General features: G+C 31.8%; 12 protein-coding genes, 1 long non-coding RNA gene and 1 other non-coding gene across 15 annotated transcripts; 9 read left to right on the top strand and 5 right to left on the bottom strand.

Moving 5' to 3' along the window:
* Positions 1-8,521: 8,521 nt before the first annotated feature.
* Positions 8,522-9,354, top strand: LOC115706798 (calcium-binding protein KRP1). Its single transcript, XM_030634532.2, has one exon. The coding sequence runs from the start codon at positions 8,809-8,811 to the stop codon at positions 9,166-9,168; it is 360 nt and encodes a 119-aa protein (XP_030490392.2). The 5' UTR covers positions 8,522-8,808; the 3' UTR covers positions 9,169-9,354.
* Positions 9,355-14,178: 4,824 nt separating this feature from the next.
* Positions 14,179-15,122, top strand: LOC115706431 (calcium-binding protein KRP1). Its single transcript, XM_030634082.2, has one exon. It carries the CDS (start codon positions 14,540-14,542, stop codon positions 14,882-14,884), a length of 345 nt encoding a protein of 114 aa, XP_030489942.2. The 5' UTR covers positions 14,179-14,539; the 3' UTR covers positions 14,885-15,122.
* A 3,022-nt stretch (positions 15,123-18,144) lies between these two features.
* On the top strand, positions 18,145-19,832 carry LOC115703699 (zinc finger protein CONSTANS-LIKE 4). Its single transcript, XM_030630935.2, has 2 exons — positions 18,145-19,393; positions 19,509-19,832. The coding sequence occupies exons 1-2, from the start codon at positions 18,866-18,868 to the stop codon at positions 19,539-19,541; spliced, it is 561 nt and encodes a 186-aa protein (XP_030486795.2). The 5' UTR covers positions 18,145-18,865; the 3' UTR covers positions 19,542-19,832.
* Positions 19,833-25,585: 5,753 nt separating this feature from the next.
* On the bottom strand, positions 25,586-28,480 carry LOC115707651 (universal stress protein PHOS34). Of its 2 annotated transcripts, none has more exons than XM_030635672.2 (2): positions 27,460-28,480; positions 25,586-25,827 (listed from the first exon to the last, which is right to left on the bottom strand). In XM_030635672.2, the coding sequence occupies exon 1, from the start codon at positions 28,133-28,135 to the stop codon at positions 27,464-27,466; it is 672 nt and encodes a 223-aa protein (XP_030491532.1). In that variant the 5' UTR covers positions 28,136-28,480; the 3' UTR covers positions 25,586-25,827; positions 27,460-27,463. The 2 variants fall into 2 exon arrangements, with proteins under 2 accessions (XP_030491532.1, XP_030491533.1); XM_030635673.2 differs by having other exon boundaries at positions 25,586-25,854; positions 27,460-28,302.
* Positions 28,481-33,987: 5,507 nt separating this feature from the next.
* On the top strand, positions 33,988-36,200 carry LOC115707652 (E3 ubiquitin-protein ligase CSU1). The gene is made up of 2 exons (XM_030635675.2): positions 33,988-34,464; positions 35,316-36,200. Exons 1-2 carry the CDS (start codon positions 34,226-34,228, stop codon positions 35,986-35,988), a joined length of 912 nt encoding a protein of 303 aa, XP_030491535.1. The 5' UTR covers positions 33,988-34,225; the 3' UTR covers positions 35,989-36,200.
* A 4,215-nt stretch (positions 36,201-40,415) lies between these two features.
* On the top strand, positions 40,416-43,542 carry LOC115707653 (protein PLANT CADMIUM RESISTANCE 1). The gene is made up of 5 exons (XM_030635676.2): positions 40,416-40,919; positions 41,495-41,558; positions 41,702-41,866; positions 42,525-42,590; positions 42,985-43,542. The coding sequence occupies exons 1-5, from the start codon at positions 40,627-40,629 to the stop codon at positions 43,129-43,131; spliced, it is 735 nt and encodes a 244-aa protein (XP_030491536.1). The 5' UTR covers positions 40,416-40,626; the 3' UTR covers positions 43,132-43,542.
* Positions 43,543-54,850: 11,308 nt separating this feature from the next.
* Positions 54,851-56,017, bottom strand: LOC115697602 (uncharacterized). The gene is made up of 2 exons (XR_009687581.1): positions 55,311-56,017; positions 54,851-55,220 (listed from the first exon to the last, which is right to left on the bottom strand). It is a non-coding gene; the product is annotated as an uncharacterized LOC115697602 (long non-coding RNA).
* Positions 56,018-56,036: 19 nt separating this feature from the next.
* Positions 56,037-57,354, top strand: LOC115707191 (myb-related protein 308-like). The gene is made up of 3 exons (XM_030635069.2): positions 56,037-56,167; positions 56,302-56,431; positions 56,548-57,354. Exons 1-3 carry the CDS (start codon positions 56,038-56,040, stop codon positions 57,287-57,289), a joined length of 1,002 nt encoding a protein of 333 aa, XP_030490929.2. The 5' UTR covers position 56,037; the 3' UTR covers positions 57,290-57,354.
* Positions 57,355-57,557: 203 nt separating this feature from the next.
* TRNAT-AGU (transfer RNA threonine (anticodon AGU)) lies at positions 57,558-57,631 on the bottom strand. The gene has a single exon. It is a non-coding gene; the product is annotated as a tRNA-Thr (tRNA).
* A 161-nt stretch (positions 57,632-57,792) lies between these two features.
* Positions 57,793-59,801, bottom strand: LOC115704609 (probable disease resistance protein At4g19060). Its single transcript, XM_030631810.2, has 2 exons — positions 59,606-59,801; positions 57,793-59,504 (listed from the first exon to the last, which is right to left on the bottom strand). The coding sequence occupies exon 2, from the start codon at positions 59,025-59,027 to the stop codon at positions 57,870-57,872; it is 1,158 nt and encodes a 385-aa protein (XP_030487670.2). The 5' UTR covers positions 59,028-59,504; positions 59,606-59,801; the 3' UTR covers positions 57,793-57,869.
* A 1,603-nt stretch (positions 59,802-61,404) lies between these two features.
* LOC115707659 (putative disease resistance protein At4g19050) lies at positions 61,405-64,848 on the top strand. Its single transcript, XM_061109669.1, has 2 exons — positions 61,405-61,750; positions 61,835-64,848. Exons 1-2 carry the CDS (start codon positions 61,405-61,407, stop codon positions 64,846-64,848), a joined length of 3,360 nt encoding a protein of 1,119 aa, XP_060965652.1.
* A 5,335-nt stretch (positions 64,849-70,183) lies between these two features.
* LOC115704611 (uncharacterized) lies at positions 70,184-72,220 on the top strand. Its single transcript, XM_030631811.2, has one exon. The coding sequence runs from the start codon at positions 70,184-70,186 to the stop codon at positions 72,218-72,220; it is 2,037 nt and encodes a 678-aa protein (XP_030487671.1).
* Positions 72,221-72,887: 667 nt separating this feature from the next.
* Positions 72,888-75,210, top strand: LOC115707660 (disease resistance RPP13-like protein 4). Its single transcript, XM_030635685.2, has one exon. It carries the CDS (start codon positions 72,888-72,890, stop codon positions 75,015-75,017), a length of 2,130 nt encoding a protein of 709 aa, XP_030491545.2. The 3' UTR covers positions 75,018-75,210.
* An 18,842-nt stretch (positions 75,211-94,052) lies between these two features.
* LOC115704664 (putative cyclin-D6-1) lies at positions 94,053-96,493 on the bottom strand. Its single transcript, XM_030631868.2, has 6 exons — positions 95,736-96,493; positions 95,494-95,580; positions 95,291-95,386; positions 95,000-95,198; positions 94,780-94,910; positions 94,053-94,691 (listed from the first exon to the last, which is right to left on the bottom strand). The coding sequence occupies exons 1-6, from the start codon at positions 95,913-95,915 to the stop codon at positions 94,374-94,376; spliced, it is 1,011 nt and encodes a 336-aa protein (XP_030487728.2). The 5' UTR covers positions 95,916-96,493; the 3' UTR covers positions 94,053-94,373.
* Between the last annotated feature and the right edge of the window lie 15,965 nt (positions 96,494-112,458).

Here is a 112,458-nt window from a genome sequence, read left to right as displayed (position 1 = left end):
ATTTATTTTATTATAATAAATTTTATAAAAAATTACTCACTAATTATAGTCACGGTTTTTTGTAATGTTAGACACTTATACTTCCTATTCAAGCCATGACCGAAATTCGTATTTCCAATGCACGAGTCTATGTTTTAGCAGTAAAAAAATGTTTTGCAATGTATTTATTATTATTTTTTTTATGGAGGTAGGGCTGTTCATTCGATCCAATCTGTATTTTTTGGTCAAACAACATCCAATTCGCACTAAGTGCGGATTTCATTTTTTGGATCCAATCCAATCCGCACAATAGCTCAAATCCAATCCAATCCGCAAAAGTGCGGATTGGATCGGTTACTTTGGATTGGTTACTTTTTAATATTAAATTATTTAATATTTATAAAAAAAAATATTTTTTTTCACATAACTAGCAACAAAATAAAACAAACTATAGTTATTTTATGTCTCCAACAACACATTAAATAAATAAAATAACAAATAACAAATTCAAAGGAAGTTAAAAAATTGTATATATAAAAAAAATATTTAATTTTATTTTAAATTGTATGTAGAAAAAAAAAATATAAGAATAGAATATACATTTTATCTATTAAGTTTTACAATATAATTGTATTATATGTATTAGACTTTTAAATTACTATTTTCTTTACATTAAAATATTATTTGTATATATAATTTTTTTAATTTTGTTATAAATATGTGTGGATTGGATTGGATCAGTTACTTTTACATGTCAATCAACATCCAATCCGCACAAGTGCGGATTTTGAATTTTCAAATCCAATCTGCACGAGTGCGGATATCCGCACTTTGCGGATTGAATTGGATTGGATCATGCGGATTGGATTAGATCGGCTATTTTATGAACACCCCTAGATGAAGGGATTCTTCTTAACTAATAATAAACTATTTGGCTCTCCCTAGCTAATTAGCTAGTGTGTATCTTAAGTATATCATTTTTCTTTTTTTATCTAAAATCATTTTATTGAAAAAAACTTTTATCTTTTTGACTTTCATTAGTCAATTATATAATTTTTTTATATTATGAAAGAAAAATTAACTAAAATAGTAAACTAGATGAAATAAAGTTAGCAAAAACTTAATTTAGCAACTAAATTAACTAAAACATTAACACACTTTGAAGTTGATGCACTAGAAAACGTTAAGACACAATACGGTTAGTGTTACGGATCGGATTGTACTATACATATAATAATAGAGTATAATTATTAGAACTCATTCATTTATTCACTAATAATCTAACTAAATAGATTTTATTGCTAAAAGTAATCCTTGATTAATTAACGATAAGTATCATTTTTTTCTCTCGATTTACATTCAATGTCAAGTATTCAACCACTCAAATCATTGTCCCTTTTAAAACCAGCCAAGAGAATGTTGGAAAACGACACTACAAAAAATCTAATTTTAGTCACAACAAAATTTATAATTAAAAGGAAAAAAATTGTGACTAATTATAAACTATCATTTTTATATTATGACTAAAAGGCCCGTGACTAAAGTATCAGTCACAAAAATTATAATTTATTGTGATTAAATATATTTTTAGTCACAATTTATGTTGGCTAAAACTAAATTAGTGACAATTTGTATTTAATTACTATATTTTAGTCACAATTTAATTTTTGTTGTGACTAAAAATTAAAGGGTAATTCTACAATGCATCCCTTTAAAAGGGCGTATTGATGCACTCTCTACTTATTTCGCCATTCCAAAAAAAAAATTAGTCTATTTTTTTTATATTCATGTACTTTATAACTATTTAAGATATCCTACAAAATTTTAAAAATTCAGAATAATTTACAATATAAAAAATAATGTTCAAACAGTCTATTTACACACGTATAAAATAAAATAATTACGCGTGCAACACATTATTTGAATATAGTTTTCGACGTGTTAAACTTTGAATACTAAAATAGATAAAAATATATTGGTATATCTATTTTAAGGGGTGCATGATAAAAAAATTCAAAATTAAATTTAAAATATTATAACTAAAAATAGTTGTTTTTTTAGTAATAAAAATTCATTGGAATTCAGGATCCTAAATTATTTTCTAATTAAACAAAGAAAGAGACAATGACGTGTGTTTTATTTAAATATATATAAACAAACAAATATAAAATGATCTGAAAAACAAAGTTGCGAAATTTATGCTTTGACATTGGTTTAACCACTTTTTTTTTATTTTATTTTGAAATGGAATTGGTGTTAACCACTTGAGATTAGATGTTTTTATCTTTGAAAGTATTTACAAGTTTTATTATATTCAAAAAAAAAAATATTTACAAGTTGATATTGAATAAGAGGAAAAGAACACCAAGTTGGACCCGTAACGGTTAGACCCACAACATGCGGAGTGTGGACTCAACCCCTCGTCGTGACCCATGAAATGTTGATTCTGAAAATTATTTCATGGGCTTGGGGACACTTTTGTTATTATATTTTTGTTTATATTTTTTTAAATTAATATGGGAGACCTATTTTTTTTTAATGTACTCAATTGAAAGTATCCAATATCATTTTATTCCTCGGACACCTAATAGGCAAAGCACATGGATTAGTTCGCATATATTTTTTTTAAGTGGATAGAGAACTAGTATGGTTTGATAAGATTTTTTTATCCGGATTTCTTAAGATTTAAAATTTATATGCCATTATAATTTTATTTTTTAATAAAATTATTCATTGTTAAAAAAAATATATCATTTTCAAAATATATATATCCAATATCTAATATCTATATCCAAAATACTATACATATATCGTTATTTCAATTAGTTTCAGCATGCTCATGAATCTACCTACCTACGTACATACATATAAATATTTCATTTATATGAAGCAAACCTACGTAAGTACATGAAACATATTAAGGTAATTATAGAAATATATATAATTTTAAACAATACACGGACAAGTCCAGTATAATACCTCTCATATATGTGTTGGTATTCGTCATTTTAGTTAGTGTCGGTACTATCTCAAAAAAGTATCATATATACCTCTCATATACTTATTAATTTCTTTTAACAAAATATATTATTTATTAAATTAAATTATAAAACTTAATATTATTTTTTTGATATTAATAACTAAAACTTAATATTATTATATAATGATATAACTTATGTGATTTTATACATAATTTAAATATTTAATACACACCAAAAGACAAACAAAAACGGCACCAAATAATTAAAGCCAATAAAAACGACGACAAAAAAGAAAAAGACTAAAATTATGGCCAATTACATCAAATACCGTTCGCTGATAGTAGGTATTATTATATAAATCAAAATTTTAGAATCATAATTAATTAACATTATCACATCAATATCTATATCTATATATTTATATTATAAATAAATATATATTCATTACTCAATAAAAATAATATTATTTTTTTTGTCAAGAAATAAAAATCAAATTTATGATAATATATTAAATTTAAATATATTTTTTTGAAATTCTTATTATATTAAATAGCAGAAAATAAAAAAAATAAAACAAAAAAAACCCAGTATAATATATTATATATTAAAATGTAATTATGTTATTTTCTTATATTAATTACTATTATTATTATTATTATTATTATTATTATTATTGCTAAAATTTTTAATTATTATTATTGAAGAAGAGAATAAGGCATTATTTAGAATGAAAAGCCACTATAACTGTTTTTGTGTAACACGTGGTAGTCATATATATAGTATAGACACTATTTTTTTTTTTTTTTTTTTTGTAGCAATAGTACAGACACTTATTATTATAGTGTAGTTAGTAGATTTTTATCTATTTTGATATTAAAAAAATTAATCTATTTTTTTTTATAATTACATATATCGTAACTATTTAAGATAATTTATAAATTTTTAAAAATTTTAAATAATTTAAGAAAAAAAATTAAACTCTGTGTATAAAAAAACAGTCCAATCGTAATATATTTAATTATTAACAACTAAATCAAAGATATATTTAAATCTAAAGATACAGATACATATACGAATGTACGTGTAATGCATATCATCATGTGATCTTATACTTAACTAATAATATATAAGAACAAAAATAATGATAGTTACGTTCAAATGATTGTATTATATATTATTTTTATTCTGTATTTATGAATTTTATATTAATGATACGTATGTATATTATATAATTAAGTAGAGAAATAGAATTAAAATAAAATACAATGACTTTTGTCGAAAAAGAAGATAGAATCATGAGTTTTAAAAGAGGGGTTTGAAATTGATATTAAGAATAAATTAAAATTCAAATATGGCTGTTGATTCTCATGTGTTTGACGTCTTAACTACTCCAACTTAGATAATCATGCATATATATATGATATATATGGAACAATATTGAGTGCAGCCTACACATCCTAATCCATTGTACTGAACCCACCACTCACCACCTCACATCTCAAAAAATGGATTTGTACCAACAAAGTATTGACCCATCCCATATATTCGCAAATTCAATAGAGCTTAGAGTTATTTAAAAAATAAATAAAGTTATAAAGTAATAGATAGTTGAAATTTATGGAAACACTATCCTATTCCACCTTCAGAAAAAAAAAAAAAAAAGAAGTGTAAATACAACTATTTATTGAACATTTACGAACTAGACAAAAAAAACATTTCAAAAAGTGCTTGAATCAAACTGGAAATGATTGGTTTTTGGGGAATGTACTCTCATTTTATTTATTTTAATTTATAATTAAGATATATCTTTAGGTTCTTTTCTTCAAAAAAATACTTTATAAAATAAAATAAAAATTATTAAAAAAAAATTCAGGAAGGAAAAAAAGATTTACTTTTAATATTAATAGAAAAAATATTAAAAATTAATACGTGATTTTTTTTTAGTAAAAAAAATATAAATAATAGGATTGATTCTTGAAAGTTTTTTTTTTTTTTTTTTTTTTTTTAAGCATTTATATATTACAACATTAATTCTTGAAAGTTAGATGTATAGATGTATACTTATATTTTGTGGGGAGCATTTAAATTCCTCTCGGTTTAGTTATCAATAACCCGTGTATGATATCATGATTATTTTCAATAAGGAATTATTTATTGTCACAATTATTCGGAGTTAGGGTAAGGTAAATTTATTATTAATTTTTTTTTTTTTTTGAGATTATTATTTCATATATTAGTTTTAACTTTTTTTTTTAATTTACGGTTTTGGTTGCTTTGTGGGTTGCTATACGAATTTTAGTTACGACTTAGGTTGCTCCGTTAGTTGTTATAAATATTTCTGTGTAGAATTTCGTAAAAATTACAAAAAAAAACTGTTTTAAAGTGTAAAAAAAAAAAAAATTAAGCATAGCAATTCATTAGAAATTAATAATATGTTGAATTACCAATATTTTTTTGTTAATCTGGTTAAACCCATATTTTTTTTTCAGTTTTCCTTTCTTTCTCAACTGAAATAGTATAAGGGGAACATGGGCGTAGCCCAAATGTCTTAAGCCCAAGCCGGGTTCTCTTTCTCAAGTTAAGCCCGCAATTAAGCAAAATGCCTTTTCCACGCCATTGTGTTGTGTCCAAATCTAAAAGGAAAACTTACAGAACATTTCTTCTCTTTTTTTTTTTCACCCAATTTTTATGTCCCAAATATATTTATAGAAGGTGGAAAGAAAAGAGAGCTAAGTTGAACCCTAAAAATGAATAAAATAAGCAATCCACCTCCTTATTTGAAAAATAATAAGAGTCCTTCCTACTCATCCCTTGATTCAGTCTTTTTCTTTTTGCATAGAAGTGTAGTCTATTTGCTTTCAACTATGAAATTTCATGGTTATTGTTTACATTGTACAACTCTATTCACTTTTAATTCCTTACCTAAAACAAATGGCATTATCCTTTAGATAAAACAATAAAATAAACCAATAAATGTTATTGTATTTTTTTTTAATTGGAAAAGACTAGAAAATGTTGATTAACTGGAGTGAGGTAATCTTTGCAAAGGATGATATAAATATATTTACGCATATGTAGATACTGAGTGGGAGTGGACCAATGTCCACACTAGTATTTGTATTAGTTTGGGCAAGTTATAATGTATAATGTATAATATGTTAAAATTAAAAAGAATACTGGTAACTGAAAGTTATTAACATCCCAACAATTATTATGTGGAAAACATAGGTCTTTACTCTTTACTTACTACAAGAAATTTTACTGGTGATTATAAATAAATAAATTCTGACTAAATATAAATTATTATTTTTATTTTATTATTAAAAAGTTTTGACTAAAAGTATTAATCACAATAAATTATGTTTTTAGCCACAATGTTTCTTATGATTAAAACTAAATTTGTAATAACTTTCGTGTAAATACTAATTTTTAGTGACTAATAATTTTTGTGATAGTAAAAGTAATATTTAATTAATCATACAAAAATTATGTTATAATTAAAAAATTATTACTAAAAGTAACTTAACATTTTTGGTAGCGTACTCAAGTACTAAATGCATTGGCACAACACAAACCAACCATATTGAGTTCTAAGAAGGTGTTTTGTTCTCAAATCCTATATATTTTATAATTCCTTACTAATATTTATATGTATTAATCAGTCAAGAAAGGCCCAATAATTCATTACTACAGCCTCATACCGCATGGCCATTAGGCCTATAAATGGTCCAATTTGAATAGCACCTCAACCATATATTCCAAAACACATTGCAAAAATTGTTGATTAAAAAATGAATTGATGCAAAATATCATTATTCCTTTTGCCTAATGTTTAAAAGTAGAAGATTTTGCTGAGTTATGCATCAGGAAATCATTGTTACTAATCTCCAAATAATCCAATAATATATTACCGGCATGAATTCGTATGTTGTTAGATTTATATATATAAAGACATTGTATGTTTTAAAAGATATATGTTATATTTGTTTCTTTTTCAACATTTCAGTTTATGTGTGTATGTCAACTAATTATAGGGGTATTATAATATATGGTAAACCTAGCTGCTAGTAGGTTTCTCTAACATAGATGTTAAAACCAACAAAGTACAAACACAAATAAAAAATGGGACACAAGTTGTTGATTGGTTAAATTTGGTTTATAGATCTTTCGGCCTGACCTTCTAATTAAAACGAAGTTAATTATTAGATAACAAAAACATACATGCTACTAGTATCCACATTTTTTAACAGCAAAATAAGAGAGATATAAAAAATATTTTATGGTGCCAAACATTATAAGATGTGACATGCTATTATTGGTGCACATCAATATTAAATTTCACACATTTTATTTTAATAAATATTATAAAAAATTGCTAACTAATTATACTAAGCTATATAGTATGGTGTTGGTAACATAAGGTGCAATCATAGCAAAAAATAATGACTTTAAATTTGTACTTATATAATAAAGCCCACGTCATGACTACTTTAGGTACTACAACTTTTGTTCTTTATAACACAAATTGAGTTTGTTTTTAAGTAGGGAAACCTCCTCTTCCTTTCCTTCTATATATGTACAGCTTAAATAATAAATATATTTAAAATTAAATACATATAGAAAAAGAGCATCCTATATGATTTGTACCTTATGGTCTCTTTTGATATATGACAAAATAGTTTAATTATTTGTTCCAAATCTATTAATATTTTATATATTCTTCTTATTATCCTAACAAAAGTTCTAATGTTCTCTATCTCCACATATTTTTTATAATAAACTATTTATTTTTTTTGTAATCGTAGTTTATATTACTTACTATTTTCGGAACAAGTAGTATATATATCTTGATTTTGTCTTCAATTTGGCTCACTCAAGTGAACTAGGCTTGTCCTTTAGGGTCCCTATACGTACTTTATATTAAACTTAACTAACAGTAACATTTTCGGCAGCAAATTTTAGCTATACTCTTAGGACTAAATCTAGGTTTCATTGCTTATTTTTCTGTCTTAGAAGATAATTTCAAAAGTTAGACTAAATATTTTATTTCAAAAGTTTTCTAAGATAAATATTTTTCTTAATTTTTTTTTGATGAAGAGGGAAATTGTTGAGCATTTTATCTTATATAATTTTTTTTTAACATTTTATTTGCTTTTGGCTAATCAATTTTCTACTTTATGTATTTATTTTGGAGATTTGGTTAAATTGTTCATTTAGTTTGGGTACTTTTTGGGATGACTTCAAGTTGTTTTGTGTAACTTGATCTTATATAACTCCCTTTTGTTTATAGCTATTCATATTTTGACTTTAGATACTTTTTGGTTAGACGATTAATTTGTTAGGCTAATATATCTGTATGTGTTGAGGATTGTCTTTAGTGATTCAGATCACTATAAAAAAAATTCTAATTAATTAATTTCCGTTGAATACACATATATCTCACATATTGTCCTACTATATAGTACAATAAAATCCTCAAAAGACAAAAAGACTGGAATGGATATAAATATGACTGAGACGGATATATATGATGAGATTTGGTAATAATTAAATTGCCGCGCAAGTTCAGCAATTTCTGTTGGCAAATATTGCTGGGACCTTCGTATGCAACTTCCAGGAAGGAGAACACTATATATCTCTTAGGCCTAAGAAATAGCCTCAATCAAATAATTAAAGCTCTTATTCAATCATATATACTAAAGGCTACGTAACAAAGTAATAACCTCTCCCCCATCCACTATATATAATTGTGTCTTATTTTGTAGAACTACTATATAGTAGTATAACATTACCATTTATTCCTCTCTCAGTTGGTGGTAGCTAGTAATTTTCATTTTAGAATTAATATATGGCTTGCTCACGAAATGGTGGTAATGTTGTGTTTGAAGACTATTTTCCGGCGATGGTGGATAAATTAGGGGAGGAGGGTTTCATGAAGGAGCTGTGTAATGGATTCCACTTGTTGATGGACCAAGAGAAGGGTGTGATCACCTTTGAGAGCTTGAAGAAGAACTCGGCGTTGCTTGGCTTGCAAGGCATGACTGATGAGGAGATAAGGTGTATGGTCAGAGAAGGTGATATGGATGGTGACCAAGCTCTCAATGAGATGGAGTTCTGTACTCTCATGTTTAGATTAAGTCCTGCTTTGATGGAATCCTCTAAACAATTGTTGGGTCAAGCTCTTCTTTCTGATGTTCACTTTAAGTAGTTATTATTAAGTAATTGAAGTTGTACTGAGTGAGTGATTGAGGTGATCAGTTATAAATTAGCTAATCTAGCTAAGACATTATTATCTCAATGTCATGATTCCCCTGCTTATTTCCTCTATCTCCACTCTGTAATTCAAGTTTTTAATTTATATATTGCTGAAATGAAATTTTCCATTTTTAATCAATAGAGATATGCATCAAATTGCGACCATAAATATGTAGGCATATATTAAGAGCATTGAACAGTGGTGTTTCATATTAAAAGGTAATGATATTTTTTAAAAATTATTATATTAAATTTAATATTTAATTATAATAATAATATTAACTAAGAAAGTGACACACCTTTTAGCATTTCTGCATAATATTACTTTTTATTTGGCCTATATACACTGGAGTTGACTGCTACATGTGACCTGTTTTTTTCTGAGTTTCTCACGGGGAACTTAATTACACGAGCCTGGCTAGAGCTATAGCTATTCATTTGATTGAAACTACTACGTACGGACGGTTTACTTTGTCATATTATAATGAGGAATTTGCTTGCTAACTTCTTGTCACATAACAATTGACAAATTAAACAATTCTGCATTTATTTTGACCTGACTTCTGGATAAAGTAATTTTAAATTAAAGATATTGGCGGCTAAACTACGTAAATTTTACGGTTTGTAACACTTAACTACAAAAATCGAATTTTTGGCGGCTAAACTATCTAAACCCTGGTTCCGTTTTGCTTTGCACACCTCCGTCCAAAAATCACAGTTAAGTGCCACGGTGGACTATCCACGTGTACACACTTGTACACGTGGCAAATTTTTAGTGGTCCACGTAATATTAGTTTTAAAAAATAATTATAAATATTTAAAAAATAAATAAAAAATCAGATTAAAAAAATTAATTTTTTTTATTTTTTTTTCCTTTTTATTTTTCCTTTTCATTTTTTTTCTCTTTTTCTTTCGTTCTCTTTCTTCTCTACAGAACCCTTACAACGTCGCCTAGAACAATAGTAGTCACTAAAAGAAATATCACTTTTGCTAGCACAAAAATGTGCTGGCAAAAGTTTAGTATTGTCCTGGTAAAATAAAATTTACTTCTTATGTGTTAGCAAAAGAGATTGGCAAATCAACGTTGGTATTAAAGCTTTTGCCAACACAAACGCTGGCAAAAATAATTTTTTCCAAGACGTAAATGCGCTGTTAAAAGTTAGATTTTAGCCACTGCAAATGTGCGCTGGTAAAATTTTGACATTTTTGTTAGCGCAGTTTGTGAAATGCGCTGGTAAAAGTTACCAGCGCAAAAACGAACTGTGTTGGTAAAAGTGACATTTCTTGTTGTGAAATCTAATTTTTGCCAAATCGATACTAAATGTCCATATAAACCGTCTCTAAAATTATTTTTTATAATAATAACATAATTTACTTCATTATGAATAAATATCTAAAATATTCTCATTTTTCAAAACTACACTATTAAAAAATAAACATATCATTTTTACCTCAAATTTTTGAAACTCGTAACCTTATACTTTTTCACGAATCATCACAACATATTATAACTAAGAGCATTGCTATTAGGTACCAGTGGTGCCTAGCACTTCTCGACACATGTCGCGTTGCGATTGGCTAGCGATACTCCTTAAAAACTATTATATTAAATTATATGGGACCTGATACTTAATTGGACCAATAGTGATATTAACACATAAGAAGGTGTTAAGTACCATTTAACATTTCTCTATAACTAATATTGTACATAAAAAAACGGCTTACGTTTGAAAAGGTCAATATTATACGTACAAAGTGGAATTTCTCGTCCAACTAATAACACCGATCGATATGTCAACAGTCAACTTATTATGGATCATAAATTCATAATAAATTGTAATTTGTAAGGATGGTAATATTTGCAAAATATTATAGAATTATCTGTACTTAGATTTAGTTTTATATATATAGCTTTTGCCATAACCATTAATCCAATGAGTTCTGCCTTCCCATGCAATTTCCAGGAAGCTTATTAATATTAATTAGCTAGTAGAGAAACAAACGACCATGACCTCTATTATATATATTAAGGATTAAGCCAAAGTCAATTGCCTTATTACCTCTGCTAGCCTTTTGTATCTATGAACTTCCCGCCCAAATAACGACTCCTTCCTCATCAATAACTCTTTCGTACGTACGTTTTATTAACTAATCATCTTTCTTTTTCTTTTTCTTTAATATACTTTTTTCCATTTATATATACTAGTAAAAAGTTACGTGCGAGGCACGTATACTAAATTTTATGTTAGTTTTTTTCTACGTTATTAAAAAGTGATACAATTAAAAATTAAAAAAAAATATATTATTAGTTATTAGGTTCAACATCATTACCCTGTGTTCATTTTTAAAGAAAAAAAATATTTATGAAATAATAATTTGTTGCAACGCTAGTACAGGCAAAATTCAGAAAATATAGCATTTATTAGTAGAGTATTGACAATTTCAACAGTAAATTAATTGATTGTATACTTTTTTGTCTGCTAACATTAAGCTTTTGATATTTGAGTGGTGAACTCTTATTTGTCCGCTTTTCAAATTTTTCTAACACTCTCATTTTATTCTTCCAACTTTCTGTAGTTGGAGTGATGTCCTTAATTGTTGTATATATTGTAGTCATTTATTCACCTGTTTTCAAATAAAACAATAGATATACAAAATAAAATTAAATATAACTAAGCTCATATTAAAATCAATCTCACCTTTCAATATAGTAAAAGATTTTTAAATTGATTCATTCTCACTTAATAATAATTGTGACAGACCTAACGAATAATAATATTATGTTATCTAATAACAAAATAGGAATCCACCAAACAACATTATGAAAATTTATTCCAGGTATAATTATATAAATCTATTACTCATTGAAGTCTATAAGAAACTCTAAAAAGCTCACAATACGAAATTTCACATCAAAAATCTAAAAATGATCAACTATGTAGCAGGAATAATAATACAATAACTAAAATTGCCTAGTCATATGCAGTCTTAAAACTTAAAAGAGTGGCATTATTCATTCAAGTTTCGACTAAGTGTTTCTGAGTTTGTGTCTTGTGTTTATGTCCAAATATTATGTGTCTCTGGCTAATCTAGTGAAGAAGATTGAAGTTTTGATTCTCAATAAATAGAATGAATATAAGTGTATACTTTGTAGTAGGTCATTATTGTGTCATTTTTAAGTTAATGTGTCAACTTGAAAATAATTAATTTAATAAACAGAATGGAGTCAATCTAAAAATATTTTTCTACCTTAATAAGTAGAGCTATGGAAAACAAACTCAGTAACTTTTTGAGTGTTAAAAAATTGTAAATGGTTATAAATTCAGAGTAAGTAAGTTGTGTGTGGCAGCTGGTTAAAGAAGCCAAAATTGAGGTTTATGATTAGAAAGTAGAAGCACCGCTAGAACTTTCCTTTGTTTGAAGTAATAGTATAATAACTAATATTTTTTATTACATATTAATAATTAATTCAAGATGAACTTTTTAAAGTATTTTTGAAACATCGTGGGATATATAAATGCAATACTTTTGCATCTTTAGCAATATATATATAATATATAAATAGTAGTAAATTCTTATTTAATTTTTAATTGTATCATGGCATAAAATTTAATATATAGCTTTTTACTTACCATGCATGGTCGACACCTCAATTGAATAGAGTCCTATTCAATTAGTTTCTGTTTTTCGTGTCTTGATTTCAGATTATAAGAAATTATTATTTTTCTTTGGACCTTAACCACTTAATCTATGATCGTATAGTTTTAGAATAAAATTCTTATATGATCGTAGATGTATATTTTATATATATATATTTAATTTCTAGAGTTATAGTTGTGATTATATATAGAGTTGAAATATGTTAAATATCAATTCAAATATTAATAGGATTTGTTTTATTAGTATTTTATTATATATAAATAATAGTTTATTATTTTATTAAATAAAAATAAAAAGTCACCCCATAAATTTCTCATAAACCAAGAATTTCAGTTATATAGACACACTTTATATAGAATAGATATATAGAGAGAGGACTTTTTCCCATTTAATTAACGAAACGTTTTATTATATTATACTAATTAAAATATCACGCACTTGTTCTGTCTGAAAGAAAAAAAAGGCAAATCACTTATTCTGTAGTCAAGACATTATAACAAGAAGTAACATGAATGTCCTTTGTAATAAAAAGGCCTATTTCACAACCGTTTGTGTCCAAAAAAAAGTACTTACATATAATTGGGAATAAAAATAAAGTATTGGATATGCTTCCAAAAATGGGTTTCCCTGAAAGTTCTTGGGAATTCCCATCGATATTAGGTTCCTTTACTCAAAACTCTAGTGGTTCAAATAAATATTAATTGTGTTTAGCTATAGTTACTTAATTTAATTAAGTTTATTTAATTTCTTCCTTTTGCATGCCCCAAGAAACTAATTAATCCAATTGATCAATCTTGTGCGCACTATTGATGAGCTCCCTAACTGAACCTGAACGTACACATTTTGTATGATATAACTATATATAATATTTATGGAGCAAATGTATACGTCTTTGTAGATGAGCTCACATCCGTCTTCACCAGGCGAACCGCACCACACGAAGATATATATATCATTTGACATAAATCCGTAATACAAGGGGAAGAAGTATTTGTTCAAAAGGATTATAAAGGAATATAATAATATTGTAAAGTGCACGAAGGCACAATGTGAAACATAAAAATTAAAATAAAATGCTTGATTCATATTAAATATTATTAGTCAAAAAAGAAAATTAGATAATTACGTGGGGATTGCAAAAACATATAATCTGATACTTTTGTTTGTTGGGTAGGTCAAAGTATACTTGAAATAGCTAAACGACTAGTTATTAGCTCTGAGTCGTATAATATTAATAATTAAGGAACTAAGGAAAGGAGGGTTTGCCTTTGGCACGAAGGTCATCGCTCCAAACAAGTTAATAAGTTAGTTATTATTGGAAAATGCTCTTGCCTTAATGTTTTTCTGGTACTTCCTATGCAACTTCCTCGAAAGACATCCAAACAGCTTTCTCAATACACTTAATAAATCAAAAGCCATTCCAGCTGCCAATAACCCTTCTCCTTCTAAATTCTAAACTTTCAACTAAACCAAATTTAACTCCTTTCATATGTACCCTTTGTTCTCATCCATTGCCACCTCTCTTTCCTACATAACTTCCCAAAACATATCATCTTATATATATGTATGTAGAACCACATTGATCATATCATTAATTACTCATAATATTTTATTATAATTATAGCTTCGATCGATTTAATATTATCATATAATAATTAATTGATATGGCGTGCCAAAACGGAGGGGTTATGTTTGAGGATTTCTTTCCGGCCATGGTGGACAAGTTGGGAGCTGAAGGGTTCATGAAGGAGCTGTGTAATGGGTTTCGGTTGTTAATGGACTCAAGGAAGGGAGTCATCACTTTTGAGAGCTTGAAAAGAAGCTCAGCTTTTTTGGGTTTGGAAGGATTGAGCGATGAAGAACTAATGTGTATGGTTAAAGAAGGTGATTTAGATGGAGATGGAACTTTGAATGAGATGGAGTTTTGTACTCTAATGTTTAGGTTGAGCCCTGCTTTGATGCAAAGCTCAGATGAATTGTTGGAGGAGGCTTTGATTAGTGGTATTTAGTAATTAATAATTAGTACTATATATCTATATACTACGATTAATTTATCTACTTAATTAGTTTTAAAATGGATATTTTTTTTTTCTATCTCTTTAATTTATTAACTTAATTTAGAATTGTTGGTTAGAGTCTCGTGTTGTGTTGGAGAGCGTATTTTGTTTTTTCATGAGTTGTTTCTGATCATTCTAATTTGTATTCTGATTCTTAGAAAGATCATTATCTATTTCATGTTTGGTTTCATTTCTTTCGCGTTAATCCTAAATATTATAAGTTATTAGTACCACAAACTAAAGAGAAGATTGGATTTTATCAGTGACGGTTGACTATAGTATAATTTGGTACTTAATTATCGACTGATCTCGTTCTGCTATCACTTCCATTGGAAAATTATTTATCATATATATAATTATATAATAATATATGATACCTCGGCCAGTCGATGTGATTAGATATATTAGATACGGAGATACACTGTACATATATATAAATTAATAAATATAATCACAATCCCTCATCATATTTGACAACACAAATATAGTTTTTTTTTTAAAAAAACAAAAGTCAACTATAATTCTTTTAAAAATGAATAATTATCATTTTTATCCATAAATTTTTAACATTAACAAGTTGTATGCTTAAGATATGTGTTTATTGGATTTGGATTTACCCGATTCAATCCAGTTATTTATTGTATATTAAATTTTGTTCTCTAATTCACTTTTATCAAATTGAATCATCCGATCTGATCCAATTCAATGGATGTATTAGATTAGATCAATGGATTAACTAGTGTTTCTATTGGATTGGATTGAATCCATCCAATCTATTTTAACTATCATCTAAGTTGATTTCATTGAAAACCTAATAATTATACATACATAATAAACATTAGTTTAATTCAACTTAATTCTCATGATTCTATAATAAAACCACTAAAAAATAAAACTTATTCAATAAGCATTGACAATTTTATTAGCATTTAGATAGATGGAAACTAATAATGTTTTAAATTTAATTTTTTTTTTCTTTAATCTCGTGTGATCAATACATATTAAATCAAGTAGTATATTTTTTTAAATAAAATATATAAAATTATAAATGTATATTTTTAAAATATATAAATATAATTGGATGATAATTGAATCAATTCGGTTCGATTATTCATTGGATCGGATGTCCCATCCAACAACCGATCTGATCTGATTGAACTCCTTAGTAAAAAAGTTGAAAATTTTAGTATGTGATGTAAAAACTAGGGGTGGGCAATATGCAATCCAATCCAATTGAACCGAACCGATCCAATCCAATCCAATTACAAAAAATTAAATATCCAAATACAGTTGGATTGGATTGAATGCTAAATGTTGGATTCTAATTGGATTAGATCGGTTATTGGATGTCAATCTTAAAATTTAATTAAAAACCGATCCAATCCAATTACATGTATATATGTTAAAAAATTATTTATATAATAAAAAATATTGATAAACATTATATTAATTATATTTTTATTAGATTTTTTTATTGTATTGAATTTTTAACACTTGGTTATTTTGTGTATTTATTTTCATGATGTTTTGTTTTATTTTATTATTTAGAAATATTATTGTTTTAATTATTTAAAAATTTTAGTTACATTACACTTGTAACGATGGTATGTTTATAGAGTATTAAACTTAAATAAAGCGTGATACTTAGTTTTTACTATTTTTTTCATATTTTTAAGTTAATATTAAAACTTAGGTGTGTAATTGGATTGGATTGGATTTTGAGGTCTAATTAGATTGAATTAGATGATGATTTTCTAAATTTAATTACTGATTGGATTGAATCGGATGAAAAGAAAAATGTTGGATTGGATCGGATGCTCAACCCTAGTAAAACCCATATTTTTTTCTACATGCAATTAGCTATTTATCTACCCAAAGTTGGAAATGGACATTATACATCTTCGGTTGTCAAGTCCAATAACTTTGTGTGTGGTGTGGATTTGGGCCTGCATAGTATAGCCCATGCCCTTTGGTTAAATCCAGCCCTGGCCTGCAACTTTTCACACCGGATCTTGTTCTTTTGCTCTCTTTTCAGCATGTATAGAATTAGTTAGTTCACCCCCCAAGTGTGTGAAGTATTGTTCTTTTTTCTTTCTTCTATTTATTCTTATGTTACGCTTTAGAGCAAACGATAAAGTCCAAGAAAGTAAAATAAGACAAATTTTACTTTATAAAAGATCGAGAATAGTGTAATTTTGTAGCATGTTTAAAATAAACTTTACATTATATGCTAGTTATTATAGTTTCAAAATATATATGTATATATATAATAGTTAGCGTCCAATAATGCTCGAGTTACATATCAGGGTACATATCAATCATGCACATTAACACACACCTACGCCACTGATTAGTATTAATATATATTTTTTCTTCAATGTAGAATGGGAAAGAGAAATTAAAAAGAATACCGGGTACATGTTAAAAGATTTATTAGTACGAAAGGAAGTTCCATCATAAAATATGATGCGATCCACCTAAGCCTCATATGTAAACTCAGAATGTATTACGTCCTACTCGTAGAAAATAGCTATTACCGACACATAATTATTGATATCCTTAATTAGAAAACCATGTTTCATGTTTACATTATTATCAATTAATATATGTTTTATGAAGTCATTATTAACATATCCTCGTAGTGATTAGCCCAAATAAGCATATATATTTGCACAAAATGTTCTCTTGTAATAGTGGTGAGGCGTATGTGACACGTGTTATATATATGTACATGTATGTACTGTATAAATATATATATAGGTCATCTCAACATCAAATTGTGTAGGTGAGTGAGTGACTTCTTAGTCATGGTCTTGACATATATAACTTACAAGAACCACTAATAGATGATTGCCACGCCACGCCAGCATGGATATTGTTCTAGCCACCCAACACAACCCTCTCAATCATCACAAACTTTGAACCATCCAATGTAGCCACAGAACTTAGAGAAAACATTTAATGGTATCATTAAAAACAATAAGTTTGTGTTCGTTACTAGCTAGGAGTACAATAATTGATTTGTCAAGGACTGTGGAAAGTTCCCAAGAAAAATCAAACAAAGTCATAAACGGAAAGAAAAGCTTGTCTTTACTCTGGCTTTGGTTTCATCTATAATAAGTGACATGCAATATGCAATAGGAGTAACAGTACGTACAATGCACAAGGAAACACAAGTTGCAAGAAAATTGCAAAAAAGAAAGGGAGTTAAAAATCAAAGAAGGTAGCATTAGGTGAATAGATGGACCTCCCAAATGCCCCCACCGGGCCACACCAGTGTCCCATTTGCGGTTGGTGCCATCAGATGTGTCAAAAAAAATTTGGTATAGTGCTTAAGCTTCAGAAACCGCACCTAATTCCCACCATTAACTCACACAAGTCTATGACCATGATGCAAGCCAAAGATCTTGTATGATCCACATTACATACCACATTTCTCTCACAAAGATTTAAATATCTTGTCTCTCACTCAGTACTATACTTGTTCTTTTTCTTCCTCTCTACCCATCTTAATTTAAAATAAATTATAAATAATAATAAATAATCTTTCTATTCTTATTTAACAAATCAAGTTGAAAACTTTAGTTTTGGTCTAGACAGTTGTGGGTTTTGATTATCTTCCTAGTTCCTTCCTACTATAAGAAAGGTCTATTTTGTTTCATTTCTCTACTTTCTCATAAATTAACCACAAAAATTCTTCAAATGAATAATTAGACCAACTCCTAAGCCCAAACTCAGAAGTTTCTAAAAAAAATCAAACCGATATTATTACAAGTTGCACTCCCTCCACGTTTTTCTTAATCTTCATTTTTCAGCGCGCCTTATATACATATTTACACACAGTGGGCTTAATAATAATAGTAATAACTTATAGAGAGGGAAAACACTATTGGATGTGATTCAGAGAGACAGAGAGAGAGAGAGAAGTGAGCAATGAAGAAGAAGTGTGAGCTCTGTGATTCACCAGCAAAGATGTACTGTGACTCGGATCGGGCTAGCCTATGCTGGGATTGCGATGGCCGAGTCCACAGTGCAAATTTCCTGGTAGCTAAGCATATGAGGACTCTACTCTGCCGTGTTTGTCAATCTTTGACTCCTTGGAGCGGCTCAGGGCCCAAACTCAGCCCCACTGTTTCGGTCTGCCACAACTGTGTTAATGGCTGCTATCAAAACGAGACCGGAATCCAACAAAACGATGACGAAGAAGACGACGACTACGAAGAAGATGAAGATGAAGATGACAGTGAAGAAAACAACGATGAGGATGATAATAATGATGGTGATGGTGATGGTGGTAGGGATGACGAAGATGATGAAGAGAATCAAGTAGTTCCATGGTCAAATAATCCACCTCCACCAGTGTCAAGCAATTCAAGTTCAAGTGGCGAGTCTTCAAAGTCCAACGGCTTGTTTAGTAGACAAAGAAATCCTTCTGAGTCAAAAACGACATTTTCCTGGAAAGTACGTATGTTAATGATTTGATCATGATCCAGGTCTTTCTGGTTTGTTTTTGTTTTGCTTAATTTATGGCCTTAATTTCATTTTCTGAAAATGTTCAAACTTTGATGTAAAACAGAGGAGCTTTTCAAAAACAGGGTTTTCCTCATGAGAGCTGCTTGCCATTATTCTCAGCCAGAAAACAAAATACACAAATGATGAGGGAATTTTGAAGCTGGGGGCTAGCTAGACCCAAAGGATCTTGGTTTGTGTCAGCCTGGTTTGGTACATGATCTGCCATATTGCTCAAATGTGACAACTATTTTTCTTTTACTAACTAATAGAACCTTTAATCACTTTCACATGTAAATTTTTCTTTTTTCTTTTTCTTTTTTTTTCTTTTTTATTTACATGTAATCATTATTAATGTAAATCAATTTTAAGGGCACATTACGATTGACCATGTGGAATGTGAAAACCGTTGTTTTAGGCTTTGACAAATGACCCTCTTGAAACCAGATTACAAAAACCATCAACTCTCGTTTAAGGGTGGTAATATATCGTTGTATTCGACGTCTCTATACTCTTTCTCTCCATCTGCCACGACTTTTTTATTTTACTTTTCAAATACAACAAACTTGACAAACAAGTAAATCTTGAGTGCCTTGACATGGAGCTAAGATTATTGACGGCTTCACTTTTAGAGGTTATTATTTTTTACATGTGTTCAAAGATTAAAAACATGGTTAGCACCATAAAGTAGAAACTACTACTACTTTATATCATACATATAAATGTCTTGAGATTCTAATCACACACAGTACTTAGCATAAATTACATTAATAAAGTTGAAAGGTATTATTATTATTCAACCAGCGATGCATACAACTTTGAAATTAGAACGAGGATACTGGCGCTATTGGCTAAGAAAGAGAGAGAGAGAAATAGAGAAAGGAAACAAAATTGTATTATATTAATTAGTCATTACAGATCAAAATATAGTATAGAAAATATGAAGGAGGAGAAGAGAAGGGATGGAGGTGGGGTCAATCTTTTGGACATGCCCACGTGCTCACCATAACTCATTAATTAGTAGTTTAATTGCAAGTTGATTAGAGATTGATCAGAAAGTCGATTATATATATTAGAGAAGTGAAAGAGATAAAGAAGGAATCAAATAAAAAAGGAAAAAAAAATACTGGGGCCTGGTCCCTAATTTAGTCCTCTTTTTTTATTCGTCTATATCTTTTTGTGGTGGGAAATTGTTGCTTGTAGAGAGAGGCAATTATGAGGCTATGGCACGGCGTAGTTTGAATTTTTCATCACCCATGGAGTTGGAGATTTTTATTTTTTATTTTTTTGCCTTTAAATTGTTTTGTGGATTCTGTTTTTCTTGACTGTTCATCTTTTTCATTTGTAAAGAGCGACATCCACAAAGTATGACTGACTCATATTCGTGTAAGTGTACAAAGCTTTGTAATAAAAACCTTGGCCACTACTTTCACATCATTTGTGTATGGAGAATGAAAATATCTACATTTTCATTATCTTTTTTAATTTTCTTTTAACTCCCATATTAATTGTACAAGCATAACTGAGTTGGAAAACCTTCACATGTAACAACAGTAATCAGTTGATCTCTCTCTTGACAGCTTTTCAAATTCAATTACAATTTATGTAGCTCTGTTACGGTGTTTAAAATGAGTTTGAGACATTCTTAAGAATATCCCTTGATATTTTTACATTAATGAGATCAGAGAAACTGCCAAGGGAAATAAATAGGTTCATATTTAGACCTAATTTTTTTTGCTCATGAAATTATTTAGACCTATTTGGTTAGAAAGAAAAAATAATAATAAAAAAAAAACAGGTTCGTTGGTTCAGAGTACATGTGTTGGCTCCTTGTAAAGGACAAAGATCGGTAGTGACTGTTAGTGAAAAAACGACAAAAACTGAATTGTATGAGATTAAGATAAGAGGAATCTGTGATGCTAAAGTCCAATAACCACGGGCTTGTTGTAATCACATGACGTGTCCAAATATTTTGTCTTTGTCAGGTTCTTGATCTCCTAGGTGTTTCTTAACCCCACATTTTATTTTGACTTCAAAAACTAATCAACTTCTTATTTCTTTATTTATTATAATATCTAATTCTTTTAAAATATAAATATATCGATTTTCTTCATTGTGAGCAATACAATGATAAAATATAATTTATTCCTTCGCACGCACAATTTTTATGAAATATTTATAAGTATGAAACTTAAATTAGGGACAAAACTATAATCTAAAACAATGAAGGTTAAGCTATTCACTCAGATTGATCAAACATAAATTTGCTTTCTAAAAATATGCACCCCAAATATACCTCCCATGGACTTTGAAATTGGGCTTACACTATGTGTAGGTTTATTAGACCACTATTATATTATATTGTTTGGTTCCAATCACAATACAATAATATTAAATATTATTTTTAAATAAATATAGTACTCTATTTATTATTATTATTATGTAATTATATTATTATAATAAATAATGATGAGAAAATTGTAGTGCACTCCTCGAAAGGCTGTTTTAGTATATTCCATTTTGGAATCAGCATTTTAGTTCAATTATTTTTTTAGGATAGTGTATATTGTAATTATTTAATATTATTTATAAATTTTTAGAAAACTTTAAATATAGTTTATGATGTTGAAAAAAAAAAAATTAAATAATTACTTACCACATCTAAAAAAAAAAAAATATTATGCACGTAATGTTAACTCTATAGGATAGATTTATTTTTATTATTTTTTTTCTTGGGATTTTGATTAATATTAGTATGTTTTAGATTTAATTTCTTTAATCTTTATTGTTAATATTTAATTGAGTGTTTGTATTGAAAAACTTGAGGACAGATATAAAATTGAGGTCGACTTAATGATTCTTCCACAAGTTAGCTTGATTCGGGTTTAGTTTACGAAATATTGAAACTTCAAGCTTTAATTTAACTGTTTTTTGTTTAAATTCTGAAAAAACTTTGTAGTTCTCTTTCTTAGCTTTCTGTATCATCTTAAATCATTTCATTTGAAATTCGGATAAGAGAGTTATGGATATTTTACTGAATGGGTCAAATAAAAAAAATCAAGTACAACAAGTGTACTAAAGTAGCAGACGGCCGTGGGCTCGGCAAGGACTGGTAAGGCCTTGGCGAGAGACCTATAAGAAGCAAAAAATATATATTTTAAAGCCTTCAACTCGGAGTATTTTTCTTGGACTCGAAGAGTTATGTTTTGGGACATATATAAGTCAATTTTAAGGCCAAATAATACAGGGGAATTCATTATTTTCTATTAAGGTTTCATAAGAGATCAAGTCAAAACACAAGAAACACATTCTTGGAGAGAAAATCACCATTCAAGCTTGGAATTTGAAGATAGAAGATAGAGCATCATAATAGTTTTATCTTTTCTCATTTTTTTATTTCATCTTTGTCTTGTGAATATCATGCATACCATGGATTATTATTATTGTTTGAGATTTTGTTTTATGATGGTGAACTAATTTATTTTTCTAGAATTTTAATGGAACTCTAAGTTTATAAATAAGTAATCTTCCTAATTCTTCATATTGATATTCATATTAATTATTTATATTAATTTGTGCTTAATGCTTTTCAAAGAGTAATTAATTTTAGAAATTTAATTAGTAATTTGAATGGAACTTGAGAAAGAATAACTAAATTAGATCTCATCAATATAACTAATTAGCATTAACATCTTGTGTTTGGGATAGGAATATACTTTAACTTTATCATCCTAGGTAATCAAATTAGACTTGAGAATTAATGCTATTGATAGATTTAAATTCAAGATAGGAATATTAGAATTAATCTATTGGTTCGATTCACTTGTGATTTAGAAAAACCTTGTGAATAATTAAGAACCCTAGGCTAGCAATTAGAACATTAATAGGAAGATGATGAAAGTTGTTTATTGAAGAACATAGGGGGGAAGTTAAGAACCTTGATTTTCCCACTTAATTTTCTTGATTTTATATTGCATTATTTTTCTTTAATTTTCTTGTTTCTTGATTTTTTTTTTACTTTAACTTGGATTGAATGAAAAAAAAAAGTATTTTGTAATTAACACTTGAAAATTAGTCTTAGGGGATCCATATTTTTATATACTACTTGTTACGATACATGCTCTTACGTGAGTGATTGTAATAAAATCCATAACATGTAACATAATATTTAATTTTATTTTTGACATTGTAAACGATTTAGAATTTTTTTAAAATTTACAGTAGTCCTAAATAACTACAACATATACAATTATGAAAAAAAATTAGGTAAATTTTTTTTTATATGCCTAAATGGATAAAAAATCTACCGAAATGTCTCTTTAAGAGTATACTACTTAACAATAATATACATTTAAATATTATTAAATATACTAAAAAAAAAAAAAACAGTTATAGTGCAACATGTTGATTTTGGCATTATATTTGATGCACGTTGGAGATGGTCTTAGGTTATCTCCAATCGCGAACACTAAAAATTTAAATTTAGTGTTATTTTTCAATCTAACTGAACATCTTAAGCTTTCCTGTATATGCGATTGTCTGCAATACCCCACTATAATTAGTGGAACACTATAGACCACGCTAAAATTGTTTTTTAATTTTTTTTTTTTAGTTTTGATAATTAAATAATGATTAAATAATTAATTTGTATATGCATTATTTATATTTATATATAAAAACAATAAAGAATACACTTTTTTTAAAAAACTTTTAGTTTTGTAAATGGAATAAAATTGTGTTAAAATTATACTTTTTTTTAGTTTTGCTTCAATACTAAATTTAGTTTTTATCATTGGAGTTGGCCTTAGATGATGTGAGATGGATGGTAAATTAATGACTTCCGCTAACAGCCAGAAAAATAAAAAGATCAAAGCAATATGTCATGTCACATACCTTAGGGTGAGTGATCACCATTTCCAGAGTTTCAATTTTACTATTCAATCTTCCTTTTACAGATTTTCCCCTAACCGAACGAATTATATTGTAAACCAAGGTAACTAATAATTAAGGATTGTCTGCTTAGTACACTTCAATTTGGCACCAAACTAGTTAAAGCTTTCTATCAATAATCAAAACTTGGAGCTGGAGATGTCAATTGTCAAATGAGCAGGGGTTTATTATTCTGCTATCAAGGGACAGAAACAAAGTATATACTGTTTTGTGCATGATTATTTAACATAATAATGCATGCGAACAACAAACATTTAGTAAAACTTGCATAAATTTGTACTTGTTAAGAGTTTTATACACAGCATTATTAAAAGAACTCACTAATAAGCAAAAGTATACAAGAATAAGATGTATATTTTAAATTGTATAACTATAAATCTCTAAAACCAAGAGAATAAATTGCATGCATATTATTTACATATTCAAAGTTATAATAGACAAACAACAAATAGCACATAATATGAACAATTTTATGTTTTAAGTTGTAAAAGGAAAAATAGTTGAAATTCTAATAATAATCATGTTATACTTTTGATGTTTAGTTGCCTTTGTGCTGTTGATTATCAGAGACAGAGTCATCCTCTTATGTATACAGTATAGGGTGACTATGCCACCAATAAGAATATTTTTTTTGTTTTTAAATTCTCTTTTCATTGTATTTCTTTTCTAATTTTCTTCAAGATTTATAGTTTGTCCCTTTTAATTTTAATTTCTTCCTTCTACTCCATTGCTCCGTCCTTTTATCTGGTGTCGTTGGCACAACTCCACATTAGGAGGTGTTGTCGTACCATTTTTGTAATTAGTTATCTCACACCACCACAAAAATACATGAATTTTTTTTATTTATGCGGAATAGGAACTCGAAGCAAAGGTTTATTCTTTCTTACTTCACTTTCCCAGTTGATGTGAACATGCCTATAAAGATATTCCATAATCCATAATGTTAAAATGGTACTCTGCCTATGGAGTATGGACACTGGACACTTCACAAACCATAGTAGACAATGGACTCCTTTCTCTGTGACTTTTGTGCGTTTGTCATTGGATGCCTATAACATGATAAAGCTTGCCAAATTCGTACTCGTGAAGATACGTGTACATACGATTCCACTATCAATCTTAGTAGCACACCAACATAATTTTCCTTTCAGAGATGGAGGGACAGAAAAAGAAAAAAAATGAAACAACACCAACTTTCTAATATTCTTTTTTTATTAATGGAATAAAAAGATTCCAACATAAATTAGAAAGTACAACAAGAAAAAGAAATCAAGCCAACTTCAACATCCCCAACTCTATACATGCGCGAGGCAGTAAAAAGTTAATAGAAACAGACATCATCTCCACCATTACTTTTTGTACAACATTCAACCATATTGAGTATTTGAGCTTGAAAACATCTTAAAGCGCTTCAGCATCTACTCAAATCCTTCTATCTGCAAGGAATGAAAGTTCCGTTTTTTCTTAAAAAGGAAAAAAAGAAAAATCACATAAGCATGGAAAACTTTATGAACTCTAATATACCAAAGTCCTATTTTACTTGGTACCTAAATGGTTTCACAAAACAATGCCTTGAAGCAGAGATAGCAAAAATTATTATGAAACTATGGCCATCAAACGCTACACTGCATTGAAGAAAATAGTCAATACGTTTGGTTGAATGTTTCAACCTTTAACAACCTCAATTCTAGAATGATCTTTCTAACTATGACTTACTTAGTAGTGCCTAAACATACTTGGTATGCTGATCCTTTTCTATCCAACAAAAGAGAAACAATACCCCAAAAAACTTATTTGCAGAGGAGACCTGTTGATCTGCTTAGGTACAACCTCAAACCTTGCAAAAATATTATTGCCTTTCAAAATCACTCCACTCAGTGCTTGTTTAATCTTCAAATTCCACTCACCCAACTCATATTAAAAATCTATCCCACTTAGTTTTATTTCATTCAGTATAAAGATTAGTAAATTATGAAGACAGCTTTAAATGTAGTATTGTAAGTTATAACAATCCTTAAGTCCCTGAATCATACCCTATTTATGTTTTTTAGTTGCAGCATTCAGATAGTAAAACATTTGAAGATAATATCACCCTTTACTAGAGTATCATTTCTTGAATGAAACACATAAGGGATTTATTACAATTAAGAGGCAGCGTCATCTGGTTTCCTAGAATTGTTTTAGTAATTAATTATGCAATGAACATGATATGCAAGTGCAATATATGTTTATTTATAAGAAACCACCAATAAGAATGTTTATTGAGAATAAACGGTGTCAACCAAGATGGTGAGCCAAACAATTCAGGATGTTTTTTTCTCTCTCTCAATAATATATCTTTAGACAAGCATACGACTTACCCCAATTTACTTTCCATTCAAAAGTACAATAGTCTACAACTAAACCAACTGCTTACCATTGAAAAATACAAACACATGTATGACCTCTCTGTCCTTATGCTTCCATTAAGAAACAAAATGACTAACTTTTTCATAAAAGGTCTATAAAAAACAGAGCACAATATAATTTCTGTTACAACCGAGACACCTAATTTCAAAATTTAAATCCGTGCTTGGCCAAACAAAGTTCAAGTGTGGAACAATTTTGACATAAAGCCTTGACATCAAAATTGTTGAGGGGAAAGCTAGTAAAAACAATTAATTTTTATGGATATCAGGCCTACTAAACAAAAGAGGAAAGGGCCACTTCGGTGATAATAGCCACAATCATTTGAAACAGACCAACAAACCCAATACTCACTGTCTGGTCTGGCATTATCACTTCCGAAATCAGATGTTTCTGCATGAAATATAACGTTTCATACTTTACGAATTTCTTTCTGCTTCGAAGTATAGGCGCAAAGCTTAAGCAAATAAAGTATTTGTTTTGGCTACATTAACTAGCCGAAACAAATGCCCAATCAGCTAAAAATAACTACATTTAACCAACAAACCCAGAACATGTAATGTAATTTGTCATTGAACTAACTAAACACAATGCAATTCAATAATTTTACTAAAAAATGTAGATTTCAAAAGCTAGGAAAGAATATTAGATTAGAGATGAACCTGTTTAGTTTTCCAAAGCATCGTGAAACTCTTGGTCGTCCTCCGATTTACGAGACTTAAGATCAGAAGCACCATTCCCATCCTTGTCTTGGGCAGACCTAACCACAATAACGGGACAAACACAGTGATGAACACAGTAATCACTAACGCTACCGAGCTTAGCATCGGTCTCACGCTTGGAGGCACCGAAGCCACGACTGCCCGTGATGAGGGCACTGAGACCAAGGCGCTCCACCTCCAAGCAAAGCCGCTCCTTCATATCGTGATCCTTCACAACATGGATCTTATAAGGAATCAACGCCTTCTCCAGTGGCCGAGCGACGTCGTTGGCTTTAGACGTCGTAAACGCATCGAAGTCGTTAGCGAGCTTCCGCTTCGACTCCTCGTCGTCGTCGTCGTTGGCCACCGTCGCATCGACGGAGCCCCAATCCGCACCGTATAGGACGTCAGTGGGGCTGACGTGGACAAGGACGACGGCATCACCGGGGCGAAGGTAGTTCTGAACAGCCCATTTAACGGCGAAGGCGCTCTCATCGCTAAGGTCAACGGCTATGCCGATCTTGCGCTGGGCTCCCGCGGTGGGGGTCCCACTAGCCGGGAATCTCGGGGAAGATGGTTGAACGAGTATTGCAGTGGCCGTGAGGTCTGATTCGGCAGTGCTTCTGGGGGATGTCATGGCTTAAATTTAGTATTTGGATTAAATTTTTAAAAATAATAATGTAATGGATTTTCGGATTGGGGGTTTGTAGTTGTACTTGTTTGTTCTTCTTTGAAGGGGTTTGTTTGGGTGTCGGTTTTTGGTTTGGGTTTTGGGTTTAGGAAAATATAATAATACTAATATTAATAATAATAATATTATTATTACTATTTATTTTATAAGAGAGAGATTGTGTTTAGGATATGATAAGGACCGGAGGAAGGGAAGGAGGAGGGGCCTACTTCATTCAATGCTGCTGCAAAGCCTATTCTTTATTGTTTTATTTATTGGTGCTGCTAAAACTTTTTCATTTGAAAGTTTATTAACACATCAAAAGAAGAAGAATTTGAGTCAATTTAAAGCCCTATTATTAGCCTTAGGGTAAAGCAAAAAAAAAATCAAACCATTAAAATGTCAACCAAAATGTTAATGCTGATTTTTAATGGTTTATCAGTTTGTCTAATGTGAATTCTATGAGATAATCTTAAGTGTTTGGCTGGATGAAAACGTCCTTGCCTTGCGTAATTTTTGAAAATTAAAGTGCCTTCATTTCTGGGCGGCTTCTCCATGACAACTCTATTATTAGTTTTGAATATATATATACCTTCATATACTATGAAGAAATATCAGTTTGGCAATGGGGACAAAATGATCTTAAAGCTTATGATGTATCGTTTGGGCTTTAAGGAGGGATGCATCCAAAAGATTATGCACTCGGTTCGCTTGGTTTCATTTTCTTTCCTTATCAATGGAGGTTAGAATTAGAATTATTCTGAAAATATATTTTTGGGTTGGATTGTGAATGGGTCTTTTTAGGACCCTTGTTAATTGTATAAAATAAAGTTATTTTTCATCATTAATATTTTAGATTTGTGTAAGTTTAGAGTTTTTAAAGTTTACTTTGTTTTGTTTGTTTTATTCATTTTGTTTAATTCTAATATTAATTTGTTATTTTAGTGTTTTTAATAGGAAAACTTTATAAGAAAAAGGGAAATTTGTGGCAAAAGTCCTCAAAAAGTTCAGTTTGATACAGATAAGTCCCCAACCTCGAAAAATACCGGTGATAGTCCTCAAGCTCATAATTTTTATTTGTCCGTTAATCCTAATGTTAACTGCTCCGTTTATTTTTTAAAAATTGTCACGTGTCAAAATATTATTGGTCCAAATTATTATTTTAATTTTAAAAAATAAAAATAAAAATAAATAAGTAAATTAAAAATAATTTTCTTTTTCTTTCTTTTCCTCTTCTTCGTCTTCTTCGTCTTCTTCTTCTTTTTCTCACTGTTATAGATGCAACCAAACCCTAACCCTAATTCTAACCATTTCGCAGTTGCCGCCAACACCAGTAGTTGAAACGGCTCCAGAATCACAGCCCCAACAGCCTCACCTAGAGCGACGGCTTCACGGCCAGAACCAGTAAAAGGAGAAATGGTGCCTCCCATGACTTGGTTTTAGGTTTCTAATTTCTCACAGACGGTCCTATTAGATGCAGCGAGCACACTCACTTTAGTTAGTCCACCTCGTTCTACTCTCAACGACATCAGTTCCTCACCGATGGTAACCATTACGCTGGACAATGTTATCACCGACCTCAACGATCTCAACTGGGAAGAGTGTTCGCTAGGGTTGGAGGGGCACCAGTAAACAAATCATCAAATGGAGCTTTGGTCCTCTGAAATCCTGTCGAGAATTTGGGGCCAAGAAAACAACCAAGTTTGGGTATTTGGGTATTTCGAGCTTGACTTTTTTTTTTGTTTGATGGTATTTGGGTTGTGATTGCAACCCAAGTTTAGGTCGTGGCTATGCGTGGTGGTGGTGGTTTGGGGTTGGGGGTCGACGACTTCTGCCAGTGAGAAGAAGAAGACGAAGAAGAATAAAAGAAAGAAAAAGAAAAAGAGAAATTTATTTATTTATTTTTATTTTTTAAAATTAAAATAATAATTTGGACCAATAATATTTTGACACGTGGCAATTTTAAAAAAATAAACGGAGCAGTTAACATTAGGACTAACGGACAAATAAAAATCATGAGCTTGAGGACTATCACCGCTATTCTTCGAGGTTGGGGACTTATCTGTATCAAACTGAACTTCTTGAGGACTTTTGCCGCAAATTTCTCTAAGAAAAATAAAGCTAAAATTTTAAACTTGAATTTGACCATGAATAAATTTTAGAAAAAAATTAGAACATAATAATTTTAGATTCTTTCTCAGTAGGCCCTCAAATATGGGCCCTAGAAAAGATAATTTTTTTTTTGAGTCTTTTTTATAACAATAAATAATATTTTTAAAAAATTATTAAAAAATACGTATATTTATTGAAAGTTTTTTTTTATTTGGACTCTTAATATGAGTGGCCCCGCATGCCTAGCCCGCCTTAGTCTAGAATCAGCTCTGCTGAGAGAGGTCAAAGTAAAAAAATATATAGACAACAAGCAATCCGCGAGCACAAGTCTTTTACATGCAAATGCAAGTCTATGGGGGTTGGGCCTTTTAATTACGAAATTATAGTTAATTAGATCGAATTTTAAAGGCTTTTTAGGCAATAAATGATAGAAGACATTGGAGAACAAAAAACAAGAACATGGAAAGGATTGGAGATGAAGATTGGAGCAAGACAACTCTAATCTAATTTTTTTTTTCTTTCTCACATCTTTTAATTTTTGATTTTTATATGTCTTCTAGAAATATTATTAAGGATATTTTATTGTGATAATGAACTAAATTCTATTTAGGGTTTCTAATTGAATCTCTTGAAGCTTTATTATGAATTAATGGAATTTTGTTTATTTCTTCTTCAAATAAGATTTATTCAATTTGTGATTAGTGTGTATGTGATTGATTTCGTACCTCTTACATGCTATTTATGATTTCGAATCAAAATTTAAGAAGTGAAATTTGAATATGCTAAAATTGAATATACATAGATTTCAATTTAGAATGAGAGTATCAAATTGGTCTATGTGATTTAGGGTTATGTTCATTGCTTCTTATTGTTTAAATTTCTCATAAAAATATAGAGAATTTACATTAGGTCGAATTTTATATTTCTTAATTTGAATATTTAACACTTTTGCATGTCTTTCATCTTAGTGAGAAGAATTATATGTATGCTTGCATTAATAAATCATAAAGTAGATTGTAAAGGAGATTAAAATTCCTAATTTCTCATTTACATTTATTGTTCTTGTATTTCATTAAATTTTTTTATTTATTATTTTTAACAATTTCAATTCGAGATAGAAAATAAAATAAGTTATTGGTACTTGATAATCAATTTTCGTGAGAATAATATCAATCTTAATCGAATTAAACTACAAAAGTAATTACGTATACTTGCATAGCTCGTAATTTTTGCAACAACCCTTAAGCATTTATTTATTTATTTTTTGGTTTAAGAACCCTTATTAACCATAATCTAATTCATTTGGGGGGTTTGGTACATGGGAATATGATTAAGATTAATCATTGAAACTATTTTAATAATCCATTCTCTCAAAATAGTCCAATTTGTGTTGGATTATTTATGCCCACTATTGGATTATTTTTCCTTGGTGGATTCCATTGTAGTTCTAATGTTAATAGGTCAAACCATAATTACACACATTCCAGTACACATAGAGCTCGTTTGATAGGTCGTATGAAAGTTATATTATATTAAATAACAAATAACACTATGTTTAGATATAATATTTTATTATATTAATTATTACTACTACAAATTTTAAAACAATGTGGGTCCGGGGTTTGGGGTACGAGTCTGGGTCTAGGGTCCAAGTCGGGGTCGGGATCCAAGATTCAAGGTCAGGTCTGAGGTTTGGGTATGGAGTTTGAGGCCAAGTCTGAGGTCTGGGTTTGGGTCTGGAGTCCGGAGTTCGGGTCCACAGGTCAATACTAAGCACATTATTATATTGTATTGTATAATATACTATTGTGTTGAATTGTATTGTTATGATATTCTAGTACGCAAATCTATGTAATCGAATTAAGTAATATAATAATGAATAAAGTATCATTTTCACGAGGATTATAGTTAATTATCAAACAATTGAATTCATAATTCTATTTAGTGACAATAATAATAAGTAAATATGTTTAAATTCTATTGAAAAAGAAAATAAATAATTAACAATGAAATTAACAATGATTAAAACTTAGGCTGATTAATTTCAATTAAATCTACTTTATATGGTTTAATATAATTTAATTTTTAAATTTTAATTTTTCGAGTTTGAGTCTAAGTGTGGGTCTAAGTCTAAGTCTATGTCCAGATCTAAGATCGGGGTTCAGGCTTTGGGTTAGTCCGTATTCTCGGGTTTGGGATTCAAGATTGGATTCGAATTCAAATATAATTTATTTTGAATGATAAGATAGAATAATTCATGCGAGTGCTATTTGTAAAACAAAAGACAAGGCAGAGCAAGAATTGAAAAGAATCTAAGAGAAAATTAGCAAAATCTAAATTCTGATTATTTATTTATATCAAGTCACCAATATTACAAAGCTAATAGCAGAAGTTAGTTAGAGCATCACCAACGAGGCTTCAAATTTGGTGATGCTGTGGAAACGGCCCTCCAACGTAGCTGCAAACATTACACTAAATTGTCGTGTGTGCTACAGTGCACGACATATATGCTATGCACTGTTCACACCACATACTTTTTTTTATATATATATAACTAATTTTTGTATATGTCTATATTATTAATTGTATTTATTAAATTACAATGTGTCTTTTTAAAAGTGGTACACTGATGTACTTCTATTTGTTTCAAAATTTGAGACTTTTTTTTTATTATTATTATTATAGTAGCGTACATTATACTTATTTAAGACATCCTGTAAAATTTTTAAAAATTTGGATAAATTTAACACGCCGAAAAATAAAGTTCAAACTGTCTATTACACGAGTAACTCTTTTATTCAAAGAGTGTAATATAAAAGCACATTTTAATTTGTTGTGTGTAAATTTAAATATGAATACTATAAATTATTTTTATAGTAATAAAAATAAATTTTCAATGCACATCTTTAAAAGTGGTATACTAATATACTCCTACTTGTTTCGACAATCGAGAGACAAAAAAAATCAATAATATAAAAGATTATTTTCTTATCTGCCGAGATAATCATAATATGGATTATAATTTTGTGAGGCATTATTGAGTTTTACCGATTTTACAATATTATTATCTTTTAACAATTGTAGTGATTTTATTAAATTAATATAATAATATGGAATATTTTTTTAGTGTAATTTTTAGTATTATGGTTAGAATAGAAATAATTTTTGACACTAAATTTGGTGATAGTGTGACACCAAATTTAGTGTACTCCTTGGAGATGCTCTTATGTAATTAACTACTTTTTAACTAACACTAACTAATAATAATAGTTAGTAATGCTGACACTCTTAAAGGACGTTTGGCATTTTAAAAAAATTAGTCTATTTTTTGGTACGATGGTGTAGAATCAGGGCCGGCCCAAGGTCTTTATTTTTTTATGGCCCAATTTTTTTAAAAAAAAAAATATTTTTTTTTATTATATATACATAAATAAAAAATTTATAATTGAAAATTTATAAAGAAATCTTAAAAAAAAACTAATAATAAAATTGTAATTTTATTGTAAACGTTTGTTTTTTTCTTTTTTTTTTTTAAAAAAAAAACTCTTTTTTTTTTTTTTTTTTTTTTTTTTGCTGGAGAAACCTTCTCAATAAACAAAACCAAAGAGTCACAGAGCAAAGACAAAATGCTAGGCCTTGTGTAGAATGGATAACTTTAAATTGTAAATATCATTTTTTTTAAATTTAAACCAAAAATTAATCAATGATTAAAAAAAATGAAGTAAGACATGTAATTATTGTGTACACGAACACACCTGATTATTTTTCTCACTGCGGTCCTAATCGATCCAATCGACCTTGCAGGACTCTCCTCTCGTAAATTTCTAGGGTTTCCTTTTTTCCTGCTAAATTGGGTGCGAAGCCATATCGATCTGAATTCAAATCAAGGTTTCGAATTGGGGGTTTGTCATTGCGAACTGACGGAGAAGAAAGAGAAAGGGAGAAATGCCTCAGAGGCACTCAAAGAACAACAACGACTTAGCTTTCTTCACTTACGATGAGAAGCGTAAGCTTGGTTATGGAACTCAGAAGGAGAGGCTGGGCAAGGACTCTATAAAGCCTTTTGACGTTTGTTCTCTTTGCTTGAAGCCCTTTATCGACCCCCTTTGTTGCCAGAAAGGCCATGTCTTTTGCAAGGAATGCATTCTCGAGTGTATGCTTTCTCAGAAAAAAGACATTCAGAGGTTGATTCTTTTAACCTTATATCTTATATATGTGTGTATGTATATGTATATCTTATTTTAAAAAAAATTAATAAAGACTATTGGTGCATCTACTTGTTTAGTTTTCATATGTATCACATAATTGGTTCCATGTAGGAATACATATACACTTTTTGAGTAGTAGAAGAGCAAATTTTGGGAGATAGGAAAAAGGAGATTTAACATCGTCTCTGTTGTTGCCGAGAGTGATAGCATTTTGGTAATGAGGTGAGTGATTAAGGCCCGTATTCCCTCTAGTTGAGCGAAGAGTTCAGTGAGATGACTTAGTATTAAGTCATATGAAGTTTAGTAATTAGCACGAAGAATTTTGCAGGGTTTGTCTGGTAATGTCTTTATTTGCGTTTTGAATAGCATGGCGGGGGAATCTTTTCAAGCATCATTTTGAAATGTCTCCACAATTCATTCGCTCTTATGGGAAACCAAATAGAAAGAGGAAAATATTACTAAGAAAGATCGAAACGTCTCAAATATATGGTCGAGGTGACATAGTGTGCTACCGGGTTGTAGGTGGGTGGGATTATAAGCTTATGTTTCTTCTCAACATAATGATCTTCATACGTAAAATTAGGTTATAACCCTAGCGAGTTAAACAAGCACTTGTGCCTTATATAAAATTTGGTGACTGGACCAAATAAAATTGCTTGAACTTGGTGGTCCAATAGTATTCTTGGATCATTTATATGCGTTGTCTTTTGTTCTATACTAGCATACTAAGTTCATTCATAGTTTTTAGCTTTTCTGTATCTTTGGTTTGCCTAGCTTAGCATGTCATTTATTTCAATTATGTACTGAAGATATCGTCAACTTGGCAGGAAGTTAGCTGCACATGTTGCACAGCAAAAACAAGAGAAACAAGAGGAAGAAGAGAAGATAACGCAACAGAAAGCTCGGGAGCTTGATGCATTTGATCAGCAAAACCATGGTGCGGTACCCCAGTACAGTGATAGAAATAATAGCCGTGATAAGAATGGCTTTCATGGGGCAAATAGTGTAAAGGCCACATCTTTTGAAGAAGAAGCACTCCGCACAATGAAAGCTTTTTGGCTGCCTTCCGCCACACCTGAAGCTTCTGTCAAAGTAGAGGCTCCCTCCACCAGTACTGTGTGTCCTGAAGGCAATGAGAAACTGAAGCTGAAAACTCTTTTTCCTGTAATCTTCACAGAGGACAAAACCGACAAGAAAATGTCATCTTTGGATAAGAGCTATATCTGTCCCAGCTGCAAAGTTACTCTAACCAACACACTTTCTCTTGTAGCCCTTAGCTCTTGTGGGCATGTCTTTTGTAAGAAGTGTGCTGACAAGTTCATGGCGGTTGACAAAGTTTGTCTCGTCTGCAATAAGGGATGCAAAGAGAGGAATCTGGTAAACTTGGAAAAAGGAGGGACCGGGTTTGCTGGGCATGGAGATCATCTTGAAGCGAAAGACTATAAGCATTTGGGGAGTGGTTCAGGACTGGGGTTGGTCAGGCCCTCAACAAAGACTTGAGCTGAGCTATAAATGCAATGCAGTTGATTTTCTCAATCCCCTTTAAATAGTTATACACTATCCTTCTCTATGTCTCTTCATTTATAAATGAGCTTATTGTATGAAGGCCCCAACATCCATGCAAGCTAACAAGACATCCTTATAAAGTGAAAGTATGGTTTTTGGCTACTTGTTGTTGGTTCATAACTTTGAGTTGAAGTTGATTTTCTCTCCTTTTCTGTTTACTTATATATAATGAATCGCATTCCAAAATTTCATATTACAGCACTTGTCAACATATGGGCATGAGAATAAAAAATGGGTTTCATTACTCTGTTTATTTCTGTATGTGGATTAGTGTGGGACTAAGAAATGGGATTAACAATTTCTTGAGATTGGAGAATAACTTTTGTTTATTTCTGTTTATTCGGTATTTTGCATCACTCTTTTTTGGTGTGTGCACGCAGAATAACTTCTACAATGCATCACAAAAAAAGATGTACTTGTGCATATTTTATTGTTTCGGCATTTAAGAAAATATTTTAATTTATATTTTTCATGATCGTATACGTTATTTTTATTAAAGACCTGCAAAATTTTGAGAAATTTATAATATCAAAAGTAATGTCCAAGGTGCTTTCGAGTTGTTGAGTATATTTTACATTGTCTTGTGGGGTGTTCTTTCGCTTTCACATGTTGAAAAATAGTTGGTATTTCGGTAATGGAGATTGGGGACAATTCTTTTAGAGAATGGCTTCATGGCAGGTTTGAGAGTTAGAGTTTTGAAATAAAGCATAGAGCGGTTATGTTTTGTTGGGCATTGTAGTTTGTGCACAATGATAAAGTTTGGCATGATAGGAATATCATAAGTAGTGTCCAAGGTGCTTTCGAGTTGTTGAGTATATTTTACATTGTCTTGTGGGGTGTTCTTTCGCTTTCACATGTTGAAAAATAGATGGTATTTCGGTAATGGAGATTGGGGACAATTCTTTTAGAGAATGGCTTCATGACAGGTTTGAGAGTTAGAGTTTTAAAATAAAGCATAGAGCTGTTATGTTTTGTTGGGCATTGTAGTATGTGCACAATCAGGCCCGACCCTGGGCATAGGCGGGCTAGGCCTGTGCCTAGGGCCCACCTATCCCAGGGGCCCAAAAAAAATATTTACCTTTTAAAATTATACCATTTTTTTTACTGATTTTGAAAAATACCATATTTTTTTTCTAAATAAGGGCCCAAAATAATTTTTTTTTTCTATGGCCCACTAAAAGTCAGGGCCGGCCCTGTGCACAATGATAAAGTTTGGCATGATAGGAATAAGACTATTAGAGAGGTAATTTCTTTGACTAAAGGAAATTTTGATCAATAGAGATGTGCTCAAGATAAAACTTTTGATTCTTCTTTGTTTTCTTTACAAGACGGCGAAGGGCATGAGTACTGGATTGCACCAGTTAGTAATACGATCAAAATCAATGTCGATGCAACTCTCATTAGTAATCTGAACAAGCATGGGTATGGTTGGTTGGCACGTGACTCTTCTGGTTAGCTTATTCTGGTTGGACAGCAAGTTAGATGGATGTGGTTGACCCTGTTCTTGCCAAGGCTATTGGGGTTAAAGAGGTTTTGAGCTGGTTGAAAGAGACAGGTCGTGAATATGTGAAGATGTGGTGGTGGAGTAAGACAGTTTGATCACAATCCAAGCTATTCGAAGTTTCAATAATTATGCCTTCTGTTTTTGGGTTCTGAATCTCTCATTGCAGACAAATTCTTTATAGTTTGAATAATCTCTTTTTTAATTTTTGTCAAGCGATCTGCTAATCATGTTGTTCTTGAATTAGAGTTTCGTGGTTAAATATTGGTTTTACCTAATTAGCTACTATAATTCCTAACAGTTTACGTGATATTTTTTTTAAATAATTTTAGAATTTAATTTGTATCATTCTATTAAAAAAAATGTAGTGTCCAAACAGACCTCTTTCATATAATATAAAATAAATGAGTTATGTGTGCAATAGACTGTTTGAAGTGTTAATTTTTTTTCAAAATTTTACATAATATCTTAAATAACTATAATATACATTGTTATAAAAGAAATTAAACAAAAACATTCTCCTCTAAAATTAAGAGGTGTAGCATAAAATGTCTAAAGAATAATGAGATAGTTACATAAAGTACCATTTTTTATAAAAAAATTATATTTTTACGTTTAATGATTTTTATATATATTTTTACAATTTTCTGTAAAAACAACACGAAAACAACAAAAAAATTACATAAAAGTAACATGAAAATAACATCAAAACAACAACAAAAAATAACATACAGATATTAAAAAATCAACAATAAATTAACATGAATACAACATAAAAAGATCATATTTTCTGTAAAAAAAAATCAAAAAATTCGTAAAAATATTTAAAATTCCATAAAACCGTATTTTTTGTAATTTTTTTTTTATTTTTGTGTATTTATGAAATTATTCCAAGAATAATATTAATAATAATATAACGTATTTAACCGAATATAAGATAGTACATTTAAAAATTTGAAAGTCAACTTTGTTTTTTTTATTTTGTTTTTTTTTTATAAATCTCCGAAAACATAATTATCCAATTACCAAAATCATGATGTTTAATTCAATTTGTTTAATAGCAGTAATTTGGTTAAAACAATAAAACTAAAACCGTGAATTTTATTTTATTTTATTCTGAAAAGGCTAATTAGCAATTTTTCCCTTGATACTAAATCATGTTCCTGAATTTTTTTGGCCGTTAAAAATTCCCTTGAACTATTAAGATTGTTAGATTTAAGTACTTTTATCTAATTTTAGTAAAAAAAATTCTAACATGGATGCAAGTTCAGGGACATGATTTAGTACATATCAAAGTTTGAGGGAAATGATTTGGTAGATATCAAAGTATGGCGAGCATGATTTAGTACATAAACAATCACTGAAACAATAAAATTGAATGAAATTAAACAAAGGTCTTTAAATTTAAGAATCTCAATAGTTCAAGAGAAATTTTGAACGGCAAAAAAAATTTAAGGAACCTAATTTGGTACATATTAAAGTTCGGAAAAAAAAATTACTAATTAACCTTACTAAATCTCTAATTATTATTACTTATAATAATTTCGCGCATAATGAAAGAAATAAAATTAATAATAAAACGAAACTTTATGCACGTGGGATGGTTGAGAAAGGAGTCATTAGCTAGTCTTCCAGATAAGGCCTTCCTCTCTTTCTCTTCTCTTCCTCTTTCATTGAATCACAAAACAAAACAATCTTATCCAAACAAAGTCTACTCAGCCAGCCAACCACCGTGTGATGTCCCCACATACAAACCTTGTGTTTTTTTTATTCCCTTCATAAAAAATAAAAAGCAATAATTATTATTTTTATAAATGGTTGGTCACTTGGGTGGGTCAAACAACATAAGGAGGTTCTCATCAAATATTTTTAATAAAGAAATATAAAACCACAGAGAATAAATAAACAAAATGAAAGTTGAAGCAAATTGCGTTATACAACTAAAAGTGGGTTGTCTCCATTCCATGGAAAGTGGCACCTCACGGCACGCTGTCCTTTGCCAATTTTTATTCTCATCCATCCCTATTGCTATTAGTACCATAACCCATTCTCCAATCAATCCATTGTTTATAGTTTCTAATAAAACCAAACATTGATTCTAACCCTCTCATTAAATAATTCCCATTTATTTCATCCACCTCTGACCTCTCTTATGTATAACCTCAATCATTTATTAATATTTATTTTATTAAGTAGTGGTAGGTTGTGTTTAAAATTGTGAATGTAATTGAGTAGTATTTATTTACTATAAATATTCATTTATTTATTTATTTTTAAAAGAGAAGTGCTAAATTATTATGCCTAAAATAGAGGGTGGTTATTTAATTTATGCCGGAATTGACACAGATTTGACTATTATTTATAAAGAAAGAAAAGAAAATCATGTCGTTTTTAAGTCTCTAAATTTTCTTAACAACTAAATTGGGAAAGTATACATTTCTGTGAGTGGATTACCAAAAAAGAAAATCATATATATAGAATAGATTGTTAAAATTTAATTTGAGAAATGGCCGGTAGCAGAATCTTTCCGTATTATTTTGTACACGTGTCAAACTATAAGCCGTTTATCATCCACGATTATAAAAAAAAATACTAAAGAAGAAGATAATGGCTCAAAGAGTCAGTCACCATTATTACGCGCCAAGTTGCCAACCCAAACACACCGAACTCTTATTCATCCTCGCCAGATACAAATATTGTCACTATCATTTTATTTATTTATTTATTATGATTAGTTTATTCTACCAATAAAGTTTTCACTTTTATTATAGCCAAATAATAATAATAATAATAATAATAATACAGTTTTAATTTTATTTTTTAAAAACAATGAACTTTCCTTTTTTAAAAAAAACAACAAACTTTAGGTTTATTTATATATTAGTTTATTTTATTTGTGTACGTATGTATAGTTAGAATCCTTAAAGGTAGAGGAGGGTCGCTTGGCCTAACTAAGTTCAAATCAATTAATCAAACCAGAAGGACGCCAAGAGAGAGAGAGAGAGAGAGAGAGAGAGAGAAACGGAAATAGAAGAGGGAAAACCCTAGCTTTTTATTGGTTTGTCCTAGTAATGGCGGATTTGGAGAAGCAGGTGAAGGTGGGTATGGAGGAAGAGGGTGAGGTGGAAAACGTGGAGAAAGAGAAGTTGCTTGAGGAGGGAATGGCTGTTCTGGATTTCGACCTGCTCTGCTCCACGGTGGCCTTGCAGACTCAAGGTAAATGGAGGAAGCTTGAGAGCCCTGACCAAGATGGAGATGGAGATGGAGACGGAGACGGTGGGGAACTCGGAGGCGTTTTTCGGATGTGGGAAGGTGAACTTCTCGATTGCTTCGAAGACCGCCGTATCGCTATCGAATCTGCTTGGTGAGTCCTTGAAATAAGCAATTATCTTCTTCTTCGTTTACCCCTTTCCTTTCCGGTTTGCCCTAAAAATGTTTTCCTAATCTATATTCCTAAAGCTGGTTTGTTTTCCCTTCAATTTTTTTTTTCTCGAACAGCAAATTTTCTTTTATTTATTTTTGATCATCTGGGTTTATAAAATTGTGACTCTTTTTCAATGGTGTAGTTATTAACAACTTATTTTTAACATATTTACTGAAAAAAAAAAAATTTCAAAGGTTTTTTTTTTTTTTTCTAAATCAAGGTTTAAACTTTTTTAAATTGTGAAAACGTTTAATGACAAGCTTAAAACTGCGAATACGTTTCAATGTTTTTTTTTTGTTTGTTTTGGCTTTTTTAATGTAAAGAAATACATTCTATGTTTTGATTTGGTCTTATTAGGCTATTTTAAATGGTCAATTTTAGTGGGCGTAAAGCATAAAAATAGTGGTTTTTTTTTTCCTTCAAATTTTGTGACATAATTACGTGCTTTTATAATTAATAATTGAGGAGCACTTGTTATTTAGTTAAATCTTAAAGCATTTTATTTGTTGTTTCAGCTGTCCTTGCTTCAGATTTGGCAAAAACATGAGACGAGCTGGTTTTAGTTCTTGCTTTTTACAGGTATTTAGCCCCAAATTTAATATCTACTCTATATACTTGATTAAGCTCTGTCCTTTCAATGTTTGTTGACTCTGGTTTCTGGTGAATTTGACTTTTCTATAGCTGCCTATGGAAATTCTAAGCTTTTTCATATAAATGTGCAGGGAACTATTTATTTCATTCTTGCCCTTGGTGCTTTTCTAAATTGTGTCGCCCTCATTGTCACCAAGCGGAGTTGTTTCTTATATTTGTCAATTGCTTTCACGATTTCAATAGGAGCATATCTGGGTTTCTTTCGTTCCCAGATGAAAAAGAAATTTAACATCAGGGTAAGCTTCTTTCTCTGTTTGCATTTTACTTTCTAACTTTTTGAGGAGTGTTTTTTTTTTTTTTGGACAAATTTCAGTTCTCTTATTAGTTCTTAAGGTTTGTGAAAGCTCCATTTATTTAATGAGTCAAGAGGTTTAGCAGTGTCATAGAATTTACTCCCCTTATTTCTCAAGCAAATTTTATTATTTTATATAATTGTGTTCAACAACTTTATTAAGAGGTTTTTGAGAGATTTGGGAGGGCTAGCAAGATAAGGGGTTCACCTCAATTTTCATAGATATTTTTAATTTCTAAATGTTTATCCTGCAACAAGAACTTTATCATTAGGTATTATGAAATGTCATGTTAAGCTTTACAGACAAAGAAAAGTTATGGAACTAAAGGGTTGGGGATTACTGTTAAGAAGATAAGTTAAAGGAGAATTTAGGAAATTCCTTCAGTTAAGTAAGTATAACGAGAGCTTTTAGAGACCAGCACTTTTGAATTGAATAATTTGAATCAAGTTAACATATGTTACATGCAAAATGATCTTTATTTTATTTTATTCTTTGATTTATGTTTAATCTATTCATACGAAAAATCTTCATCCATTCCTTTACTTCCTTTCGGGTCTACTTTTATACTAGTACTGAAAATTTGAGATATTTGTTGTTGCAGGGTAGCGATAGTAATTTGGACAATTGCATCTACCATCTTGTTTGCCCCTGCTGCACGCTATGTCAGGTCAGTCTCTCACAAAACATACTACTCAAATATGCACGAGTAGCTGAAACTTTATGAAGAAAATGTTCTCAAATGGTAGAAGTAGATGATATTATATAGGAATTTGTTAGGACTAGCTTAATAAGGTCATATAAGCTGAGAGAAATGGCAGCTTATGTGATAGTCTGTTAGCATGGGCAATGCCTGTATAAACAAAGAAATGCCTAGTGTATGGTTGAGTGGAAATAGGGCATGAAATGATTAATGTACTAGTGTTTTGAGCACTGAGCTCTTGGGAGGTTTCCAGGTCCTCAAGGAGCTGGGATAGCCTTTTTACTTGTATATTTTTCCACTGTCGTCGACATTAGAAATCATCATTGTCCTAGGAAACTTACAAATAGTTAAATGTTGACAGGAATCCAGAACGTTGGAGATGAACAATGTCCAAGATGGCATTTGGCATGGCCGTGGTGATACAATATGCGTAGGAAGCCTTGCTGAAGGGAGAAAAGCATTCTTTGAGCTACAACCCCCTCCTCTTATTTCGCCCATATTCCCATAGACCTGTACTGTGCAAATAACTACAGATGATAGTGCTCATTCTTGAAACTCTTGAAGTTAGACATCCCAAGAACTCATTCTTGCTCCTCAGTATCAATGCAGCCACAGCTCGGAATCATACAAGGTATCAGTCATTGATTTTCCCTCCTGGGAGTGATTCTTACCCGTGAATGGGAGAAGTTGTTAAAGCCAAGAATTTGGCTATAATCGTCTGGTTTGGTTGTGTTCGCCGCTTGACCCGGAATAGGATGGTGATAGGCGAAGAGAAAAATGTGCAAAACTGTACTGTAGACTTCTACCTCCCCTAGCCATGGGATCATCTAAGCGATCCCCTACTCTATAGATATATGTAGGGGTAGAAAATGTGATCATTTTTTTTTTTATCTCTTGGTCAATCAAATCTATTTTATCCCATTGCTCTTGATGCTGGAATGTACAATTTTTCTTTCTCCAAAGGATGAAGGTTTTGGCAAGGGAGAGCTGCTAGAAATACTCTGTGAATGTGTATTAATACGTTAAAAGATAACAAATAACTGATTCACAAAGAAAAACGACAATTATTGAGAAACGACAATGTGAACTTTTACAAACGGAAATCTAACGACTAAAAGAGAAAAGCAATAACAAGGCAACAGAACTTTGCAAACAAAAACGTTATCTTGGGGCTGTATCTGTATCTTTTATCAAACAGTACAAAATATACATTTCAACATATTTTAACTTACCACTTTATACTCTGAGCTTTTGAATATATTTTGGCCAATTCTCACAGTGTTTCAAATCATTACCACTTGATTTTGAACCATTTATACACCTTATAAATGAATAAATCAAGTCTCTAACAACAATATTTTCAATAACTATCATTCATAAACAATTAGTAACATCTTTTACTAATTTAAAAGTAAAAAAGAGTTGAGAGTTATATATTTAAGTGATCATTAATTTGAGGATATGCAACTCTTATTTTGTGATCATTCTACACACATTTTGTATCTCCATAATGTATGTTACAATTTGACAAATTAATATTTTGTCACACTTAATTATTTAATTTAAATATTATATTATATAACAGTATTTTCAATTGGATTCTATTTTTTTTAAATTAAAATGGTAATAACGTTAATTAATTTCCTCAAACACTTTAGTTTCATATTCTCTTCAAATTTACTCTCTCCAACTCTACTCTCTCTAACTCAACCTCACATAACAAATATCCCAAACCAAACACCACTTAAGGTGTCACTAGAATATCAATGACATTCCAATACTATAAAATGAAACCAAACAAAAGATTGGAATAATTTTTTTTTTTTCATTTCTATTCTATTTTACTACCTCAAACCAAACACCACTTAAGGTGTAAAAAATCTTCACATCACCCAGGGCCGACCCAAGTATTTTGGGGGCCTCGTGCAAAATTTTAAAATTGGGCTCTTTAAAAAAAACCGTGTACATTAAAATTACAATTCTATTACTAGTTTTTTTTTAAGATTCGTTCATAAATTTTCAATTATAAATTTTTTATTTATGTATGTATAATAGGACAAAAAAATAGGTCTTTTCTTAAAAAAAAAAAAATTGGGCCTTAAAACAAAAGGGGCCTTGTGCAATGGCCCAAGCTGCCCAATGCTTGGGCCGACCCTCACATCACCTAAACATATAAATGTTTTATTTTTAGGTTAATTGCGGCAAAACTCCCAAAACTTTCATTTTGCTTCCATATAACCCCAAAACTTAAATTTGGGCGGTAAAACTCTCAAAACCCGCATTCTGTTAGCATTTAGCTATTTTCATGTTATGCAGTTAACTGCCATGTTGGACTGTCCATGCGTACATAAAATTTATCCACGTGGACACAGTTAACACATAGCACAATTTAATTGGCTCACATAATTAATTATTAAAAAAATTAATTTAATTAATAATAAATTACAAATATGTAAAAATAAAATAAATTTTACAATAAAAAATAACAAAAACAAAACACATTTTTTTTCCTCAGATCCCCTCTCTAATACCTAATCACTCACTCTCTCTCTAATATTTTGATCTCACCAAACGCCGACCACTCTTTCTCTCTCGTCTCTTACTTACGCTGACCACTCTCTCTCTCTCTTTCTCTCGTCTCTTCTCACGCCGGCAACCACTCTCTCTCTCTCTCTCTCTCTCTCTCTCTCTATATATATATATATCTCGTATTTTCTCACGTTGGACTCAAATGACACCCAATTTTTGGGCATGATTTCGAGACCATTTTGTATAGGGAGCAGTATGATGGAGCTTAGAAGCTCTAATAGAACAAAACCCCTCAAAAGTTTGGGCGTTAACATCGTTGGAATCAACTATTAAAGTTCGCCGGAATTCGTGGAGTTCGAGATATTCGACTCCGATCTAGTCGCTTTTGAACTTCGTGTTCAATAAGCTCTCTCTCTCACCTTTGCGATTTTTTTTCTCTTTAATCTGAAGTTTTTTTCATGTGGATTTAATTTGTGTTTGTTTGTTTTTATGGAATTGGGACTCGAATTTCGGTAGGTGTTAGGTCTCTTTGATATGTTTGGATATGAGATGTGGGGTTTTGTTTGGATCTGAAAAAGAGATTTTCAGTGATGGTTGTGGTGCGTAGATGTGGTTTTGGTGTTGGTGGGCAGATGTGGTGGTGGTGGTGGGCAGTTTCGATTGTGCTGCCTAGATGTGGTTTTGGTGGTGGTGGGCAGTTCGGTTGTGGTGGGTGATTGTGATGGTGGTGATATTTTTTTTAAGAAGAATGAAGAACAATAATTAGAAAAAAAAAATATGAGATAGAAAAATAAAAATGGTGGAAGAAAAAAAAATTATTTTTTGTGATTTAATTTTAATTAAATTAATTTTTTAATAATTAATTATGTGGGCCAATTTAATTGTGCCATGTGTTAAATGTGTCCACGTGGATAAATTCTATGTACGGACAGTCTAACATGGTAGTTAATTGCATAAAATTGATGGAAATGACTAAATGTTAACAGAATACAAGTTTTGGGAGATTTTACCGCTCAAATTTAAATTTTGGGAGTTATATGCAAGCAAAATGAAAGTTTTAGGGATTTTGCCACAATTAACTCTATATTTTTTCCCTCTTCCATATTCTTTATGACACATAGTGTTTTAAAATGTTCTAATGATAAGTACCTCAAAAAATTATTAAAATAATACTATACTATTATTTAATATATAATAATAATAATAAAAGAGAAGTAAAAATATTATTTAATTTTTTTTTTTCACTTTAATAGATGCTAAAAATATATTTATATCATCAAATATTTTTAAAAACATTTATTTGACTGAAAATGCTCTAATAGCAATTCTTATGAAAAGTAAAGAACATAGAACAGAACTTAATCATAAAAATACAAACTATATTACGACATCATCGCCATGCAATGCAGCTTAATATGAATAATATGATAATTGATATGGTTGACTTGACTTACTATAATACATTTACTCTTTATTTAAAAAATCCAGAAGACTATTCAATATTCAGTACACTTTATTATTTATCAACTATCTACTTTTAATTTTACCATGTGCTTCACATCCATATATATATATCTATACATTAATTATTGTCCTTATGAAAATTTATATTGCCAATATTCTTACAAATTGACATTCGACCGCAAATATTAAATAGTCTTAATTAGATCTCCAAATTGTTGATGTTATTAAAAATATACCTTCAAATGGGATGTATACTATACACTAAATATATAGTGTTTTATTTGGATATATATATATATATAAAAATATATATCAATCATAGTATCGATTGAAATCATTCTCTAGTGGTCGTACTCGTATCTTTGATCTTAATTTGAAAGATAAAGATTTTTTTTTTTGACATAATATATTTAGAGATTTAGTAAAGCCTATGTATGAATTCTCAGTAGTGTGAAAACAATGACTGGGTCCCCATAAATAATCATCAAAGCGCGCGCTATCTATTTTATATTATAACTGGTGGCCATATATTAATAATTACTTGTTCTTAATGAGGTACAGAAATTAATTCAATTTAATAATAATTGATTGATTCGACATTAGATCGGATTATATTTTGAATTGGGTGTCCATAAATCCAATACAAAACTAATTAATATTATCATTTAATTTAAATTTATATTTAATTTAAATTTATACTATAGAGTATATATGAAAATTAATGTTAAAATTTTACTTTATTTTAGATTGGATAAATTTAATTCAATGCAATAGATATTAGATCTAAAATATTAAATAATGCATTTTTATAAAATATATCTAATAATGAATATAACCGTTCAAATTCAATATTTATTGAAATTGATTGAATGATTGAAACTAAAATTTATTATTTAATATATAATTGGATCATATCTGAATAAACTTATAAATATTAAACTTTGTCTAATAAACACTCTTATTAGCGAATTTCCGATGAATTCTAGAAGAATTAGTTTCCTCCATATTCATATATATATATGGAAGAGGTTCAATGGTTACATTTTTATTGTATATATTATAATTTTCTTAATGAATCTTTTATTTTTAAGCATTTATATTTTAAAGGATTTTTAAGCATATATTAATTCCACAAAAATTCATTAATTCCATGATCATATTATAGTATATACTTGGTCTTAGTCATTTATTAGGAGATTCCATCTCCAAATAGTACGGCTGTTTCTTCAATAGTGTGTGAACGCTCTCATGTTGACTCCTTACCCATAGAGACCTTGAAATTTAATTTATCCAATTATAGTACATTTCAATTTTCCCAACTTTGATTATGTGTTTAATTAATATAATTTGATTACCTTTTGTCAATGGGATGAATTTTCTCCTTGCCCGCGAGAAAGACTTTCCTAAAGAGAGACTGCGGTACAACAAGGAGGGTGCTAATTCAAACATTCAAGAGTTAATAATTCAGTAGTTTCACAAACATTTGTAACCGCTCTAATTAGTATAATTAATACACCTATGATTATTGTAACGTACAATCTCATTATAACTATAATTTTTTGTAACAATATTCACCTGCCACCTTATAATAAGGTAAACCCACCTCCATTTAAAAAGGTTTGAGTATAATAATACAAAGCAAGAGTACTCTTCAAAAGTGGAGTAGACTCGAATCGAGCTACTATAATTTTTTGTATCTATTTTATATTATATACTAGGTAAATAAATTGAGCTTTGGGTGGTTTTGTAATTTTTTTTTTATAAAATAATTTAAGTTTTTAGTATTAAAAATTTAAAAATATAACTGACTAAATATTTTATTTTTTAAAATATTATAAATAATTTAATAATATTTCAAAATACTTTTTAATTATTTTTAGTGACATTTTTTCCAATGACACTAAAAAGATTATAGTTACATTTGTGTTTTTACTCACACTCGTATATCTTACATATTTTTCATAAATGTCACCAAAGCATAAATGTTAGTAAAACTAATCAATTATAACACTTTGAAATGTTACTAAATCCCTATTTTGCTGGTGTAGTGCTAATAAAAGTATCCAAAATAAATTTAATTTGATGGTTAGGTATCACTCTGCTACTAATGATAAAAATCCTATTTCCATTCCAGCCCTATCTCCTTATATTGTATTTATATAGTAAATTAATGCATGTAAAACTTTTTAGTAATCATTTTTTGTCATTTTGCAAGATCGTATAGGAAAGCGTCCAGACTTGACTTGTTACCTTGTACAAATTAAGTATTCATTAAATTCTTTCACACATTTATGCACGTGTTTTTTAATCTAATTAATTTACCTATTTTTCGTGTAGAGTGGAAAATATGAGGGAAGTTCTTTGTTATTTCCTTTAACCCCTGATGTGTTTGACCAAAATTGTAGTCTAGCCATGGTCGCACTAATTCAGTGATGACATGTATGAATTGTATTATATATCCATTGTTTGTACTTGGTCTTCTATTTGAATACAGTAAAATATTGATATATGCGTATTAATTATATGCATGTGATGTAACGATATATAATATATACATTAATTTACTAGAATCGAAGACGTATATATACTTGTGTTAAGAGACTTTGAAAATAGATGAAATAAGCTCAAAAAAAGGCATAATAATTAATGGCTGTTGGATAAATTCCCATACTATTGTCCCATAAATAAAGTTACAAGGAAAATAAATTAGATCTATTTACAAAGCCTCAACAGACCATTATAACTCATAGAGTTGTCGGTTCTGTTGTCATAGGCCTAGATCTTTATTTCTCTTTACAATATGAAGAAGCAAACAAAATATCTCAAGACTCTAACAAACTTTCAGCTTTACAAGGAAAATATCACAACAGAATATATCTATTTCTCAGCTCAAACACAACACAGCCAGCAACAAACAATATTATAAATATGAGGTTCAACCTTCTCATTTGAACAAGAGAACCATTTCGGCCCAGCAGAAAAATAAAGGCAGTAGCCTTGTGTTTCCTTTGTAATCAACCTCAGAAACAAGAAAAGAAAAAATAGAGAGTTAGTGAGAGATATTGTAAGGAAAATCAAGAGAAATAAAGTGAAGGAAAAGAGAGATTACCTGCTAGCTTTTGTGGCATGGAATCTCCATAACTTGTAACCGGTTTTTGAGATTCATAGTGAGATTCAAGCAACTTTGAGGGTCGCTTGACGGAGACGTACCTCTGATTTAGAGGGAACTCCGAAATCAATTGTTGTGGTGTTTTTTATTCTTTTTCCTTTGCTGGTTTTTATTTTTCGTTGGTATTTCTATGGCTGGTTTTTGTTCTTAGTCTTTGCAGGTTTTAAAATCTAGAACAAGAGAAAGAGGAGATAAGCTTGGGTGTCTCGGCTGGGTTTTATTTCTGCAGTAAGAAGGTTGAAGGGAAGGAGAAGAGGAAGCTCGGCTGGGTTGTTGTTGCTGCAACAAGAAGAAAGAAAGGAAGAAGGTGCTTTCGGCTGGGCAGTAGGAGAAGGAGGAGAAGAAGCTTGCTAGGGTTTTGCTTGCTGTTCAAAGAAAGGAGAAGAAAGAGAGAAGAGGAGTGAAGGAGGCCGGCTGTGAAAGGGAAAAATGGCAGCTAGGTTTTCATAGAAAGAGAAAAGATTGGTTTTATATTGCAATTAAATGCAATAGGGTTTTGAAAAGTAGATCTGATATTCAAAAGGGGCATATTCGGATTAGAGAAAGGCATATTCTCTTTGGATCCGCACAAAGAGAAAAAGACAGCTTTGCCCCTATTTTTTTGACTGTTAGGTGTTGGTGTAGGGGCAGTTTCGGGACTGCTGTGATTTCCTACAGTGGTATCAGAGCTCGGGGAAGCAAGAAGATTGAACAACACCTGGAAACAACGTCAAGAAACAAGCAAGATCATCAAAACATTGAAGAAGCAAAATCTGAAATTATCAAGAAGTTGATAAAAAAGGAAAACTCTAACCTAAACTTTGTCTTGTTACATTCTTACTTTTATTATCTTGTTATAACAATTAAACATGAGTAATATTAGAGTAGATGTTGACAAGTTTGATGGATCGGGGGACTATAGGATTTGGAGGAAGAAGATTAGAGCTCTTCTTGCTCATAACAAATTACTTAGGGTTCTTAGTGAACCTATAGAATGGCCAGAAAATACTTCTAAATCTACACAAGAAGAACTTCTTGAAACTCAAGCTACTGGTTTAATCATTTTTAACTTGTCTGATGCTATTATCAGGTTAGTTGATAAAGAAGATACACCAGCAAAAATATGGAAAAAGCTTGAAGATCAGTTTCAAAAGAAATCTTTAATCAACAAGATCTTTCTTAAAGAAAGGATCTTTGGTTTCAAGATGAGCACTAGCAAGACTCTTGATGAAAACCTAGATGAATTTCTAAGGTTACATATTGAATTGGCTAATTCTGGTGAAAATGAGGCTTTAAGTGATGAGAACCAAGCCATCATCATCTTAAACTCATTACCCGAATCCTACAAAGAAGTGAAGAATGCCATTAAATATGGTAGGACAGAAATTACTTTAGAAGAAGTAATTTCAGCCTTAAAGTCAAAAGACTTGGAGATCAAGAATGAGAAGCATGGAGGTTCTAATGGAGAAGTAAACTTCAGTAGAGGGAGACCCAATCAAAGAAAACATGGACACTACAAAAGTAAAAGTCACAGCAGAGATCACCACAAAGGAAAGAGTCACAACAAGGGAAGATCAAACTCAAAAGAACCAACTGATCCTACGGGATGCTACAACTGTGGCAAGCCAGGGCATTTCAAGAGAGATTGTTATTTTCTAAACAAAGGCAAACCAAATAAATATAAAGGACAGGGAGAAAATTCTAACTCTAAACCTAATTTTCATAAAAATAACCAAGCTAATTATGGTGATGGTTATGAAAGTGTTGATAGTGGTGAAGTATACATTGTTGCATCATCTTTTAAAGATGATTGGATTTTAGATTCAGGTTGTACTTTTCATATGACTAATGACAAGAGTTATATGTTTGATTATAGGGAATCTAAAGGAGGAAAAGTAATCCTTGGAAACAATCAGACTTGTGAGATTAAAGGCTCGGGATCTATCAGATTTAAAATGTACGATGGGATAGTAAGAACCCTAACAGCAGTGAGGTATGTGCCTAATCTTTCTAGAAATTTAATTTCTATTAGTGTGCTTGATGATTTGGGTGTTGTGAGTAAGGTAGAGGCAGGTCATATGAAGCTTAGTAGAGGAGCATTAACAATCATGAAAGGAATCAAAAATGGTGGACTTTACTACCTACAAGGCTCTCCTATTTCAAGCTGTAACATTACAACTCACAACGACAAAGAAGAAGAGATAGCTACTCTATGGCACAGAAGATTGGGGCATATAAGTGAGCGAGGCTTGCAACTCATGAGTGAGCAACAACTGTTGGGTAAGGATAAAGTGAGTAAACTAGACTTTTGTGAACATTGCATACTTGGAAAGCATCACAGATTAAAGTTCACGGCAGTGTACTCACAACTCTAAAAGAATACTTGAGTATGTACATTCTGATTTATGGGGTCCAGAAAAAATCAGCACTCATGGTGGTTGTTCTTATTTTTTATCTATAGTAGATGATTATTCTAGGAAAGTATGGATATATCTACTTAAGAATAAAAATGATGCTTTTACAAAATTCAAACATTGGAAATTATTGGTTGAGAACTTAACTAATGAAAAGCTGAAAACTTTAAGAACTGATAATGGTTTGGAATTTTGTAACAATGAATTTGACCTCTATTGTAAAGAAAATGGTTTGCAGCGACATAGAACAGTGAGGATTACACCTCAGCAAAACGGGGTGGCTGAAAGAATGAACCGCACCATACTAAACAAAGTAAGGTGTATGCTACTTCAGTCAGGATTATCTCAAGGGTTTTGGGGAGAAGCTGCCTTGACAGCAGTTCACCTAATAAATAGAAGCCCATCAAGAGCAATTGAAGGTAAAACTCCCGAGGAGAAATGGTCAGGTAAACCTCCAAACCTTTCTCATTTGAAAGTTTTTGGATGTGCAGCTTATGCACATCAAAGCATAGGAAAACTTGAACCTAGGGCTTTAAAGTGTGTTTTCTTAGGGTACCCCGAAGGGGTAAAAGGGTATAGACTTTGGGTAAAGGAAAAAGGGGGATTTAAAACTATGAATAGTAGAGATGTTATATTCCAAGAAAATATTTTTCCTTGTTTACCTAATGAAAAGTCTAGTGCAGGAATGGAAGATACTAACCCTGCAGGTACAAACCTAGAAGTTAAAACTGGTTCTAATCAGGTGGAACAAAATGAAGACACACCGGGAATGGTTCAGGTGGAACCTAACCAAAGCCAGCAGCCCATTAACAATGGTCAAGGGGGAGGAACTGATGCTCAACAAGAGATCAGGGATGAAGGCACCGAAGAGGACCTTACAAACTATCAGTTGACAAGGGACAGATCTAAGAGGACTCCAAAGCCTAATCAGAAATTCAGCTACAACATTTGGAGTGAAGAATTGGCTTATGCTCTTCTAACAGATTTGGAAATGGATGATATGGAACCCAAGACTTATAGTGAGGCAGTAAATGGAAAGAATTCTAAGGAGTGGAATAAGGCCATGGATGATGAGATGGGATCTCTCAAGAAGAATAAGACTTGGGTTGTGGTACCAAAACCCGAGGGTAAAAGCATTGTGTCTTGTAAGTGGTTGTTCAAGCACAAGGAAGGAAGATCTAAAGGTGAGCCTATAAGGTTCAAGGCTAGGCTAGTGGCTAAAGGTTTCACACAAAAGGAAGGTATTGACTTCAATGAGATTTTCTCTCCGGTGGTGAAGTATAAAACGATTAGAGTGGTCCTAAGCTTAGCTACTCAGTTTGACATGGAGATAGATCAGATGGATGTTACCACTGCCTTTCTCCATGGGGAATTGGAAGAAGAAATATACATGACCCAACCAGAAGGGTATGTAGAGAAGGGAAAACCTAACCATGTTTGTAAACTGGTTAAGTCCTTGTATGGACTCAAGCAATCCCCTAGGCAATGGAATAAAAGGTTTGACACCTTTATGATGAAACAAGGTTTCTCAAGGAGTTACTATGATGCATGTTTCTATCACAAAGGAACTGACATCAACACGGTCATCTACTTGTTACTTTATGTAGATGACATGCTTATCATAAGCAAGGAAAGATCTCAAGTGGATGAGATGAAGAAGCAACTCAAGGCTGAGTTTGAGATGAAAGACTTGGGGATAGCATCTAAGATACTGGGTATCACTATAAAGAGGGACAGAAAGTTGGGCAAGTTATTCTTGACACAAGAGGACTACATTCAAAAGATTATAGAGAAGTTTTCAATGAAAGATTCAAAGAAAACTTCTCAGCCAATAACTAGCCAGTACACTTTGACAAAGGAACAATGTCCTAAGACTGAAGCAGAGAAGGAAGCAATGAGTAAAGTGCCTTACTCAAGTGCAGTTGGGACTATTATGTACTTAATGGTTTGTACAAGGCCAGATCTGGCCTTTGCCATAAGTACTTTGAGCAAATACATGGCAAATCCAGGAAAGATTCATTGGCTTGCAATGAAATGGGTTTTCAGGTACCTAGTAGGGACACCTAAGGTTGGACTCATCTACAAGCAACAGAAGTTCGGACCAACATAGAAGGATACAGCGATGCCGACTATGCCGGGGACAGAGACAGCAGAAAGTCTACTTCATCTTACATGTTCCTACTTGGAGGAAACTGTGTGAGTTGGAAAGCCCAACTCCAACCTGTGGTTGCACTTTCAACAACAGAATCGGAGTACATATCAACCACAGAAGCTATTAAAGAAGCCATATGGATGAAAGGACTTTTGACAGAGATTAAGTTACTTAAAGAGGTTCCTAGAGTGTACTCGCATACCAAAGCTGTGTACACTTATGTAGGAACCCTGTGTTCCATGACCGAACTAAACATATAGAGATTAAATACCACTTTATAAGGGACAAGGTGACTCAAGGTGAAATACAAGTGGAAAAAGTTCCTACTGAGGAGAACCCAGCAGATATGGGAACTAAGGTGGTCACTCTCAACAAGTTCAAACATTGTATGAACCTGTTGGGAGTTGACACGGGATGGTAAATGGACACATATTCAAGCAATGACCCTCAAAGACAGCAACAAGTAAATGAAGCAAAGGCAGAAACTGTTTGGACTGCTAGTATGGAAATTTAGGTGGAATTTGTTGGATAAATTCCCATACTATTGTCCCATAAATAAAGTTACAAGGAAAATAAATTAGATCTATTTACAAAGCCTCAACAGACCATTATAACTCATAGAGTTGTCGGTTCTGTTGTCATAGGCCTAGATCTTTATTTCTCTTTACAATATGAAGAAGCAAACAAAATATCTCAAGACTCTAACAAACTTTCAGCTTTACAAGGAAAATATCACAACAGAATATATCTATTTCTCAGCTCAAACACAACACAGCCAGCAACAAACAATATTATAAATATGAGGTTCAACCTTCTCATTTGAACAAGAGAACCATTTCGGCCCAGCAGAAAAATAAAGGCAGTAGCCTTGTGTTTCCTTTGTAATCAACCTCAGAAACAAGAAAAGAAAAAATAGAGAGTTAGTGAGAGATATTGTAAGGAAAATCAAGAGAAATAAAGTGAAGGAAAAGAGAGATTACCTGCTAGCTTTTGTGGCATGGAATCTCCATAACTTGTAACCGGTTTTTGAGATTCATAGTGAGATTCAAGCAACTTTGAGGGTCGCTTGACGGAGACGTACCTCTGATTTAGAGGGAACTCCGAAATCAATTGTTGTGGTGTTTTTTATTCTTTTTCCTTTGCTGGTTTTTATTTTTCGTTGGTATTTCTATGGCTGGTTTTTGTTCTTAGTCTTTGCAGGTTTTAAAATCTAGAACAAGAGAAAGAGGAGATAAGCTTGGGTGTCTCGGCTGGGTTTTATTTCTGCAGTAAGAAGGTTGAAGGGAAGGAGAAGAGGAAGCTCGGCTGGGTTGTTGTTGCTGCAACAAGAAGAAAGAAAGGAAGAAGGTGCTTTCGGCTGGGCAGTAGGAGAAGGAGGAGAAGAAGCTTGCTAGGGTTTTGCTTGCTGTTCAAAGAAAGGAGAAGAAAGAGAGAAGAGGAGTGAAGGAGGCCGGCTGTGAAAGGGAAAAATGGCAGCTAGGTTTTCATAGAAAGAGAAAAGATTGGTTTTATATTGCAATTAAATGCAATAGGGTTTTGAAAAGTAGATCTGAAATTCAAAAGGGGCATATTCGGTTTAGAGAAAGGCATATTCTCTTTGGATCCGCACAAAGAGAAAAAGACAGCTTTGCCCCTATTTTTTTTTTTTGACTGTTAGGTGTTGGTGTAGGGGCAGTTTCGGGACTGCTGTGATTTCCTACAATGGCGATGAAATCTCGGCTCTGTGAGAAGACACACCTGAAGAAAGGTGTATGGAGTCCCGAAGAAGATCAAAAATTGAGATCTTATATTAAGAAATACGGAATTTGGAACTGGACTGAGATGTCCAAAGCTGCTGGTACGTATAGAAATATATTAAACTGAAAAATTGGCAATATTTCTTACATAAATTTGGCAGTATGATCTAATTAGAAATTAATTTTAACATGACTTCAAGGACAATACTGAGCTGATACGATTAAATATATATAGGCTTGAATAGGTCGGGAAAAAGTTGTAGACTCCGGTGGGTGAACTACTTAAGGCCAGACATCAAGCATGGGAATTTTAGCCAAGAAGAAAAGGAAATCATTGTCACATTGCATGAGACTCTAGGAAACAGGTTAGTAGTATACTGTACTAATAAATTAAATATATAATATCATATAATTAACAGGGTTATATACATCATGAATCATGATATTGATACATATTTTTGTTATATATTTGTTTAATCAGATGGTCTGCAATAGCAGCAAAACTACCTGGAAGAACAGACAACGAAGTGAAAAATTACTGGCACACCCACTTGAAGAAACGGTTCCAGAAGCAGCTGCCACTGCACAGTTCTAGTATTAGTATTAGTACTAGTACAAGTAGTGCTACTACAACTACTACTAGTACTACTGTATTATTAGGAGGAATGAAATCAGAACCAAATTTAAATGATGAAGCAGCCTCTGATAAGGACATAATTGTTAGCAATAGTATTTATGAATTAGCTACTGATCATCAACTACTCTCATTCCCTTACGAGCCTTTAATATCATCAAAATTGGAAATCACAAATCATCATAAGGAACTGCTTTCTACACATGATTTCCCTTCAGCTGCGATTGTTACCTCAGCACCTACAAATTATGAAATTGGCTATAATAGACGTGATATTGACCAGAATGAAGTTGTTAATGATACTGATCATTATTGTAATCATAATTACGGGACTACCATCAATCATAATACATCTCAAACATCTGAAGAAATTCATCATTGTTTATGGACACAAGTACCAGGAGGGTTTGAAACCCGGGAGGATAATCATGCTCATCAAGGAACATTTGTAGATGATCATATGCATCCAAATTATGGTCAAGTTATGGGACCTAGTAGAAGTATTTCTGAGACCATGTGGCCATATGATTTATACGAATTAGAAGATGTCTGCAATGATTGGTTGAATTATATGGATAACATATTCTGAAAGTGCAAGGAATGTACCACACATATATATATTTATACATTTATACGTAATCTGATGATGTAGGACTTGCTAGTTGAGTTTTAGTACTAAATCTAATTAATATATATTATACATATGGGACCACTTGATCGTTGCGAAAAAGAACAAATAATGTGTATATTTAGACACACACGATACTGCTGTAATTTAGAAGATTAATGTTAAAAGTCGCGTTGTCAACATTTTTGCTTAAACGGCATTGATTGAATAATGATAAAAAAAGAGAATTTGCTTTCATTGAGAGTTGAACTCAAGACCTCCCGCTTACTAAACGGGTGCTCTAACCAACTGAGCTATGAAAGCTAGGTGAGATCTTATTATTACAAACAAAATATAACTAATGTGAAACATATAATACATTACTAACTATCATCACTTGGAAAAAAATAAAATATACTTTTTTTTTTGAGGTAAAAATAATAAAATATACTTAGTTCTCTCAGAAAAATAAAAGAGATTAAATGTCAGTAAACAAAACAGAGTTGTTTCTTCTTATTATAAAGAATTAATAGAGTACAAGGAGTAATTTTAGGCTTATTGTTTACATAGTTGGAGTTGTGTTGTTGGATTGTCGGAGTTGGTTAAGCATAAACTCACCCAAAACTTTAGCCCGTAGAGGAATCCCCCCACTTCTTTCTAAAACTTGCTGTTTCAACTCTTCAATGTTGGAAGGACTGAAGTCCCACTCATCTTTCTCCACTTCTTGCTTGAATATAGCCCAGCACATATCAGCATCCGTGAGGGGTAAAAGCGGTATTACAGTTCTCTTATCATCCCCAAAAATCTGTTTGGCCACTCTTTCGGTCCTACTCGTCACTATCACTGTACCTCCATAGCCTTTCGGAAATCCATGTTCCAAACCCAAACTATCCCCTTCACTCGAACTCAAATCTCCGTACCACTGGTCCAACACGATCAAATACCTCTTCCTCGCCAATTCTTGGCGAAGAGCACAAATGAGCCCTTTTAGGCCGTGATTCTCAACTTCTTCCACTCCGAGCGACGATAAGATCCGTTTGGCTATCGCTCTTTTGGGGCACTTTCTGTATTCTTCATCCGACGGTGTGGGCATGGAGACCCAAACCCTTGGTAAGAATCTTTTCTTCACCTCTTCGTTGTCAAAAATTACAGCGCAGAGTGACGTTTTGCCGATTCCTTTTGTTCCGACAATGGCGATCGCCTTGTACCCGTCGTCTTCGTCACTCTTTTGCCGGACAACCAACCTCTCCAGCGTCGCCAAGTGTTCTTCGAACCCATGAATTATTTTGGAGTCGACGAAGCGATACGTAGTAGGAGTGGTTCGTCGCTGGGAAATATCAGCGTTCGGCGATGAATTGGCACTCCCGTTGGGTTGAGGATTTACATTCCCGTTTTGAGATAGTGCAGATTCGAGCTCTGCCTTGATTTTGTTTAGCTTGATCCTGATGTTGATGTAAGGAAAGTGAATGGTGCGTTTTTTCGTTGATAGAATCTGGCATTCAGTTAACAAATCGTTAAGGATATAAAGCTTTTCTTTGAATGAAGACTGACCCTGTTGTTTCACAGGTTGGGTTGAGCTGAGGCTGAGAAGTTTTTCAAGAGAATTATGTATGTGTCGGAATTTGCTGTGCATCGGGATTTTGGAACTGTTACTACTCTCCTTCCCATTGAGGCCCCTTTTGAGTTTATCCAACAGGTACTCTTCAATAACCCTTTCCATGAAAATATGAAACACAAAACACTTCAACTAACTCTTTTTTATCTAGAACTTCACTGAAAATAGAATTAGAATAAATAGTAGTAGTAGTGGAGGCGTTCAAGAAAAGTGACTCACTTTTGTATGCTTGTCACATGTCTAGTTTTAGCATTTCTCTAAAGAATTGTGTAGAATTATCTGCTAAAAGTTTGATACCAAAAACAAAGTAAAGTTGTTGATCTTATATCTGTTGTTTTCCCAAGTCTGTCCTTATGTCTTAAAGTCATACCAGTGCGCAACTGCACATGCCCCACGGGACCAGCCAAAACTAAAGTTATGGCCATAAATAGCCCAACCCAAGTGAAGGGCAAAAAAGAAAAACGCTACGGTCCAAAGAGAGGAAAATAGCAAGTAATTACTAGCGCCATTCAAAACCCAAAATGTTGTTCAACTCACCGGATTAGAAATTCCACAATCAACTTTTCAACCCATGCGTATTACCTGTATTTGCACAAGATATTAATAATAATATATTATCATGTCCATTGTCCAGTCCACTGCGGCAAAAATAAAATAATATATATATATTAACATGTGGTTACCTGAGCTTATTTGTAGTTGGTGGTAGACTTTGAACAATTGACTTGGGAAGACTTAAGGAGAAAAGTATACTTGTTTTTGTTGGAAGAAGGTTCTCGGTTGCCTTTGAATTTAGGAAGTTGGTTGTGCAACTCATTTTAGCTTTCATGACCGTCTTCACTCTGCAGTACAGTGGCGGCTTCAAGCTTTTTCTGCTCTGAGTAATAAACATTTCCAACAACAATAAAAATATATCTCAAGCTTTTTCTGCTCTGAGTAATAAACATTTCCAACAACAATAAAAATATATCTCAAGGTTCTTTTTCTGCTTATTCTATATATTATTTTATTTACCGTTAGTTTTCTCTCTTTATTATTTGTTATTTCCTGTCCTTTTTTTCATTCCGTCATGAACTCTGGTGAGTGTTTTGTAAAAATAACTTTTATGAAATTTTTTATTAGTAAATTAATTTTTTATGGTCGTAAAAAGAACTATGAATTACAGGGCGGGACCATAAATAATTATTATAGTCGCAAAACCATCATGTGATGGTCGCGTAGATTATTTTACAAATTTTAATATTTCAAAGGGTTAGTTTGACAAATTTCACAGCTCTGGTTTGTGCGTATATACGAAATGTACGAATCCTGAATTGTATCATTTTAACTTGAGTTTTTTTATTTGTTTTGACAATCATCTTAGCTTAAGTTAATTCTAAATAGTTTTGTCTTTGTAGACATTATTTCCATTAGTAACATGGTAGGAGTGATTGTTTTTCCCGTTTACGATTATCAAATAATTTGATTCTTTTTGTTTCCTTCATTGTATATAATACTAGTAAAAAGAATATATTACCCTGAGATTCTTTAAAGGTGATTTCTGTCAATAGAAATTTTACTTGGATATTCTGTGTTTTTTCGCCCCTATCCATTTAACCATTTGTCGTGGTTCATATTTATAAAAATCTAGTCTCAATGCTTGTTTTAGTGATGGAAACTAAGTCAAGTAGAAATTGGAATGATCTGATACCTGTTTCTTTGCTCTTCTGATATGTAATTCGCACTAGAAAGAACTTGACTTTTTCTCTTGTAGATTTTTTTTTTGTCACGCTATCAAAATATTAACGAAAACAATTTCGTGCCAGACAATTACAATGGACTTAGGGACAGTGAACAAAGCTAAAAAGGATGTGGTGAATCTTCACCCTCAAAATAAGTTGTTACAGCAGTAACAATATTCAAGAAACACAAATCAAAACTAAAACCAATCACAAAACCAAAACTTGAACTTAATTGAAATAAGACAAAGAAAACTTAACTCAATAATGGATGAATAATGGATCTTTATTGAATAGGAACAGTCAGTAGTACACAATAGATTGAGCCCAAGATTACAACTCAACACAGTAAGTAATTATAAAGAAATGTCTCACATTGAGGAAAATCACTTCAAAAGTGATACTCCCTTTTTACATCCCTCCACACACACTCACTATGATTTTGGACTCTCTCTCTCTAAACTGAATTTAAAGTATGAGCATTGGAGATTAGAGATCAGAACTCTCTCCCTCAACCCTCTCTTTTAGAATAGAGGAACTCCTATATATAGTTGCTGGTGGGTCCCCTTTAAGTTGGGATTAAAGCCAACTGTCATAAATTGCAGCAGCTTTCTTCAGATTCATCTGATAGGCAAATAGATGGGCATACTGACTTGAGAGGTTAAGTGAGTTTAATCCCAACAAAGGAAATACGAGAACTGCTAGAGGATGGCAATGTAACAACAATCATTCTTAATGGGAAACAAGGAGTGGGAAAAACGATGATGGCAAGAGAGATAGTCAAGCAAAGACACATCATCTACGACTCTTTATGGGTATCTCTAAATAGAAAGTACAATGAGCAAATTTTATATGACAAAATTTGCCAGGCACTATCTCCTTCCCCTAATGACGAGGACTGGGAGGAAGATGCTGAGGAAGGGAAGCAAGAGAAGCTAAAACTTTTGAAACAGAGACTAACTAAAAAGGTTAAGGATGCTCGTGAAGAGAAGAAATTTTTCCTAGTAATTCTGGATGATGTTCCTCCTAAACAGGATGTAGAAGACATTATATCAGTACTTAACACCCTGCTATCTGCATGTGAGCAAATGTATAAGGTTCTTATAACTGGTACGATGTTGAAATATCATAATGGAAAGACAAGGGAGTACCAAATAAAGCCTCTAGATGGGAAATAATCTTTGATTTTATTAGAGGGAAGAGTTGGTGATGTCATTTCTAAACCAGGTTTTGAACAACTATCTCAAGCTATTGTAGACAATTGTTCAGGTATCCCTGCAGCTATCATCACCGTTGCAGAAGCCTTAAAGTGCATCAAACAAGATGTCTTTTTTCTGGGAAGTGTTTTAGAGAAAGCAGCTTGTGATCGCGGATCAGCTTACCCCTGGACTCGTCATCTATTGAACTATTGGTGTAATATGTTGCCTGACAGCATAATGGTCAACTGCTTTTGGCATTGCATGCAATTTTTCAGCAGACATGGTGGGGTGCATTACAATGAGTTGATCAGCCATTGGATTCTAGAAGGATGTCTTGGAAATGTTGATCAAATCCAAAAGGCATATGAGGATGAACACAATGTTTTGATGGAGCTTATAAGTCGTAATATGCTTACAAAGAAGGAGGATGATTTAGTGGTCATGGAGGGATCAGTTTTGATTCCAACTGATCGTCGTCAATCATGTCCTAATGGGATTACAGGCCTTGGGCTGGCTAATGTGTTGGAAGATGGAAAGTTTCGAGGATTTGGGAGGATCACACAAACAGATGGTATGATCAAATCACTGAGCAGCTGGGAAAAAGTCTCCACTATACTGATGGATGGAAGTCATTTGAATAGCGAAGACACCAAAACATTTTTTCAGTCAATGCAGGGACTTGAAGTATTTTCTATATTTAATCCCTGGTTTAGAAATTTGTCCTGGTTTGATTCCAGCATGAACAATCTTCTTGTGCTTGTGCTCAGAGGCTGTCCTCTATTGGAGAATATTGATGACATCCATAAACTTAGAAGCTTATGTGCTCTTGAAGTATCTAGTAGCTCCTTGACTAGCATCCGTGATGATCTATTTGGCAACATGCATAACCTCCGCAGTATTAACTTCTCCTTAACAGATATCAAATCGCTTCCTAGTTCTCTTTTCAAACAAGAAGAACTGCGTTACCTCATCCTTAGAAGGTGCTCTGAATTGGAGAAACTGCCAAGCCTTAAAGCGTTGAAAAACCTCGAGGTAATTGATCTTTCTGGATCTACTTCTTTAACAGGAATTGAAGACGAGAATTTCTCATCATTGAAAAAACTCAGCATGCTTAATCTTTCTAAATCCAGAATTATTTGCTTACCTTCCCTTCCCAATGTTGATCTCACTCATCTCATATTAAGTGGTTGTTCATGCTTGACAACACTGCCTAATCTGGAAACACTGTCTAGGCTTCAAGTTCTTGATCTTTCTGGAACTGCAATTCAGCAACTCCCAAGCACAAGAAGAATGGAAAATCTTGAAGTATTAGATCTTTCTGGTGCCAGTGATTTGGTTGAAATTGAAAATCAATCCCTTAATCATCTAAGGTCCCTTCGCATTCTAAACATCTCCGAGAGCAAACTTAAAGAGTTGCCACAGATAAATGCTCTTGAGGAACTGGAGGTACTCAATCTTTCTGGTTGCAGCTCCTTGACAGTAATAAAAGATGATTCATTTGAGAAATTGTCTCGCCTTCAGAAACTTGATCTTTCAAAGACTCGTGTACAACATCTACCAACCCTTTGCAACCCCTCCAATCTCAGTCACCTCTTGCTTAGAAGTTGCACAGACTTGACAATGCTTTTACCTATGGTGGATCTTTCACTTGAGGAGATCATTGTATCTGGTGCAAGTCCCACGTGTAAAATTAGATCTCATTTCTTGGAGGGTATGACTCGCCTTGAAATTCTTGATCTGTCTGGAACCCAACTTGAAGAATTGCCATCCATGTCACAATTCAGTGAGCTTAGGCAGCTTAAACTAAGAGAATGTTCATTCTTGAAAGATGTTGAATCTCTGGATTCTCTGACAGGCCTTGAGATTCTTGATATTTCTGGAACTGCAGTGTGTTTGCCATCCTTAGCCACTTGTAGCAACCTCCGACAACTGTTGTTAAAAGATTGCTCACAAATAGAAGATGTCCAAGGTCTTGGATCATTAAGCCATCTAGAAGTTCTTGATCTATCAGGAACTAAGTTAAAAAGGTTTCCCTATGAGATCACAGAATTGACTAGCTTAAAACATGTAGATCTGCCAGGCTTAAAGGATGTAGAGAAAATTGACTGGGGAAAGATAAAACATCTGCCAGAGGAGGTAAACTGGGATGGGTGTGGCATCTTGAAGCATGACGAAAATTTTGGGGAGAGCAACATCATTTCCATGTCACTGAGTGGAACCAGCTTTTTTAAATTTTTGGAGAAAAACCAAAAGTTATTGGAGATAGTTACTAGGAAGTTTCATTTCTTTGTTGGTCCTCCCGAGAAGCAAAGCAAAGATAGAAATACCAATTCACTCGAAGGTGAAAGTTTCTTCAAAGACGTCTATTTCCATATGAGACATATACCTGCAGACACAAAGCGGTTTTTGGAGATCTGTGGATCATATTCTTTACTTGATAGTTTCGAAATCATCCTCAAGCATTGTCATCATCTGTCTTTGATTGATAATAGCCTTATAAAATGCTTATCAGAGCTTGGTGAGGCTAATGTGCGGTCAATGAGAGGCTGTTGGATAGAAAAATGCTCACAAATGAATAACATTTTTTCAGTAAAAGAGGAAGGCAGCAGAATGTGGAGAAATTTGGAGATTCTTTGGATCTCAAATGTTCCAAGCTTGACCAATGTATACTACGGGAGTCACCAAACTACGAGCCTTGAGAACCTAAAGCACTTGTATATTGACTGTTGTCCAATGATACAACATGTTTTCAACACTTCCCAGCTGCCAAAAAATCTTGAAACTATTCATGTAAAATTTTGTGACAATTTGAAAACATTGTTTGAATGCAAAACAGAAGTAGGGCCATGTACATTGAAGAAGTCTCTCAACGTGCGGCTGTTCGAACTGCCGGAATGTACAAGCCTTGGGATACAGTTTCAGCCACTTGATAAACTGATTGTACTCAATGAGAAGTGTCCTAAATTCAAGCTGGAATCATCCATTTCTGCCAATGGTGATCTGAGTTAAGCTATTATTATCATTGTTGTTTCTTAATTTATTAAAAAATTTACTATGTCATATTTATTTTTTCAATAAAAGTCTTTCTTTAGCTAGTCACATCTGCATAAGCACAGAGTCGTTTCTAGTGAAAATATATCTCACACGAACAAAGTATTTGTTATGTTCATACAAAAAAGAAAGTATTTGTTTGGTAGGAAAGATGGAGAGTAAGATGCAAAGAGAGGATAGAGAGTAGGAGAGATGGAGAGGGATAATTGCTATTATTTGTTATTAGATGTAAAGTTGGATAGATTGAGAGAAAATTAATTAGTAAAATTACAATGTTGCTCTTTTAAACATATTATTGTATTTAACAATTTTTTTTTTTTCAATTTATCACTTTTAAAAAGATATTATTGTATTGAACAAATTTTATTTTTTTCTTTTTCAACAATCCTTCCAATTTTTAAAGTTTGGAGAGAGTAAGTTTCCTTCATCTCTCATCTCCCTTCTCTCCTTACCAAATAAGAGATTCAATTTCTCCTTTCATCACTCTCCCTCCCTCCAAAAAGATGCACTCATGCACAAGAGATATATTGATCCAATGGTGGAACAAAGTTTAATTGTTAGATTTTTCTTTCGTTCTTTCTTCTTCTTCTTCTACAATTTCCAGTATTCAAAGACAGGCTGTTATTAGATACCACTACTAGCATCAGTACGTAGTAGGTTTAGATTTGTGATAACAATAATTATATAAAACCTAATATTTAATTGTATCATTTGCAATATGACATTGTTGGTAGTACCTTTTAATTTTTGACTCTTAGTAGTTATAGCCATAACAGGTGCTGATTCGTTTGGCCAATGGAAATAGAATTATAGAAACATGGTATCCTCTTGTTAAGATTAGAAGAATTGAATGAATTTGTATTATTCATTAGGAGAGAATTTACAAGCTATAAATAGCAATTACAATCAGCTTAATTGAACTCTTAGATGAGAGCAACAAATTGTACAACTAACAGACTGGAATTAATTGTACAACTAACAAAATTACAGCTCAGCTAACGTATTCACTAACTCAACATCTCGCACGATTGCATTTTTTGTGTCTCAATATCCCAAAACCAATCAAAACATTATAGCTTAACTAAAATACCACATCACTTTCAACAACTTATTACATACTTAATAGATATAATTTAGTTTCTAGTTATTTCTAAATTTATTTTTTAATATTCATTTTTATTTTATCATTTTCTTAAAGGGGTTAAGTGTATAAAATTTTGAAACATAAAAAGATTTTATCATATACATATAGGGCTCGTTTGGAACGCCGTATTAGGTCGTATTGTATTGTATTGTATTATATTGAATTGGATTATATATCATATTTTTATATAATACTATGTTAAACTTTAATTTATACTAAAATATTATATATTTAGGTGTCCATAAAAGTTAATACCACATATAGTTTTACATAAAAATATTGCATAAAATACAATTCAATATAATACAATACAATACAATACAATACGACCTAATACGGAGTTCTAAACGAGCCCATAATGTTTTGTATTTTATACACTTAACTCCCTTTATGTTTTGTATTTATTTTTTAAATTTTTTGTTATATACTTTTTTAAAATTATTTTTTACACTTTTTTTTTATTTAAAAAAAAAACAGAAAAAATGAGATGAAAGAAAATAAAAAATTATTGTTTAGAGATTTTTTTAAGTTTATGTTTCTAGGGCTGAATAGAAAATGTATATAAAAAAATAAAAAATAATATACATCCGAATTTTGGGTGGGTTCGAGTGTAATTCAATTTTTTTGGGTGTTGATTAATGAAACTCAAACCCAGCCAAGTGGGTGATCGAATGTAACCCAAACCCGACCTATAATTTTGTAAACCTTTTTGTTAGGGAATCTGGGTTTCGGGTCAAGTGGGTGGGTTTTCAAATGTAAATGTGACGTCTTAATGCTTATGGGTCGTGTTCGTCTCGTGTTGAGACTTAAGAATTACAAACAAATGCCAAAACCTAACTTATTTTTTTAATTGTGTCAAAAATTAAAACTCAAATCCAACTCGTTTATGCAAGTTGACTTGATCCGACTCGTATAACCTATTTATATCTAAATATGTAAAGGATCATATATTAAATTTTGATTAACTTATCAACTCATTAAAATGTTTATAATAAATTTAATATTTTTACAATCTTTTTATAATACATTTGTGAGTCATTTAACACGTTTATGTTTTATTTAACTAACTTGATACAATTTATATTTATTAAGTTATATTAAATATAATGGTCTATATTTTAAATAAATTGTTATCCTTTTATGTTTGAGTTAGACGTGGTAACATGAAAATAATCCAAACTTCCAAACCTAAACCAAAACCAGTTTTCATGGTATCATTGTAATATATTGTATAGGGCGAGACTTAGGTACATGTCTTCAATTATATATACAGTAGAACCTCTATCCAAGAATACACTTGGGACCAAGTAAATTATATTCTAATTGAGAGGTTATAACTAAATAGAGTTACACTAGAAAAAAAAATTAAAAAATTAAAAAATATCAATGTTACAATAATAACAATAAATAATCATTAATACTATATCATAATAGAAATATTTTAGAGTAAATATAATTTCATATATGTATTATAATTTAAAATAAAATTATTAATTTTACATAAATAAATTTATAAAATACATGTATATATTTTATTAAGATGTAATTATTCTTATATAAAGGTATACTTTGTTAATACGGGACTTAAAAAATGTATAACTAATTACAATTTAGAGGTTATTCTTATTTATAACTCGCCCAAATCGGGACTTGATTTTTTTATAACAAATTAGAGGTTATTCTTGAATAGAGTATTCTTAAATAGAGGTTCTACTGTATCTTCTAAAATTTATTTATTTTTTTTTAAAAAATATATCTTCTAAAATTGAAGAAGGGAAATGACAAAATTTTGCATTGGACATTGACAGTGGACCCTTGGGTAAAATGACTGATGCTTCTTTTCTTAAATTAATAGACTGTGATAATTATTTATTACCGGTTGGTGCGTTTGTCATCGTTGTTTACTTTAGATGGTCAATAATTTTCTCAGCTACTGGATTCCAGGTAGAGGCCAGGATGGTGGCCGCCTCTACTCAGTCAACTGGGAAAAAAAAAAAGAATAAATAAAATATAAATATATTATATTTATACTGAAATTGAGTGTATATTAATATTTTTTATATTTTAAGTAGTTACAATTCTAATTTTCTTTACATTACGTAATGAAAATGAAGTCACGCGATAAATAACATCAAAAGAATTAAAATATCATTAGAGTATCTATGGACACGATTCTTCCAAGGACCTTATACTGTTCAGTCAAGGTCAACTTTTTCTTACTATTATAAAAGTGGCTTATTTGTGTGATATTTATAGACTATTTTACCCTTATAAGTTTAATTTTATTACAATTCTATTTTCTTTTTTGTCTTTACCCTTATAATTACAAGTCAAACTTCTTTCAAACCTACAATACTAATCTTTTTCTTCAACCCTTATTTCTAATTACATAAATATCCTTTCAATGTTGATATTGAAAAAAATATTGTGCACTTACAATTATCAATAGGATTATTCCTTTGTCTTTTTTTTTCTTCTAAAAAATGATAATAAAAGCCAAATATTACATGTTAGATCAATAAAAATTAGCAAAAAATATTAGTGATATGCAACCTAAAAAAATATGGTGGATAATAAAATTTGTATTACTAGACTTAGATTATAAATAAATAAATATTAGGGGAATTACTCTATATATTATTTTTGAACCTTTTTTTTAAAAAAAAAAATTACGGTTAGGTTGCTTCGGTAGTTTTTTTCGTAGTTTCTATGTGAGTTGCTATACGGATTTTGGTTGTGATTTAGGTTGCTCCGTTAGTTGCTATAAGAATTTCTGTGTGGAATCTCGTAAAAATGCAAAAAAAAAAAAACATAAAAAAAATAAAACCCTAAAATATTATTGGCACGATATTTTTAATAAAATTTTAGATGAAAATTAGCATGAAAAGAAAAAAAAGCATTAACAAATTAAATATTTAAAAATTATTAAAGATAATATTGTGATAAAAAGAAATATGTATCAAAATTTTAGCATTAATAATTTATGATAAAATTGCAATTAAAAATGTTATAATTGTTATTATACAAATTTAGACACACCATTTTTTGGATGTAATTTAGACACAACTTTTATAAAACTTAATAATGTATTTAAGAACACTTCTAAATTTCCACAAAATCTCGAATAGTTTACGATTCTAAAAAAATATATATTTTGTTGCACCTCACATGAAAGTATTTTTTTATACATGTATTAAGCAATTATTTGAACTTTATTTTTCGACATTGTAAACTTATTTAGAATTTTTTTAAAATTTACAGGTGATCGATCTTAAATGACTACAACATAAATAATTATGAAAAAAAATTAGACAAATTAAAAAACTCTCCAAAATACCGAAACAAAAAATAGATTTACCAAAACACTCATTTAGGAGTGTACTACAAATTTTCTCTAAGTTTTTTATTTTATATTATTTATTTTAAATGATTACATGTTAAGAATTTAGTAGTAGTATATATCGTAGAAATTATCTACGGTGTAATTCTTAAAAATGGGTGCACCAATACACCCTTTACTGCTTTAACATTCAGAAGAATTTTTTAACTATCATTTTTTTATAATTGTGGACATTATATATAGTTAATAAAGATTTGTTCTTACTCTCGTATCTCCAATATAAAAATAAAATATGTATTTATAATTTGTATTACAATTAAGATGTAAAATTTATATTATTAAAATTATTTATAAAATAAAAATTAAACAAAAATATAAATGATTTAGAATAAGAAAAACTATACACGTGCAAATGCACGTGGTATACTCACCTAGTATAATAAAAAGTGTAAATAGTGTGATAAATATTCGAATTTTTGAGTTTGATAGCGTTAAAATCTAATGATTTTTTTTAACATATAAGTACTAGATGTTTATAAAATTGTAATTTTCTTTTAATTTTATAAGTACAAATTCTGTTATTATCTTAAACAAGACACAATGAGGAAGGTTGTACTAAAAAAAATAGTGAAAAATTATAATTTTACAAACATTAATTATTTATACCACTTAAAAAATCATTAAATTTATAACCTTTAATTACTTATCCGCCCATTTACGCAAATAAAAATACCAATAGTTCAACAGATGCTGAATCGGTCCTTATGAATATACAGACACAATAAACTCAATTAGATTCAGTTGATAACATGGCAGAACTACCGATCCCCGAGTGGGCGAAGGAGTTATGGGGTGAATGGAATCTCAGGGCAGGAATTCTACTAAGCCTCATACTCCAACTTTTCTTGATGTTATTTGCTTCTCGGCGCCAACGATCCAGAAGCTCGTTGCTACTGATTTTCATCTGGTTATCTTACTTACTCGCCGATTGGGTTGCCACCGTCTGCATCGGACTAATCATCAAAACTCAGAGCAACTCTTGTAAGGACAAGGGAGATGACCACGTTTTGGCCTTCTGGGCATCTTTTCTTCTTATCCACCTCGGTGGTCCAGATACCATTACTTCATTTGCTCTCGAGGATAATGAGTTCTGGCTCAGACACTTGATTGCACTCGTTTTACAGGTTTTGGTTGCTGCTTACAGCTTGTTTCTGACTCTTCCCAAAAACAAGTTATGGTTTCCAACACTCTTAATCTTCGTGGTTGGAACTATCAAGTTTGGAGAGAAAACTTTTGCTCTGTATTTGGCTAGTTCTGACCATTTTGCGGAGACCATTTTGCCGGAGCCGAATCCTGGGCCAGATTACGAAGAGGCTGCAGCCATTTATACTGAAAACAAGACTGCAGTACTGGTGAGAATCCGTCCAGATCAGACACCAAATGTTGCAAATTATCCCAAGGAAGACAGAGTATTTGAAAATGAGAAAGAGTACTCTTTAGATGAAAAGATTAAGCTCGTGGAGGAAGCACATGTTTTTTTCAAAAGCTTCAAAGGGCTTATCGTTGGCCTACTTCTAAGCTCCAAAGAACGAGAATCAAGCCGGAAAGGTTTTCTCAAACGAAAACCAAAGGAAGCTTTTATGTTGATAGAGTATGAGCTCAGCTTCATATACCAAGTTCTGCACACCAAAGTGGTCGTTGTGCGTCAAAAAATCGGCTACTTGCTGAGATTTTTCAGTCTGTTATCCATGGCCGGGGCCTTTATCTTCTTCTTTTTCGTGGAGAAACACAAGTTCGGTCCGTTAGATGTTGTTATTTCATATTCCTTGCTGATTGGAGCCATTGGTATTGATTGCATTTCTGTTTTTAAACTCATATTCTCTGAGTGGACTCTTATTGCTCCAGTCAATAACTGGTGGTGGTGGAGAACAATTGTTGCCAAAATAGCCCTGAGAGGTGAAAGGTGGTCTGGGATGGTTTCCCAGTACAATATGATTAGCTATTGCCAACATGAACGCCAAGTAATAGTATCTTGTGTCTACAAACTGGGTGGCTATCTTTACATAAGGGGGATTCTAGACCGGGTCAAATTCTGGTTTTATTCTACCACAGAAACTGTAGATACTGATTTAAAGACTTTTATTTTTGAGCAGCTGAGAACAAAATCTAGCGTTGCACGGGATTTGAGGCGTGCCATGGAAGCGTGTTCAGAAAGAGGTGATTGGGCTCTCTTGGAAACTTCTAATTACATTAAGCTTAAATGGAGTGTTGGAGAGTTTCAATATGCAGAAAGTCTTCTTTTATGGCATATAGCTACAGAACTCTGTTACAATGAAAGTCCAAGTTTAAAGGGAGATCAGAGTAGAAATATTTGTAAACTACTTTCAGATTACATGTTTTCTCTTTTGGTAGCTCAAGGGTCTTTGTTGGCTCCAGTTTTAGGAAACTGGCACATAGTGTTTCAGGATACTTGCGCAGAAGCCAAGAGTTTTTTCAGTAAACACCATTTAGTACTCCATTCAGAATGTTGTAAGAAAATCATTGGCACAAAAACGGATTTAAGGCCTGCTGTTGTGAAAGGAAACATAAGCAAATCTGTATTGTTTGATGCTTCTAGACTTGCGAAAGATCTGGGCACAAACCAATGGAGCCTAATGAGTCGAGTGTGGGTGGAATTACTGTCCTACGCTGCCATAAATTGCAGACCAACTGTACATGCTCAGCAGCCTAGTAAAGGTGGTGAGCTTCTCACTTTTACTTGGTTACTTATGAATCATTTGGGTTTGGGAACTCAGTTCTATGAGCAAAAAGTGCAAGATGGAACGAAAATGGTGGCAGCAAAGTAAGATTTAAAATTCAATGATCAAGATGAATACCCATTTCACGTTCACTTGAGAAGAAGAAGAGGATGATTAGAATCATAGAAATGTTTTGATCTTCTCATGATTGTTCACCTTTTGTTTTTCACTTTTCTTTTACCACGTTTTTGTTAGCTTGTAATTTTTCTCTTTGGCTACTAATGACAATAAATTCTTTAGTCTTTACTAGATGTGACTGGTGTGAGAAATTTTAGCTTATTTAATTTCTTTCTTCGTTAGTGCACGAAAACAACATTTGTGAGGAAAATACATGGAAAAAAAAGGGAAAGTGATTATTTTGACTAGCGAAATGGCAAAAACAAACTTTTTTAGCCTTTCTCATATGGTGACCTAGAAGGCAGTAAACCATACTTTGATATTTTCAAGTTTAATCGACGACCAAGACTTTTATTCTACCAACTCTACTGGAAAATTAAACACATGGGCCCATAGATATTACAAATTGGAATAATCATTGAGAAAAGTAGATGCTGAACTTGGAATGCGACAAGAATAATAAAATTACAAAACGTACTGCCCCTTGCTGCTAGTTCTCCAGTTGAGTTCTATTTTATCTAACCAGTGAACAAGAAAACTCAATGCATTTTTGGCCTTAATTTAGTCCTTTCTTCAGTTACCGATTACCATCCTCGTCATGTCGACCACGTCCAAAAGAACCATCTCTTCATTTGAAACTTCTTATGTTTCTTTGGATCTTCTTTCCTACTTGAAATCTGGGCAAGTTACTTGTTTTCGAACATTCAACGAGGTTGTCATTCCAGATTTTCTTCGCCACTTATCCAAAGCAGAACACACCATCTCTCTCCGAACTATAAAAGAAGAAGACACCAACCAAAACGGCGTCGTCCCACACGTCGAGAGGAAGACTATAAACCACGACGATCAAACTTCACCATCATCTTCTTCTTGTAATCATGAAGAAAATGATCTCCTTGCAATGTTTGAAGAAATCAAAACCGACGCCGTTCACATCCAAAAGATCTGTGCAAGGCTGGAGCACTGGGAGACTGAGCTCAACGGCGCCATGAAAGACCTCATTCTCCAGAGTTTGGACGACGCTTTTAAAGAAAGGACGGGTGAAGTAAAGACCGATTTTCTCCAGGATAAGCTTAGTAGGACTCGAGAAACAGTTTCCAAGTTAAAGGATCAGATCTATTCAACTTTGAAAGACGATTTGAAAAACTCCAACTTGAGTTTCCGAAAGCCCACTCCTACATCCAGTAAGGTTACACGGCCGGTTAATTTACCGACGGTTGATATCAGTAAAGAAATTGCGGTGAGGTCGACATTTGAAGAAATCAAAGCCGTCTTCGAAAGCTTGGATCCGATTAAGAAAGTTTGCTTGCTCTGTTTCTCTGTATTTCCAGAAAATGCGGTGATAAAGAAGAAGGTTCTGGTTCATTGGTGGGTCGGAGAAGAGTTCATAGACTCGTCGCAGTGCGGAGATGACAAATCTGTTGAGAAAATCGCGAGTGGCTTCTTCAAAGAGTTCATTGCCAAAGGCCTAATCGAGCCCGTTTACAAAAAACGTAGGCCCAGCGCCGATAGCTGCAAAATGGAACCGTCCGTACGATTTGCCGTGATTATGATCGCGGAAAGAGCTGGATTCATCAAGTTCGACGCTGATAAAAACCCAATGGCGAATTTCTCCGGCTCTCACAGAGCTTGCTTAGTAAAATCCGAAGACGGCTCTTGTGTTCAGGAGCTGACGTACGGATTTCGTTCTAAGCAAGAGAGCGTACGGACAGTGTTCAATGTGAGTGAGCATCGTCTTGAGTTTAAACCAGCTTGGTTTTCGAAGATGAAGTACGTTCGGGTTCTTCAGCTGGGGAGGTGGGAGAGCTCAGCCAAGCATTTGATTGAGGTTGAGGACAGTGAATTCTTAAAAGAGTTAAAAAAGATGAAACATCTTAGGTACCTTTGTCTCAGAGGAGTCTCTAAGATTACAGAGCTTCCCAATTCGATCTCCAAACTCGAGAATTTGAGGATATTGAATCTTAACGGTTGTCACGATTTTCAGAAACTCCCTGAAGGAATAGGCTCGCTTAAGAAGCTGACTCACCTAGACATGTACGAGTGTTACTTGATTAGCCATATGCCAAAGGGACTAGCTTCCCTATCCGAACTCAGAGTCCTGAAAGGCTTTGTTATTGGTATGCAAAGATCTGGTGATCAGTACTGTAAGCTGGAGGATTTGACCAAGTTGGAACATTTGGAGAAGTTGAGTATCCATGTGGATAAAAATTCAGACACGGTCAAGAGAGAGCTCAACTCTTTGAAAAACTTTGAAAAGCTCAAGTCTTTATCAATATCATGGTCAAGAATCTACAATGCGCCAATCCCTTCAACTTCAAGGGGTTTGCTTAGAAGGCTTAGCACTCACAAGAATACGCAAGGCAGCTTGAGAAAATCATCCCCTGCTGAAGCTTCGACTATCCCCACAAAAGTGGGGAAGTTGGATCTCCATTACTTCCCCGATTCTAAGATATCCGAGTGGTTTTCACTTGGGGAACAGAAGGACTTGAGGAAACTTTATATCAGGGGAGGAGAAGTTTCTAATCTGAATGACCCAAAATTTTGCTGCGACACTGTTAGATATTTGCGCCTCAAATTTTTGTCTAAACTGGAGATGGATTGGCGAGAAATGAAACAAGTGTTTCCGAATTTGACTTACGTGGAGAAAAGCGAGTGTCCTCAACTCAGTTTGTTCCCTTGCGATGAGAATGGAATCTGGAAAAATGAATCAGCTCAAGTACGTAATTAATCATTATCAATTCATTTTTTCAAGTTTTGGTCTAAGTCTCTGTTTGTCGTAATGTATTCGTGATTTATGTGTTCAAAATTTTCTTTTATGGTGTAACTTTAATTATCCATGTAATGTTTTAGAATCAGCGTTGTAACTTTAATTTATGCATCTAATCCGCCCTATACTTGTTATAGCCATAATACCATTAACCAAATGCAGTGTTCAAATGATATTATTATATAATGTAATATTTAAATTAAATAATTATGTTACGAATAATAATTAAATGTAACAAATTAATAATTTTGTCAAATTATAACATGTATTGTGGAGTTACAAATGTGTTGATAATGATTATAAAAAGAAGAGTTGCAAATTAAGAATGATGATCATAAATTGTGTAACTCTCCTCTTAATATTATTACTCTTAAATTATTAAAAATTGTTACTAATTATTTATGAATGTGAATGAATGATAGTTATTTAAAATATAACTATTGGGGACATGATTTATTCATTTATAAGGTGTATAAATAGTTCAAAATTATGTGGAAGTGGTTTGGAACATTCGAAGAAGAATTAACCAAAGCTGAAAAAAAGTGATAACTAGTAACTAGTTACTGTTCTCTTCAGCATACAATTGCATGCGTTTTTGAATGCTTGGGAGTCTTTTAACATCTCAAAACTTCTCCAAATCACCAAATTAATACTATAAACGCCTAAACTAAACCAAAAACAAGAAAAAATAATATATTAAGACACCAAATTGTTACAAAGTCTTGTCTATTGACATGGTTGGGTTCTGAAAAGTATTGTTTTGTTTTGTTCTGTCATTGAGTCTACGTACTTTCATCAAAGTTTTTACGGTATGGCGGAGGAGTTTATGAATGATGCTATGGAGGAAGAAGAGATGGGCAGATTAGTGTATGATGATGATGATGAAGATCTATTGGAGTTTGACGATCGGTGGTGTCTTGTGGGACGATTCCTAACCAAACGGGGCGTAGATTTTCAAGCTATGCAACATAAAATGGCCACTCTTTGGCAGCCGGGTAGAGGTATGTACGTCAAAAACTCGGTCCAAATCATTTTCTTTTCCAATTTTACCATGAAGTGGATATCGAAAGAGTTATCGAAGGAAGTCCTTGGACTTTTGATCGGGCACCTTTGATTTTTGAAAGGGTGACACCGGGTGCTAATCCGAGATCGATCCCGTTAAACCAACTAGACTTCTGGATTCAACTGCATGATATAACATCAGGATTCAAGTCTGAGAGAGTAGTTCGGGATGTTGGCAATTATATAGGCAAATTTGTTAAGTCCGATCCTAATAATTTTGCGGGTGTGTGGAGAGACTATCTCAGAGTTAGAGTCACAATTCGGGTGGACAAAACTCTCGAACAAAAGATGAAACTGGAAAAGAAGAGCGGTGCTTCCTGCAAGATTCTATTCAAATACGAGGATCTTCCTACATTTTGCTTCATTTGCGGTGTTCTTGGCCATTCGGAACGGTTCTGTGATAGGTTGTTTGAGACTCCTCTTCATTTGATTGATAAGCCGTATGGCTTGGAGTTGAAGGCAGCCCCGAGGAGACGACACTACACTATGGGGGCTCAATGGCTCCGATCGGCCGTCGTGGCAAAAGCTGGTGCGTCAAGCTCTCATGGAGGTGAGAGGGGACAACACAATAATGTCACAGAGAGAAATTCGGGGATGGGGATTGTGCCAGCCAGCAATCCGAATATGCTTGAAGATTATGGAAAGAATCCCACTAATCAAGCTGCTGGAAGTAAGGAAGACATATATGGCAAGTCAAAAGCCATTGAATTGATGACAGGATCAAAAGATAATGATGCCGTGCCTAGTATTCAGGTGATTGATTTAAAAAGAAGAAAAACAATTATGGAAAGTGATTATAATGGGGAAGATGTTGATGAGTTGGTTGGGCCATATGATAAAATGGTCCAGGACGTTAGTGGGGCTGAGTATGAAGATGTAAACATGGGCTTTAATGATGGGGTTAATCAAAAAAACTTCATTGGGGCGGGTTCTGGTTCCCAGGCCCGCCGGGCATTATGAATGTTTTGAGCTGGAATTGCCGTGGGCTTGGGAACCAACGGGCTTTTCAATTCCTTAAAGAGACTATCTCTCATAAGAAACCCAAATTTGTTTTTCTCTGTGAAACTAAATGCAATAAGTTGAGAATGGAATGGATTGGAAGGCAATTGGGCTTTGAAGGGATTTTTGTTGTGGAGGCCCAAGGTTTTAGTGGTGGGTTAGCTTTTTTATGGAAAGAAAAAGAAGATGGAACTTTGTTGGGCTTTTCTACAAACCATATTGATATGTGTGTCAAAGGAGAGGGTATGGAAACATGGAGACTCACTGGGATTTATGGGGACCCGAATAGGAATAACAGACACAAGACCTGGGATCTTCTTCGCACGATCACCAACGACTCTTCACTCCCTTGGTGTGTCATAGGTGATCTCAACAACGTTTTAACTCAGGAGGATAAGCAAGGAGGACACCCGTACCCAAGGTGGTTGATCGAAGGCTTCCAAAATTGTCTTAATGAGTGTGGACTCAATGATATGGAACTCACAGGCTATCGCTTTACATGGGAGAAAAGCCGGGGGACAAGTTCCTGGATCGAAGCTCGCCTGGATCGAGCCCTTGTTACAGACGCCTGGTTTCATCTATTCCCTGCTGCCACGCTAATCAATCTGGAGCACTCAACGTCTGACCATTGTCCCTTGCTGTTGGAGCCGACTGTGCAAAGTAAGTTTCTTCCTTATCATCGTTTTCGTTTTGAAAATGCGTGGCTCAAAGAACCTATGTGCTATCAAATTATTGAAGATTGTTGGGGTAGAGATGGTAACATGGGAATTATTGATAAGTTGAACTTATGTGCCTCTAACCTTGCTAGTTGGGGGAAGGAAATTACTGGGTGTTTCAAGAAAAGAATAAGAAGTTGTAAGGAGGATCTTAATCGGTTGAAAAATTTGAGGGATGCCTCTTCGGTTTCTCGATATGATGAAGTCAAAAATAAACTTTCAGCTATACTTGATCAAAGAGAGACGTTTTGGAAACAAAGAGCCAAACAGTTTTGGCTTAAGGAAGGTGACCACAATAGCAAATATTTTCATCTTATGGCTAGTAAAAGAAAGAGGAATAATAACATCACAAAACTCAAAAATGACCAAGGTGTTTGGGTTGACTGGGACCACGGCTTGAAGGAGGTTATGGTTGAGTATTTTTCCTCTTTGTTTTCGGCATCTGGTGTGTTTTGTCAGGAGGTTATTGATAGTGTCGATAGGTTGGTTCCTGAGATAGCCAATGAAGAGTTTAATTTAGTAGTGTCGGAAGAGGAGGTGCGCAAAGCGGTGTTTCAAATGCACCCAGACAAAAGTCCGGGACCAGATGGTATGACTCCAGCCTTTTATCAAAAATGTTGGAATGTGATCAAATACGATGTGGTTAGTTTTGTTCAACGGTTCTTTGAAAATGGGCGGCTGGTTTCAGAGTGTAGTATGGCTAATGTGGTGTTGATTCCGAAAAAAAAGAATCCAGATACGATGAAGGACTTGCGGCCTATTGCTCTTTGTAACGTCTTATACAAAGTTGTAACAAAAGTCATGGCAAATCGGATGAAACCATACATGGATGCAATAATTTCAGATTCTCAAAGTGCATTCATACCAGGAAGATTGATCTCGGACAACGTAATGGTTTCATTTGAAGTCCTCCATTACTTAAAGCGGAAAAGAAAGGGTAAGACGGGTTTCATGGCACTAAAACTGGATATGAGTAAGGCTTACGATCGGATCGAATGGCCTTTCTTGGAAGCTATGCTTCTGAAAATGGGGTTTACTCATAGATGGATCGGCTTAATCATGTCTTGTGTCTCTTCTGCGAGCTACAAAATCATTCATGGGTGTCATGAAATGGGCCCAATCAATCCTACTAGAGGCATCCGTCAGGGCGATCCGCTTTCTCCCTATTTGTTTATCCTTTGTGCAGAAGGTCTATCATCTCTCTTGCGAAAATATGAGCACCATGGTTATATCCACGGTTGCAAGGTCGCTAATGGGGCGCCCCGGGTCTCTCACATGCTATTCGCTGATGATAGTTATTTGTATTGTAAGGCTACCTTGGAGGAATCTCGCCGTATTCAGGAATTGCTACGTAAATTTGAGCTTGCATCTGGCCAACAAGTGAATTTGGCAAAGTCTTCAATTTTCTTTAGTGGTAATACAACACCAGCGGTTAGAAGTCAAGTTTGTACATTCCTAAATGTTTCAGAGGCGGCTGAAGGAAGTTTCTATTTGGGTCTCCCTAGTACTATGTCTCGCAACAAGACTATTGTTCTAGGATTCTTAAAAGACAAGGTGCGGAAGCGTATACAAGGGTGGGAAGGCAAGTTTTTGTCTAGAGCGGGGAAAGAGATCCTTGTTAAAACAGTTTTGCAATCCTTACCGACTTACGCTATGAGTGTTTTCCTTCTACCCTTGGAGATTAGCAGAGAAATTGAGAGAATGATGACCAAATTCTGGTGGCAAACCTCTAAGAACTCTCAAAAAGGTATTCATTGGATGGCCTGGGACAGACTAAGCAAGAATAAGAAAGGGGGTGGTCTTGGCTTTCGCGATTTGCGGGACTTTAATTTGGCGATGCTTGGGAAACAAGGATGGAGATTAGTGTCTAGACCGGACTCTCTAGCTTCAAGAGTGTTCAAAGCTAGATATTATAATGATGGTTCCTTTCTCACTGCTCAACTCGGCTCCAACCCAAGCTTTGTGTGGCGAAGCATTTGGGAGGCTCAAGATTTGGTTCGTAAAGGTATAAGGTGGTGTGTGGGCAATGGTCAGTCTATATCTGTCATGGGTGAGCCTTGGTTACCAGACGAAACTAACCCTTTGGTTGTTTCATCTCACCCGACCCTTGCTAATGCTACAGTAGCAAATCTTATGTCCATGGACAATGGGGGATGGGATAATGAAATTATAGAAGACTTATTTGATACCCGAGACCAGCAGTTGATAAAGAGCATTCCTCTTCAAGCTCCCACGGCCATGGATAGACTGTACTGGACTTTGGAGACCTCTGGAATTTATTCGGTGAAGAGCGCATACAGTTTTTTGCAAAAAGAAAAAGGCTACTGGTATGAGGATCAAACCGCTTCTTTCTGGAATAAATTGTGGAGTTTGAAAGTCCCTCCAAAAATAGCAAATCTGCTATGGCGTGCGTGTACGGAGTGTCTCCCAACTCTGGTTCAGCTTCGAATCAAGAAGGTGGTCACTTGTGTACTCTGCCCGTTGTGTCAGACCGAAGAAGAATCAACCTTGCACAGCCTCGTCACCTGCAATGTGGTTCAACAATGCTGGAACCGTGTGGGAATTGGAACTTCGGCCACACCAGAAACGTCCTTTCTGCAATGGTGCAGCAGCCAATTTCAAGCTGCAAGTGGAGATCAGCGGTGCCTTATTGCAGCAGTCTGCTGGGCTGTTTGGGGTGCCCGAAACAACCTTGTGTGGCAGAGAAAAATTTTTAACCCCGTTAATGTGGTCGCGTTTGCAACAAAGTATCTTGATCAATGGAAGAATGCTAGAAATTCCACTTTGGATACATCTCAGACTGTTTTTCAGTTCGGTGATGGTAATGAGCATTGGACACCTCCAAACGGTAATAGTATCAAGATTAATGTGGATGCGGCTTTGTTTGATGGTGGACATAAGTATGGTTTGGGAATGGTGGCTCGTGATCAACACGGTCTCCTCATTGAAGCCCGAACAGTTCTCTCACATAGCTTGGTTGATCCTCCTCTCGCTGAAGCTATCGAATTGAAGGAAGCACTTAGTTGGATTAAGGAAAAGCAATGGCAACATGCTCAACTCGAATCTGATTGCCTCGGTGCTATTCAAGCTATTCGTAGCTCTTTAAACATGCTTTCTTTGTTTGGTTTGTTAAATAAATTAACAATTAACCCAAGATCTATTTGTATATAACATAGAACACAATAATAAGATATAATAATTAGGTATGTGTACCTGATTGATCCATAGCAATTATCTCTGATTGATCCACAGTTACTCCAATTTGATAGTGCAATACTATCAACTAAGTCTTCCTCCCTAGATCTCTAAATCAGAAGCAGTTTATTTTCTCTGATTATCAAAAGGTATACAATTGTGATGAGACAATATGTATTTATAGAGTTAGGGAGGGGACTTAGCTACAAAACCCTAGTTGGGCTGGGCCTGCTCATCAAAGGCTTCAGTCAACTAGAAAAGCCCACACTTCTGCTTCACCTAGACTTTACTCACAGATGCTAAGCCCATTAACAATTGATCACCAACAATATGGGCTAACGCAGCAAAGAACTATCCAATCAACCCAAGTTTTAATAAAACCAATAAAATTTAATGTAAGCCCAAATAAAAAGTCTAACATTCTCCCACTTGGGCTACATTAATTTTAATACATATATATATTATATTAAAATAATTTTGTTTGAAAACGACTCATGGATTGAACAACAGGAAAACATTTGTGGCCACTTTAAAAAAATGATAGTTCTCTGATAGCATCTCAACATACCGGTCCAATTTAACCTTTGATAATGAACTATGACAATCATATTGTTTTTAAGTCAACAAAAGACATTCATAATCACAAAATACCAAAGTATTAAATCGACATGGTCAATAAGTCTAGTAGTGTGGTAAGGAATTATGTTCAACATGTGATCAATTTAAAATAACATAATATCCTTATCAGTCCTCAATTTCACTGATACCGTGATGCTTAATAAATAAGCCAGTGAAATTAAACATACACTACTTAATAAATAAGTAAGTGTCACTAAACTTGCTTAAAACATTAAGCCAACAAAATATCATTGTTATTAAGCAAATATGCTTAAAATACAATGATCACAACAAGATATGAACTACATGCTTTCAATTCAATTATTCTCGAGAATATAACAAAGCCTAACTGAAAGCATAAACATCCAATAATAAAAATTATTGGCCCACAAAGTAGTTCATAACATCAACAAGTAAATTACATATAAATGTAATTTCAAAAGATAAAGCAAGAAACTCCCACTAACCCAAAGGAGCAAAAGATTATAAAATGCTCATAACAAAAACATGTTTATTAAACAATATGGAACTTAGTCCTTTGGTTAGGGGATCTGCAAACAACAACTTGGTCTTTCAATATTCTATCACAATGTCTCCTTTCTAGACCAAGTCTTTAATAGTGAGATACTTTATTTCCTTATATTTGGAAGCACTACTAATCTCATTATTCTTTGAAAAGAAAACAACAATACTATTATCACAATAGATTAGTATAGGAGAGGAAATAGGATCAACTAGTCGTATCTCTAAAATCAAATTCTTTAACCATAAAGCTTGCAAAGATGCCCCATAACATGCAACAAATTTAACATACATAGTAGATGATACGATTAAAGTCTATTTAACACTTTTTCAAGAAATAGCAACACCAACAAAAGTGAAAATATAGCCAGAAGTTGACTTTAAATCATCTACATAACCACCAAAATCTGAATCTGAATAACCAACAACTTAAAGATTGTTGACATGCTTATACACAAGCATAAAACTCTTCGTTCTATGCAAATATCTCAAAACTTTATTGGCTGCATCCTAATGATCATGGCCAGGATCAGATAAATATCTCCTAAGAACATCGACCATGAAAGCAATGTCAGGTCTAGTGCAAACCTAAGCATACATCAAACTCCCTACTACATTTGCATATGGGATATTCTTCATTGCTTCTCTTTTTAAGTCGTTCTTAGGACAATGTTGCTTAGTAAATTTGTCCCTTTTAAAATAGGAACGAAACCAGCTTTACACAAATCCATGTTGAACCTTTTGAGCACACGAGTAACGTAAGCTTCTTGAGGTAAGCCAAGAACTTTTCAATTCTTATCATGATGAATCTCAATCCCCAAAACTAAAGATGCCTCTCCAAGATCTTTCATATCAAAATTGGTAGATAGAAAACTTTTGGTCTCATTTAGTAATGACAAATCACTGCTGGCAAGTAAAATATCATCTACATAAAGAACAAGAAAAAATATGATGACTCCCACTGATCTTCATATAAATACACTAGTCAAACTTGTTCTCGATGAAATCCAACAGTGTCATGACCTTATCAAACTTCAAGTACCACTGGTGAGATGCTTGTTTGAGACAATAATTAGATCATTTCAATTTTCCTCGAAGCCTTCAGATTGAGACATAAAAAATTTGCTCACTCAGTTCTCCATTCAGAACAATAGTTTTAACATCCATTTGATGCAACTCTAAATCAAAATGCGCAACTAAGGCCATAATAATTCTGAATGAATCTTTAGTGGAAACAGGTGAGAAAGTTTCAGTGTAATCAATACCTTCTCTTTGAGTAAAGCCTTTAGCCACTAAACGCGCTTTAAACCTTTCAATCTGTCCCCTTTTTATCCCTTTTAGCCTTTAAAATCCACTTACAACCTATTGGTTTAAAACCATCAGGTAATAAAACTAGCTCCCATACACCATTTTTCTTCATGGAGTCGATCTCATCATCCGTAGCTGCTAACCATTTTGAAGATTGTGGACTATTAAGTGCTTCACTAAAAGTGACAGGATCCACAAAATGATCAATATCATATTCTCCTTCTCCAAGATAAACAAAATTATCATGACACTTTGTTGACTTCTTTTGTCTCTGAGATCTTCTTAGAGGAGGTACTTCTGGAATAACTTCTCTTTGTTGATCATTGTTTTGAATAACATCTTCCACAACTGGAATTTCTTCAATAACAGGATTCCCATTAACAATAGGAGCTTCATCATTAATAGGCCCTTCATCAATAATAGGACATTCATCATCTTCGATATCGGGAGCAATATATTCATCAACAATGGGAGCATTACCAACTGGAGTAGGATGGAGACTACTATTATCATCTCTTGAAAATGACATAGGAATACAAATTCCTTTAGAGGACTCCCCATTTCAAGAGATGTTGAAGGAATTTTTTCAAGAACATCAAATTCCGTAAATTTAGCGATTCGAGATTCAACAATTCGCGTACCACGAGTGGGACAGTAAAAGCGATAGCCTTTTGAGCGCATTGGATAACCAATGAAATAACAGCGATTTGTTCTCGGATCTAACTTTTTCAAATTAGGATCATAAATCTTTACTTCACTGACAACCCCATACTCGAAGATGATTAAGACTAGGCTTCCGCCCAAATCCACAACTCAAAAGGGGTCTTGGGAACAGATTTACCGGGAACACGATTTAAAATATAAGTTGCAAAACATAAGTGCTTCACCCCATAAAAACTCGAAGATTTGTTCTACTCATCATACTTCTAACCATATCCATGAGAGTGCGATTTCTCCTTTCGCAACGCCATTTTGCTCACAGTGAACCGTGCATAGTGTATTGAGCAACTATACCATTTTCTTGTAAGTACTCTGCAAAAAGCCCCATGTGTTGTCCAGATTCTGTATAACGACCATAATATTCTCCTCCACGATCAGAATGAACAACTTTGATGACTCTTCCTAATTGTTTCTCAACCTCATTTCGAAAAATTTTGAGTTTATCAAGGGCGTCAGATTTTTCTTTAATGAAATAGGTGAATCCATAACGAGAAAAATCATCGATAAAAGTGATAAAATACTTGTTTCTGCACAACGTGGTGGAATAAGGACCACTGATGTCTGTGTGGATAATTTCCAATAAAGATTGACTGCGGTTTGCAGTCTTCTTTCTTGTTTTAGTCGATTTCCACGAGTACAATCAACACAAGTATCCCAATCAGAAGCATCAAGAGGAGGAAGTATTTCAGATTTAATTAAACGATCAACCCTTTCTCTGGAAATATGACCCAATCTTTTGTGCCATAACAATAAGGATGTTATCTTAATATAAGATTTCTTATCCACAATATTCACAATATTGAAAAAGGAAGCTAAGGAAGTCAATGATAATTTGAAATGAATATCAGAGTAAAAACAGTTTCCAATTATTCGGAGTCAAACATAATGTCAACACTATAATTGGCTAAACGAAAAGAAAATCATTGGTTCACTATAAGCGGAAGCGAAACTGAATTACTTTAAAAGTAGGAATCAAGTAATTACTGTTCAAAACAATCTGAACACTAAACTGTAATTCAAGAATAAGTGTGCCAACATAAATAACGTCCACTCCAATATAAGTGTCCACTGTAAGCATTGACTCCCTCTCACTTGGCTTCTTGAAATCCCTTAGCCTCTGGTTGTTGTTGTTTCTCTTCATATTTTCTTTATCCTTTGTTGGGCTTGAGTTGAGAAACAAAGTGAGAAGACTCATTCTTTTCATTTTGTTAGCTTGCTTTTTTTAGCTACACACTGAGAAATTAGATCACTAAAACTCCATGTTTTATTATAAGTGTTGTAGGCTGTCTTGATAAGACTGAAAGAGGCAGGAAGTGCATGAAGAGCTCGATGAATAATGAAAGAGTCAGGAAGAGGAATATTATGATCTTTCAACTTGGACTGAACATTCACCAATTTCAGAATAAAATCTCGCACTCCTTTTATTTTTCATACTTAATGGTTGCCATTTCATCCATAAGATGTCCAGCTTTAGCGATTTCACTAGTGTGAAATAGTTTTTCTAGTACTTTGAAAAACTCATTAGTATTTGAGGTGTTTGGCAAACCATCAAAAGATGTTCAGGAATTAAACGGTTCATAGCAATGAAACTAAGATGATTTGAATTTTTTTTTTTTTTAATGTGCATGAAGAATTTTTTTTTTTTTTTTTTTTTTTGGGGCAACAATTCTGATATTAGAATAAGATCAGCAGATTTTTCTTCTCGAAGGCATAAGTCCAAATTTATTATGCCTAAAGCAATTTTCACATTACGTTTCCATGTCTTAAAGTTGGAAGCATTCAGAATTCAGATAAAAACGTTATTGTTGTTCGCAAAAAGGAGACCAAAAAATCTAAAAATTAAAACTTGAATAAGCAATATGAGCAATGCATTAGAAAATATTGTAGAGTCAACTGGTCATTATAAACTCCCCTTTGGGGTGAGAATATAACACACACATGATCTACCTTCATGAAGTTAACAACAAAGAAAAAAATACATATCATTTAAGAATTTTATTACCTTTGGGCAAATAAATTTCTTAAAAATATGTATTAATTCAAGCAAAAAATAATAATAAATTTATATATTTAAATTATTACCTTTGGGCAAATAATTAAAATACATACATTTAATATTAACTCACTTCATGGAATGTGAACTAATATATGTAAATACTACCTTTGGGCAAGTAATTACACATATAGTCAACCAAAAATATAATATTTTCTTCAACATGTGAAATTTGGTGATAAAACAATCATTGAAAATTAATAATTTTCAACCAAATTTCCAAAAGAGATATATAATTGCTTTTATTATATTGATAATCAAAAAATAAAGTGTCCACCATAACACATTATTTTTGTATCAAACAATCAAGTTTTATAACTTTAGAACAACAATTAATGGAAAAATGTGAAATAAAGAATATTGGTGGAGATTACATAGTCAAGATAAACGAAACAAGAGAGTGACTATGTCATATGGGACGAGAAGAAACTCAAAAATTTTCTATGATTTACGGATTTTGAAAAATCATCAAAAATTATTTTTAATAATTTTTTAACTGCATAATTATCATTAAAATAATAATAATTATTAAACGGAGTCAAAAAATTAATTAAAAATCATAGAAAAATCAGAAATTTAATTCTAAGCACGCTGGGAAAAAAATCGTCGAAAAACGACCTCCGAGAGTGCCGCACGCGCCCCCACGCGCGGGCTGTGCGACTGGGCTTCGCGGCTGGGCTTGATCTTCTTCCTCCAGCGGGTCTGAAACCGGGTCACGCGACCCGGTGCTCCTCCAGTCGGGTCTGCTCTCTTTTTCCGGCCAAAAAACGACGAAAACATGGGGAAATTGATGGGTTTCGATCGGTATTGGATTTCTAGTCCATCTAGACTACTAATTTCGAGTTTTTAAGGCTCAATTTCTAGATCTCTTGGCAAAAACAATCCGAAAAAAAAAAATAAAATAAAAACAAACTATCAACCCGATTCTAGCATGTATGTCATACAATTCGAAAAATTAAACGTGTAGAAACATTGTAAATTAGTTGATAATGAGATTTGCACCATCAATTTTAGTGTATAAACTATAGAATCAAAAATCCCAAATTGAATTTCATAAAGAAAAAAAAAAAAAATACATAAACCCTTAAAAGTTTAATCTTAAAATTCTTCTAATTTACTCAATGATTTTATGCAAGTAATATATCAAAAGAGAGAGAATTTAATGAGGAATAAAACCCTTAAACTTTTAAGATTAAAAAATAAAAAATTCAACATAAAATAATAACAAAATTAATATGTAATTGGAAAAAAAAAAAGTAACATATACATATTAATTGTTATATAAATTATAGGTTCTAAATCATATACAATAGGCAATCTGATACCACATGTTAAATAAATTAACAATTAACCCAAGATCTATTTGTATATAACATAGAACACAATAATAAGATATAATAATTAGGTATGTGTACCTGATTGATCCATAGCAATTATCTCTGATTGATCCACAGCAGTTACTCCAATTTGATAGTGCAATACTATCAACTAAGTCTTCCTCCCTAGATCTCTAAATCAGAAGCAGTTTATTTTCTCTGATTATCAAAAGGTATACAATTGTGATGAGACAATATGTATTTATAGAGTTAGGGAGGGGACTTAGCTACAAAACCCTAGTTGGGCTGGGCCTGCTCATCAAAGGCTTCAGTCAACTAGAAAAGCCCACACTTCTGCTTCACCTAGACTTTACTCACAGATGCTAAGCCCATTAACAATTGATCACCAACAATATGGGCTAACGCAGCAAAGAACTATCCAATCAACCCAAGTTTTAATAAAACCAATAAAATTTAATGTAAGCCCAAATAAAAAGTCTAACATGGTTTAGTTATTCATGATTGTAAGACTTTGATTAACTCTATTGGTAATGTTTCTGTTTCTTTTGTGAAACGATCTGCTAATGTAGTGGCCCATCACTTTGCGAAGGCTGCTATATTATTCCCTGATCGTCGATTCAGTTTGGAGGATGTTCCAACTGATTTGCTACCTTGTTTGGTAGCGGAAGTTATTGGTTAATAAAACAATTGATCATTCAAAAAAAAAAAAATACTATAAACGCCTAAATTATTATTGCTAACATCCAAAAATTTTATGATGGTCATTTATGTTTATATGAGAGTGAAAACTCTATAAATAAATGTCATATTCATATGACCCATGTAGTTTTTGAGATAATATGACACATGTAGTTGAAATCACTTATTGGTTAAAATTTTATGTGGAACTATTTATTCTTAGACACTAAACTAAGTAGGCTGGCTTGATAAACCTTTAAGACATATTATTCTCTTCTTTGTACTCGTATGTATTATAATTGCAATAGTTGTAATCTCTTCTTCTACTCATATGTAATCCTTATATATTTTGTGTATTTAGTTGTAATGCTCCTATTTCCTTCAATTATAATCACAAAGTTTCCAACATCAAAGCCATGACTCATGAAATGGTGAAGTAAGATAATATAGGCAATTGTCTTTTATTACACTTTCAAGTTTTCTGTAGTAACTCTATTTTGATAGTACTTTATTATATACACTTCAATTTACATTTCATTGGCATGCATGCAAACTGGGAATTAAATTGGAGCACCAAAAACAGTGTGACGAAAGAATCTCACTTGGATTAAGCAACGTTGGAACCGGGTTATCACAATTGCAAGAGTATTCCTGTGATTAGGTTCTATTAAAAGGCATTTTTAATGCGGCTGCTGGTGGTGAAACGGACACTATGAGGATGGTCACTGAAGTTTCTTATTTTAAAGAGGAAGCTAAATTGAACTTGCTGCAATTGTGAAAATTGGTATGAACTGAACTTACTGCACTGTGGTATTACTTTTCTTCAAGTTAAGTTGTGTATGCAAAGCTCCTTCCCATTTAAATGTTTTGCAGTCATTCAGTCAAGTTATCACTGGTGCAGGGAAGTTAGAAAATGAAATAAGGTAAAGCGAATATAAAAACAATAATTAAAAAATGGAGTATAAAAGTTTTATTGATAAAAAATTTTATGAAGTATATGTCCAAATTTTTACAAGAGATTATTTTAATTTTTTTTAATTTCAAATTAATTGTGAATACATATTATTTTAAATTTTATATTTTGAAAAAGTTAGAGCAATCCATTTTGTCTCTCAAGTATGTTACTTATTCCTTCATATTGGTCACTGCCTTAATGTTTTCTTTATCCCGCAATACTCTTTGCTTTATTGCTAAGTGGTATAAGAACTGAGATCACTACTTATCTTCATGTCAGGAACTGCTCCGTTTATGGTAAAAAATTTGTTTCAAAATATGTTTAACTATGGCATAAATGAAATATATATTTTTTTATTTTGAAAAATAAGATGTATTTGGTAATGGTTATGTTAGTATTTTTCTTTTTTCGGTTAATAAAAGAGAGGAAGTAAAGTGAAGGGGCTTGTTTGGCATGACTTTGGAAGAGCTTTTGAAGTCTCAAAGCTACTTTCAGATATGTTTGGATGAAAATGAGAAGAGCTTTTTTGATTTAAAAGGACTTTTTAGAGAAGCAATGACTCACCAACTTTTTTAGGAAGTGCTTCTAAAAAAACACGGGAAGCTATTTTTTAGTTTAATGAATCTTTTATAATACCTAATTTACCATTTTTTTTTTCTAAAAAAAAATAATTAAATTACATTCTTGATTGTTATATTACACCAAATCATTTCATATTCTTCTCATAATAAAAATCTAATAGTTTCAGCCAAAAAAAAATAATACGGTAAAAAAATAATTTATTTTTTAGATTTTTTATTTTTTTTCTTTATTGTTACGTTAGATTCTTTTTTTTTTTTTTTTAGAAAAACATTAAAATCTCGTTATTTGTTAATTAATGTAACAAACACAGATTCTTTTGCAAAAATAATGGTGATGGCATCATTAACTTGGAGTTAATCCATGAAGACTCACCAAAATCTCCATTCTATTCTTCTTCATAAATCCATTGGCACGCTTATATATTTTTATTTTATTTTTTAAAATTAATTTTTTTAAACAAGAAAAAGAATTATATTATTATTATAAACAAATTTGATATATATTATTTGTAAGAGTTTTTATATTTTACTACCAAACACTTATAAAAGCTCTTCAAATGGAGAAGAAGTTCTTTTAAAAATATAAGTTATGCTAAACAAGCCCAAAATGTGAGGCGAGAGGAAATGAGGAGACAGAAAATAGTTGATAAAAATAATAAAAGATAAAATAAAATGGATATTAATAAAATATAATACAAAATAAGACTGTAATATTATTTAAATAAATTCTAAAATAATTTGTTTTTATTTTTAGGAGAAGTTTGGTTCCTAAGGTCCAAGTTGCGGTCAGAGTCCAAAATATTAATTATAAAAAAATTGTTTGAAAAAATGTTGAAAGTGATTTTTTTAAAATTTTCATCCTCAATTAAAATATTGAAAGTGAAAACAGTTTTATAAAACATGTTTTTGAAAAAAAAAATTTACTTTTCTAATTAAACCAACCTTTTCGAGATGATAAGGGGAAGGTGATTTGGATTGTAACTAAATTAGTAGGGGTAGTTTCTCCTTTAGTGGCTAAAGCAACCGCTGCTCTTTTGGGAACCATGATTGCTGTCAAAAAAGGCCACAAGTATGTCTTTGTAGAGGGAGATTCAGAATTGTTAATTAATGCAGCAAATGAGAGAGATATACAGAGATTGACAGAATCACCAAAGAAATTAATAGTATGATGAAGACTTTAGATGGTTGTAGCTTCATTTTCATTTCTCGTTAGTTTAATTTTGTTATCCATAACATAATTAAATGAACAAACCTGTGTGTTTTAGAATATATCAAGTTTGAATATCTTCCTTTTGCTTTATTTTGTAATGACCAGCAATGGTCCTTTTGATTTAATGAATTCCCACGTTTCACAAAAAAAAAAAAAAAAAAAAAAAAAAAAAAACTCTTTAACAAAATATTTTTAGTCCAATTAAGATTTTGTAGTTAGAAATGTTATTGGAGAAGACTAAGTTTAATTGAAAAAAAAAAAATTATACAATAGACCAAAAATTTAAAAAAAAAATACAAAAATACATCAATACAGAAAAATTTTACTTTTACCCTTTGAACTTTTTTCTTAACAACAATACCTCTTTAGTAAAAGCAATACATCATTTTTTTTAGTTGTTTTATAGTTTATTTATAGTTGTATTATAGTTTATTTTTCTAATTATTTTTGGTTGTGTTATAGTTGATTTAAGTTGTCTTGAGGTTGATTTCTCTTTATATTTTAGTTGTTTTCTTACTTTTTGATGAGCAATTTCTTTTTTTTTTGTAATTTGAAAACTTTACAAACGTATTTTTGTAAATAAAAATATTAGGCCATAAAATTATAAATAAAATATAAAAAAATAGTATTTTTAAAAGTTCTCCTTTAATTTATGCTAAGTTAGTGTTAGGAGTGCAAATGAGGTGGGTTAGCTGGGTTAAAGGTATTTTAATACGCCAATACAATGATTGCGGTTTGGATAAGCTATAAACCATTCAATTTTTTTTATTGTACAACCCAACTTTACTTAGTACAATAATATAGGGGTGGCTTGGGTTGGGTTCATTGGGTTGAGATGAATATTTTAAACTTTAATATTTATGTTACAAACAGGATAAAATTATTCAACCTAGTACATACATAAAAAAACGATACATATGTGTGTAATATATTCCTTTAAAAAAAAACTAAGGTAATAGGGGTATCATTGTGTGAGTAGAAAAGTTAACAATAGTGATTGATTATCACATTAGGCTTGTTGGTAGAAGTAGTAGAGTAACTATAGAATACGTGTTAGTGATGTGTTTTGGTTAATTCACATTCTAAGGTTATCACAATATAATTTATTTATGTATGAAAACATAAAATATATATTTGTATATATTTTGTGGATGTAAAATATATTTTATGTATGAATGTTGTCTTAAATTTAGAACATCTTTCAAGAAATGGGTTGGTTTGGGTTATATAAAGTTAAAATGTGTCCAATCTATAACCAATCCATAATTATATGGCTTATCACTTTTCAACCCAATGAGCCATGACATACTCTTAACATGACCCTTTACTACAAAAAATAAGTTGGGTTGGCCGGGCTGAACGGTTTGACCCATATTTTGTGCACTCCTAGTTAGTGTGATGTTTAGTATTTATATATTTATTTTTTCTAAAGGAAATAGAATTTCATGAAAAAGACAAATCGCCTAATAACATAGACATAAACTTAGTAGGAACATTACTCCAATTGAGAATTCGATATGAAAAATAATAGGAAGATCTAGCAAAACTATGAGTCACTTTGTTAATAATAGAATGATAAACGAACAAAAAAGAGACTCCGGTTAAACAACTAATCAAATGTCAGCAATTGTTAACAACGAAACCAAAAGGAGTATTCATGATTAAGTGATCAAGAATGGCCTCAACTGTCACTAAACAATAGACTTAGGTACTACCACTGACCATTCTTTGTCCTTGATCCAACTAAGTGCCTCTCAAATGCCTAAAACTTTAGCTAACTCAAGTTCCACATCATCAGCACAAATAATGGTACGAGCTTCACCAAATGATCATGAGCTACCAAACCGATCCCAAATTGATGAGTGGCAGTGAACACAGCAGAATTAACATTTATCTTAATCTCCATCTCTTGAGACTTTACCCAAACCTTGGTACCATACCACTTGTAATGGTGCATAGTCATCCTTCATTTAAGTATTCTTCTATTGTTCAAGATACAATTTTATTGAGAACCACATTACTCACACTAGGTATTTCTTTATTCCATACAAATTCATTTCGAGCATACCAAATAGCCCAACAAATCATTGCTACCGAACCTTGATGTTCCTTAACCACTTGAGCTCTCACCTATTGCAACAACGAATTCACTTGATAAGCCAACAAAAAAAATACACTAAAAAAATTAAATATTTTTCTTTTAATTTTTTTAGCCCCTACAAAACTCAATAAATTATTTAAAGTAGACCTAAATACTTTTACATAACAATTAGAATGAAAATTCTAAATTCGTGACTGACTTGTTGGGACCAAACAAAAAAAAAATGTCCCCATATTAATGTTGACTATACATTGGACATCAAACAGATAGAGAATGAAACTCCAAACTATAGTCACACACCACTCAAATAAAGAGGACATTATCACTGATCTGGGACATGCTTCAAATTAAGCTAATACATCGTTGGAAAATACCAAATACAAACACACCTTATAAAATCCGTTAGGGAAATTTTAAATTGCCACCACAAATTACGTGAAAACCCATAATTAAAATCAACATCCCCATGCCCCTTAAGTCAAAAACTCAATCTCAACCCAACCAGTAAAACTAAAGCAATAAATATAGCCAATGACTCAGTCACGTGAAATGACCTGTATTTTGTGAGCGACTCAACAATGAAAGCCAATGAAACAACCAAACCGTCGTTCCTCGACAGTGTGGGTTGGATGGGTCCAAGTGGCAAGAAGGTCTCTAGACATTTCATGAAGCAGCAAACAAATTAACTAGTAAACCTAATTAAATAAATATATATTTTTGGTTTAAATAGTGCAGGTTCTTCTCTTATTCATTTTTCTTCCAATTCGATTAGTCTTTAATTTAAAGTACAGGTAACAAATTAGTGTCACAGGATACAAGAGTGAAATTGACAATGAAGGGTGATTTTGAATATAAAATAACATGATATATAATTATTAAAAAATAATTCAAACTTCAAAGTGTCTCTATATTAAAACAGCATCCAAACTAGGCAAAGGAAAGAAAAAAACAAGAGGACAAGCGTTGTATTGAAAATTAAAATGTACTTAAAATCATCAAAGTAAACAAAACCCTGTTTTTATGTCATCACCACATCCTACTAACCAAATTTTTATTTTGTTCTAAATAATTTCCCAGTACTTTACTCTTTTTAACAGGGTGTGAAGAAAGAGAGACAGAGACAGAGGAAAGTGAAACAGACTTGAGCCTGACCCCTTACAACGCCTAATGCTTCAAATCAGAGCCCAAAAAGTCGAACATCACAGGAGACAATTGTCACTAGACATGGACCAGTTTCCTTGTTTGGTTCTAATAATCAGTACTCAGTAGTGATGAAACTGAGAAAGCTGAAACCTACTATTATTATTATTGTTATTATTACACACACCATTCAATTTTCGTCTCTTGTTGTCATCCTTGTCTACCATTGATGAAGTGACACATATTTGAGCCGAGGAGGTAGTAGCAGTAGTAGCAGTAGCTATGGACATGGACATGGAGTTTTCGCCATCTGAGTTGGTGATTTCACGTTCAAGCACACTCATTGGTGTTCTTGTGCTTGATGATGTGTCTAAATTCGACCCGTACCCTTGCATCAACACCATTTCTTGCATCATATTATAGCATTTCAATAAATTCTCCTGCATTGTAAACCGCTCTAATATAGTAAGGAACATACAACATAAGAAATCAAACGTAAATTAACGGCTTCCATTCTTGGTTACTTACACTTTTAATGTGTTGACAGTTTAAGAGAGAAGCCTTGAAAGAAGCAAATTGCTGTATGAATAGCTCATGAGTTGCAAAGAGGAGCGCTGATGCCGCAATTATTGACGGTTTATAATCTAAGAACTTAATGTCTTTCACCAAGAAAAAAAAAACATTATAAGATTGCCTCAAAGGAAGTAGAAAACAAAGCAAAAAAAGAGTTAATGTGAAAAAGTAGTACCATTTTGGGAGCAGAAGATCATGTCTGAAGCTCGGTCTTTGAGAGCTTGTGTCAATGGGTCATTAATTTCGATAAAGGAGATAAAGAAGGAGAAAAATGAGAAAGGTGTTATGGATCTCATTCGCCAACTCAGAGTATCAAGAATCAACAGCTCCATTTTGTGAACTGTTTGAGCGTCAAACACAAGACCCTCTTCTCTCTGTTACATGTCATAGTCATTAGTAATTACTTATGTTTTAAGAGCACGGTGAGTGTTATGTTTAACTATGGAAAGATTCAATATTTACTTACATAAATATCAGATATTGAGAATGGCGAGTTCTTCATCTTTGAAGCTAGAGAGAGGCAACCAATTACCATTAGTCTTGAAATCCAGGGCTTTCCTTGCTACATAATATGAATGATCTATCATCAGGTACAGGGTGATAAACAAAAAAAAAATGGTCTGTTTGATTGCTCAGAAAATTATAACTGATGAGTTCTGAGAGAATTACCGGAATTTCTTGCTTAGAGACATACCGATCCATGTAATTGATAGCAAGGTAGGATATGAAGGGGTCTAAGTTACAGGAGAACTGCGCCTGATAAGTAAAAAATTAAAAATCAAGTTAATTTGTATTGCTTTTATAAAACCAAACAAGTAAATCTACAAAACCCAACTACATTACAAGAAAGTAAATAGAAAAATGTAGAGAAAGTATAGCTAGCTATAAAAACTTATAATTTAATTAATTACCTGTAAAATATGAGAAATTGCCTCACTTCGAAAAGGAACGTAGAAATCTCTGTTTTTAAAGCGAGTGAAAAAGTTTCTTGAAGGCATATGATCAGCTTCAGAGGCAAAGAGATCTGGAATAGAATCCGAAGTGTGGTGTTCTTGAAAGCTTGTTAACGAGTCTCCAAGATGGACCTCCATTTTCTTAATTTCTTCCTCTCTCTTTCTTTCTTTAGTCTACTTTATCTGAATGTATTCCGCTATCTTCTGCTTATTAATGGTGTTAGATATAGTTGTGGAGTAGTACTGAGGTGGTCAAGGAGAGAAAGCCAAAAAAAAAAAAGAAAATAGAAAAGAAAAAACATATAGTCGAAAAAGTTTGGAGAGAGTAATAATGAGGGAAAAGAGAAGGTTCGCTTTCTTTGCAGAAAAAGAAACAGTGGACTGTGTTAGTCTTCAACTTCAATTCTTATGACTTCTGTTCTCTTATCAACTCCATTAACTTTGTACAATATACATATTTTATATGCATGTTATTTACTATATTTTGTCCTCATACTCCTTAAAAAGATGATACTATTTATCCTTTCTTTCTTACAAATATAGTCTAAGTAATTACAATATCGTTACTAACCAAAAACTATACATAGGAGTTTAATCAGTAAATATGTTGTATAATTATTTTTGGCCATAAGAATACTTTTTTGTCTCCCTCAAGGTTGGTTCGGGCTGGCCTTTGTAATTGAATTTTCGTAATAATGTAAAGCTCTCTCTATCATTACTCAAACAATAAAAACAAAAAGCTAGAGCCTAGCTATCACCTCTTATATTTTTCCTTTTACTTTTCATCTTTTAGAATATAAATGTTCAATGCGTTTGCATAACTCAATAACTCACGACAACTCTAATAATAAATATTAAATTTGGTATTAAATTAATACAAAATTAATGGAATTTTAATATTAATTTTTTTTTTATTCCAATCACAATACTAAAATTATATTTTTTTTAGTATTATATTATTTTATTAAATTATAAATAAATGCAAATAATATATATACAAAAAATTTAGTTATAAATATTAAAAATTAAGAAAAATATATTTGATAAAGTCTATATATGGTGTCGTGCTAATATTAATGGGATACTATAAATAATGTTATATATTGGATAAGTTTTAAAATGTTGTTAGAATATAATATTAACAAATTTAACATTTTAATGTTTGATTGGAGTTGAGCGAGCATCTATATGTATAAATTAATTTTTATTTATACTATTTCATTACCCTCAATTTACTTTTTATTCCTTTTCCATTTTATAATAGTACAACCAAACTTTATGAGATTAAATATTACCTTATGCCACTTAACCAAAAAAAAAAAAAAAAAAAATTTACCTTATGCCATTTCAAGAAACATTACCTTATGTCACGACTAATTTTGTATGTATTAATAAAAAATATATAAATGGGTAAATATTATTTTGGATTTTGTATTTTGCAAAAGTTATTGATTGGAATTTTTATTTTGTTAAATGATAAAATAAACTTTGTATTTTACAATAAAATTGTAAAAATAGGACCTTAAGTTTATTAATTTTTTATAACCTTTTTTTTTAATATAACTAACTTAAAGATAATTCTTAACATAAACAAATATAGAAAATATAAATAGTTGTTTCATAGCACATTTAGATCGGATTATTATTAAATTTTATTTTGACAAAAATTCAGTTCATGGTCCTTGACATTCGTACTATTTTAAAAAATACAAAATCTATTTTATTATTTAACAAAACATATGGGATAAATATAAAAATATATAAAGAGATAGATTAAAAAATTATTTTTAAGAAGTAATATATAAAATATCTAAAAATTTTATATACAAAATGTGTGTATTATAAAACGTTATGGGGGGACAAAAGTAAGGCATCATCGTTGCTGTAGTCAAGCCATTTTCTTGAGAGGTTTTTGTTGAAAGATTAAATTGAGACCCACTTTGTTAGTACTGAGCATCCCCAGATCACTCCTACTGAAAGTTGCCCAATATTACTATAAGAAGATGTATTGCGAGTTAATAATTTTTCATAATTAATAATAACTATAATCGGAAGACAAAGTAAGCGCAATGAACTATTCCTCCTTTTGATTTTTATTTCCGTATAAAAGAAAGAATTTGCTCCTCCTATTTCATGCTCTGGTTTTGTTCCTCCTTTTTTTTTAATTGGTGTCTGATATTTAATTAAACTTATAATAATATAAATACTCATAGTCCTCGTATTTCTCTAATTTTTTTAATATATATATTTTTTTTTTGCATATATCATTACTAATTTTAATTGGAAACTTGAATAATCATACTTATATCTTTTAAATTTTAATTGGGTCATGGTGGTGGCAATCCTCGATGAATGGTCTCTTGGCCGATGGTCGTAGGTTGTGGGTGGAATGGGTTGTGGTGCGAGAATGGGAGGAGACGCGGGTTTGGGCGGCGACAAGAGAGAGGGAAAGACAAAGAAAGAGAGAGATAAGAGTAGTCTTGCTACATGTACAATGTGATCTAATTTTCAAGACTAATTTTATATAAAGTGTTGCTGTTGCTTAATATAAATATAGACTATATGACAGTTTTTTGAAAAAAAGTTACTTTTTACTAAAAAAAAATCATTTATTAAATGTAATATGAGACCATGCTAGACAGATTTTAGAGTTGTCAATTATTGAATTATTTTTGTAAAAATATGTGACAAATCTTATGTGAATGAAAGGAAAAAAAAATATTTTTAAATTATGTGTGTACTTTTTGCGTATATTTTAATATTAAGTCTTATACATTTTAATTTAATAAATAATATAAATATTACATGAGTTTAGCACCATTGCACCTTAACAATGATCGTTTTTATGTGAAATATTGTCATGGGCCATCAACATGAGACTTAATATTAAATTATATCAATAATAATATTATACCTTACAATAGAAATTAATAGAAATTATTATTGTCCTTTATCATTTATCTTTTTTGTGATAACCATCACCAATTAGTCATTTTTTAATTGTAATTTATTATTCACAATTAAAATTTTAGATCCATATACTTCAAGACAATATATTTATTAAACTTTATCTTCTTGGGTTGGGTGTTAAATTTATTTATATCATTATATGGTCGAGCATAAAAGTACCTTACTCAGACTCAGTCAGCTTTTCTTGATCCCACATACACGTTGCCGTTGGTTTATCCTCAGAGACAGAATTTAATTACCTTTTACGTACTAAGCAACTGCCTCCGATTGATTGCTTATAATATATATAAATATATATATAAATATACGGACGACGGTACAAGATCATAAAGATCATGCCTCATACTAACAAATTAACAGAAAAAGAAAAAAAAAACTAGATCAAGACTTTATATTTATAAGCTAGGTCAACTCCTATAATCAAATCTTATTATACCCTAGGACTGTATACTTATGATCCAAACCCAAAGGCCAAAACTAATTATTTTTTGTAACTTGTTTTATAATCTTTATATATAGTGGTGCTGTGCTGCTGATTACATGAACCATATAATTAAATGGTATATAGAGATAACACCATTTGTATGTATATACATAGAATAATTTGGCATACATATATATCATTGTTTTCAAACGGCATATTTGCTGAATTCGTTTGATTACCCTACTCTCCAGCATAGTAAAACATTTTAAATATTGATCTTAACGACATAAGGTACACTAACTGCAATGATATATATCATACCTGCGATCTTCACAATGAATCAAATTCACAAATCATTGAAATCAAGAATCCATATGGCTAAAAATGAAAGAGCGAAAATGTCTATATGCAATATGAAAAATATTTAGAAAGTTCTAATATACAATTAAAAAAGGTCTAATTAAACAAACCTTTCCCAAAAAAAGGACTATACATGACACTATCATATAGAAACCAAGTAATAAAACAAACTAATTAATTAATTGTAGCCAAATGCGAGTGTATATAAAGAAATATTTAAGTTTTTGAAACTTCATCAACGAATTTTACTATATGTAACTAATTCGAAAATAATTAAGGGTTGTTTAAAAACTTTATATAATAATGTAAGATAAAAATATACATATATTGATAAAAGCTTACTGTCAACAAAAAAAAAAATATATAAATGTATATTTTATAATATCTAATTAGCAGGCTATTAATTGTAGGCTAGCTTTATACTTTTTCTTTTTTTTTGAAAGCACTGCCTTGGTAGCTTTTACCCATACACATAACTAAAAAAACGTAGGGATTATGGTGAAGTTAGGTAGAGACAGTTGTGGTATGCATTCTTCCTTTGGTCCGAGATAAGTGCCGGTCGAAATAACGATATCGCTAAATCCATACATATTGCTAAAATCAATAACAATATCCCTTGCTCCATCTAGCTGTCTCTCCCTCTTTTATTTATTTTTATTGTACGTATTTGTATATAATTAACATACCTATCACACGCGTTTTGGTTTTTTCTTCTCAACAGATTATACATACATATTCACACGCCTACACTACTCATTCCATATTGTAGTTCTACATAGACTAGGTTTCCAGTGCGCATGACTACATGCACCCATCAATTATGTCTAGATATATCTATATTTAACAATATTCTCTACCAAAAGATAAATTTCAACAAAAACTACAAGTAACAAATTATGCAAAATTTTAGTTGTGCTAGAGGTTCAAAAAATTATCAAAAACATCAATGAGAGTCGATTCTTCCTTCTATTGGGCTTTTTAATTATAGGATTTATAGATATAAGTATATAACATTTGGCACGTAGTTTAACATTTTGGAAAGGGATCGGAAATGAAAGTGACTTGACATCAAAAGCACCATTATATTTAAATTCCAAGAAATTGAAAATCTTTCTGTGCCAAATTAATTAAAAGTTACGTACGTTAGTGCTGGGGACATTTCAGTCTCTTGCCACTCGATCGAGATTAATAACACGCATCACGTGACTCACGTTTAATTAGGCACAACATGCCAACACAAACAGATGTATAAACTAATTAAGTGCTATATAATAATCCTTAATTTAATTTTATTTTTGTGGTTTGCATGCCATTATAATTTTAGTTGTTGTAATTATACTTATTATTAATTAGTCAATAATTTATATTGAGAGAGGTTCATAGAAATTTGTGACCTCCGGCCCCGTGTTAAACCCCACCACTAAAATTGGGTCTGATGACCAGACTGGCTCATAGAAATTTCTCATTTAAACAAAGGCAATGACTTTTATTTTCGTTTAAAGGAGCGCGCGCGCGGTAGCTTTCTTTTATAAGGAAGTGTCTAGTAATAGACATGAGTTACTGTTATCATAAATGAAGACGAAGCAGCACGTCCGTACTATCTGATTTTTCCTTTTCCTTATTAATTCATCACTACATATGTGTGTGAATTTTACTAATTATCCAAATGGGCCCCCTATAGCTAGTTTCTGATTACACGAAGTTAAAAACAAATTAAAACCAAAACCTTATCTTTGAAAAATTAGATCGTTATAATTCACACACAGCTCTGATTAAAAACAAACTATAGTCATGATAATTTGTTAGGGAGTTAGTATAAATATTATATATATAAAAAAAAAAATTTAACATAATTTTACAGAAAGTTTTATTAGCAAAATAGTCTTGCATAGTCGTAGAAACGACCATATGCGACCATAAAGGATTATAAATTTATATTATGCGTGATCACTATAGTCACATATAATAAATTAAGTGAAGTCATTTCATAAATTTTCTTAAGTTATTATATTTTTTAATAAGCGCGCGCCAATAGCTACCTACCTATATTTCCTTATATATTGTTTTATCCAATAGTTGATTCACACCGAGATGGTCCAATACATGTATACGTGTATATACATATATAAACACACATAGATCCAAAGGTTGTGGAATATCCGTACAGAAACTGTGGTAGATCGATCCGATGAGAGGTACAAATTAATTTATGTAATAAGCTAACTGCGGCTGTACGTACATAAATTTTGTTTCATCCTTTTTGATCAATCAATAATGTACACTAAAATTAGTGAGCATGTGAAGAATATTACTGAAAAGAACCAAGCAATACTACGACGCTCTCGCTAGGTGCTCTCACAACGACAAGTAAATTATAATATAAAAGTAAATGCATGGAAGCAGTACTATCATATACATAATTTATATATATTATGAACCATTACTAATATTTCATGAAGCCACATTTATTTTTTGATGTATATATGCATGTGTTCTAGAAAAAGATCCTAAACACACTATAAAATAATAAATGTATATATCCCAATTTGAATATATTACAAAAAATTGCCAGCGCATGCGCCGTAGAAAAAGGTTAAAATTTTATCAATGAATAAATGGAATTTTTTCAAACGCAACTGATCACATTTGTATTGGCAAAACAAATATTTACAAGCTAGTTATTTATATATACAAGAAATTTGTGATTAATGATATGTATACATTATACTTAGTTATTTAAATTAATACAGTTAACTAAATTAATTGTTTAATATTTTGGTATAATTAACTTATGATTATTCTTGAAATTATATGCTAGTTGTAGTAGGAATCAAGATCTCTCTAAACTAATTTAAGTTTTACACTTTAATTAATTGATTTTTTATTTATTAAAAAATTAAATATTTAATTGAGTCAACAAAAATAATTAATATATTTAATATAAATTAAATTAATTAACTTGTCAAAATTAAATTAATTTAATATATACTATGTTACACTACTTTTTAACATGGGATCTTGATCTCTAAAGAGATTTTAGTTAGTAATTATTAATTGCATATAATTGACCCTAGCTTTATATGTGACACGCTGCACCACGTGTACATATATACATAGCTTTGGTTCCTATATATATAGCTACATATACAGTTATGTATTTGTATGAGTTATAATAAGAGTGAAATTCTTTAATAAGTACTTAATAATCAATAAACTTTTCATCCCCTTCATATTATTCAATAATAAGTCTTTATAGAGCTGCATGGCACGTCAATTAATATTAATATTAACTATATATATGTAAACAATATTATAAAAATGTCATACGCGCGCGATCATATATTAACTACAAACAATTATTATAAATTATATATATATGATCCACATTTAACTAGATTAATTTGCATGAAAATATGTACACAAACGAACCAATGCGTGCAGATCGGCAATTAAGCTTAGGTTTTGTAATGTTGATATGATTATAAAACTAGGGGAATCGATGCGAAGGACCCGACATCATGAGTGATCGTATCTATATATATAATACATATGAAGGGAAAGAAAAGGACAATTGAGAAACTTCCACCATCAATATAAATTAATTATGCAATATCCTTTCTTGTCATCACTTTGTCCGTTTATCAATCCCCAAATCTTTACTTTTGCACTCTAATTAATGATAATCTGTATTGAATATTCAAATGGGGTCCAGAGAATTGAACAATATGTATCACAACCCTTAGGCATAAAGGAATACAGTTTATCCTGGCTTTTTAATTGAATGCATCAGTAATCATCAAACGTGTAACATATGTATATGTTTATCAGTACTCCTATTCATATATATTATATGAAATATGTAATACTTACTATAATTTATATCATCATGCATAGATGCATTAGCCAATAAATGCACATTTTATTTATATATATAGATTATAATATTGGAAGAAAAATAAAGGCAAGATTTAGATAGAATTTTTAGGTTGAGAATGTTCCTTTTGTATAGATATCAATCAATATATATCATATATATCTGGCCGGTCTATTATTATCACTTTGTTATAGTAGTGAGGGATGAACTGTCATCGTCTTGAGGACGAGACGGATTCTTGTTGGGCATTGGTGCAAGAGAAAGTTCGTAAAGCTTATTTCTTTTCCTTTTTCTTTTCTTTCTTCAATATATATTCTCGACTATATATATATATATAAATTAATATTTTTATATGATCTATACAACACAAGAGTTGCTAGGCCGTTTAAGATATGCTTTATATGAGCAGATCACGTTTCTTGAATAAGAATTAATATTTATAATTAAATACGACGGTTAATTACGATATCTAATTAATTTGGTCAATGACAATTATGATATATTTTATAATAATTAAGTAGCTAGGACTTTGAGGGTATACAATCACTGGCTAACCATTAGGGACGTACCTAAATCTCAACTTTGTATCTCCATGGTTTTACTTCGAACATCTTGAACACAAAAATTCACATACAATAGTGAACGTAAGCCTTTCTGTCTGAGCCAAGCTATACTATAAAATAAACTATTTTTCTTTCTACGTGCGATCTTTCAAATTATATTGTTTCCAATTTTGCATCTGCATATTTGTCGTGTCAATCTAGGGTAATTTACGCACTCAGCTTTTTGGGTAATTTATCATTACTGAAGAACGCAAAATTTCATACTTCTTCATTGTTTCTTGAGTAAAAAGCATTTAAAATTTTAAATTTGTAAGTGACATAAATTTAAAGTTTATTTATAATAGCATAAATACCATATGTTCGTAAATAATTTTTTTTTCTAATTTTGCCAATACAAACTCTGTTATTAGCTTAAACTGGATACATATAAAATCCCAGTTCTTGATCATTGTGGTTTAGACAGAAACTTGTAGTATTTATTACTTCCAAATGTTATTTTAATAAATTCAAAATAAAATCTTTATTGATGATCATCTCCAGCCCTTTTTGGATTTGGACACAAAAGTTAATTCAGTTTCTTTCTCAGTGTCTTTTAACAACTTGTTATATGGCTCATCAATATTAATGTATTGAAGAGGGTTTGTCTTGTTATTCTCCACTATTCTAATTTGAATAATTGGTGTACTGCCAGGGCCGGTCCTGAAATTTAGAGAGCCATAAAAAAAAATTATTTTAGGCTTTTATTTAAAAAAAAAATGTAATATTTTTCAAAATCAGTAAAAAAATATTGTATAATTTCAAAAGGGAAATATTTTTTTTGGATCCTTGGGCTAGGTGGGCCCTAGGCACAGGCCTAGCCCGCCTATGCCCAGAGCTGGGCCTAGGAACTGCATGTTTTTATTAGAAAATCTTTGGATGAATGTCATTTCACATGTTCATTTGGGATGAAAATTTAGTATTTTTTGCATTAATTTGATACTTTATGGACATTCTTATCGATCCAAACGTCGATTTATTTTTATAGTTACAAACCACTATAAAAGCCATTATTAGTGTCGGTTACAAACTGACGCTAACCATTAGCGTCAGTTTATAATTGACGCTTGAAATAATATATTAAATATGTTAAGAAATAATATATTTGTTTTAATTATATATAAGAGTGTTTTTTTAAAATATATATATAATAATGTTGTTAATTGATACAAAAGTATATTATAATTAGTAGATAAAATGTAGGGCCATAGCATTAAAAAAAGATGATTTATGGATTAAATAGATTCATAGAGTTTACTTACAAGATACAGATTGGTGGGACTACTCAGCAACATTAATTTCAGCTAGAACATTTTTACATCAGGGGTCTACCGATCTTTGTCCGCAAGATGGAATTAGAGTTAGATGGAATAATGAAATATGAAATAGATTTAATAGCCCTAAACATGTCGTGATTGCTTAGCTGGCTGTTCAAAATAGACTAAAAACTCGAGACAGATTACTCAAATTCAATATATTAGAATAAGACTTGTCTTTTGTGTGGTTTGGATGAGAAAAATGTTAACCATCTCTTTTTTAATTGTCCTGTGAGTATGAAATGCATAAAGGCAACTATGGATTAGATGGATTGATGTTGTGATAAATCCAACACGCAAGTATACGTATCGTTTTAACAAGTAATACTCAGGTAAGTGAGATCGTTCCCACGAGGACTGTAGCTAAGTACCAATCAATTGAATTCGTGTTTCTATTTGGCAGAATCAATAATAAGGGTGAATAATTAAATAACTAAAAATTAAAAAGCAGGATAAATAAAAAGTGTAATTAATTATGGATGAATATTTAGGGAAAAGAATCTTGATGATTTAATTATCCAATTGTTACTACTAATTACTATTCTCTTTCTCAATGTGAATGACAGATTATAAAAATTAACCTAACTCTTTTCAGATCTTTTAGGTCCTAAATCACATGTTATCTAATCATCTCTGGGATAGATTAACATATAATCAGCATTAAGCAATAATCTAAATGTCACAAAGGCTATGCAAATACTTTCGTTTCACATCAAAACCTAGTTTATCCAATTTTAGCATTCCCAATTCTCACTTTTCAGATTTTGAATTAGGATCATAGAACATGAAGAAGGTGATCAATCTTAAACATGTAATTAAGCACAAATATGGATAAATTCACAATCAAGAAAGGAGAAATAGCAATTATCATTAACCAAAAGTAATTTCAATCAACATTCACCATCTCCCTAAATAGGAGTTTAGTTCATAAAATCCATAATAACATCCATAATCAAAACTAAAACAGAAATTAACATAGAAACTAAGAGTTTAAGAAAGAACTAGTTGGTGATTGCATTCCGGATCGCCACAATTGCTTCCTTTGCCTCCTTCTTCATCTCTAGGGTTTTATTTCTGCCTCATTTCCTTCTAAAACACGAGCCCCTTAAATAGAAATTAGGGTTGCTACCTTTGAAAAAGTCAAAAACTGCCCAAAAATCTCGTTTTTTGCCCCTAGTCGCGACTACATAAAGTCTAGTCGCGACCATAGGTAAAATACGAAAAAAAAACTCGCTGTTTGGCTCCTAGTCGCGACCATGAAAAAGGGTCGCGACCACGGGAAAGTGGTGGTCGCGACTACTGGAGCAAAATTTGACAGCTTCAGCATCTTTCAGTAAAATGTGCATAACTTTCACATACGAACTCCAAATGAGTTGATTCAAGATGCGTTGGAAAGAAAAAAAAAAGAAATCTAAAACTTTTATGTTTTGACTTTTTCCAAAATCTGATCAGAAAATAGTTGAATTTAAGCTTGAAGTTTCAGCTTTATTTTCTTGCAGAATTTTCTCTATTCTATAGCTTGTTATTTTTCGAAATTTGATCAATTGATATATTCCAAGTGTGAAACCTGAAATCAAAGAAAACAAGCGTAATTCTATTCCAAAAAGAATAACAAAGAAGGAAAACAACTATAAAAAGTGACCCAAAATGTAGGCTAAAAATAGACTAACAATTGACAGACTAATGCATGCCAGCTCTATTGTCTCTTTATATATACATGTGGATAGCTCAGACTAAGATGAGCCAATTTAGGAGAGGTTTTTTATTCAGCTCTCTTAGCTTCTCCTATATATCATTTGTGGAGAGTTAGGAATGAAATTTTGTGGTCGCAAAAGTTGACAAAGTTAGGCATAAACATAATTGTAAAAAGAGTGATAAAAAGTGTAAAAGTAGAATTTTGCCAATTTACCCTTTAGTAGGGAAGATGTATTGTGGTTTGAGATCTGTCAATTAAGGTGAAATGATTTATAGTATTTTGAGGCCCATTTAAATCAGGTGATGTTAGGAGGTAAGGTTGATTTTTTCCTCATTCCAAAAAAGAAAAAGTATATCACAAATAATTAGTTACAAATTAATAAGTCGAGAAGAAAAAATGAATCAACTATAGCATTTGGACATATTTATTAAGGAAATTTATATAAAATATTATTTTTGGTAATTATTTTAGAGTTTTGTAGTAAAATGTTTTTTTTTTTTACATTTTTAATGTGTCCTATAAAAAAATTATATAAAAATAATAGTAAAATAACATAAAATAATATACAAATAAAAAAAATCAACAACAAAATACATAAAAAAAATATAAAAAATATCAATAGTTCGTATTTTTCAAAAATAAAATTTTAAAACTGGTAGAAGTGTTTAAAATTTTATACAACCCTATTGTTGTATTTTTTTATTTTTTTAGATATATATGTATAAAAATGTCCTATTAAAGGGCACAAAGCCAAAAGAGTCACATACGTACAAAATAAAAAATCAGTCTTTAGAACAGAAAGTAATTAAATTAGGCTATCGAATTTGAGAAACATCTAAAGATAAAGAACTATAACATTATAACCCTGATTAGAATGTGAGATTAAAATATCTAAGAAAGAACAAAGATATGCATTTGTAATATCCTGCACTAATCAGAGACAAACAAATATATAACACCTTAATCCTTATTTATTAATCACAATTTTTATTTATATTCCATTCCATTCTATTTATCATTGATTTTAAATATTGTTAAAACTAAAAATTTTCGTTATAATTGCCAATATGTATTTATTAAAACAATTATTACATAGAAAATATAAATTAATATTTTATTTATAAAAATATTTTCATAAAGTGTGGACAATATTTTAATTACCAAAAACTTCTTACACTATTATTTACACAATCAGACGATAGCTCCAGGGTAATTGTTGCGTGGTACTTGTGCGATAGTTGCATTAGACGAACATTTTAATCAGACAATAATTATTGGGTAGTTTACCGAAGGTTGCATCAGACGAATGTTTCAACCAGACGAAATAACAATTAGTAAAATATGTATGCAAGTGTAATTAATGCAACTTTTATGAATATTAAAAAATAGAACAGTGTTCCCACGTACGTAACTCTAGCTACATGTCTTTCTATAATTTAATATGAAAAAATTCACCATTAGAAATTTAAAAAATAACGAAAATACACCAGGATAAATATTTTATCATAGTATTGATATAATTTTTTGCGGATTATACTTGAGTTAGATTGTTTGGGAACTCCAGTTCAACTTTTTGAGATCTGTCTTTCATGGATCTAAAAATTAAAATCAGGAAATTGGTTTTATGCAAATTAAACTAGATTTCCGATTAAATTTTAGTTTAGTAGTAGTTTATCTACAATTTTTTTTTTCATGAATTCGAAACAGTCTCTGTTTTGATTGATTCCGGTCGTCTTCTTAGTTGAAGTCGCTGAAATTAATGATAGTTCTCTTTCTAGTTGAATTTTTGTTTCGGTTGCGTTAGGTTGCTGCGTGGTTGTGCGATAGTTGCCCAAGAAGCATGAATCACGTGTTGAAGGTGTGTATAAGTGGTATTTGTATAATTTTTTTATTTGAACTGTAAATTTATTTATTTAGCCAATTAAAAGTATTTTTGTAATATTGTTATTATTTTTTTTTTGTTAAAACGGAACAAAAAAAAATAAACTCTTTATTAAAAGAAGAAACTAACAACTAAACCTTCCCGCCGTAAGTAATGGAATTACTATTGATTATAATTAAATACATCAAAATCAAATTAAATAATAGCAAAAGAGAATATGACAATCCAGTTGAAATGAAACCAATTAATATAGTATGAAGAAACTGAGTACTATCGTGTTCTCAATTAGGAAGAAATTGTCAATACCCACCACTTGTTTGGTCAAAGAGAAAATCACATGGAAATGATTAAAGGACTAACTGATCATTTCCAATCCTAAACAAATTTTAATGATTTCACCAAAAAAAAAAAAACGCTAAATTTCAATACATATTCTAATTTTGTGTATATTATATATTCAGTTTTTTCTCAACCAATAAACTACTATACACCAAGAAAATAAATAAATAAATAAATCTTTCACTCAAGAATTTTCTATATATACCTTATTAGGGTAACTAGTTACCATCTTAGAGTAAACAATTACTTTATTTCCTAATAAAATATTTTTTTGAAAAGAAAAACTATATTTTTATAAACTTATGCTTAAAAGCGATAAAAATAAAAATTCTCTAAAAATAAAAATTATTAAGCTATTTATTTTAAAAAATATATATATGAAATTTTTTAAAAATGACTAAAAATCAATATGCATTTTTAAAAAGGGTAAATACCATTTTAGACCCTGTGTTTTACAAAAGTTACAGATTGGACCCTGTGTTTTGTTAAATGACAAAATAGACCCTGTATTTTCTAAAATAGTAAAAATAGGACCCTGAGCTTAATTTTTGACAACTTTTTTTTTAATACAACCAACTTGAAGACAATGCTTAATACGAACAGATACAAAAAATGTAAACAGTTTTGTCATAGCACTTTTAGATCGGATTATAATTAAACTTTATTTTGACAAAAAATCAATTCAGGGTCCTATTTGTACTATTTTAGAAAATACAGGGTCCATTTTATCATTTAACAAAACATAGGGTCCAATTAGTAACTTTTGTAAAACAGAGGGTCCAAAATGGTATTTACCCTTTTAAAAATAAAATATTTTTTGAGCCCTATGCTGGATAGGCCTTAGGGATAGGTTTTGTCTTAGCTTAGAGCGGATCTTTAGTTTCACACAATTATCTCTTATTTAATTAAGGAGTTTTTATTAAAAAATGAAATAATTACATAAGACACTATTTTTTATAAAATATTTAAATTTTTACGTTTAAAGAATGTTTTTTTTACATTTTTACGGTTTTCCAAAAAATAACACAAATATAACATAAAATCAACAAGAAGACAACATAAATGTAACATGAAAATAACATCAAAATAACAATAAAAAAACAACAAAAAATAATATACATATAACAAAAAATTAACAACAAATGAACAAAATTTCAACATAAAAAGACCGTATTTTATGTAAATAAAATCAAAAAAATCGTAAAAATGTTTAAAATTCCGTGAAACTGTATTTTTGTTGTTTTTGTGCATTTGTGAAATTAACCCTTAAAAAATATTGGATTTTGAATATGTTGACCGAGGTTTTCGGCAACTATTAAAATATATTTTAATAATAAGCTGTAAGAAAGCGAGATGAAGACTTTTTACGTGGTTGGGGCGTTAATGAGCCTTAGTCCACGAGCCACTGCTATTAATGGATGTATTTAATACAGATTTTACACTTGAGAGAATGTTTTTTCCTTAAACACAGAGAATGTTCTTGGTGAGTTTTTCTCTTCTTGCTCTTTTGCAACCAAGATCCTCCGACCCCATTAAATGAGCTTTGAGGGGGTATTTATAGTGTTTTGGTGGGGTGATCCCTAGAATTGTTCTTACACATGTATCTGTAAGTATCCATAAAGTTGGGCATTTCCGATGAATATACCATGGGTGATGCATGGTCAAATCCCTAGGTGCTGTAGGGCTTTTATGGAGAATGTCCTTTTTGTCTTATGATTGACGTGACTCTTCGCAGAGTAGCCGTCGCTAGACTTAAATGATCATTACTGTAGCGCTGCTGTTTGGGGGTTGTGCCGTCAGACTTTATTGCGTGTTACAGTCCCAACACGCTTCCTCCCATGCAGCATTAAATGCGACTTGATTTCTCGGGAGAGACCTGACACATCCCGGAGAGCCTTCACGCTACACTAGCTTCCGGGAGTAGCTTATACTCCGGGTGTCTCCTCCGGGACCCATGTTAATAGCGCTTCCTGGTGGCATAAAAAGACTTAGCAAATCTTTCCAAGTTATCTGATCCACGTGTTCCCTCTTGACTGGTCCACGTATATTGGGCGAATTTAGGAGCAACATTTACCCCCCAAGCCTTGTTTACTTAGTAAAAATAAACCAAGGCTTGTTCAAGTGTCTCCAATTGGCCCCTCGTTTCCCTAGCTCGAGCCTCGAGCGCGTGGGGGCACATTAAATGATGTTATTTAACGCGACAATATGCTTGTTCGCAGGAATGTTTCCAGCCGCCTCCTCGGTCTTATGATACGACTTGGGGGCGCGTGAAGGTGTGCCTAATAATGGCATTAAATGCGGTGATTCACTTTTGCAGAGGTCGATTCGTTTCACGCCCCATGATTGATGCGGCGCATTGATGGTGTCAGACGGATGCTCAAACGTTTCCACCGCCTTAATGGTAGAGTGATCTAACCCGTTGATCTTTTAGGAATTCGAATCGTGCGTTTCCCCCGCCGTACGATTGGTAGGTGAAGACGCCTGTTCCTCATGCACTTTTGCCTATAAAAGCCACCACCTTTCCTTCATTTCGGTTACTTTCCATTCCTTGCCATTTCTGCTCGAATTTCTCAGAGAGAAAATTTCTCGAAGTAGTACAGACTGCTTTAACACTTAAACACTTCTTTTAATTTTCCAGTGTTCGGTTTTGCCAGTGCCTCTCAACTCTCACTCAACCATTCCCAGTACCCCCAGTTCAACAATCAACTGTAAGTTTCTTGCATCTTTAGATAATAACATGCTTACATTTACTTTGTTTGTTTTCTGGGTTCGCACTTAGAGACTTCTGGGTGTGTGAGTGTTTGAGTTCTTCGAGTTCTGCTTTATGTTTACCGTGTTAGTTGTAGAGTCGCCGTTGTAATGCCTCTGTTGTAGGCGTACAGCTTTGCTTGAAGAAGGCCATGTGTTCTTCGATTAGCACTTGCTTAGGGCATAGGAAGACTTTTCTCTTTTCTTTTCCTTTTTGCAAAACCACTCTTCTGCGATTTTTCTGCACCCGACACTTGTTCAGGGATTCTCTCTTGAGTTTCCCAGGCGACACGTGTCCGGAGGGGGCCTCTTTCCAGCGGTTAGGGGACCCCCACTCCCTTTTTTCTGATTTAGGGTTTGGTATGGGGCCTAACTGCTGGGTTTTTTCTTTTTGTTTTTCTCAGAACATAAAATGTCTGCTTCTGGCTCGAAATCTTCGAAGAAGAAAGGGAAAAACATAGCCACCCTGGAGG

This window comes from Cannabis sativa, chromosome 1, assembly GCF_029168945.1.
Source record: "Cannabis sativa cultivar Pink pepper isolate KNU-18-1 chromosome 1, ASM2916894v1, whole genome shotgun sequence".
In the NCBI taxonomy this organism is placed as follows: domain Eukaryota; kingdom Viridiplantae; phylum Streptophyta; class Magnoliopsida; order Rosales; family Cannabaceae; genus Cannabis; species Cannabis sativa.
The sequence above is the reverse complement of the archived record's forward strand: the minus strand, read 5'-3'. Positions and strand labels throughout refer to the sequence as shown.

Coding starts and splice junctions, on each gene's coding strand:
- LOC115707659 (XM_061109669.1), top strand. CDS start 61,405: ATGGCAAGAGAGATAGTCAAGCAAAGACACATCATCTACGACTCTTTA. Junction 61,751..61,834: donor GTATAAGGTTCTTATAACTG/GTACGATGTTGA, acceptor TGATTTTATTAG/AGGGAAGAGTTGGTGATGTC.
- LOC115707660 (XM_030635685.2), top strand. CDS start 72,888: ATGTCGACCACGTCCAAAAGAACCATCTCTTCATTTGAAACTTCTTAT.
- LOC115704611 (XM_030631811.2), top strand. CDS start 70,184: ATGGCAGAACTACCGATCCCCGAGTGGGCGAAGGAGTTATGGGGTGAA.
- LOC115707652 (XM_030635675.2), top strand. CDS start 34,226: ATGCCTCAGAGGCACTCAAAGAACAACAACGACTTAGCTTTCTTCACT. Junction 34,465..35,315: donor CAGAAAAAAGACATTCAGAG/GTTGATTCTTTT, acceptor TCAACTTGGCAG/GAAGTTAGCTGCACATGTTG.
- LOC115707651 (XM_030635672.2), bottom strand. CDS start 28,135: ATGACATCCCCCAGAAGCACTGCCGAATCAGACCTCACGGCCACTGCA.
- LOC115706798 (XM_030634532.2), top strand. CDS start 8,809: ATGGCTTGCTCACGAAATGGTGGTAATGTTGTGTTTGAAGACTATTTT.
- LOC115704664 (XM_030631868.2), bottom strand. CDS start 95,915: ATGGAGGTCCATCTTGGAGACTCGTTAACAAGCTTTCAAGAACACCAC. Junction 95,387..95,493: donor TCTCTAAGCAAGAAATTCCG/GTAATTCTCTCA, acceptor CATATTATGTAG/CAAGGAAAGCCCTGGATTTC. Junction 94,911..94,999: donor GATCTTCTGCTCCCAAAATG/GTACTACTTTTT, acceptor TCTTGGTGAAAG/ACATTAAGTTCTTAGATTAT.
- LOC115706431 (XM_030634082.2), top strand. CDS start 14,540: ATGGCGTGCCAAAACGGAGGGGTTATGTTTGAGGATTTCTTTCCGGCC.
- LOC115703699 (XM_030630935.2), top strand. CDS start 18,866: ATGAAGAAGAAGTGTGAGCTCTGTGATTCACCAGCAAAGATGTACTGT. Junction 19,394..19,508: donor AAACGACATTTTCCTGGAAA/GTACGTATGTTA, acceptor GATGTAAAACAG/AGGAGCTTTTCAAAAACAGG.
- LOC115707653 (XM_030635676.2), top strand. CDS start 40,627: ATGGCGGATTTGGAGAAGCAGGTGAAGGTGGGTATGGAGGAAGAGGGT. Junction 40,920..41,494: donor ATCGCTATCGAATCTGCTTG/GTGAGTCCTTGA, acceptor TTGTTGTTTCAG/CTGTCCTTGCTTCAGATTTG. Junction 42,591..42,984: donor CCTGCTGCACGCTATGTCAG/GTCAGTCTCTCA, acceptor AAATGTTGACAG/GAATCCAGAACGTTGGAGAT.
- LOC115704609 (XM_030631810.2), bottom strand. CDS start 59,027: ATGGAAAGGGTTATTGAAGAGTACCTGTTGGATAAACTCAAAAGGGGC.
- LOC115707191 (XM_030635069.2), top strand. CDS start 56,038: ATGAAATCTCGGCTCTGTGAGAAGACACACCTGAAGAAAGGTGTATGG. Junction 56,168..56,301: donor TGAGATGTCCAAAGCTGCTG/GTACGTATAGAA, acceptor AAATATATATAG/GCTTGAATAGGTCGGGAAAA. Junction 56,432..56,547: donor CATGAGACTCTAGGAAACAG/GTTAGTAGTATA, acceptor TTGTTTAATCAG/ATGGTCTGCAATAGCAGCAA.